This window comes from Taudactylus pleione, unplaced genomic scaffold, assembly GCF_031769625.1.
Source record: "Taudactylus pleione unplaced genomic scaffold, aTauple2 ptg000251l, whole genome shotgun sequence".
Classification (NCBI taxonomy): Eukaryota; Metazoa; Chordata; class Amphibia; order Anura; family Myobatrachidae; genus Taudactylus; species Taudactylus pleione.
In genome coordinates this window covers 9,058,286-9,182,398 of record NW_028284653.1, presented here as the reverse complement: position 1 = coordinate 9,182,398, position 124,113 = coordinate 9,058,286, and the positions used below count along the sequence as shown (strand labels likewise).

General features: G+C 44.7%; 1 protein-coding gene across 2 annotated transcripts; it reads left to right on the top strand.

Annotated features, from left to right (window-relative positions):
- Nucleotides 1-51,107: 51,107 nt before the first annotated feature.
- LHFPL3 (LHFPL tetraspan subfamily member 3) lies at nt 51,108-117,344 on the top strand. 2 transcript variants are annotated; one of them, XM_088480239.1, is made up of 4 exons: nt 51,109-51,983; nt 81,945-82,181; nt 89,006-89,032; nt 114,833-117,344. In XM_088480239.1, the coding sequence occupies exons 1-3, from the start codon at nt 51,560-51,562 to the stop codon at nt 89,020-89,022; spliced, it is 678 nt and encodes a 225-aa protein (XP_088336365.1). In that variant the 5' UTR covers nt 51,109-51,559; the 3' UTR covers nt 89,023-89,032; nt 114,833-117,344. The 2 variants fall into 2 exon arrangements, with proteins under 2 accessions (XP_088336366.1, XP_088336365.1); XM_088480240.1 differs by lacking the exon at nt 89,006-89,032 and having other exon boundaries at nt 51,108-51,983.
- The last annotated feature ends 6,769 nt before the right edge of the window (nt 117,345-124,113 follow it).

The window sequence follows — 124,113 nt, the reverse complement described above, 5'->3', positions numbered from 1 at the left end:
TTATGATAGGCTTGATGCAGTGACATGCGTAAGCAAATTTAAATAAAGAAATGAACCTCGGGAAATATGCGGGGATAAAAACAGATAGAACAATTGTTTAATTGGGGCTAACATGTATTTTGACAAATAAAAACGAATGTTTAAGCCGTATGTATTCTGCGGGTAAACACAAACACGGACAAGATTAACGTTTATTGCAATGTGTTAAAAAAAAGAAAAAAAACAATTAAAGTAATTGATATATTGATTGGCATGATACGATTGAGGGAGGTAGGCAGAATAAATGAGCAGTTAATCGAAATCTGACAGTCCCACTTCCGGTTTGTACTTGTGCGTGCGTTCCCTTCAAGCCATCGGGGATGTACGCTCGCTATTTGGCACGCTCGTTAGTTAGAGGAGGGGTCGGTTGAGTTTGGGGAGGATGTTTGTCTGCGTTCGAAAATACGAGCGAGTGCTTGAATTTACATATTTTTTTACGTACGCCGAACGTACGAACGGCCACTTGCGTCCGGGTCTGAATGAGGGCCTAAGAGAGGAAGGAGCCCGTGTGCAACCTCCTTTTGGGCCCTTCCTCTCTGTTAGCGCACTGAGCGTGGTAGATTCTGGCTTCATGCCAGAATCTACTGCGCATGCGCAGGTCTTCGGGAAAATGGCCTGCGCCTTTTTCCCAGGGACATATTTCCTGTGCATGTGCAGGTCACCAGGGAGATGGCCGGCACCATTTTCTCAGTGATTTTTTGCTGCCCTGCAGCGCCGGTCTGGCGCTGCAAAGCAGCACACCAGGATCTGCGGAAAGGTAAGTATTATTAACTATGCACCCATTATAAAGACGCCTATGGCTTACTATATACACTCTCTACAAGTTTCTTTCCACCACCTCATAGGTGCAGGATATTTAATGTCATATACTATTATTGAGAAAAACTAAAAAGTTTAAGTAACACCCTCTTACTCCATCCATAGGAGAGTGGTGCAGGAATTTGCTGTGTGTCTCAGTTACTTTCTTTTCTCAATGTGGCAGTGCCTCCACCTGAGTCACCTCCTATCATGTGTGGATCTGAAATCTTCAACCAGTTGAAAAAGGAGACTTCCTTGGCATCACACAGACTTACTCAAGGACAGCACAACACAGAATTGTATAAAAGCCACCTTGGCACATTTATAATGGTCAGGAAAAGTGGGTAAAGGAGAGATAAAGCTTCGTAGAAACCACAAGCGAACATGAATGGATAATGCAAGGTCTCAAATAATGGCAACAATAACCACTACAGTAATCAATATAACAACGTGTAGTTTTCCTTTACACGTCTCACACTAATAATCTACTGACACCTGCACCAGGATGGAATGGGATTGAAATCCCGACAATGGCTGCCCGACATGATTCCGACATAGGCATATAAGTACCCTAAACTCCCCTGTCCCCCACTTAACCCTAACCCTCCTTTAGTGCTGCCTAATCCTAACCTCCGCCCTAGTGCCTAACCCTAACCTACCCCCAGGGGTGCCTAACTCTAACCCCCCCTTACCGCTCCCTAAACCTAACCCTCCTGGGGGGGTGCCTAACCCTAACCTCTCCTGGGGGTACTTAACCCTCTCCCCTAGGGGTGCCAAACCCTAATCTTCTCCCCCCCCAAACCTAACCCCGCTAGACTCCCTAATCCTAACCCTCCCCCACCCACACGGCTAACGCTTTGTGCGCCCAGTACTTACCTTCGTTCGGGATGTCGTCCTCAGCGTTTCGGTGTCGGGATTATGATAGGCGAATGTATTTTGATGCCTATCAAAACTCCCTAGCTGGCATTCCGCTGTCGGGATTGTGACCGCCGGCGGCCGCAACATCCCCACCACGACACATCACACAAATATGGCTGAATAACACAAATACAACCCTAGCAGACTCCAAGAAGCCTTTGCTAAACAATGTTTCAATAGAGAGCATGGTAGGTACCGTTGCCATGTTTCTGTTGGAGAACATAGGCCAATTATTACTTGAAATTCAATAATGCATAAATATACATTTTAACCTGGTCATTGTTCATGTTAAAACTTCACACTGTAATGTCTAGTGCAAAATATTTATATGATCTTATGTTTCTTCTGTGTGCCAGTGGTTTTAAACTTTTCAAACTTCCTCTTTTGAGTGAATATCTCCACCAGAGTGATGTTAAATGTATTCTAGAATAACAAGCAAAACACTTCTTCACACTACTCTGCAGTGACCTTTATTCAAAAATATATTAATGTACTTCTAATAATGATTGTCATGTATGACTCAGATTTTATCCAAATACTGTAGACCTAGAATTCAAAGTATATTGTGAATCAGTTTTTCCTTCTTCTTACATTGTACATTTTGTATCATTAGCAAAACAGATTAATTTTGCAAAAGACTATAAAGCACTAGTTATTACACTCCATCATTCCTGTAACCCATGATGAAAATTATCAAAACTTTCTCACTGCATTATCCTATACTTGTCCTAGGCTACACTATTAAACAAAGCTCTAACTTTACAATATTTTGATCACTCTCTGGGGGCGATTAAATTATTTATTGCTCCCGTAGTTCCCGTCTAAAGTGACCGGGAGTTATTTACTTGTTTTAGGCGACCAGCCCTGAGGCTGCACTTATTGCGGATTTCTGCTTGCACTCTACTTAGCATAAAGTAGGGACTTTGGGCTGGTCACTCCTTATGGCACTTAGCACGGGAGAAGTCGCTTAACGCAGCCAATCCCGTGCATTGGGGTGTGTGAAGGAGGCTGTCTAAACCAGCGTGGGGCTGGTCGTGCAAACAGTCAAATTGCTCTTGGTCACGATAGACAGGAGCTATGGGAGCGATAACTGAATCGCTCCTTCTGAGTCACTATAAAAAAAAATAAAGAAAACAGGGCCAAATTCATTACGGATCGCAACTGCAACGCTGTATGCAGATCACCTACGCAGACACAAAGCCATCGCAGACTGAGGGATGGGACGTCAGTGTTTGGAGGTGGTGACGGGTAGTGGTTGGAGAAACGAAGGTGTGCCTGTCCGTTTGAATGCCGTTGCATGAGCGTGCATAAATTAGCCACTGCGACAGCATACGAAGCTTGCGATGAGGTTAGCAATTTCAGAGTAAGGTCAGACCTGTTGTAATTGTGCGTGAGGTGCCGATGTTACTCGATGTATATGCAGGACTGCAAGGTATTACAGATGTGAGATAGCGGTAGTGGGAGTCTCTATGATGACTGTGCAACAGCTTTGCGATAGCATTCATTAAGGTTATTTTAGCAGCAGACTTGCGTGCATAATCGCAGCCACGATCGCAATAGCGATTCGTAGTGAATCAGGCCGAGTCCAAAATTATCAACATAATATTGAAAACTTTACTTTTTTTAGCTATAGGATTGGAACCCACCTAGTTATTAATTGTATGTCTCTTCATGTTTATTTTTCCTCTCAATTATTCCCTATAATTCAAAGCTTGTTCTCAAACGTTTAAAACAAATACTTTCATTAGTCTGATATCAAATGCAAATTATAAAATCTATCCACGCAATCTATCAATCATGAAAACTTTCATGTAAAATGTCAGTTCTAATTATAACACTGGGGAACAAAAACATCTTTTTTTTCTTGCCAAGGATTTAAGATCGGTATGAGAGTACTCGCGAGTCCTATTTTCGCATTAGATCTTTGCTATAGCTGAATTGGCTCCAGTTTTCAAATTACTGAAAAATTATAAAATGCAATAATTTTCTCCATTTGAAGTACCTTACTAGTCTAGGCCGCTTTACTTAACAGAATCGACTTCGCTTTGTTTTTTTAACCACTACCCCCTTTCAACAATAACAAGAATTAGTTTTATTTGTGATAACGTAGCTGGTAGTCACGTTTGAGACACATAACACATTCAAATCTCCTCACTAACACTGGGAGGAGGCGTGGAGGTGCACTGCTGAGCCTGCTGGGACATCCTAAGACCACAGCCACGCCTCCTCCCAGCATACAGAGAGACGCAACACATAACACATTCATATCTCCTCACTAACGCTGGGAGGAGGCGTGGCAGCGCACTGCTGAGCCTGCTGGGACATCCTAAGACCACAGCCATGCCTCCTCCCAGCATACAGAGAGGAGCATACAGAGAGGACCAAGTGACGTAGTTAGCACACCTCCTGTTCCTTTGTACGGCCCTCTCTCTGTCCCACCACAACCAATATCCCGCCGGTTGGGCTTGTTTTGTTCAGTACGTCCTCGGCTTTTGTTGGGAGTTAGCACTGAATGTGTGAAACAAAACGTTTTCGCCATAAAAATCAGCTCTTCTCTGAAACGGTGTACTAACAACCCTGATGTTTTTTGTTATATTTGTGGCAAATATAGTGTTGCAAAAGAAAGAAAAAATATAAAACTGTTTTTCGTAAAACAAGCATATCAAGCTTATTTTGGACGTCACATAAGCCAGCAAGACAAGATTTGGGTGCCTCGCAAAGTTTGTAAAACCTGTATTGTATCACTCCGCAGTTGGACTAAAGGTGATCAAAAAGGAGTTAATTTCGGCATACCTATGATGTGGTGTGAGCCAAAAGATCACTTGAGTGACTGCTATTTTTCTGCTGTAAATGTGAAGGATATGAATCGATTTAAGAAACGCAAATGGGAATACCCAAGTATGAATTCTGCAAAACAACTGATACCACATAGCGAAGATTTACCTGTACCATCATTCAGTTCTTTGTGCAAAGTTGAATGTGATGCTGTGGAAATGTTAATTTCATCCAGTGCAAGTGACAACACAGATGAAAGTGAGTTTGAAGAAAGTTCCTCTTCTCCAAACACATTTTCTCAAAAGGAACTAAACGATTTAATTTGTGGCTTGAATTTATTAAAAAGAGGAGCTTTTAGCATCCAGGCTTCAAGAAAAGCACTGTCTTGAGCCGGATGTTACTATAATATCATATCGAAATAGAGAGCAAGCCATACTGCCGTTCTTTAGCCAAGATAACAATCTTATGTATTTCAACAAATTTTAGGGGTGAGCGGGTTCGGTTTTACTCGGATTTACTCGGTTCTTATCACCACTTTACCGCAAATTCGGATTTATTATATTGGCTATCCAAAACACGATAGGCGATAGCCAATAAAATGCTGTTTAAAGATCCGAGTAAATCCGAGTAAAACCGAACCCGCTCACCCCTAGCAACAATATTCCGGAACTTCTCCAGATGATGGGTTTACCAGAATATCGAGCAGAAGACTGGCGGCTCTTTTTGGATAGTTCTAAAAGGAACTTAAAATGCGTATTGCTGCACAATGGGAATACATTTGCGTCGATTCCTATCGGTCATTCAAAAAACTTAAACAGTATGAAAATATCAAGTTAGTCTTAGAAAAAATAGCTTATTCTCAACATCAGTGGTCTGTTTTTGTCATTTTAAAAATGGTAAACCTTCTTCTTGGGCAGCAAAGTGGATATACTAAGTATCCTTGTCACATATGCTTATGGGATAGTCGTGCAAAACAAAAGCACTGGCAGCAAACCATATGGCCTGCAAGAGAAGTTAGAACTGTAGGAGAAGCCAACATCATTCATGAGCCCTAAATTGACAGGAAAAAAAATCATACTGCCGCCTCTCCAGATCAAACTGGGTTTAATGAAACAATATGTAAAAGCATTGTACAAGTCAGGCAATTGTTTCACGTATACTTGTCGAACAATTCCAACTCTTAGTATTGAAAAATTAAAGGCAGGAATTTTTGACGGCCCACAGATACAGAAACTGGTGAAGGTTCCAAATTTTACCACATCTATCACTGAAACCGTATCTGAAGCATGGCTAAGTTATGTGTCTGTCATTCAAAATCTTTTAGGCAATCACAAGGCAGACAACTATCATGAATCAGTCCACAACATGCTAAAAGGTTTTGAGAAAGTTGGTGCCAACATGAGTATTAAAGTATATATTTTGTACAGCCATTTAGATCACTTCCCATCCAAAATAGGAGATTTAAGCGAAGAACAGGGTGAACGGTTCCATCAGGATATTCAGGTAATGGAAGAAAGATATCAAGGAAGGTGGGATCATCACATGATGGCTGATTACTGTTGCAGTCTGCAGAGGGACTGCCCGCAACAAGAATACAAAAGAAAATCCTAAAAAAACGGTTCTCATAGCTTCCTAACAATTATGCATGTAATTATCCTGTGTCTTTTTATAACATTTTACGAATCAAATTTAATCAGATTAAAAAAAAAATGTTTTAACTATTTTTAACATAAATTTATTTTTTCATAAATATTAAAGACATATGCATATCTCAAAAACTAGAGCCAATTGAAAAATAACCATGGCATATTCATGATCAGGAGCACAAAATTAAATCGAAATCGACTCTTAAATCCCTGGCAACAGATTGACTGTTCCCAAGTGTAATCATTTGGGGCTAAATGTAATAGGATGAGAGTTTAGAAAATGTGAGAGTTTAGCAGTAAACTCTAACACTATTATGAGTTGTATGTTCAAAATGGGAAAACATCTGGATGAGAGTTTAAATCATGAGAGTTTGTTGAGTCTGACAAACATGCGAGTTTGCATGTTCTCGGACTCCGTTACATTGGCCGAGTTTAAAAAGTGAGAAAACTCTCCCATTTTTTAAACTCTCACCCTTTTACACTTAATAAAATAAACAATAAAAAAGAGTCTTAGAAGTAGATTTCATAAAGTGTAGCAAGGTCGGGGAACTGGTACCATCTCCCGGGGTAGATGGCACTGCACAGAAGCTGAGAAATCACACAAAATCCACTGGTCTGCTGCAACTGGTCTCCGCCAGTTTTACAAACAAAATAAACAGAAATAAACACCTTGCCGTCTGGCACTAACTATACAGAAGTGGTACTGGCTCACTAATAAACAAAGTATTAGAAGGGTTTTTCAGGTTTAGTTTACCTGCTTTCATCAACCTGATTCGCACATAGAGACACGAAAGTCTGTCCTTTCCCCAGGCAGTGTCTCTCTCTAATGATCAGCCTCACAGCACTAAAAACAACCACACAGCTGAAAACCCTAATTAGCCTTCTGTGAAACTAATAACCCAAAAGCTCCTAACAAACACACATTCCTAAGGTTACAAAAGACATAGGTCAGGAATCTAGGGCAAATATGCCTGCCTTGCACTATGATGTCAGTGACCTTGTCACAAAAGCTTCTAAAAGAGACAAGTGGAGGTACTGCCCATAGCAACCAATCAGAAGAGAAAGAATCATGAAATCCCACAAGATGCTTAATCCAGGGCTCTATAAATGTTTCTAAAATCTAGGAGCTAGTTTAAGTTTAGGAGCCACACCATCGTTACCAACCAACATATATAAAAACTTGTTTAGACCACCATATAAGCCCCTTCAATGCCCCTCAGATCTCCCACATGTCATTAGACCACCACACATGCCTTTTTAATGCTCTTCAGACCGTGTCACATACCTATCTGTGGCCCCCCCATTCATAGCATGCCACACAGCATTACCCCAGATTCCTACCATACCACACAGCAGGGCCCTTAATCAGGGCTGCCAAGAGAAATCTTGGGCCCCAGTACACAAACTTCCCAGGGCACACCTAGAGGGGTTGTGGCCACAGCATGTTGGGGCATGGCAGCTCTGTGGCAAAATGTGAACTGAGGGCACTACAATGTGGCATAATATGAACTGTGGGCATTGTGTGCAAACTATAGCACTACTATGGGGCATAAAATTAACTAGGGAGGCTGCAGTGAAACCTGTGCATTTTGCATTAGCAGTGGAGGTGTGGAATTCCAGGTTTTCACATTTACACAGACCAAGCTGGAATAATCAATGGAGCACAGGAAGGGTTTATCCCCTGGACCTAGAAACATGAAAAGCGGGGAGTATATTCCTTCCATGACGTAGGTGCCCACTAAGAAGGGATTATTCAAACTTCGACTCCTAAGGGGGTGAAAAGGGCTAAAATGTGTCCTCCCCCTGTGCAAAGTCCTGACTGACTGCTTCATCTCATGTAGCACAGTTCATATTCAAACACCAACTGTCATCCCAAGTGCTGCCAAATATCACTGGCAGTTAATGTGAGTCCCATATTTGAATAGTGAGGAAGTGTTGGGGGTAAAGATACAATATTGGGTGCAGGGTTATGAGGTAAGAATACACTATTGGTAGAAGGTGTTAGGGGAAAAGTGTACAGTTTTGGGTTAAGTGTTAAGGACAGTATTGGATGCAGGGTTAGGGGGATAAGGACACAGTATTGGGTGAAGGGTTAGGGAGGTAAGCATATAGTAGTGGGTTCAGGGTAAAGGAGTAAGTGTACAGTATGGAGTGTAGTGCTAGGGACACAGGGCCAGATTCAGACCCGCTTGCGAGCGCAGGACGCTCGCAAGTGGGTCGCTGGTGCCCTACTGCGCTTGCGGACGATGGAGGGAGCTCCGTCGTGCGCATGCGCGAGACCCGGCTAGCGAAGGGGTAGCCGTCGCTCCGGGTCTCGCACCAAAGGGGGCGTGCTGTCGATGTTGAGTGACAGCACGCCCCCTTTGGTGGGCGTGCCGGGGGCGTGGCTGCCAGACGGAGGCGTTCCCATGGGAACGCCTACCATCTGAAGCCGGCCCCATTGACATCAGTAGTGATGTCAGTGGGAGTGATTTTGGCTCTGATAGACCGCAGGGTCTCCGTCGCAAGCCCGATGGTTGCGATGGTCTTGACCATCGCGACCATCATCATGGACGCTCGCTATAGCTGTGGGTGGTCACCCACAGCTATGCGAGCGTCCAAGAGGCCACTCCATTTTCATGTAGGAGGGCCCTGATTCAGAGCAAGTGCTCTGGTCAGAGCGTCCGGCTCTGAATCAGGACCACTGTTACTACACAGGTGAGGTAGGGGAATCTCAAATGTGTTACTACAGGGTGAAGAAAGGGAATGTGTTACAACATAGGAGAGGGAGGGCAATGTTACTCCAGAAATGAGGGAGAATAAGTTACTACAGGTGTGAGTGAGCGTAATGGGTTATTACAAGTGTAAGGGAGGGGTTGTATTTCTACACAGATGAGGGAAGGGAATGTAAAATGTGTTACTACAGGGTGAAGGATGGGAACGTGTTACTACAAAGGTGAGCAAGGATAATGTTTTACTATAGAGGTGAGGGAGTGGAATGCGTTAGTACATAGGTGTGGGAGGGTAGCCTTTTTCATCACTGGCAGTTGGTGTGGCTCCACTATATGAATAGTGAGGGAAGGAAATAGGTTACTACAGAGGTGAGAGGAAAATGTATTACAAGAGCAGTGAGGGGGAATGTGTTACTATAGAGATGAGATATGGGAATGTGTAATTACTCACATGAGGGAAGGGAATGTGTTACTACAGAGGAAAATGTGTTGGATCTGGATTTCGTTTTGCCAAAACCGCCCCTTGCGTGTTTTGTTATATATATATATATATATATATATATATATAGCATGCACAATTAGCAGCACTCTCTGCGACTTGACAATCAAATGAATACACTCGTACAAAGTATTAAATCAACGTTTCAGAACCTTTATATGAGTTCTTTCCTCAGGATACACACACACATTATATATATATATTATATTCACACACACAAACAAACACACAGTACATATAATCTATAGACAAAAAACCTTACTGTTTCAAATGTCCCATTAAGGTTTCTTACACATGATCTGAAATTTCACAAAACCTACCAAATTTGTGCCACTCAAACTAAAAAAAAGCAGTGAAATTCCGTCGCCTTAATGGACGTGTTCCTTGCACAATACAGATATGGTATGCCATCACACCCTGTGGTTAACTGCAGATTCAGCACTCTCACAGAGTGAGATTGCTGTCACTCACAAAATGGTGGAGCTGCTAATTCACAGAATTGTGTGCTCATTGGAATACACACATGCAGTCTACGCAACTGAGGTCTGAGCAGTTATGTGGCACACACATCCCACTCAGTGCTCACAATCTTCCCATTCATTCACCACAACAATCCCACTGGGTTCCAACATCCTTCTCACTCCATACATCCATCTCATTCAGAATACACATTCAGCTCCCTAATTTCTAAAACTATCATACTCTGTCTATGCATGTACACTATATGTACCTCCATGCTGCTCTATCTTTCCCAATCCCTACAGCTGTGTGGTCTCCTAACTGTGCTAGTTCTTTATTCCCTCATCTGCACCATTCTGTCTTTCCCCATCCACGTCGCCCTGTCTTCTTGCATCCATGCCACTGTTTCCTTCCATCTGTACCACTTCCCCCCAGCCACGCTACTTTGTCTTCCCCTCATCTGTGCCACTCTTTCTTCCTCCATCTGCACCACTCTGTCTCCCCCAATCACTACAGTTGAGTTCTCACATTTGCGCTAGTCTGTATTCCCTCATCCACCCCAAACTGACTTTACCCATCTGCGCTGCTAAGTCTTCCCACATCCATGCAACTCTGTTACCCCCCCGTCCACGTCACTCTATCTCCCCAAACCATGCCACTGTCACCCCCCATCCGCCCCACTGTTTTCCACTCTTTGTGGCATATTCAGTTATCTCCAGGGTTTCCCCGCAACTAATTGCCAAAATCCCTGCGGTACGGAGAAAGTCCATTCAATTAAATAGCCTTTTCCCACGCCGAAAAATTGGGACTCAAGTGCAGAAACACACCGATTCTGCGTAAACTGCAAAATCAATGGGTTCTGTCCCCGCGCGCGAGCCCAATTTTATGGTTTTTAAGTGGATTTTAACTCTCACCTTCCATGAGCTGCAAGGTAAAGTTTGACTGTGGGGACTCGCACGCAAGGAATCTCCGCTAATTGAATAGGTTAGGGTGCATATTGAATAGGACAGGGTGCTGATCAGCAAGGAGGGCACACCTGCGCGTGCTGAAGGGATGGGATCTCTGAAGGAGGGGGTGTAGCCTAATGAAGCATCATTTCCATCACTCTGGTGGCGTGCTTAGTACTCCTGGAGATACTGGGCTGCCCCAATGCTCTCCCAGCACAATGAACAGATGCTGTGTGCACTGCTCAGTCCAGGTCAGTGCCCAGTGAGTGGGTGGGTGCCCCCGCCACCCCCCCTCTCTCTCCTCCTGTGACTGTACATCTCCTAGCCTGTGCTAGCTAACTTGCCTGAGACACTCGACGCCCTGCTGCCTTCTTTCTTGATGCTGCTGCCTGCTGGACTGGAGGCTGGCCTGCTACAGATGACTGGTTGCTGGTTTGACAGGCAATGGTCGGTGGTCAATATGGAGGCAGAACCTATTGGCTCTGCTCCGCAAAGGCCCATGGGGGGGATCTTCTGTGCAGAAACTCATTCTGACGGACCTGACTGCTATGCTGCCAGATTGGAGCTAAGCTCAAATCGCGGCAGCGGGGTTGGGAGGCAAATGGTGAAGTCCTGGGATAGGTTTACTCCTCTAGGGGTGTGAGAATGAAGTTGGATATCCAGCCCTCCACAGGCTGCAGAGCCCAATAAGCAGCTATAGGTCCGCAGGCCTCAAAGGTTTCAAGCTAATTCTGATGGACCTGACCGCTGCGCTGCCCAATCGGAGCTGAGCTCCGATTGCGGCAGGGGGGCTGGCAGTGGGGCGGTTGGGGAGCTGCAGAGCCGAATGCATTCCCTAGGCATTCCAGTCACCCTAAGCATTTACTTTGAATGCCTATGTCTAGGGTCGGCTCTGCAGTGATGCGACGATCCCACTGCAGGAAAGGTGAGGGTGTCCTTCAGACCTTCCTGACTGCAAACTTGATGATTGTTTTCCATTATTTCCCCCTCCATCCTCCCCCTGTATCTGCAGCAGCAGATCCGTGCATCACTGAAAGACTGCAAGGCGATGGGGTAGCAGCAGCGACTCTGAGCAGCAGACAGCCCCCAACTCCTGGCTGCTAACCAGCATCATGCTAACTTTACAGGATATTGTTTTTCGAGTTTAACATCCTGAGACCATTCATGCGTGGGGTTGCTTCTTAGCCAAGGGAGTGGGCTCACTCACAATTTTGCCTAAGAACACAGCCATGAATAGAGAATGGTACCAAAACATCCTCCAAGAGCAACTTCTCCCAACCATCCAAGAACAGTATGGTGACGAACAATGCCTTTTCCAGCATGATGGAGCACTTTGCCATAAGGCAAAAGTGATAACCAAGTGGCTCAGGAACAAAACATCGAAATTTTGGGTCATGGCCAGGAGACTCCCCAGACCTTAATCCCATTGAGAAATTGTGGTCAATTCTCAAGAGGCGGATGGACAAACAAAAACCCACAAATTCTGACAAACTCCAAGCACTGATTAGGCAAGAATGGGCGGCCATCAGTCAGTATGTGGTCCAGAAGTTGATTGACAGCATGCCAGGGCGATTTGCAGAGGTCTTGAAAAAGAAGGGTCAACACTGCAAATATTGACTCTTTGCATAAACTTAATGTAACTGTCAATAAAAGCCTTTGACACTTATGAAATGCTTGTAATTTTACTTCAGTCTACCTTAGTAACATCTGACAAAAAGGTCTAAAAACACTGAAGCAGAAAACTTTACGAAAACCAATACTTGTATCATTCTCAAAACTTTTGCCCATGGCTGTATATTCAGAAACACATAAATTGTATAATTTCTATAATTGACAGTGTTGGTAAGGGAATCCGTTCGAGATACCGGCGGACGGGATCCCACACGTCAAGATTCTGATGACGGAATCCCGACGCCCATCAAAATGCAGACACTGCCAGCCCAAAGAGATCAGGATACTGAAGTCATCATCCCGATAGCCGACATGTATGTGGGTATGTATGAGACTTAGCCCGGGGATGGGGGAGTTACATTTAGGATGTGGGAAAGGGGGGTTAGGTTTAGGTACCACAGGGGGGAGGTTAGGGTTAGGCGCCACCAGGGGAGGGTTAGGGTACTCACCGGCCCCCGCCTAGATTCTTCAATATCGGTAAGCCGGCATCCCATCCATCGGTATATCATGTAGGTAAGATCAATGATGCTTAGTATACAATCCAAACTATGCACAGTAGCATGTGAGTGATCAAAGAGGTTAAACCAAATATATAAACTATAACAACTAGCTTGAGCATGTCACAGTTTCTAAACTAAAATCATCACATAACTTGTGCTTACTATATTACCAACCCATCACTCAGTGCAACACATCTTAGCGGTTATACCACATATATATTTGATAACTAGTTTAATCAATACACATAATAAGGACATAGCCATTACAAATGAAACGACATTACCATGATATACATTTAAACATGGAAGGGGTCTGAGTCATATATAGAGAAAAGTATACCTGCTTAAGGAGGTCCTGGCATGCTGTGATATATGTGCTGTGGGGGGGGGGTAGGGCAGGGGAGCCGAGGGGGGGTACGGGGTGCCACAAATGAAAATACATTTGGGTCTAAAGGGGTGGAGAAAAAGTGGGAAGAGGGAGCTGAAGAAGAGGGGACAGGGAGGAATAGACGGGAGAAGGGCCCAGGGCTGGTCCCAGAGGAGGGGCCAGCCCGCTTGCAGCTAGTAGCCAGGGGAGCTAGGTGGCTGACACAGAGCAATGGTTGCTGGCAGTGACACCCCAGCAGGGCGCTGTGAACGCTGCTGTGGAGTGTCCTGGGGAACAGCATGCTCCATGGCCATGACGTGTAGCTGCTGTGTGCGGCTGATCGCCTTCCTTATGTTCGCTACATCCTGTACCTGCTGCTCTCGGTGGAACTGTTCTATAAAGTCCTGCTCTGGCAGTTCCTGCTAGAGCTGAAGCACTGCCCGGCCACAATCCTGTCCTGACTCCTCAGTCCCGTCCCCAGCGTGACCATACGTACGCACACAGTAGAGAACCCAAGTGCAGAGGTCTGTCCCTCCACTCTGCATGTGGCTGCACTGGTGACACACTGCCTCCCCCTCGGCAGTACACAAACAGCTGTCTAAAGCTTAGACCAGGGACAGTGTAAATTTCGAAGGAAGTGCCGGTATGTCATACCGCCTCATACTGGCACACTTCCAGCAATATACAGTCAGGTCCATAAATATTGGGACATTGACAGAATTTTCAGATTTTGGCCTCTATTCACCACCACAAAGGCTTTGAAATGAAACAAACAAGATGTGATTTAACTGCAGACTTAATTTGAGGGTAATTACATCCAAATCAGGTGAACGGTGTAGGAATTACAATGGTTTCTCTATGTGCCTCCCACTTTTTAAGGGGCCAAAAGTAATGGGACAAACAAAACAATCCTAAATCTAACTTTCACTTTTTAATACTTTGTTGCAAATCCTTTGCAGGCAATTACAGCCTGAAGTCTGGAACATATAGACATCACCAGATGCTGGGTTTCATCCCTGGTGATGCTCTGCCAGGCCTCTACTGCAAATGACTTCAGTTCCAGCTTGTTCTTGGGGCATTTTTCCTTCAGTTTTGTCTTCATCAAGTGGAATGCATGCTCAATCGGATTCAGGGCAGGGGATTGACTTGGCCATTGCATAACATTCCACTTTTTAGTCTTAAAAAAACTCCTTGGTTGCTTATGCAGTATGCTTCGGGTCATTGTCCATCTGCACTGTGAAGTGCCGTCCAATGAGTTCTAAAGTATTTGACTGAATATGAGCATATAATATTGCCCGAAACACTTCAGAATTCATTCTGCTGCTTTTGTCAGCAGTCACATCATCAATAAATACAAGGGAACCAGTTCCATTGGCAGCCATACATACCCACGCCATGACACTACCACCACCATGCTTCACTGATGAGGATCATGAGCAGTTCCTTTCCTTCTCTTCCCATCACTCTGGGACAAGTTGATCTTTGTGTCATCTGTCCATAGGATGTTGTTCCAGAACTGTAATGTCTTTTTTACATGTTGTTTGGCAAACTCTAATTTGGTCTTCCTGTTTTTGTGGCTCACCAATGGTTTGCATCTTGTGGTGAACCCTCTATATTCACTCTTGTGAAGTCTTCTCTTGATTGTTGACTTTGACACATATACACCTACCTCCTGGAGAGTGTTCTTGATTTGGCCAACTGTTGTGAAGGGGTTTTTCTTCACCAGGGAAATAATTATTTTGTCATACACCACAGTTGTTTTCCGTGGTCTTCCGGGTCTTTTGGTGTTGCTGAGCTCTCCGGTGCGTTCTTTCTTTTTAAGAATGTTCCAAACAGTTGATTTGGCCACACCTAATGTTTTTGCTATCTCTCTGATGGGTTTGTTTTGATTTTTCAGCCTAATGATGGCTTGCTTCACTGATAGTGACAGCTCTTTGGATCTCATATTGAGAGTTGATAGCAACTGATTCCAAATGCAAATGTCACACCTAGAATCAACTCCAGACCTTTTACCTGCTTAATTGATAATGAAATAACGAGGGAATAGCTCACACCTGTCCATGAAATAGCTTTTGAGTGGATAGTCCCATTACTTTTGGTCCCTTAAAAAGTGGGAGGCACATATTTAAACTGTTGTAATTCCTACACCGTTCACCTGATTTGGATGTAATTACCCTCAAATTAAATCTGAAAGTCTGCAGTTAAAGCACATCTTGTTTGTTTCATTTCAAAACCATTGTGGTGGTGAATAGAGGCCAAAATCTGAAAATTCTGTCAATGTACCAATATTTATGGACCTGACTGTACTAATAGAAACGGGATGCGGGCTAAAGGTCAGCCATCTTAGTGAAGCCAGAGTGAGTACACCTGATGGAGGCACCTACTGAGGCTGCGCAAAGAAATGAAGCTTCCTATCTCTATAATGACCCAATTGTGAGGTAATAGTTTAAAATCTGTAACTTTCTCAATTACCTGAACCCCAAAAGGCCCTATCCTGGAACAATAGCTACCTAATAAAACAAACTAAGTCTAAATTTGCCGCCGACCCTGAGTTATGCCTTCCCAAATATCCCCCATAGAGAACAGCAGAAAAGTGCTCCTGAGGGTGTCAGAAAAAAACTTACAGTTGGAACTTTAGATTACTCTTTTTTGCCCTGAAATTTGGCATACAGCACCGAGCGACAGATCTACTTGTCCATGCCAAATTTCAGCTCGGTACTTGCTTTAGCTTTTGAGGTGTAGCCCCTTAAACACCATGCCCCCCTTCCGGAATTCTTTATGGAGATTTCCATTTTTTCGATTCAGCCTTAACATAAGGGCACGACTGTGCCCTTATAATATATATACATATACAAACACACACACTGTACATAAGCATACTTACATACAGCATGCATACATATACACTCACAGCACAGACACACTTAGAAAACAAAGGGCTCCCGGCTCAGGAGAAAGCTGGTCACAGAGGTCATGTATGCGGAGCTCAGCTCCTTCTGTGTATCCTGTGCAGAGATCTCTGCCAAGCAGAGCTCTCTTTCTGAGTGGCTGTCAATCACGCTTGCAAGTGGCCTGCAGAGATGAAAACAAATATATAAAATAAATTTGGTCCATCAGTGGGGGTTTCTGGGTACTCAGAAACCCCCCCTGCATGTGCTCCTGGGGAACATCAAGTAACATCGACCCCTGATGCACAACTACAACAGGTGTAACCTTACTCAGAAATTGCTAACCTCATCGCACACAGTGAGCACTCAAGCTGCGTATGCCATCGCAGTGGCTAATTTTTGCACGCCCATGCAACAGCATTCAAACGGAAAGGCACGCCTGCATTTCTCCGACCACTCCCGTCACCACACCCAAACGCTGACGTCCCGTACCTCCATCTGCAATGGCTTTGTATCTGAATGAGTGATCGCAGTGAAATCGCAATGCTAACTCGCGCACACGCACTGTGGTGCATAGGCATGCGCAGTATGCAACAATCGGCCGTCTGTGCACACTATCGCAATAGCGAGCCATGCTGAATCAGGCCCATTGTACAGTATAAATATACACAGCACTGTGCAATACTATGAGGGTTGTCCAAAAAGTAATGCCTAAATGCTCATAACTCTAAAATAATATGCAACATTTATTTGAAACTTTGTCAGTTTGTATTTAATATGTCTGCTAACTATATATGTATTTTTGTTTAGGTAGTCCAAGAAATACCATGGCATCCGAGATGAAACAAAGAGCCTTTATTGAATTTCTGGGAAAAAAAAGGCTGCAGTGCTACAGAAATCCACAGAAGACTGAAAACAGTGTATGGTGAGCAATGTCTATAATGTCAATGACTATAGCAATGTCAGAAGGTGGATGAAGTTTTTTCAATCGGAAGAATCGTCCATGTGCGACAAACCTCATGGTGGCAGACCATCAACTGCAGTGACATCAGAGAACCAACACAAAGTCGATGCCATGATTCAGAAAGAACGTCGTGTGACCATCAGAGATATCAGTGATGAACTTGAATGTAGCCATGGCACTGTAGAAACACTAATCAATGATTTGGAATATCGTAAAGTGTGTGCTACATGGGTTCCAAATCAATTAACCAGGGATCATAAGGCCCAGAGGGTGGAAGTGTGCAATGATCTTTTGACCAACTTTGAAGCCAACCCTGAGACGTTTTTGGAAAATATGTCATTACAGGAGATGAGACCTGGGTATTCCTTTATGACCCAGAAACAAAGGCCCAATCAAAACAATGGAAACACCCAAGTTCACCTAGGCCAAAAAAGATTAAATCACAGCGATCCGTAAACAAAGTTATGGCCACATTCTTCTGGGATTGCCAAGGTGTTATTCTCATCAATTACTTGGAACCAATCCAATCAATCAACAGTGATCGATATATTATTACACTTAAGCTGAAAGAAGCCATCCACAAAAAAAGGTCAACAATTCCACTGTCAAATGTCATCTTACACCACGACAATGCGAGACCTCACACTTCGATGGCAACATATGCGGCCATTGCCAAAATGGGGTTGCCAATAATGCCACATCCACCATAGAGTCCTCATTTGGCCCCGTCTGACTTTCATCTGTTTGGCCCTCTCAAATACTGTCTCTGGGATCGACATTTTGAAGACATAGAGGTTGTTAAAATCGTCATACGTTCCTGGGTCAAACACCAACCACTGGAATTTTTTCAAAGTGGATTCACAGCTTGGGTTGAGAGGTGGAGAAAAGGTTTAAGGGCAGATGGTGAATATTTCAAGAAGAGTCATTCTGTTACTAAGACTGCAAATTTTCAAATCTGTATCTATAATAAAATTTTAGTTGTGAGCATTTAGGCATTACTTTTTGAACAACCCTCGTACATTGTGGACATCACTGAGCAATACTACACTATATAGCACGCTGCAATGCTACACTACACACATCGCTAAGCAATACTAAACTACACTACACATCACACAGCAGGCTAGGGGGGATATATACTAAAATTAGTTTTTAGAAGTGGACATGTTGCCCCTAGCAACTAATAAGATTCTAGTTAACATTTAGCTAGCATCCTCTAGAACAGTGATTCCCAACCTCGGTCAAGGCACACTAACAGTCCTGGTTTTAGTGATATCCATGATTGTGCACAGATGGTTAAATCAAATAAACTGAGGTACTAATTACAGTGCATGCGGAAAGTATTCAAAGCGCTTCACTTTTTCCACATTTTATGTTATGTTACAACCTTACTCCAAAATGGAATAAATTAATTTTGTCCTCAAAATTCTACACAAAATACCCCATAATGTCAACGTGTAAAAAGATTTTTTGAGATTTTTGCAAATTGAATAAAAAAAACAAAACTAAGAAATCACACCTACATAAGTATTCACAACCTTTGCTCAATACTTTGTTGATGCACCTTTGGCAGCAATTACAGCCTCAAGTCTTTTTGAATATGATGCCACAAGCTTGGCACACCTTTCTTTGGGCAGTTTCGCCAATTCCTCTTTGCAGCACCTCTCAAACTCCATCAGGTTGGATTGAAAGCCTCTGTGCAAGGCCATTTTCAGATCTCTCCAGAGATGTTCAATTGGAATAAAGTCTGGGCTCTGGCTGGGCCACTGAAGGACATTCAGAGCGTTGTCCTGAAGCCACTCCATTGATATCTTGGCTGTGTGCTTAGGGTCGTTGTCCTGCTGAAAGATGAACCATCGCCCCAGTCTGAGGTCAAGAGCGCTCTGGAGCAGATTTTCATCCAGGATGTCTCTGTACTTTGCTGCATTCATCTTTCCCTCTATCCTGACTAGTCTCCCAGTTCCTGCCACTGAAAAACATCCCCATAGCATGATGCTGCCACCACCATGCTTCACTGTAGGGATGGTATTGGCCTGGTGATGAGCGGTGCCGTTTCCTCCAAACATAACGCCTGGCATTCACGCCAAAGAGTTCAATCTTTGACTTATCAGACCAGAGAGTCCTTCAGGCGCATTTTGGCAAACTCCAGGTGGGCTGCCATGAGCTTTTTACTAAGGAGTGGCTTCCATCTGGCCACTCTAATATACAGGCCTGATTGGTGGATTGCTGCAGAGATGGTTGTCCTTCTGGAAGGTTCTCCTCTCCCCAGGAATGCTGTAGCTCTGACAGAGTGATCATCGGATTCTTGGTCTCCTCCCTGACTAGGGCCCTTCTCCTCCGATCGCTCAGTTTAGACGGCCGGCCAACTCTAGGAAGAGTCCTGGTGGTTCCAAACTTCTTCCATTTACGGATGATGGAGGCCACTGTGTGTCAATGGGACCTTCAAAGCAGCAGATATTTTTCTGTACCCTTCCCCAGACTTGTGCTTCGAGACAATCATGTCTCGGAGGTCTACAGACAATTCCTTGGACTTTGTGCTTGTTCTGTGCTCTGACATGCACTGTCAAGTGTGGGACCTTATATAGACAGGTGTATGCCTTTCAAAATCATGTCCAATCAACTGAATTTACCACAGGTGGACTACAATTAAGCTGTAGGAGCATCTCAAGGATGACCAAGGATGATCAGTGGAAACAGGATGCACCTGAGCTCAATTTTGAGCTTCATGGCAAAGGCCATGAATACTTATGTACATGTGAGGACAAAAATTAATTTATTCCATTGTGGAATAAGGCTATCACATAACAAAATGTGGAAAAAGTGAATCGTTCTGAACACTTTCCGGATGCACTGTAAGTCACTTGTGCTCAAGTATGGCTATCCCTAAAACCTGGACTGTTAGTGTGCCTTGAGGACCATGGTTGGGAACCCCTGCTCTAGAAGATAATAGCTAGAATCTAATTGGTTGCTATGGGAAACATCTCCAATTCTAAAAACTCTCACTTTAGTAAATTTTACCCGGGGACTGGTTATGCTGGGTGACGGGCTGTGACCAGCTATGCTGGAGTTCAAGCTGGCTGGAACCAGTAGTTCTGCAGAAGTTATCAGGCCAGGACTGGCAGTAGTGTTCGCTGGCTGGGACAAGTAGTGCTTCACAGGAAGAACAACCAGGCTGGAACTGGTAGTACTATTGTTGGCTAGAACCAGTAGTGCTGCGCTATGGCGACCTGTCAACCGGGATTTATTGAGCCCACAGGGTTAAGGGGTGTGTGCCATTACAAATCATCTATACATAGTATAAAATAAAGTCCAACGTGGGTGTCTGTCTGTTTGTTCGGGCTAATCTTGAGAGCCACTGGATGGATTTTGATGTGGTTTTCACTATTCTATAGAGGATTTGTCAAGGACTGTTTAGGTGTATGAAACACTACTGTATGAAAAAAGGGAGCCAAGCAGTGATCATTTTAGTGAAGTCAATGAAAAAAAAAGAAAAGGGGGGGGCACTTACGCTGCCTAAACCATTAAATATGTATCACAACAAACGACTTTATTTTATACCATGTAGAGGGCTACATATTATCGGGTTTCTCCAGAAAAATTGATGTAAGCCCTGTTAACTGATACAAAATTTAAGTTTTTTCCTTCTATTACTGTTCCTATTTCATTTATTTGAAAAATTATTCTTTAATTTCAAACTAGTCCGATTGCCAGTAAGAGGGATAGTGATAGTGAGTCTAGCTGGGTTAGCGTTAGGTTTAGGGGAGGGGGGTGGGGGAGATTATGGCTAGGCACCCCTAGGAGGGAGAGCTAGGCACCACCAGGGGGAGGTTCAGTTTAGGCACCCCATCCGGGATGGTTAGGGTGCGGGGAGAGGGTGTTAGGTTTAGGCACCCCTGGGGGGAGGTTAGGGTTAGGCACCACTAAGGGAGGGTTAATATACTAACCTACCCCAGTCTGGATCTCCTCATGTCGGGCATCCGCTGTCGCGATTTTAAATGCCATTCCGTATGTGACACCCCCCCCTTTCTGGACACTGGGAGATCTACATCTCCCAGCAGCCCTTGCTACTCCCAGCACCCGTGGAGCTTCCAGCAGCCCCTGGGACTCCCAGAAGCTCTCTCCCCAGTGACAAGAGGGAGGGGAGGCCACTGGACATTATCGTTTTTTTTCTCTTTTCAGAGCGACCTTTTTTTAATAGGATACCGTGGGTATCGGAAGCGCGCATACCTGCGGTAATCCAAAATTGGTCGCAAAGTTTTTCACCTCGCTAAAGCTCGATTGAATATGCCCCTTAAGGTGCATGGAGTTGACCTAAGTGGAGACTGTTTTGCTCATGGACATCTTTACGTGGCCCTTTTTTGGCATGTCACGTCAAAACTAAATCTTTTCAAATTGATGTCAGGAGGAAAAACAACTAATGTCATCTACAAGGCAATCTTATAAAACCTTGGTTAATAAAGGCTATTGCTGTAATTTTAAAATTGCCCCCGTGCGAAGCCAAGGCCGGTCGCTTGTAAAACACATTCTCGTCTACAACTTTAAGCTTTCCTCTCAGCTATGACCTAAACTTACTCTGAGAGATAGCAAGTATTATCTTAAATTTTTTGTAATTTCAATTACTTATCTTTTCATACTCCCTTCATTGTTTATTGAATATATTTTCTTAATATTAACCACAATACTCTCCTAAATTTTATTTATGCTAATAATGTTGCCTTTTTGCACAGAAAAAATGCAGTAATTTACTATGGCATAAGAAAAAATAAAAGCTACAGTACAATGCTAGCACCTGTATGCTAGCAAATGCTACTTGACTGACATTTTTTTATCCCCAAAACTAGACAGAAATTTAAGTTTGTTATTTAATAAAGTTTAGAAAATATTTAAAAATAAAAAAATGCATAGGTGTCTTGCACCACCCATTGTCCATATGCCCCTATTGTAAAATTACCTTCCACCACTATTGAAAATAGACCACCCCCAGTTGCAATTGCTCTCCATTAGCACTACCCCCAATCTCCCCAGTGGAAATAGATCCTCATTTGTGTAACCCCTCTCCACCCACAGTGTAATAGATCCCTGTTTATGCACACACCTCAGACCCCCCCCCCCCCCATCCTCAGTGACCAGTGTAATTTTTTTACTTGTTAAAAACCCTCCGTACCCCTAGTGTCAATTTTTTTTGTGGGGCTTACACACCCAGCTCCAGTGCTAATAGAGCCTCCCCATGTTTGTATTGCCTTCACCACCACGGGACATTACCAGAGCACTGCGGAGTGTGGGTCAGGAGGAGACTGATGATCAGTCCCCCCCCTGCTACAGCTGATCTCTGCACTTGCAGAAATCAGCCATATAATGCTCAGGAGGAACTAAGTTTCTTTCCGTGCACTTTTGTCCCAGGCACATGTGCTCCTGAATGCTGTTCACACAGTTCTGGCAGTGATGTTGGCGGTCACAGGGTGAGGGGGCGGGGAGGAATAGGAGGAAATCATTCTGCATATGATTTGCGCCTTAAAAGCCAGGGGAAGCACAGTCAGCTGAAGCACTACAAAAATGTCCCTGTTCATTCACAAATTATAAACCCCGGGGAGCACTACCAACCCATAATATTTCTCTAAGACTATTATAGCACATATACATTGTTGGGAAACATATGCTATTTTTATATACTATCTGGTCTGGTGCAGGATAATTTCTTCTTTAATTATTACAAATAATCAGCTACCATCTCTTAAAACAAACATTATAAAAATTCTAATTATTCACTTATATCCAATGTTCTGAGGCATTACTCTAGAACACCACTAAAACTACTACAGGCTGAGACTTCCACATCCATAATGCTTGGGACTAGAAGTGTTTTGGAAATCAGATTTTCCGTATTTTGGAACATGTGCATACCCTAATGAGATCTTGGGAATGGGACCCAAGTCTAAACACAGAATGCATATATGTTTCATATACACCATATACAGATAGCCTACATGTAATTTTATACAATATTTTTAATAATTTTGTGCATTAAAAAAAGTTTAGCTAAGGTGTCACTATCTCAGTTATGCTCAAAAAAAATCCTTATTTCTGAATATTTTGATATGGGAGACTCAACCTGTATTTTCTAACAGAAGATTAACACAAACCTCAAGTAAACACTAGGGTGTAAATTTACTAAGATTCAAGATGGTCCCGATTTTCAAAGAGATTAATCTCGCTGGAACTCGTCAAAACTCGGGTGATTTACTCACTTTTTATCTCTCAAATTTACCATCAAGCGATTTGAGGCTAACCGAGTTTGCCGATGGTGATGTAGGTTGAGTTTCTTGGGTGATTTTTAAGCAAGCTCGAGTGAGTTCTCACCCAAGACCGCAGTGATTTTTCTCTGCACAACTCTCCCTAGCAAGCAGCCTGCACATATCAGTGAGATGTGTAAGCTGCTTGTGTTGTACTTGTAAAAACGGGTTAAATGTAAAAAAAAAAAAAAAGACGTAGGCTGGCTGTGGCATTACACCCCGGCCGTTTTGGGTCCGGTGCTGGGTTTAAATATAGGGGGAACCCGACGCATTTTTTTCCCCCTATATTTAAAACCAGGACTGGCCCTGCAGCCTGGTGCTGGTACCTAAATTACGGTGGAACCCTACTAATTTTGTTCCTCATAATTTTAGGTACCAGGACAGGCTGACAAGTCAGGGGCTGGTTAAGCTTTTTTTTTTGGAGGGGGGGACCCTACATCTTTTTTTTTTAACATTAACCTTATTTTAACTGTTTACAGAAAGAAACATACACAAATCACAATGATTTGTGTATGTTTCTGACCATCTCACAGCTTAGGGGGTTGAGAGATTGAAAAATGATTTTGAGAGAGTTTGCTCCTATCTCACCCAAGCTTGTCATGCCGATTCTTGGTAAATTTGAGACATGTATGTTTTAGGTGAAAAGTATTTGGTCCGATGGTGATTTGATTCGAGATTGCAATCTCACCCGAGTTTTACGAGTGAGATGAGAAAACTCTCTCCCCATCTCACCCGACTTTGCCTTTAGTAAACTTGTGAGATGGAAAAATAAAAATGAATAAATCACCCGATATGGTCATCTCGATTCCTAGTAAATTTACCCCTAGTACTTGCTACTGCACGTTTAAAACAAAAAATATTTTTCTGCTTTTTCCAGGAGTTTTCCTTTAAACTGTTCCACTGTGAAGCATCTTACTAATTTTCCTTTGACCTATAGCTCTAGATTTCTTAGCTATCATTTCACATAATACTCGATTTTGCAGACTCTTTTCATTTTTCTATTAGTTTGCCTCTTAACCGACTTCATACTTCAGTACTTTCAAAAATAGAAAATACTATATTCATAACATGGAGGATTGTCTGCACACATTCATACTTACCTTCAGACACTGCTGTGCTAGATTAACCACTTGCACTTGCCAAAGTTACCTTTTCCTTTTAAAGCCACATTTCTGACAGCCAGGCTATTTTTTTCTCAGGTTGAATTATCAAAGGACTCCCTTCAAGAGCTGCCTTGTGACGTTTTGTTATTTATCAGATTTGCTATGGGAATCCATGCTTTTCCTTCCACTGGATAAGACTCTTGAATCTTTTCAGGGGTTTACCTGATAAAGTCATACCAAACACCTGACAGATGTCCCCTAGCTTTGGACTGGACTGAAGCTTTCCAGATACCAAAAGAGTGCCCCAGATGTCCATTGCTGCCCCTCGAGTCTTAGCTCAATACAAATGTCGGACATTTGTTTAACTTTCCCATTCCTGTGCATACAGATGACACAGTAGTCTTAAGATGGCCATTCACCTAAAAAATACCAGAATTTTGATCCAACCAGCTAGCTTTAATTACAATTTTATAGTTTACAAGACACACACAGTTTCAAGCATATGAAGTGACAGCTTGATGTTATTATCCTTTATTTATATGGCGCCACAAGGGTTCCGCAGCGCCTTACAAAGTACATAAACAAATGTGCACACAAGAAAAATAGTTATTAACAGTACAAACAATGCAGGACAAATACATGGTTTCTAAACATTGCTGCATAACACTTAACTAAGCAGCAGGGTGCCAGCAACCAGGTGTTAACTGTCGTTGTGGGGAGTTAGCAGGAGATGAAAGGGAAGCATGTGAGGGAAGAGGGTCCTGCTTGTGAGAGCTTTCATTCTAAAGGGGAGTGTCAGACAAACAGCGGTAGTGAGTTTGTTTGAGTGCTGTAAAGCTTTGAGGAAGAAATGGGTCTTGAGAGCCCATTTGACAATTAGGAGCCAGAAAGCAAATTTATCAAGAAATTTTGAGCTAAGACCAGGGGGACAAAAAATGCAGCTACTCGAAGAGGCGAATATCATGAGCCTTAAAAGGAAAGAATGAAAGGGAGGGGTTCAGAAGGTAATAGTTGGTAGGAGTGAACAGAGGATAGAAGGACCCCAACATCACCACTATGGTGACGCCCAGGCCAGGGTGTGTGAGAGAATGTGAGGCCCCCAAAGGAGATAGCTGCAGGAGAAATGGTGTCAGGCGGGTAAATCCAGGATTTGGTGATGGCTAGGAGATTCAGGGAGTTGGAGATCAAGCTGTCATGGATGAGAACCAGTTTATTAAAGACAGATCTGGCTTTCCAGAGGGCACAGGAGAGGGACAGAGTTAAGAGGAGAATGAGATTATTAGGGTTGCTGTAGTATGGAGGTGAGATTTAGAGAAGGGGGATGAGGCGGACTTCTGAATGAGGAAGGGTGACAGCAGGTGGTGGGCAAGGTGGTTTACTGTGGTATTAGTGGAGAGAAAAGGGAGAGTGCAGGGCTTAGTGGTGGTGTTGCAGGACCTTGGTGGACGAGAATTGAATGATAATGGAGTAATGGGAGATGTGGTAGAGAGTACTAGAAGGGTTGAAGGGAGACAGAGGAAAGAGGGTGGAGGTGGAGACTGTGGAGGGAGGAAATAGGTGGGAACTGCTTGTAGAGGATGTATGTGGCTGCTGAGTGGGAGGGGGGGAGTAGAAGACAAAAGAGACATGATGTAGATGAGGAAATTGGGGGGGGGGGGAGGAAAAATGGCAGTAGTAGTAGTAGTAGTAGTAATGAGCGTGAGATACAGGAACAGAGCAGTTAAAACATCTAAAAATCAGATAAAAGGATGAGCAGTGCTGGTAGATGTAAAGGCACAACTACAAATATTATAGTGCATTATAAACAACAGGAGTTTGGAGTTGGTGCAGGACTTTAAAATTTGGATAAGGTATTCTTAAATATGTATAGGTGTAAAACAATGGTAGATACTACAATGGTATAGCAATAAATTGACAGTGATACAAGAATGATTAAAACAGCATAGAGTAGAAAAATATACATATAAAAAATAAAAGTGAAGCAAACTGGTAGTTGCTTGCAATGTAGAAGCAGGGTGTTCGCAAGAAGTGTGTCCAGGTTATAATGAAAGCAGGGGGCTGAGTTGCAGGGTGTCCAGAAGCTCATAAGATCCTTTTTAGTCGTTTCCAAGTTGTAGAAAGTTCTTTTTAAATGTTGTCTTGCTGTTTAACGCCTGTCTAATGTTTTCAATTATGCTGTACACGTAATACCACTTAGAAAAATAACCTATGCAGCCTAGAAATATAATGTGAAGTATACATGTGCAGTAAATAATTGCACCCCACCCCCAATACTCTCACCCCACACCAAATGCAAGTCATAAAATTCTAATACAAACAGACAGACAGACAGACCCTAAACAGCATCCCATGTACCTAGGAGTTTATATAGTCATACCTTAAGTCACTCTGTATTTTGCAGATATTAATGACAATTTACCTAGAAAATCAGTACATTCCAGACAGCATTTGTATTCCTATAACAGATGCCTGGTGCCAATAGATTTTTTTACCTCAGATGCAAGTTACATGATCTTACTTCAATGATAACACATGATGTCTTTTCCTTCTAATAAAATTGGCAGCTTGTAATCCACTCAAAAATGGACAAAAAACCCCCCACTTTTGACAAGTGTACTTCTTCAAAGCTTACATTGTTGGTAAGGGCAGATACTATATATATTTATTCACATTCCTGCTTTAGCTCTAATTATTTGAATATTTTTGGATGACAGGTTATAATCTGGCATGGTCTATTGATGAAGTCAACTGAAGTAGTACTTGGCTTGTAATCTCTTTTTTTCCAGCCTGCATTGCTGCTGCTATTGTAGGATTGACAAATATCTAGCAGGAGTGTTCGGATGTGTTTAGTAAGAAGGCAGAAAATACTTCACCCCTAATAAGAGTTTTGATCTTGTAATGGAGAACATTGCTGGTACTCAACTCTCCAGACGGAAAATTAATGCACTGTAGTTGTATAGTGTATTAACATGTCTGTCCCATCTGCCAATGATTTTTTTTTTAAACATATTTTATTGACAAGTTGATATCAATAACAATACACATCTGGGTTCCATTCATAACAATATATACAGCTACCATAAATGCAACAAAGTAGCCAAAAAGCATATAAAAGTCAGGAGCAAAATACACTGGATGGAGGAATATGGTAACCAGAACCTATTGAAGACGGGATGGGTATGGGATGCCGGTGGTCAGAATCCCAACAGGTTTAGGATACCGAAACCTGTAAGTCGGTATACTAACCCTCCCCCTACCCTAACACCCTCCGGTGCCTGAACCTAACCTCCCTGCACACCAAACCTAGCCCTCCCCCCCTTAGTGCCTAACCTCTAACAATAACCCCCCCCTAACCCTGCTACTTACCATCGGGATTCTGGCGCCGGCATTCTGGCCGCCGGAATCCCTGCGGTCGGGATATTGACCGCATCCCATTGTAAACATAAAACAGATGTTTCAGAAAGAAATACCATTACTAAGCACTTCTAAGTTGTACCAGGAGGCGAGTTGGAATAATTTTCTTAAGGTCTCCTTCATCTCTGAGGATAGAGTATAGACAGAAGCCATGTACCAAAAAATGTTTCAACCATTTTTCTATTGCCCAGCCCCAGCCTTACCAGACATCACAGTTAAAGCACAAGAGGACTAAGTGGCATGCTGAACAGCACCTTGGCTGCCACAACCCAGGGGTACCAGGAAGGGCTCAATGCTATAAGACATTGGGATAGTAAGTTCTAGGTAAGTGGGCTGCATGGTCATATGGGTGTGCATTTTTCTCTCAAGTACACTGATAGTTGAAAACCTGAACCAGTGGTTTGGGCTATCTATAATCACCGATTATATCTGGAGATTGGGAGGGTAAAATTTAGCAAATTTGCTTTAAGTCACCACAATATTTTTTGCCTATTACATACGCCCTGTAGTGTGCTCACAGCTTTAGGAATATAAACCTAATTAACACTTCTGCAGCATATTATGTCGCAGAAAAACATTTTTTCAAATACTGTAGTAGTGCTTGCTGACATCTTCCATGCCATCTACTAACGTTAGTCTCCCAGTTGTTCTGCAAACAGTTGTTTAATATTTAGCAAGAAACACTGTCTACTTCCAGGGGCTAAATTAACTAAAGGTGCCCACACACATACCGACTTGCTCCCAATCAGCCAATGTACACGATTTCCCCTGAACTCTCCCCAGGCAGTCGTGGTCTCGATTTGGAGTTAAAAATGTTCAATTTGACTTAAGATCTGTCTGGCAACCAGTGCATTGTATCCCAGATTGGCTAATCTGCCCTACAGCACGGCAGATCTGAAGATGCGATGTACGACGAGCGGGGACGCGCATCGGCATCGTGATCAAGTGTAGAAACTCACGATTTGGCCATTTTTTACATGATCTGTCGTCACGATTCGTCGAAATCGGCCAAATTGGATGAAAAGTTGGTATGTGTGTGGGCACCTTAACTGCAGCGCCACAGGATTTAAAGGAGCAATTATATTCAATACAAAACCAGGATTATTTTGTTCCTCCTCTACTCAGCTATCTCTGTTACCCCGAGATACTGGAAGGACCTACACGCAGTAACCGGAAGTGCGGCCGTGCGCTAAAGACAACAGGGGAGTCCGTGACAACTTCGGCCAGCGAGGAAACCAGCAGCTATTCCGACTCCCTGCTACAACTATAAACCGGACCAGTAAAGGCTGGGAAAACGGGACATTGGAGCTACGAATACACCAGAGAGGGTGAGTGCCATATACAGAGTGAAGTTTACCACCACCTTTGGGTCATGTATGTAACCATCCTACCCAGCTGTAATATATTGCACAGCTGGCATCCTACCCACATCCACTTTGAGCCACACACAGCTATTGTAAAATAACAGTGTGGCATTTCCAACTCGGAGACTATACTTGGTTACAACTGTGGATCCTAATACAGCCAATGTGACAGGAGGAACAGATCTCTGGACTAGACTGTATTGCACTGATTAAGTGCAATATACATTTAGCTTATTGTGTTTTTTGGCCAACTTGCAGCGAGCTTTGTCTCAATTATATGTTGCCTCTCCGCAGGCTATACCTTTGTTGTATGTTTTAAATTGTTGGATATAGTCCTCCGTATCCAGACCATTAGATGTGATTTATTAAGTGCATATTTTAATACCAGATCTTATGCAAAGGCATATCTCGCCTTTTTTTATTATCTATATACATATTAAATATATTGTACTACACCAAGTGGATTACTTTCTTTCTATTTCTCCTTATTACCTTTTTTTCCCCATTGTTATTTCTCTCTACCTTGCTTATTTCTCTATAAGTATGCGCCAGTAACACATTCCATTTTTGCTTAATCATCACCAATAGCTGTCTACCATTACTGAAAAGTAAGTTGATATTACGATGAATTGTAAAACACAGCTGATTAATTATAATAGGTGGTTGCTGTTGACAAAGGGTCTGATTCAGAGACTGATGATCTGCATAAAAATCGCCATTGCAAGCGATTGTTTGCTAAAGCGCATGCACGAACGCTGTACTGTGCACGTGCAGCGATTGCATTGCGATTACGCATGCACAAAGTACCCACTCGCATACTGATTGACAGGTAGTCAGTGTTTGGGGGATGGTAACAGGGAGGTGGTTAGAAAAACACAGGCGTGTCTGACCGTTCAAATGTCATTTCATGTGCGTGCATAAATTAGGCATTGTGATCTCTTTAGCAGCAAGAGAGCTCACTGCATGTCAGGAGAGCTGCAGAGTCTGCAGGTGGTCAGACCTGCCACAGATGAAGCATGGCTGCCTGCTGTGCGTCGATGGTACCAATGTTTACACTTTTACACATCGGAGTTGAGAAGGCAGCAATGGGAGTCCCTATGCTCAGATTTGTTTTAGAAAGCATTAGCAAATTTTAGCAACTGCAATCCTTGAAAGAATGCAGTTGCGTATGCAGGGGCGGGGTTGGGATGGAAAACCAGCCCGGGAAATTTCTGAAAGCAGCAGCGGGCGGGTCTGTAGAGGAGGGGAGGTATGTGCAGGGGGCGGTTGTGAGTCGAAGGCAGTCGCTGCCTTCCTTATGTCTATTGTTGCAGTTGAGTTTGGGACTTTAAGCTAATGCCGCAAAAAAAATCCCTTCCCTGGTGTACAGCCGTGCACCTGAATGTGTGAGGGCTGAGATGCCCACTTTCAATGTCTATAGACACTGCAATCATGCTTTGTGTATCTTTATACTCCACCATTGGTCTGTGAATCTTGCACAAGCACTTTGCTAGAAAAGTTAAAAACTGGCATACATATCAGGGGCAAACAAGCCTGTTAGTAGAAAGCACGTCCAGATGTCCTGGTTTGAAAACAGAGCCACAGTACTGACAGGCTTGTTTGCCCGATATGCCGGCTTTTAGCTTTTCTGATGTACGTTTGAGGATTCCTAAGTAATCCATTGTGGCTTTTAACATTCTACACTATCTGTGCCTCGTTTCTTTTTGTCTTTGAGATAATGAGAGTTATGGTAAGAACTTACCTTTGTTAACTCTCTTTCTTCGAAGTCCATAGGGTCCACAGGGAGACCTTGGGTGTAGGTGATGGGAACCAATCTGGGCACCACGCAGTTAAAGCTTTAGCTCCCAGGATGCACTGGGTCCACTCTCCCTATACCCCGCCCCCGTGCAAGAGGCACCTCAGTTGGTACCGGAGGACGATAAAGAGAGAAGGAAGACTGGAATACGCAAGAATCACACTCACAGAGAAGGAGACAGGAAACCAGTGACCAGTAAGAGAGCCCATATGAAGCCAGGTGCGTCAGGGCGTGTGCCCTGTGGACTTCGAAGAAAGAGTTAACAAAGGTAAGTTCTTACTATAACTCTCATTTTCTTCAGGGTCCATAGGCTCCACAGGGAGACCTTGGGGATGTCCCAAAGCAGTCCTTTTAAGGACGGGGACGCTACTGCGCTGAGAGGAGAATTCGGCGCCCAAAGGAAGCTTCCTGAGAGGTAAAAGTATCAAATGCATAGAACCTTAGAAAGGTCTGGACACAAGACCACATGTTAACAGAAGTCGGAACAGGCAGGCCTGCCTGCGTGTAAGCTTCTGAAATGGTCATACGAAGCCATCTAGCCAAAGTTTGTTTATTGGCTGGCCATCCCTTCTTGTGAAATCCATAGAGCACAAACAAGGAGTCTGATTTCCGAAAAGAACTGGTACGGTACATAAATCCTGAGGGCGTGGACCACATCCAATGAGGCCTCACCTGCCAACAGGTCTGGTGATAAAAAGGCCAGTACTATAATTTCCTGATTAATATAGAAACTATCTTAGGAAGGAACTCCGGGTGAGTACGAAGCACCGCCCTCTCCTGGTGAAATATCAGAAAAGGAGGACGACAGGAGAGCGCCCCCCAATTCTGACACCCTTCTGGCAGATACAATAGCCAGAAGAAAAAAAAGTCTTCACTGTCAACCACTTAAGTTCCACTGAATCTAGTGGTTCAAATGGAGGACCCCGGAGGGCCTGAAGAACTACTGCCAAATCCCAAGGAGCCACTGGTGGGATAAAGGGAGGTTGAATCCGGAGGACACCCTGGGGGAAGGTGTGGATATGCGGAAGCGGAGCAATTCTACATTGGAACCACACTGACAGTGCAGAGACATGCACTTTCAACTATGCCAGGCGTAGGCCGAGATCCAATCCAGCTTGAAGGAATGCCAGTATTCTGGAAATTCGAAACACCTAGGGTCATAGGCCCTCATTCAGACCCACTCGCAAGCGGGCGCATGTACGTTAGGCGTACGTACAAAAATATTTAAATTCAATGGCTCGCTCGTATTTTCGTTCGCATCTAAAATTCCTCCCTAAACTCTGACCCCTCCTCTAACTAACGAGCGTACGAAATAGCGAGCGTACATCCCCGAAATGGCTTGAAAGGAACGCACGCACAAGTATAAACAGGAAGTGGCCTTGTCAGATGTCGATTACCTGCTCCTTTATTCTGCCTACCTCCCTCAATCGTATCATGCCAATCAATGTATCAATTAGCTTAATTGTTTTTTTTTTTTTTCAACACAATACAAGAAACTTTACTCTTGTCCGTGTTTGTGTTTACCCGCAGAATACGTACGGATGAAAAATTCGCTTTTATTGTTCAAAAAACATGTGAACCACAATTAAACAATTGTTCTATTGCTGTGGATCCCCGCATATTTCCCTGGGTTCATTTCTTTATTTAAATTTGCTTACGCATGTCACTGCATCAAGCCTATCATAACTCTCCAGAGATTTCTGGCCCTGTCGAACACATGACTCATACACTAACCAATAAAATTGCTCCTGTTAATTTCCAAAATACATTAGCCAATCAGAAAAATTTTACACACTTTATCAAAAATGATTTTTAAGAAAAACACCATTGCCATCATGAGAGCCTCCGCATTCACCAGGCGCGAGCTGCTGGTGCTTACGGAGGTCATGGATCGCCGGATCACCAGCCAACCTCAACCCATGACCAACCGTATGCGGAGGCACGGTCCCGCCTGCGGTCCTTCGGCTCACGCCGCAACATCGGGCAGCTGGAGCGCAGGTGGTCCGACCTGCAACGGCGAACGCCCCGCTTGCTGGCATGCTTTCGCATGCAGATCCTGGAAAGTAAGTGTTATGTATTGTGGTTTTAATGTTTGTGTTTGTGGGGCAAACTGCGTGTGCATGTTTTCCTGTCTGTCCTATTTATTATTTGTACTCATATCTGCGTGTGCATGTTTTCCTGTCTGTCCTATTTATTATTTGTACTCATATCTGCGTGTGCATGTTTTCCTGTCTGTCCTATTTATTATTTGTACTCATATCTGCGTGTGCATGTTTTCCTGTCTGTCCTATTTATTATTTGTACTCATATCTGCGTGTGCATGTTTTCCCTCTATTTCTGATTTATTCATTCTACTCCTATTTGGCTTATTTTTTGGGTTGTTTTTTTTTTTTAGTTTTGGTCCCCGGATTTGTCCATAAACTAACCGCAATTTCTTTGTCATATTTTAGGGGGACAGCCAAGACTCCGCCGTCACCGTCCGTCCAGACGGCGTTCCCGGCCACTATCCCCAACCCCCAGCCAACACTCCACCCCAAATCTTTCCCCTATTCCCCACTCCTCCCCATCCTTCCCAGACCCTCTCCCGGAAATGTCGGGCCTCCTTCCCCTCCGTCCCACTTCCCCCTCTCCTCCACCCACCCCTCTTCCAATTACCCCCTCCCCGGAGTCCATCATAACTCCTCCCCATTCTTTGGGGAATGACGGATCCTCCGAGGAGGATCATGGAGGCATTTCCGGAGCTCCCGTTTTGGCTCCCGGTATGTTCTTATTTTTTATTTTTTTAAAGCACAAACTGTTTGTATGTAATCATGTGTCGTGCCTTTCTTCGTGTTTTTGTGGCTTGACTTTTGGTGATTTTGCAGTTTGCCTTTACCTCTTCCTGGTGATTTCAACATACACATATCACACCTGTGGGAATTTGTACATAGGCCTTGTATTTTTGGCAGCACCCCCTTTTTTTTTTTTTTTTTTTAGGTTTAGGAGTGATTTCGTTGTGTTTTTGTTTTTTTAATGTGGATTCCCTATTGTTGTATTAACCCACACACTTTTCTCACCCACAGAGGAACAGAGGCGTCGGCAAGAGGTGGCGGATTGTGTTGGCCAGATGCGGCAACATGTAATCGGCATTCTGGTGGCCCTCGACCGGCTGTCTGGCCTCCTTCGCCAGTAGTTTTTTTATTTTTGTTAACGTTTCTAAATAAATTTTTTCAGACAAATATACGTTCTGGCTCATTTTTTAAATCCAAAACCAAGATAGTTTAGCATGACATAAGTAGACTGTTCCTGCAAGGATTTCCCTTTTTTAAAAGTTAGATTGTGTTTTGTCTTTGTATGTCAAACAGACACAAGAAACACATAACAGTAACAATGTCATTTCCCTTTTTGGGTGTAGTGTCAATTACATATTTCGACATTTTACAGGTTCCTAGTTTGTGCGCAAGCTGCTTAGGCCAATCTTACAAATCCCAAGGTTGGGCCAGGCTTCCTTTTGGTGTGGGTTGGGAAGCTGAAAACATATTTCAGTTTAGCTCAACTGGCGTCAGTACTGGATTACCCCTTAGTCAAATGTAACTTGTGTTAACCTGGTTACACTTGCTGTTAACGTCCCAAAAAAGGAAGACCATTTCACTCTCCAAACATTTATTCACAACATAACAGAGAAAACAAAGTGGTCACTCCCAAAAAAAGAACACAGTGATAAATTCAAATACAACACATACCAAGAAATAATTAAATAAAAACAAAAAATCAAGAACTGGTTGACGAAGGACCATGCCAACATGATTCCACAAACATGGCGTTGCAATATGGGTTCCAGAATATATGCCCAAAAGGACCAGATCCAGGTTTGGTAAGGGTAGCAGGAAGTAGTGAGCGTTGGAGTGCCAAAGATTATGTGAACAAACAGAAGATGGTGAGAAAAAAAACACAAAATTAGATGTTCGCAAACAAACACAAACACATTAGGTATAAACACTGTAGTTTTGTTACAACTTACCTAAAAAATCTGGCCACCACATCATCGCGTATGGCCCCCCCACATACTGACCTCCGACCAACCTCGGGGGGGCCATCCTCAGGTAAGGCATCCTCTGGCTGCATTGGGACACCACTCCTTATGGCAATGTTGTGAAATATCCCACACAGGACCACAATTTTAGACACCATATCCGGCACATACATGAGCTCGCCACCAGAGCGGTGGAGGCATCTGAATCGGCCTTTTAAAAGGCCGATACAGCGCTCCACCACTTGCCTGGTGGCTGTAAGTGCGGAATTATACGCACTTTGTGGCCCTGGTGTGGGAGCCAAATAAGGAGTGAGCAGCCAGGACATGCAAGGGTATCCACTGTCTCCTGTGAAAAAAATTAGCCAACATCAGGAACACTGTGTATCAAGCTTAACATTGTTATGTACTAAAGGTCTCCACTTACCCAGAAGCCACGCATCACCAGCTTGTAGGTTGGTTAATTTCTGCCATATCCCTGATTGCCGGATGACGAAGGAGTCATGAGCACTTCCTGGTAATTTAGCATTCAGGGACAGGATCTGGAGGGAGGCATCACATACCACCATTACATTCAGGGAGTGATAGTGTTTACGGTTTCTAAATATTGCCTCCAGCCGTGCTGGAGGCTGAAGTGGTATGTGAGTACCATCCACAACCCCTATGATGTGTGGGAAGCCAGCTATTTGGTAAAAATTGGCCTTGGCCACACTAAGGGCACCCATATCCAAAGGCATTTGAATAAAATGATGGAGGTGCTTGAAAAGTGCCTCCATCACTGCCCTCAGGATCCGGGAAAAGGAGGATTGTGAGATGCCCGCCACTATTCCCACCGTTGTTTGAAACGATCCTGAGGCACAGAAATGTAACACCGCCATAAATTGCGTCAGTGGTGGTATTGCTGTTGGACTGTCAATTTGCCGCTCAAGATCACTTTCTATTAATGAGAGAGTGTCTATGATGATTTTGGGAGGTAGACGGTAGCGTCTTAAAACCTCATCATCGGGCATTCCAAAAAGGGTGACACGTGTTCAAAATATCTGGGGCCTTGCATGCCTACGATGCCTACGCCTGGGACGAGTTTGAGGTTGGTCGTCTTCCGGGAGCAGGGCCAGAACAATTCGCCCCAGATCTACCTGAAATTCAAAGTTTACAATGTAAGGCTTTTGAGCCACCCCAAAAGTAACATAAAACAACTTAGCTTTATGATACCATCCATAGCTGCTTACATGCCGGGGTATTGTCATGATACGTATAAACTGTAAAAAAGCCAAAAATGAGACATCAAAAATTTAGAGGGTGATTTTTTGTTTGTCAAATTGGTGCAAGCCAACACATAAAATAGGCGAAACACACATTTGGCCATCGATGAAAACGACATTGCACACCGTACGTCAAATAGGGGTCAAATGGACCCCAAAAATGGAAAAGGGAAAAGCAAAACTGGTTTACATGATGAATAAGCCTCGAAAAATGCGTTAATTAGTTCGCAAATGCAAGTCACTACACCAACAGTCAAAAATGCGTTAATTAGTTCGCAAATGCAAGTCACTACACCAACAGTCAAAAATGCGTTAATTAGTTCGCAAATGCAAGTCACTACACCAACAGTCAAAAATGCGTTAATTAGTTCGCAAATGCAAGTCACTACACCAACAGTCAAAAATGCGTTAATTAGTTCGCAAATGCAAGTCACTACACCAACAGTCAAAAATGCGTTAATTAGTTCGCAAATGCAAGTCACTACACCAACAGTCAAAAATGCGTTAATTAGTTCGCAAATGCAAGTCACTACACCAACAGTCAAAAATGCGTTAATTAGTTCGCAAATGCAAGAAAAAAAATGGACTTACCCAACTCGAATATATAAGATTTCCAACAAAAAGGTCTTTGGGTCCGAAAGCCAAAACAAACTAAAATAGATGAAATTAGTGTAAAAAAAAATATATAAAACCAAAAACCAGAAGTAGACACCAATTGGCCACAAATTAGACTGCACAAAACTTACCAAATCAGGAAACGATGGAAAAAAATCAACCAAAAAAATGCGAACGGAAAACCAAAACAACTGTAGCAAAACCAAAAAAAAAACAAACTCCGCCAAATCCTCCAACCGCAAACAACCAAATCCAACCAACTTAACCGCCAACAATCCAACAACGCAACCTCGACTCCACACACACCAAGCCATAAATAGTGTTTATTTTCCCGCACAAATTAAGGATGAATCATAGGGACGCACAATCAATGATGCGGCCGCAAACTAAGGACGCATGTATAAATACGTCACGAAATCACATTTAATTTCTGGTTGATTTCATTCTGGAAGCAGAGACATGGCTTCAGACCAGGGAAACAATGGCCAAAAATCCGGCGGTAAGGCCTTCATGCATTTTGTCTCAATGATTCTTTTAAAACATAATATTGTGCAAGTTGTGAAGTGGCTAAATCTGCATATTTACCCAAATAGGTGAGGAGGATGACATGGAAGAGACTGCTGGCCCCAGTCAACCCGCCAAAGCTGCCAAAAAAAAAAGGCAGCCACATTTCACAAGCAAGGAGATGGAGGTTTTGATCCAGAAGTGCGTTGACATCCTGCCCCAGGCAGCCAGGAATATGAGCCAAAGCCAGAAGTGGAGAATGTGGGAGGAGGTCGCCGTTGCTGTCAATAGGGTGGGTGATTATGTGCGTCTAGCCCGGGATGTCAAACGGCGGTAAGTAAACACTTTCCCATCCTATAAACAAACCCCATTGTAAAACAAAGGATAATGGTTCCAATTTCATTCCACAGATGGGCAGACTTCAAATATCGTCTCAAGCAAAAACTTGCCGACAGGGCTAGGCATGCAAGGGGGACAGGTGGGGGTCCCACCCCTGTGTCATTGGAGTTGACAGACTTAGAAGAGCTGGCACAGGGGTGTGTGCAGGCTGTGGAGGTGTTTGGCGTGTCCAACATGGATACGGACATGCCAGACTTTGCGGCTCCTCATGTTGGCCAAGGTAAGTCTTGTGATGTCACCAACTCTGAAATGCTATTGTGCCAATATGTAGATTCTAATGTGAGTCTTTTCGCAATTTTCCTAACAGAGACAGAGGCGGATGAGTCTGCTCCAGAGGGGAGCCTTGGCCGCAGAATTTCTGCTGGCTCTGCAGGGGAGGAACCAGTACATCCGGCTGAGGACCCTGCAGAAGCCAGTCCAGGGCGTGCCCCCTCGCAGGCAGTGGGCCTCCTCACAGAACTCAATTTTAAATCGGATTTCCATACGGAGATTCTGCAGAGGATGGACGCCAGTCTGATACGGGTGGCTGAGGCCCTGGAGCAAAATGCTGCGGCCAACGTGACCATTGCTCAGGCCCTGGCGGAAAATACCAGGGCCAACATCCGCATCGCCAATGCCCTGGAGCAGCTCGTTCGCCAGCACATGGTGGAGCCGACCTCCCTTCCTGCCGGAACATCCGGATCCTCCACCTCTGGCACAACATCAGCCAATCCTCCAAATGTGCCTAGCCCTGTGCCTAGTCCAGAGGCCACAACATCTGCCTCTGGACAGGCCAGCCCGATGGCATCCCGGACCCGGTCTGGCGCCCACCCTCACCCAGCCAAACGGGCGAGAAAACGGTGACAGCAATGGCGACTTTGCCCACACTCCTTCTGTGCTTGGCTCATATTCCTTTCTGGTCAAAACTTCCCTCTCCTTTCTTGTGAAATTTTTTTACATTTGGTATTTACGTTTATGTTACCAGTTATGGCTTTTTTTTTTATTTTAACAAATATCTTTGCCACAAAAAAAAGGCCAAAAAATATTAGGCCAATTTGTTTGTGTTTATACAATAAATTTAAAACAAAAAACTGACATTGTATTGTGACATTATTGTACAAATGGGTTACATTTAATCCTGGCCCTAAAGGCAAAAACTGACCCTCTTAAAAAAAAAAAAGGCCTCTTTAAGGAACGCTTAAAAAATCACATAGCGATGCAAATTCCACAGTAAACCAAAAAAAAGGGGAGCTAATTAAAACATGATGACATTATTGTTACAATAGGCCATAACCAACAAATTGTGGCCAAAATAAAACACCCAAAATGTACGCTAATTGATTGTGTAATCATGACATTAGCAGCTCTGATTTCCACCTGCGTACGCTTTTGTGCTATCCCAATAAACTGCTTTCCAAACACATACCAAGCCGGTTTTCAATCCAACACTAATTACTTTACTGACCAGCCGCGATTAATCGCAGCACCATCGTTGAGTCCCGGGACGGAGGAGAAGGCCATCGCCAATGTGGTCGAGTAATCCTGACCCTAAGCTGTGCGAGCATTTTGAAGGGAAAGCGGATGTTCCAGTGACGTATGAGACGGTCCGAACACATTTGACGTTCGCATCTGCTAATGTATGTACGCCCCAAAAACGCCTCGCCACGCCTGCGTTTTTTCATCTCCACCCCCGTCAACACCCAAAAACGCCCTGTTCTGTCAATCACATTTGACATGTCACTTCCTGTACGCTATTTTAGGAACGAGAGAAAAAAAGCTCGCAATCTGCCGTACGCACATGCGCAGTGTAACACCGACGCATGCGTGGTTAGTCAACATCGGAACGCAACGAGCGTACTGTTGTTAACGTGCGGCTCTGAATGAGGGCCATAGTCTCTTGTAATACACCACTGGAAATATGTACTTCATGAATATGCAGCTCTAAAGACCCTGGCACTGGTGTGACAGATCCACTGCATACAAATTATCAAACGCAAAGGAATTTGTGTTCATTTCAGGCCCTAAGTGTCTTTTGCACAGGGGAGGTTGAGACTTTGGGGGTAATTGGGACCAAGCATATTTTGCTCCTGAGTCCATCAGTCGCTACTTCTGACTAATTGTATAGTGTAAGTAAAATGCGCAAGGGGGAGCTGTTGTGCATGCCTAGCAGCAGCAGATCCTCCCATAGGCCTTTGCTCAGCTTCATGAGTCACTCCTCATAGCTCCAACAGCAACATTGAAGGTAAGGTGCAGCTGAAACTGCTGCTCTGGCCGCATCACACAGAAGGGACACAGGGCATGCATCGCAGTCCTACTGCACATGCACAGTGATTGGTTAGCGACAACAGTTGTAGTGAGGACTTAATCACGTAGGAGCTAACAGGCAGTGGAAGCAAAAACACATGCGTCTCACAGCTGCTTTTGGGGCGTGTTTTAGCCTGCGATTCCATACACAATGAACATGGCACCTGCGTCTTAGATACAGTGGCCATGCTGTGCGACAATCGAGCTATTTAGAACTTTGATCATTGACTGATCTGCGACCGATGCTGCATTTTCGTACGCGGCTCCTGGGATTAGCAAAGCCTCTGGTGGGCATCTCAATACAAATCCAGGCTGCAGCACTATTCGCATATTTTTGCACATTAGCTGCATACAAAGTTGCAGCTGCGAATGCATTAGTCTCTGAGCACACAGGCAGTAAAAATGGCATTTTCTAGGAGATTGTAATACAGTACCTTGCAAAATGTTCACCCCCCTATGCAGTTTTCATGTTTTGTTGCCACACAACCTGGAATTAAAATGGATTGTTTGAAGATGTGCATCATTTCATTCACAGAACATGCCTACAACTGTGAAGTTGTGTTTTTTTTATATTGTGAATCAAACAACATTTAGGACAACACAACAGAAAACGTCAGCGTGCATAACTATTCACCCCCCTAAAGTCAGTACTTTGTCGAGCCACCTTTTGTGGCAATTACAGCTGCAAGTCACTTTGGATAAGTCTCTATGAGCTTGCCACATCTTGCCCTTGGGATTTTTGCCTATTCCACAAGGCAAAACTGCTCCAGCTCCTTCATGTTGGATGGTTTCCGCTTGTAAACAGCAATCTTCAAGTCTGACCACAGATTCTCAATTGGATTGAGAACTGGGCTTTGACTAGGCCATTCCAACACATTTAAATGTTTCCCCTTAAACCACTCGAGTGTTGCTTTAGCAATATGCTTTGGGTCATTGTCCTGCTGGAAGGAAACTCTGTCCCAGTCTCAAATCACAGGCAGACAAACAGGTTTTGCTCAAGAATATCCCTGTATTTAGCACCATCCATCTTTCCCTCGACTCAAATCAGTTTCCCAATCCCTGCTGCTGAAAAACATCCCCACAGCATGATGCTGCCACCACCACGTTTCACTGTGGGGATGGTGTTTTTGGGGTGATGGAATGTGTTGGGTTTGCGCCAGACATAGCGTTTTCCTTGATGGCCGAAAAGTTACATTTTAGTCTCATCTGACCAGAGCACCTTCCTCCATACATTTGGGGAGTCGCCCACATGCCTTTTAGCAAACTCAAATTGTGTCTTCTTATTTTTATCCCTAAGTAATGGCTTTTTTCTGGCCACTCTATGGAGTGTACGGCTTATTATGGTCACATGTACAGATACACCACTCTCTGCTGTGGAACTCTGCAACTCCTTCAGGGTTACCTTTGGTCTCTGTGCTGCCTCTGATTAATGCCCTCCTTGCCCGGTCTGTGAGTTTTGGTGGGCGGCCCTCTCTTGGCAGGTTTGTTGTGGTACCATGTTCTTTACATTTGATGGTGCTCCGGGGGATCAACAAAGATTTGGATATTTTTTATAACCCAACCCAAAATTGTACTTCTCAACAACTTTGTCCCTGACTTGTTTGGAGAGCTCCTTGGTCTTCATGGTGTGATGCCTCTTGCTTAGTGGTGGTGCAGCCTCTGGGGCCTTTCAGAAAAGGTGTGTTTATACTGACTATGTGACACTTAGATTTCACACAGGTGGACTTCATTTCACTAATTATGTGACTTCTGAAGGTAATTGGTTGCACCAGAACTTTTGAGGGGCTTCATAGCAAAGGGGCTGATTAATGCCAATTTTCAGAATTTTATTTATAAAGATTCTTTTTATATATATTTTTCTCATTTTACTTCACCAAATTAGACTATTTTGTGCAGATCCATCACATAAAATTCAGATAAAAAAAAAAATACACTACAGGTTGTAATGTAACAAAAAAAAAAGATAAAAAGCCATAGGGGGTGAATACTTTTGCAAGGTACTGTGTTTAACATATATGTTTATTTCTTCAGACGAGGTATAACATTTTGCACATAATCCATCCCAATCCACAGCCTCAGTTTGCAACAGGCATGTGTTCATTACCATCGTCAGACATGTCTGCTGGGTAAATGACGCACAATTGCTCACTGTGGCCCTGATTCAGAGGCGCTCGCTATAGCGAGCACTCGCTCTGAATCAGGGCGGGACGTTTTTTTTTTGTCACCGGCCTCGAAGCCGCTCGCTAAGCCACAGCTTTAGCGGCGGCCTGGCGATGGTCACGATTATCGCGACCATCGGGCTTGCGACGAGACCCTTGTGGTAGGGTCTCGTCCACCGCAAGCCCCAGTGAACTTCCTGCTCTAATAGAGCAGAAAGTTCATTACTGACATCACTGGTGATGTCAGTAGAGCCACCCGCAAACGGCAGGCGGTCCTTCAGGAACTCCTCCGTTTGCCCAGCCACCCCCCTACACGCCTACAAAATGGGGCGAGCTGTCAATCACAATCGACAGCCATCCCGTCTTGTAGTGAGTCCTGCAGCGAGTGAAAATTCACTCACTACGGGGCTCGTGCGTGAGCACTGCCCGGCCATCGACCCGCTTGCGAGCGGGTCTGAATCAGGCCCTGTGTACAAAGCAACCTTTAGTATATATATATATATATATATATATATATAAATACAAACAGGGAGCAATATACTGGTCCTGTCTTATGCTTATGGAAGCTGCACAAGATATGGCACAGTGCAGTACACAACAGTATGACAGACCTCAGCAATACTGAATTATATATAAGGTCAGGTATGAACCACCCTAACAACACCTGAATTAGGGCAGAATGAGAGAAAGAGTATAGCCATAAGCTGACAGATAGAAAAAAGATAAAGAGATAGCGCTAGCACAAGTCACATACAATACAGGAAAGACGTTGCAAAGCGGCACTATACTCAACTACACAGACGCAGTGTCTGGTAGGAAATAGCGCTACATACGCTGACCCTGGGGAGAGTACGCTGACCCTGGGGAGAGGTATGCAGGGGGACCGGACCACACTGTCCTGGGAGAACTGCGACTGCACCAGAGAGAATGGCCGCCGGAGAGCTCAGAGGTGGTGTGTCTGGAGGAGGACAGCAACTCAGGGAAGCCAGACCGCAGTAGAAAGGCGCGCTGAGGGGAGGAGCCGCTTGAACAGGGAAGCTGACTCCCCTGGTCGGTTATTAACCCCATGGACGCTGTTTTCCCGCACCAATAAGTCCCTGGTGGTCCAGTGGAACGCGATGGCCAGAGCCTGCGTCCACACCCAGCACCTCCTGTCTGTCCCGAGACCGGAGGTATCGACTGCTATAATATGCGGGTCACTGCAAGCGGCCACCCGCCTTACCTGTCCCCTGATGTCCAGTGCAGTCTGGGGCCTCTCCGGGGGCCCTGGCTAGCGCTGACCCACGGAACGCCCGCCGAGATCCCCAGATCAGTACTGGCGACGCAGCACCGGAAGGGTGATGGAGCGACAGCGCAGACATCCCACGGACAGTAGTAACTAAAATAAATAAATTAAGCTTTAGGGGCTGTCTAAACAGCCCCCCTGTGAAATAGTGACCTGACTCCGGCCGGGCACCAACGAAACTGAGGTGCCTCTTCCTCAGGGGCGGGGTATAGAGAGAGTGTACCCAGTGCATCCTGGGAGCTAAAGCTTTAACTGCGTGGTTCCTGGATTGGTTCCCATCACCTACACCCAAGGTCTCCATGTGGAGCCTATGGACCCTGAAGAAATATACATATATGTTAAATATTATTACAAATTCCTAGAAAATGTCATGTTTACTGCCTGTGGCCTGCTTCAGAGATGTACACTAATGTATTCGCAGCTGCAAATTTGTATGCAGCTAATGTGCAAAAATATGCAAATTGTGCCATTTGACTGGGCCACTCAAGGACATTCACAGAGTTGTCCTGAAGCCACTCCTTTGATATCTTGGCTGTGTGCTTAGGGTCGTTGTCCTGCTGAAAGATAAACAGTCGCCCCAATCTGAGGTCAAGAGCGCTCTGGAGCAGGTTTTCATTTAGGATGTCTCCGTACATTGCTGCATCCATCTTTCCCTATATCCTGACTATTCTCCCAGTTCCTGCCGCTGAAAAACATCCCCACAGCATGATGCTGCCACCACCATGCTTCACTGTAGGGATGGAATTGGCCTGGTGATGAGCGGTGCCTGGTTTCCTCCAAACATAACGCCTGGCATTCACGTCAAAGAGTTCAATCTTTGTTTCTCATGGTCTGAGAGTTCTTCAGGTACATTTTGGCAAGCTCCAGGCGGGCTGCCATGTGCTTTTTACTAAGGAGTGGCTTCCGTCTGGCCACCCTACCATACAGGCCTGATTGGTGGATTGCTGCAGAGATGGTTGTCCTTCTGGAAGGTTCTCCTCACTCCACAGTGGAATGCTGTAGCTCTGACAGAGTGCCCATCGAATTCTTGGTCACCTCCCTGACTAGGGCCCTTCTCCCCCGATCGCTCAGTTTAGACGGCCGGCCAACTCTAGGAAGAGTCCTGGTGGTTCCGAACTTCTTCCATTTACAGATGATGGAGGCCAATATGCTCATTGGGACCTTCAAAACAGCAGATATTTTTTCTGTACCCTTCCCCAGATTTGTGCCTCGAGACAATCCTGTCTCGGAGGTCTACAGACAATTCCTTGGACTTCATGGTTGGTTTGTGCTCTGACATTCACTGTCAAGTGTGGGACCTTATATAGACATGTGTATGCCTTTCAAAATCATGTCCAATCAACTGAATTTACCACAGGTGGACTCCAATTAAGCTGTAGGAACATCTCAAGGATGATCAGTGGAAATAGGATGCACCTGAGCTAAATTTTGACCTTCATGGCAAAGGCCGTGAATACTTATGAACATGTGATTTCTTAAGGTGCATACACACACAACGATTTTTTGAATGATTATCGATAACGATATAGTTTATCATTCAATCGTTGAAAAAAATCGTTCACTTTCTGAGTTAAAACGATGAACGATTGTCGTTCATGCATGTTCACGTTTGTAGTTTGTAGTTGTCATTATGGGGTATTGTGTGTAGAAGTTTGAGGACAAAAATGAAATTATTCCATTTTGGTATAAGGCTGTAACATAACAAAATGTGGAAAAAGTGAAGCGTTGTGAATACTTTCCGGATGCACTGTAAACCCGAAAGTCCCTACACCACAAAGGTTAGCTCTTGTTGGGAGAGCTGTTCTTTGCTTAAATCTACATGCATACAGCGTTAATAAACACCGATATGCATGCGATCAGTAGTGGAATGCATTGCATCCAAAATGCGATGCTTGATGCATCCCTACCACTGAGTGATTGTCATCCCAAGTTGCCATTTAGTTGCCAAGTAGGACTGATAATCGCTCAGTGCTCGGTGTATGGCCAGTTTAACACATACTGAATCTACTGCCATCCTCATCCGTGTTAAAGCAGTAGCCTACTGACAAATCATTAGCGAAACACGGAGTTTGCTGAGCTTGTCACACTACCCCTTGAATGTGATGCTATGTATGACCGATATTTAGCACAAAGCAGTATGTGGGCTTAGTCTGAAGATATATGGACAAGAGTGTGCGTCCTAAGAACCTCTGGTACGGGTTGTAGTCAGCATACCGACATGCGGGATGCCGTCGGGCAGGATCCCGGCGCCAGAATCCAAACTGCCGGCATCCCGAAGGTATGTATCGGGGCTTAGGTTTAGGCACCATGGAGGGGGAGTTTAGGGTTAGGCACCAAGTGGGGAGGTTAGGGTTAGTTACTAAGGAGGGAGGGTTAGGCAGGAAGGAGGTTAGGGTCAGGCACCAGGAAGGAGGAGGTTAGGGTTAGGCACCGGGAAGGAGGAGGTAGGTTAGGCACCGAGGAGGGAGGGTTAGGGGTCAGGGTTAGCTTACTTACCTAGAAGGGTAAGGATTCTGACTGTCAGGATGCCGCTGTCTGTATTCTGACCGGCAGCATCCCAACCGCCAGGATCCCATACCCAACCCCTCTGTTACAGACCCGAGAGGTTGCTATTAACTACTGCTTAAACACAGACAGACACACAGCAGTAACAATACTGAGTATCCTGGGTGTTACAGACAGTGGGTGTTCCCACCGACTGCTGCATAGACAAGAACTGCTACATAGCAGTCATAGTATTTAAACTGCAAATACAGTGCAGGTGCACACAATTACTCTGCAGTGCCCAACTTGGATACGGCATGTTCAGAGATAGGAGGTCGGGCTCCTGCACTGAATGACGTTCAGTGAACGCCGTTCAGTGCGGGCACCGCACCTCGGCGACCTGAGGGTCTGAACACTAGACGTTCAGTCTTTCAGGTCGCCTAGTGGATAAGCCCCTTAAGAGTTACACACTGGAACTATGTATCCAAGTTAACATATTATTGGCAACACGGACAGTTGTGGTATAATATACTGTTAATTAGGCACTGTGTTTTATACTCTCCTCTGGGCTGATCTCCATACTATGGATGCATAATTGAACTGGGAACAAAAATAAACAAGCAGCACAAACAGTATACCATACGATAAATTTGGAACAATAATAAGCAGCACCACCAATAATGTCTATATATACACAATGGGACATGGAATAAAACAAAGTATTGTAGCATCTAACACACCCCATTATTATGAGAATTAAACATGGGCTTACCTGCTATTGTATGTTAATGTAAAAGCAGTTGATTTGAACCTGTCGAAACACGGCGCTGTGACATTCAAGAACAATAAGCACTTTAAGGAAAAAGGAACTGACAACTTTCAGTTTAACAAATACAATCACTGGACAGGAGACAGCATATATGGAGTACAATTGAAATTCCTTAATTTAGGGACATATGTATCAAAGCTTGATGTGAGATAAAATTGTGAAATATATCACCAACCAATTAGCTCCAAACTATGATTAAACACAACCTGCAAAATGTAAGTTAAAAGCTGATTGGTTGGTGATATATATCTCACAATTTTATCTCACATCAAGCTTTGATACATATGTCCCATAGACCCCTAGGTCTGTAATAATCCTATATTATATGTGATACAAGGATATATGTAGCAAATGGAAAACCCTCCCTCTATTTGCTGTATATAATGCACTTTTAGGGCATGAGAACATATGGGATTATTTTGAGACACTTGAACTGGCCTGATTGATTTCTAAAGCTGCATACACACACAACGATATAGTAAATTAACAATTTTAGTAAACGATTTTCGTAAATTTTTTCAAGGGAAAAATGAATGAAAATCGTTTACTAAAATCGTTTATTTACTAGATGTAATGAACAATAAACGATTTTTGCATATTCCCTTACTGAAAATCTTTGAGTTGGTCAGTCTGACTGAACTACAAACTACAAACGTGTTTTGGTCGCATACCATCGATATATAGATGATATTATTATGATATGGAGAGGTGGTTCCGATGCTTTTTCTATCTTCAAAGAGAGTCTTGACAGTAACAATTTTGGAGTTGTGTTGACTTATACCATCAGTGAATCACATGTACATTTTTTAGACTTAACGGTGTACATGAAGGAGTTAAAGATACGCACGAAAAACTTTTTCAAGCCTACTGATAGCAACTCTTTCATTCAAACAAATAGTTGCCTGAGGGGTGTCCATCACCCTAGTTGCCTGAGGGGTGTCCCCAACAGTCAGTTTTGTAGAGTAAAGCGCAATTGTACCAATGAGGATGTATACAAAGAACAGGTCCAATCTTTGGCAATGCAGTTTTTAGACAAGGGTTACAAAAAGGAGGATATAAATAAGACTCTCCAAAATATTGATAATACCAAAAGGGAAGATTTTTTAGTGAAAAAACAAAAGAGACAGGAGAAAGATTTTTCCATATCCTTTGTCATCACATTTAACAAAGATTATAATAAGTTGGAAATGGTTTTAAGAAAACACTGGCATATTTTAAAAGCTGATCCAATTTAAAAAATGACTTTATCAGATGAACCGATTGTTATTTACAAACGAGCTCCAAACTTAAAAAATGTGTTAGTAAGAAGTGCTATGTCACCATCCAGAAGATTAGGCACTAGAATAACCTCAAAAGGTTTTTTTCGATGTGGCATGTGTATGGGATGTAGAAGTGTGGGAAGTAATGAAGGCAATAAAATAACCAGTTTTTCTTCATGTGTTACAAATAGGATTTATAAAATAAATCAATTTCTCACCTGTAATAGCAGTAACATTGTGTATGTTATACAATGCAGTTGCAACAAACAATATGTGGGTAGATCTAGTCGCCCCTTTAAAATAAGAATGTCTGAACATTTGAGAAATATCCGTAAAGGGCTGGAAACGCATCATATGTCATTACATTTCAAGGATATGCATAGCTGCTCTATTGACAATATAGTAAGTTTTAAAGTCATTGAAAGCATTAAAAAAAGATATGAAAAGGAGATCTCAATTCTATGTTAACAAAGGCTGAGATGACGTGGATCCACGAATTAAAAACTTTAAAACCTAGAGGTCTCAATGGTGATTTTGAGACCAAATGTTTTTTTTAACTCCATATGACTTCCTATATACCACCGGTACACATAATTTTAATTGATATGTGTTTTTTATAACATATGCCATATTTTATATATGAAGAAAAATAACGTGGTTTGTAGGTATTGGGATGGATTTTAAATAGGGGCAATCATGGATCTGATTATACATGTGACGTATTTGCTTATACATTTATTACACTTGTTTTAAGGGGAATATATTGCTTTTATTTTCCCCAGAATATGCACATCTTATAAGGTACCGGGAATATGGATACCGAATCTGCAGGGATCATAAAAGGAAGGGTTGATTTCAGGTCAGCTATGCCTTGAAAAAGACACGTGGAGGGTAGAAACGCGTTGGCGGCTGACTTAGAACAGAGCGCATATCTTTTATGTACATTCCACGTATATTATCTTGTATGCTTAAACAGAGAGGTAGAAGTGGGCAGTTGGGAGCTGTCAGCCGGAACATTCAGGAGCCACACTATATCGAGTGCACATAAACCAACATCTGCGGGTGAGAGCTGCATACAGCCGTGAGAGTCACAAGGACCCACGAGAAGGTGTCTAAGGGAGCAGTGACGGACTCGGGTGAGAGCCGAGCTCGGGATTCAGCTATCGCATTAGGAAATACTATCCTGATTTCATACGCAGAATTCATAGGATTTCCTTTGTCCCTACATATCTTCGAGCTGGAGTAATTTTTGTGCCATGTGCGTGAGGTCCCTGCAGGTCCGGTAAGCCCACCTCGTATTTTTTGCATACATCGTGGAAAGATATAGAACATGTTTTTTTCTGCTTGATAGGACACTGTGATTTTTTCTTTTTTACAAAGTTGTGCTAGAGACATTATTTTTTGACTTTTTATCTGTGAAGTGTGTACATTAAAATATTGTTTTATATGGAAGAACTATCTTTTTGGATTCTATTTTTGAATGCATTGTGAAGCCTTATCTTGAAATAGATTTGTTTTTTAAAGATTACTATAGAAGTTACGAAGCTGAGAGCTTGTCTCTGAAAACATACTAAATAGATACAACGCTGTTTTTTTCTTTGACACGGTGTTCACACACAATTTTTTTATTCTACAAACGTGAACGCGCATGAACGATAATCATTCATCGTTTTAACTCAGGAAGTGAACGATTTTTCCAACGATTGAATGATATCGTTATCGATAATCGTTAAAAAATCGTTGTGTATGTGTATGCACCTTAAGCTATAACAATATATACAGCTATTTGGGTAACATAGCTAAATTAAGAATGTACAATGGGGAGTTGGGAATCTATATTTGAATTGTGGCAATCCCAATTGATTTCTGGTCTATTTTGAATCGGCTACATAGTGAACACAGTATAATATAATGCCGTTAATAACACTGCGCATATACGGTCTGCATCAAGCAAGGGTGTGTGTGACATAGTACAGCTTATTTTAATATTTTCTTTCTATACTATTTTGTTTTATTTTGCTGTTTTAAAGATACACTTCCACTTAATGTGTACTTATTAATTGTACTAATAAAAGTAATATTTTAAATTGGTCACATATTCTAAGGTAGATCGCCTACATCGCTCAGTGTGTACCCGCGCAATTACGCGCTCACACGGTCACTAGGTTTTGATGTGCTGCAAATTAAACCTGACAACATCGCTAGCAACCTATGGTAAGTTAATCGAGGATGGAATAGTGATCATTCCATCGTTTATTAACTCGTTCAAGGGCATTCGTTCCAATGTCTGAAGAAATGCCCATCGTACCAGTGTGTACCCAGCCTTACTGAGGGACTTTCTCTTTTTTGTGTGGTGATAAGTAATGGGCACCCCATTGGGCGCAAGTGCCCTCATCGCCCCAAAATGAACCGGATTTAATAATTGCCTCATTTATCAACGGGTGTATCACTGAAAACTAGTGAAAAATTTAACTTTTTATGATAAATGGTGCTCCAGCCAATCAGCTCCCAACTGTCATTTTTCTAACAGTAGACAGTTGAGAGCTGATTGGCTGGAGCACCATTTATCACACACAGTGAAATGTATCACTAGTTTTGAGTGATAAACTCGTTGATAAATGAGGCCCTATATAATAATATAGCCTCGTACAGACGCTAAACCTAAGCACAGTCCTTACAGCAGCCCAAACAACATCTGAATTCCCCCCTGATAGTGAATTAACCTACCTTTATTATTCTGCTACAATATATTCATGAAAACATTGAGCTTGGCACTCTCTGCGTGTGGCTCATGTCCGGGCGTCTGACGCCAGTGATCACTGACTGCGCACGGGAGCCCTCAGCACGGACTATATATAGAGCGCGCGCCGCTGCTCTCTCTCCTCACTCACACTTCCCGAGTCCCGCGCCCAACCGTCACCAGCACGTGCCCCGGATGCGCTAACACGGAGTACCGAAAAAGGGGGGGGTTGACAGTGCGGGGTGTGGGGATGTCATGAGCACAGCGCGCTTGGAATCCTCCCGTCATCTCTACTGAGACACCCAGCATACGCTCTTCTCGCGTTCGTCGCTCCCCTCCCAACGCGCCATGGTAGCGCCTGCTTCTGACACATTAGGATGCGTAACTGCAGCAGGTCGCAGTGACCGTTAACGGTTGGCGGAGAGCTCGGGGAACGGGCCCGGTGTGTGCGGGAACCTCAATGACGCTTTGTGGCTTAGGGAAGTATCATTTTCCCTCGATGCCGCCGCTGATGCTGCTGTGATTTGTCTGGCTAGTCGCTGCTTCCTCTATTCCGCGGCATCCCCCTATTCCGAGTGGTGGGATGACGGACCCTGCCTTAGAGATGTTATCCCCTCAGGAGGCGGCCAAGATCTACCATGCCAATTACATCCGCAACTCGCGGGCCATCGGGGTACTGTGGGCGATTTTCACCATCTGCTTCGCCATCGTCAACATCGTTTGCTTCATCCAACCTTACTGGATAGGGGACGGGGTGGACACTCCCCAGGCCGGCTATTTCGGACTCTTTCACTATTGCATTGGTAGCGGCTTCTCCAAAGAGCTTACCTGTACCGGCAGCGTCACCGATTTTTCCTCCATCCCTTCGGGAGCCTTCAAAGCCGCCTCCTTTTTCATAGGCCTGTCCATGACGCTTATCATTGCATGCATCGTGTCCTTCGTCCTCTTCTTCTTCTGCAACACGGCCACCGTGTACAAGATCTGCGCCTGGATGCAGCTTTCCTCCGGTGAGTCGCTCCTGTCTGTGAACCATTGTCATCATTGGTCCATCAGCGGTGACCGCTGCACCCTCAGCTCCCGCAGAGCACACGAGGAGAGCGGTCAGTGAGTTTCCCATATCAGTATAGGATGCTGTTACTGACCGCTTACGTCCCAAGAGCTTTGGGCTGTGGTGTTTAACTCATGGGTTAGTTCTGAACTTTGCTTCATGTTACGTTTACCCTGGAAGAAATGCCAAAGGTTTGATATTTTCTATATTCTCACAGCTGCTCTTAACACATCTCTGTATTTTTCCTGTGAAGAGGTTACTGTCATTTTGATTTTGCTCACACTAGCAAACACATAGCTCTTCTATTCTGTAGGTGTAGGTTGGATGTTGTTGTTTCTTTTTAATGTTATATTGTTGCAAAGGGGCATATTTACTAATAATCAGGTTTTAAGCTGGGTACACACTGGAGCGATGCCTTGCCAATATGCAGTTTCGTAACGACATATCGCCTACATCGCTCATTGTGTACGCATGATTGCGTGCTCCCCTGGTCACTAGCGACGGTCGCCAGGTTTGATGGTGCTGCACATCAAACCTAATGATATCGCTAGCGGCAGTGCATTGTTAATAAATGACAATGGTGATCATCGTTCATTAAAGTCGTCCAGTGTGTACACACAATCACTGTTCAATTCTCGTCGCTCAAGTGTGTACACAGCCTTAGACTCTGTAATTCTAATTTCTATTTGTGGCAATAAGAAATTATAGATCGCCCGGATGAACCTATTAAACACATCCAGCAACAGGGGCTTCAAAGGAGACCACTGCACCCCCTACCCCACATTCCCAGACCCCTGGACTAGTGGATTTCTGCTCTCATCCTCCCTGAGGTGTGAGTAGAAATCCACGTTAACTTATGCCTATTTGTGGTGTTACTGTGTGTGGTAGCAGCATTGTATCCATCACTTAATGCTGGGTACACACTACACAATCCTGGATCTTGGCCAACGGAACGATATGTCGGTCGGCTATACACACTAAACGATGTATATTGTGCGACCACACAATATATCGTTCATCTCTGGTCGGCCTGCACTACATGCCGATCAGAAGATGCGATGAACAGCCCACGGGAGCACTCAATAAACTGCACACTCTAAACCAGTGGTTCCCAAACTGTGCGCCGTGGTACCCTGGGGTGCCTCAGGACACTTGCAGGGGTTCCTCAGGTTGGTGGTCCAGCACCAAATCAAATTATTTATGGTCATTGTAAGGTAAATATGTGGACAAACAGAAGCTTAAACCTGTCCACAACCCTAAGGATAACAGGGAAGCACAATTTACTACTTTTACTAAATTTTTTCTGAATTTATCAATAACAAACGTTTGGATTAGGGGTGCTGTGAAAACAATGCTGTTACTCTAGGGTGCATTGATTCAAAAAAGTTTGGGAACCTATGCACTAGACGATGTGCAGTATGTAGGCCCGATCCGCCATATCAGACGACCTATCGTCTAGTGTGTACCCAGCTTAAGTCAGAAAATGCAGTTTACTGCAACTAAGCCTCGGGCATTAGTTGCAGTAAACTGCATCTCCTGACTTAGGAGGGTTTACAATTGAATTGCTCCGGGTACTTATCCTGGGAGCTACATGCTTTCGCTTCTGATTGAATTCCCCCCCAATGTTTCCCAAACAACCACTGGTTGAATTACTTGATGCAGTAATACCTACTCCATTGTACTGCTAGTTCTCTCTAGTGGTTGGATGGTGATTGAGGGGCCCATTTATCAATGGTCGCTTTTGCAATGCGATCAGGGCATGCCAGTAACGCCCATGATCGCATTGCAAAATGCAATCATAGCAGCTGCAGTCCGTCCCTGCGATGTCTCCGGAGAGCTGCCGGCCAGTGCAGGGGGTGCTACGCATGCGCAGTCCCGTGGACTGCCGCCATAGCCGGGGAGGATTCCGGCAGATCTCTCCGCCGGCTAATTATGAGTGGTGGAGCCCATAGGCTACAGCGGCTAACTCCATCTTCAGATGGCGTTAGCTGCAGGGGCCAATATCAGGAATGTAGTGTTCCCGCTACGCTGTTTCAGCGGGCCGCCGCGCCCTGCCCTGCCCTATTTCTGAAGGGCAGAAAGCACCCTGCCCTCCAGTGCGGCGCCTCGCTGAAACAGCCTGTGGGTTCTGTCCCCCACCCGCGGGCCGCAGTGTCCCGCGGGTGGGGAAAACGGCAGAGCAGCGGTCATCGCCAGTGAATGGATGCGCCCGGCATTCATTTACAGTGACCGTGGCGCTTGGGGGCTACCCGGCATGTCCGTAGCCGGGCACGCCCCCAAGAGTGACGAAAAGGGGATTCATAATAAAGACACGCCCCCTCTTCATTGGACACACCCCCTTTTCGGGTACGCCTTAGTGTCCTTGCTATAGGTCTGGCGCCCTGCTTGCTGCCGGACCTAGAGTGAACACTAGGAATGCATCGCATTCCGGATATTGGTAAATTTGGCAGCATCGCATCCCCCATAGAAACCTATGGGGGATACGGCTGCCAGAGGTAATGGAGTGCGGTCCCTCCATAATACATACAGGGGATATGTAATATTTGGGCTAAACCCTCGAAAACGGGTGTTTTCGGAGATTATACCTCAAATACACTTTGCAAGTTATTTGTTATTCAGGGGCCCATTTATCAAACAACTTTTTCTACTGCAGGGTCCATAGGGTATCCACAGGATACCTTGGGGGTATAGGTGATGACGTCAGTCTTCAGGCACCACAGAGTTAAAGTTTTCAGCCTCCCAGGATGCATCTGGGTCCCTCTCCTATACCCCGCCCCCGGGCCAAGGCATCTCAGTTTCGTCGGTGCCTGGCTCGGAGTCGGAGGCACTGTGCAGAGGAGGGCTATGAAGAGCCCCTGAAGTTTGTTTTAAAGGCAGCGCTGGCTGCACATCTGGGAGTACAGCATGGACAGTCAGTACTGACGTCCATGCTGTCTCCCCTACACCCCGCCGGTACCAGAACGCCGGTACTGATCCGGGGATGCTGGTAGACATCTGGGGTCACGGCTAGCGGTGCCCCCAGATGTCTTGGACCATGGCCGGATCCCAGGGGATAGCAGGTAAGCAGCGGGGTCCCGCAGTGGGTCCCCGCTGGTCACATGGTCCTGAGTCCCCAGGCAGGGGGCTCCCTGGGGACTGGCTGCAGCGTGGAGCCAGGCGACCAACCTGCGCTTCCACTACCCCCTGGGACAGCGGGCCGCTGCTGAGCGGCATGCGCTGCGGCGTCCCAGGGGTTAAATGCATGCCAGGGGAGCGCGCTTTCCCTGTCTCACAGCCGGCGCCTCCCCTGCTGCACACAGCCTCTCTGCTCTGCCTGATTGGCCATAGTGTGTCAGCGCTCCTCCCCCAGGCCGGCCTCCTTCATCCTCTGCTCCTCGGTGGCCATCTTTGAAGCATGGTGAACGCTGCTGGAAGCCTGTGAGCGGTGGCATTGCGGTCTGGGTCCCCCAGCATACCTCTCCTCTGTTTGTCACGGGTCAGTGTATGCAGCGCTGAGTCCTACCAGCCTGAGGGTCTGAGTAGTTGAGAATCAGCGCTAATAGTGCAGGGATTTCTTTCTTCTGCATTGTATGTGACTAATCTGCTAGCCTGCTGTCTGTACTTTCACTTTCTACTGTCAGCCATATTACTGTCCCTGATCTTGCCCTTGCGGTGCGCGGTGTGCAGGGTGTATTCACACTATACCAATACGTATAGGTGTGAGTGTCACATACTTACCATCATGTCTGAGACTGATTTTCCTCTCCAGCTCATGTGTACTAAATGTAAGGTACCAATAGCGGAGGGGGAGAGTAACGCGGAGGGGTTATGTCCCCAGTGCCTGACACTGTCACGGCCGATTATGGTCCCGGTACAGGAACCTCCCTGGGCTTGTTTCGCTAAGGCGCTTACAACCCTTGTGGGCCAGCTAGCTCCGCCACCTGCGTTTACCCAGACGGGTTTGCCCCAGCAGTCAGTGGTATCATCATCCATGCGGGAGTTCCCGAGACAATTGATGGTACCCCACAGTCTCCCTGTCCCTTCCCAGGTTTCTCCGGAGCCTGCGTGGGTTAATACTCTAACTACATCGGTTCAGCATTTGTCCGATGTTTTACAGGGGGAGTCTGTGTTGCGGCCTCATAAACGGCCGGTGGCGTCTTTATTTGCTCCTTATGGAGATGACGATGAGACGTCAGATGATGGGGAGATTCTGGATCTATCTGACCAAGAACCTCTCCGTACCAAAGAGCCGGACGCTAAGTCCAAGGTGTATATCCCTGGTCTTATTCGAGCGGTCCGCACGGCTTTAGTTATTGATATTGATCCTTCGGTGGCCACATTCACATATGCCTTTTTAAGGATATTAAGGGTGAGGCTACGGTGTTCCCTCTTTCTGATCAATTAGTGGATCATTTAGAGGAGGCGTGGAAAAATCCAGGTAAACGGTTTCAGCCCCAGAGGCGCTTAGCCGTGGCTTATCCGTTTGCGGTCAATTATTTTTCTAAGTGGGAATCCCCTACGCAAGTGGATTCACATGTCACACGCCTAGTCAAAAGTGCCACGTTGCCTAGCCTTCGATGTAGTCTTGAAGGATGTCACTGACCGCAAGGTGGAGATCTGCCTCAGATCCGTTTATTCCCTTGCAGGGAAGCATCCAGACCGGCTATGGCCGTGTGTTGGGTAGCCAGAGCTATGGAGCGCTGGGCGGATAATTTGGAGGCGTCTTTGGACTCCGACTGTTCGGCTGAACAGACCGAGTTGGTGGGCAATCTCCGAGACTCGGCCATTTACATTAATGAAGCGGCCTTAGATATTTGTATGCTCACCTCTAGGATCTCCTCTGCAGCCGTGCCTGCTCGTCGCACCTTATGGTTGCGTTCTTGGAAAGCGGACGCGGATTCCAAAAAGGGATTAGAAGGTCTGCCTTTCAATGGAGAGGTACTATTTGGTCCAGATCTGGACAAAATAGTAGCTACGTTGGCAGCAGCAAAATCTGCATGTCTTCCGTCTGCTACGATTCCTTCTAGTGCTGGTGGGTCATCCTTTTGGCCTCACAGGGCCCAAGGTAGGCCTAAAGCACAGTCCTTTCCACGGCAGGCTGGGACCAAGAAATTGTCCAAGCCCAAGAAACAGGTCTGGAGTACCAGACGTCCGGCTCCTAGGTCAGATAACAAACCTGCGGCCTGACGGTCCGGGCCTCCCTTTGGGGGATCCCAAAGTGGGGGGCCGCCTGCTTCAGTTCGCCCAGTGCTGGTCGAGGACTACGACAGACACTTGTGTTCAGGAGGTGGTCTCTCACGGGTATGCCCTCTCCTTTCGGTACAGGCCTCCATCCCGGTTCTTTACCACAGGCCTTCCGCTAGACCGGAGCAAAGCCTCGGAACTGCGGAAGGTTTTGCACACTATGCTCCAGGCCGGAGTTTTAGTGCATGTTCCAATTTCCCAGAGGGGCCTGGGTTTCTATTCCAATCTATTTTTGGTGCAGAAACCCAATGGGTCTTGCCGTCCGATACTAAACCTAAAGGCCCTCAACAAGTCTTTGAGGGTGCCTCTGTTTCGGATGGAGACCCTGCGGTCCATTAATCTGGCACTGGAACCTGGGGACTACATGGTGTCATTGGACGTCCAGGACACTTACCTGCATGTTCCTATTCTTTTGCGCCATCAGCAGTTCCTAAGATTGGCAATCTGCAACAAACATTTCCAGTTCCGGGCGCTGCCTTTTGGCCTGGTGACTGCTCCACGGGTATTCACCAAGGTCATGGCGGCTCTCCTGCGGACGCAGGGAGTCCGACTGTTGCCTTATCTGGACGACCTCCTGTTGATGGCGGGGTCTCCAGAGCTTCTTTTACACCATCTGGATCTGACGATTGCGGTACTGCAACGTCCCAGCTGGTTGATAAACTGGCAGAGGTCCACTCTCACCCCGTCTCAGAGGATCCTGCACCTCGGGGCCTTATTGGATTCCAGGCAGCAGCGGATCTTTGTGACGGAGGAAAAGATCCTTACTTTGTAGTTGAGGGTGCGCAGCTGTCTGCAGTGTCGGTATTCGACATGGTGGAATATGCCCAATTTTACTCCAGACGCCTGCTGCTATTGATCCTGTCCAGATGGAATGGATTGCCTCAGTGTCTCAAGTCCCAGACGATGGGGATCACTCCGGACGTTCGCCTGTCTCTAACCTGGTGGTTGTAGACGACCCACCTCAACAAGGGTCGCCCGTTCTGGGTAGCGAACTGGGTCCTGTTAACAATGGACGCCAGTCTCCGGGGCTGGGGAGCTATCGCGGGTCCACACTTGTTTCAGGGCAGGTGGACTCGGGCGGAAGCGGAGCTTCCGATAAACATTTTGGAGCTCCATGCGGTGTTAAGTGCTCTCCAGCTGGCACAGCCGGTTCTCCAGGGTAACCCTGTGCACGTCCAGTCGGACAACGCCACCACGGTGGCCTATTTAAACCAGCAAGGAGGAACCCGCAGTCGGGCAGCACTCGCAGAAGTATCCTGTATTCTGGTCTGGGTGGAGCACAATCTCCCAGCAATATCAGCAGTGTTCATCCCGGGAGTCCTCAACTGGGATGCGGATTTTCTCAGCAGGCAGGACGTGCATCCGGGAGAGTGGAAGGCGTCTCTGGTGTATGCCCTGTCCGTCCAGTAGACGTTCCAATTTGCCTACCTTTTCCCTCCATTTTACCTTCTTCTGCAGGTAATACGGAAATTCAAAACAAGAAGGAGGTACGCTACTCTTGATAGCTCCCGAGTGGCCCAGACGGCACTGGTTCTCCGAACTCCAGAGTCTGTCAGTAGACGTTCCTCTGAGGTTACCATTACGACCGGCTCTGCTGTCACAGGGTCCTTGTCTTCACCCGGACCTGACTCGGCGTGGCTGTTGAAACGGTCATGCTAAGGTCCAGGGGGTTTTCTGGCTCCGTGGTGCAAACCATGCTAAGAGTTCGTAAACCTTCTTCGGCAAGAATCTACCATCGTGTGTGGCATACTTTCTTCCGGTGGTGTAGACCTAGAGGGTATTCCCCTAGGGAGTTCCGCCTGTCTAGGGTGTTGGCTTTCCTACAGGATGGACTGGATCATGGGCTTCGCCTGGCTTCTCTGAAAGTGCAGGTGTCTGCCCTGTCAGTCTGGTTTCATCGTGGGATTGCTGCGCTTTCTGATGTGCACATCTTTATGCGAGGTGTTCTTCGCATTCAGCCACCTTTTGTTTCACCGGTGGCGCATTGGAATTGGGCTGTGGTACTGCGAGTTCTCCTGGGACCGCCGTTTAAACCACTGGACTCAGTGGACTTTAAATGGCTTACAGCTAAAACCATATTCCTTCTGGCCATTGCCTCGGCCAGAAGGGTTTCGGATTTAGGGGTTCTCTCTTGTAGACCCCCTTTTCTGAATTTTCATAGGAATAGGGCGGTGCTTCGCACTCGTCCGGGTTTCCTTCCCAAAGTGGTATCCATTTTTCACATCAATTAAGAAATTGTTGTGCCGGTTTTCAATTCACCTGGACTTTCAGAGGGTGAAGCCACTTTGGATGTTGTGCGGGCCTTAAAGATTTATGTGGACCGCACTTCTTCGTTTAGGAAGTCGGACGCCTTGTTTCTCCTCTATGGCTTCCGTAAAAAAGGTTGGCCTGCTTCAAAGCAGATTTTGGCAGGCTGGATTCGTATGGCAATTTCAGAATCTTATCTTCATGAAGGTCTTTCAGTTCCCTCCTCTGTGAGGGCTCATTCCACTAGGTCTGTGGGTCCTTCGTGGGCAGCTAGACGTGGTGCCTCTGCAGTTCAGATCTGCAAGGCTGCTACGTGGTCTTCTGTCCATACCTTTGTGACTTATTACGCTTTTGACACTTTTGCCTCTCAAGATGCTTCCTTCGGGCGGCGGATTCTCCTCTCAGCACAGGGGCGTCCCCACCCTTGAAGGATACTGCTTTGGGACATCCCCAAGGTGTCCTGTGGATACCCTATGGACCCTGCAGTAGAAAATAAGAGATATGGTAAGAACTTACCTTTGTTATCTCTATTTCTACGAAGTCCATAGGGTTCCACAGGACTCCCGCCCTGTCGCACCTGTACTGCAGATGGGCTTTATTCTGGTCACTGGTTTTTCCGTCTCCCTATGGTGAGAATGTGATTTTCGTGAGTGTCCAGATCTTTCTTCTCTCTTTCTTCTCCTCCTCCGGCCTATGGCTTGTGACGTAACTGAGATGCCAGGCTGAAAACTTTAACTCTGTGGTGCCTGAAGACTGACGTCATCACCTATACCCACAAGGTATCCTGTGGAACCCTATGGACTTCGTAGAAATAGAGATAACAAAGGTAAGTTCTTACCATATCTCTTATTATATCTTCTTCTGCTTTTATAGACCAGTTTAGAGCAGCTACAGGTTATATGAAAAATGTATAATACCTGTCCGCTCCAGAGCATCCATTTGGCTCCAGTCTTCTGTACTTTGGCACTGGTTGCTGTTTGTACAGCCTAGGGCTAAAGCAGGTGTGGGGAACCTCTGGCCCGCGGGCCGTATACAGCCCTCAAGATCATTTTACCAGACCCGGCCAGCTGTGGCTCTCTTCCCTCTTTGTTTTTTGCCAGGCAGCGCTGAGCCCTGAGCACTCGGATCAGACGTTGGCTAACTGTGTGTGGCGCCGTGTGTGACAACAAAAGTCACGCAGCACTGTGCAGCCCCACGTCACCTGTCCTTCAGCCCGCCCGCAGACATCTTAAGCGTAGGAGGACGGAGAGGTGCAGAGCAGCGGTGTGGCCGTGGGACACTGAGTTAGGCAGCCCTAAGAACTAATTCTCTCAAACATTGAATCTCCCCATATGAATGTCGATAATGAAACTGTCGATACTAACCGTAATTGCAGATTAACCCTAATGCTGATTTGTTAAAGAATAAAAAAAAAAGTACGCTGGTCACAGGGGAGAAGAGGGGTGGGTGAAACAAACAGGGACTTATTAAATCAGGGTGTGGTGATTATAAAACTAAGGGCATGGGGGTAATAATAATGGAAATCTATTGCCACTGGGAGGGAGGGTTCTATTGCCAGTGAGGGGGGCAGTGTTCTCTGCAGCCAGTAAAGCACGGACCGAACTCTTATCACAGCAGGTAAGCGGCAGCCTATCATGCACCCTCCCATCTGGCATCTCACAGAGTAGGAGGCTGTAAGGTTTCAATGCTTACCTCCACAGCAGGGTGGGTCGTGGTGGAGGGAGCAGCTGGCATCCTCCTTCTGGCGGGAGCAGCTCAGACCAGTGAGCTGCATTGTGACACGCACAATAAGCCGTGCTGCGCTGACTTTTGTATATGAAACAGCAGTGCTGCACTACTTTCGGCTGTGTCACAGTGTCGGGTATTTTTCTGGGCGCACGCCCGTCAAGTAATGCATGATGAGAACTTTGGGGTAAGAAATAATGGGCGGGGATGCGAGTCGCCCTGTAGTAATTTATTTTTTTAAATAAAATATTTCAATTCATTTTTAAAAATATAGGGGTTTCCGTTCCATTAGTCACCTGACTTCTGTTTTTATGTTGTTCATTACTGTATTTAAAGCTTGGGGGTCAATCCAATTAGGTTATGAATTGCGAGTTGCTACATTTGCAATCCAATTAGCAACTCGCACTCAATTTGCATTTTTCCATTCGCAACCCCCTGAGGGTGAGAGACAGAAAAGGAAAAGAAATGAGGAAAAGAAAAGAAAAAACTATTTTAAGGTTAATATGTCAGGACACTGTGCTGAACCTCTTGGACATGTGCCCCCCCCCCCCCTAATGACTAATTAGGCAATTGGAAGTTTCCAATTAGCCTAATTTAGTCCAATAATTAAATTTCTTCTTCAGGGTCCATAGGGCTCCGCACGGAGACATTGGGGTGCAGGTGGGACCTGGAGGACCGGACATCAACATCAAAGCTTTTCAATACCAGGATGCTCCGTTCCTTCCCCCTATACCCCGCCCAAAGCCTGAGCTGGACCACCATTATAACGGGGCTGCCTTATGCAGCCCAAGCTTTTATTTTCATTTATTTAATTTTTATTTCTACCAGAAGGGTAGGCAGTACCAGACTGTCCTCTGGACGTATGTGCTGCCACCCCATCACCCCTCCACGGCGCTGTGACTCCAAGCCTGTGCTAGGTACTCCCGGCGGTGTTCCGAGGTGGACTAGCTAGTAAGCTTCCCGGACCCCCAGACTGCAGCCCGGAATCCAGGGGACAGGTAAAGTGGAACCCCGTTCGCTGGGACCTGCATAATAGTGCAGACTTGCCTCCGGAGTCAGATCGGAGGCGCTCATGTGGACCACTGGGGAGGCAGCCCACCAATCCAGTAGATTACCGGGGCATTAACATACTGGCGCAGAGGCATAATTAAGGCCAGGGGACCCGATCGTTAACGTCAGCCAGGGGAAAAAGGCGCTATCCCTGCAGCCTCTCCCCCAGCTCAGGGCGCCGTTCCACTGCGGTCCTGGTGTTCCCTGGGTTGCTCCTCCTTCACCCTCCGCCCCCTCAGACACACGGCAGCCATTTTAGGCAAGCAGGTCTCCAGGAATCGCTGGGTCCAGTCTCCCTGTATACCTCTCCCAAGAGCCAGGTCATACAGCGCTCTTTCCTACCAGCCACTGTGGTCTGTGCCCATTGCAGAAAATTAGATTTTTCTTTTTGATTTGTTTCTGACTTGTGCTAGCGCTAACGTCTCCTTTTCTATATAGTCAGTTATAACTATCCATTTCTTCTACTGTACCCTGACATACTAAGGTATAGAGGTTCATTGTACCTCACATTTGTGAGGGCTATCACATACTTGACATCACATTGCACACTACATGGTGCCAGATCTAATGCGGTTGCACGCTCCCTGGTATCGGTTGTAGCGCTTTTGCAACTAACTTGTGCCTTATAAAGCGCTGTCACTCCAGGGGGGCTACCATCAGTGCAGTTGTACACTATATTGTGCTACCTTTATATAAATATATATACATATATTGCGCTGTTGCACATTACCTTGTGCCATATATAACATTGTTGCATACTACATGCTGTCATTTTTAATACTGTTGCATACTACATTGTGCCATATACAGCGTTGTTTCATATGATATTGTGTCATATATTGTGCGTTTGCACACTACATTGTGCCATATTTCAAATACAATGCAGTAAACATGTTGCAGTATCATTACTATGGCGGTCAGAGGAAAGAATAATAAACAGACTCAGGATCCTGCCCCTATTCTGTTGTCCTGTAAAGCCTGCTCAGCAGGTTTGGTACCAGGGGACTTTATTCACGATGGGCTTTGCACTAATTGCTACACAGCCCCAGGTCCCTCAGCCCCGGTGTCTCTCCCTCAGGACCCTCCCTGGGCTGCCTTTTCACAAATGCTGGCAAACATTTCAGAACAGAGAACGGTCCTGGGATGTGGGATGGCCACAGCAGGTACTCCCTGCAAATCCGTTGCCTCCCCCATGGGTTGACATGCTGTCTACCTCAGTACAGAGTTTGACTACTACTTCTACAGCCTTGCAGCAACTGCTACACAAGAAAAAGCCTTTACCTATCAAACCCTCTGAACAGGCTCAGTTTTCCTCCCAGTCCACTCAGTTATCTGATTCTGACATATCATTTGGGGAGGCGGAAGATGCAGACCTCTCTCACGCTTACTCCGTCTCCGGAGAAGAGGAGCCACCCTCTAAGCTAGATATAACTGCTCTTGTTAGAGCTGTACAATCCATTTTACAAATTGAAGAGGATGAACCCGCTCCTAAGAAAAAGAATGTACTTTTTAAACAACAAAAGGAAGTTTTACCAGAGTTCCCTCAATCAGACCAGCTATCTGATCACATGAGTGAAGCATGGATCATGCCTGGTAAAAGATTTTAAATCCCAAAACTATTCCGTTCCTTTTACCCTCTTCCAGCTATTGATTTCACTAAATGGGAAGCTCCCCCAGCGGTGGATTCTCATGTAACTCGTTTGGTTAAAAATGTCCCATTACCCATTCAGACTGCTACCTCCTTGAAGGGACTACAGATAGACTTATAGAAGCTTGTCATAAATCTATATACTCTCTTACAGGAGCTATTACTAGTCCTGCTAGGGCTATGGCCTGGGTGGCGAAAGCCATTGAGAGTTGGGCAGAAGCCCTAGAAGAAACACTTCCCTCTGATGCTTCACGGGAACAACTCTCCTATGTATCTTACATTAGGGATGCAGCCTCCTACTTAGGTGAGGTAGCTATGGATACGGCTCTCCTGGCCTCCAGGATATCTGCCACTTCGATAGTGGCCCATCGTATCAGTTGGCTCTATTCCTAGAAAGCAGATTCAGATTCAAAACTGGCTCTGGAGTCTCTTCCCTTTTCGGGGGACATCCTATTTGGGCCAGAGCTAGATAAAATTGTGACTTCCTTGGCAGCTAGCAAGACAGCGTTCCTGCCCTCTGCATATAACACAAAACCTCTGATGTCATCGTTTCGGTCCTTTCACCCCCAAGAAAAAGCCAAAGGTCCATTTTTTTCCACAGCACCAGACATCAGCTAAGGCCTTGGATGATCTTTTGCTGTTGGCAAGCTCCCCAGAGACTCTTCAACACCATCTGCAGGTAACCATTACCTTTCTCCACATGCACGGTCGGCTGATCAACTGGGAGAAGTCTTCCCTGACACCCTCTCAAAGGATGGTACATTTGGGAGCCCTCCTGGACTCTCGAGTTCAGATAATCTTCCTGACGGCAGACAAGATTTCAGTGATACAGTACAGACTACGCAGACTGCTTCACAGTCGCAGAGTGTCGATACACTCTGCAATGCAGGCCTTGGGATCAATGGGATCCACCTTCGACATGGTGGAGTTTGCCCAGTTTCACTCCAGACCCCTGCAACATCTGATCCTCTCCAGGTGGAACGGACTACCGCATCTGCTCAGATCCCAGACTATGAGCCTCCCCCAAGAGGTTCGCCTGTCCCTAGCCTGGTAGTTACAGACTCCCCATTTGAACCAGTGTCGTCCCTTTTGGATCCTGGATTGGGCTCTCCCCACCACGGATTCAAGCCTCTGAGGGTGGGGCTCAGTAACCAGCCAACACTCCTTCCAGGGCCGATGGTCCCCAATCGAGGTAATGTTGCCAATCAACATCCTGGAACTTCAAGCCATTTACAGAGCTCTCACTCTGGCTCAGAATATTCTGAAAAATAGGCCAGTACAAATATATTCCGACAACGCCACGGCTGTGGCATACTCAAGTGGGCACTCAAAGTCAATCATCAATGACTGAGGTGTCTTGCATTCTCACATGGGCCGAACACTATCTCCCAGCCATCTCCACAGTGTTCATCCCGGGCGGTTCTCAATTGGGAAGCGGATCGCCTCAGCCGTCACGACGTGCATGCAGGAGAATGGGCTCTACACCCAGAAGTCTTTCAGCTTCTGGTGGACAAATGGGGGCTTCCAGAAGTGGATCTCATGGCCTCAAGACACAACAAACTTCCAGTTTTACAGAGCAAAAACAAAGGACCCTGTCGTGGCCGTCATAGATGCCTTGTCGGTGACATGGACTTTCCAGTTGGCATATCTCTTCCCTCCAATATCCCTACTGCTTCGAGTGCTTTGGCAATTCAGACAGGAAGGAGGCACAGTCTGTTATAATAGCTCCGGCTTGGCCCAGACGTCATTGGTACTTGGATCTTCTAAGACTCTCCATAGCCGTTCCTCTTCAACTTGCTCTTCGAGTAGACCTCTTGTCTCAGGATCCCTGTCTACATCCGGACCTTGCCAGTCTGTCTTTTAAAGGCTTGGCTCTTTCCTCCTAACGGCTAAGGGATTTTCTAGCTCTGTGGTCCAGACCATGCTTAGAGCATGTAAACCGGCCTCAGCTAGGATTTACCACAGAATTTGGCATTCATATTTTCAGTGGTGTGCTACTCTAAACTATGACCCTCAGGTCTTTAGAGTTTCTCAAATTGTTGCCTTTCTTCATACTAGACTGGATCTAGGCCTCCGCCTAGCATCTTTCAAAGTGCAAGTTTCTGCTTTGTCTATCTGGTTTCAACGCAAGATTGCCTCTATGCCAGATGTTCACACCTTCATGCAAGGTGTTCTACGGATACAACCTCCCTTTGACCCTGCTGTGGCTCCATGGGATGTGTCAGTGGGGCACAAAGCACTTCAGGAACCTCCATTTGAAACGGTGGATATCAAATGACTAACTACGAAGACTGTTTCTTATGGCTATAGCATCTGCCCATAGGGTATCAGATTTAGGGGCACTTTTCTTGCTGCTCTCCCTTTTTGATATTTCATGTGAATATGGCTATTCTTCGAACTCACCCAGGCTTCCTTCCTAAGGTAGTTTCTCACTTCCACCTGAATACAGAAATTGTGGTTCCGGCCTTTAATTCACCAGACCTCTCGGCCGGTAAGTCCTCTTTGGATGTAGTCTGTGCTTTAAAGATCTACGTGGACCGTACTACTTCCATCAGGAAATAGGACTCCCTCTTTGTACTATATGGATTCCACAAGAAGGGATGGCCAGCTAACAAAGACTCTGGCCAGATGGATTCGCATAACTATCTCACAGGCTTACACGCAGACTGGCCTTCCTGTGCCAACTACAGTCTCTGCTCATTCTACTCGCTCTGTGGGTCCCTCATGGGCAGCCCGGCGTGGCGCCTCAGCTGAACAGCTATTCAAAACGGCCACCTGGTCTTCTGTCCACACCTTATGTCTTTGATTCATTTGCCTCTCAGGATGCTTCCTTCAGGCGTAGGGTTCTCCTATCAGTGCAGGAGCATTGCCACCCTTGAGCAACTGCTTTGGGACATCCCCAATGTCTCCATGTGAAGCCCTATGGAAAAATTTACCTTTGTTACCTCTTTCTTCGAAGTCCATAGGGTCCACAAAAATTATATATATATATATATATATATATATTTTGCATTTTTCGTTTCATTTGTTTAAAAAAAAATTAAAGCAGAAATCAGCCATTTGACACCATTTAAAAACCTGTAGTACCTTCCCAATGCCCACAAACAGCCTTCTATACGTTCCTGCTAACAAAATTATACAATTTGGGGGGTCCAGGATGGTCTCCCCACTTTTTTATGCACTTCTCTCAAATGTCATTTGGCAGTCAATTCACACCCCTCCGCTGCGTGTACTGTGAATAGGCATTTTTAATTGGAGAGTTCTCGGGAGCGCACATTAGTGTGAAGTCTGCAAGTTCCAGAAATAAACTAGAAATTCGCTCCTAAATGGTTTGACCCCTTGGCCTGTATTTGGATTTTGTTGCCCTTTATTCTGTATTATTATTTTGACTGACCATTTAAACTAAAGAATCATAAAAAAAAAAAAAAGACAAAAAAACTATGGGGTTTATTTAGTACATTCCATATCCTGTCTCACCTATCCACGCTGCTGTGTCTACTCCCCCCATCCACACCACTTTTATCCCATCTGCACAGCTCTATTTTCCGCTTTGACCTCAGTTGCATAGACTGCATGCATGTATTCCAATGAGCACATAATTCTGTGAATTAGCAGCTCCACCATTTTGTGAATGACAGCAATCTCATTCTGTGAGAATGCTGAATCTGCAGTTAACCACAAGGTGTGATGGCACACCATATCTGTAATGCGCAAGGAACACGTCCATTAAGGCGTCAGCCTTAATGAACGTAATTTCATTGCTTTTTGAAGTTTGAGTGGCAGAAAATCAATAGGTTTGTAAAAATTCAGATCATGTCTAAGTAGCCGTAATGGGACATGTGAAACCGTAAGGTTTTTTGTTTATGATATAGACCCCCTCCACCCACCAATATATGGACTAAAAATGGACTGCTATATTGAGTGTCTGCACTAGCACTTTATTGTGCTTTTTTACTAAGCTAAGTTATATGAATTCTTTTTTAGCTAATATTTATTATATCAAATGCACTCCTCTCTATATTTTATCCATATTTTATTCATTTTTTATTGATTGTTACCTATTTTTGTATCCCCTTCTTTTTTGTATAGACTCTATACTGAATATACCCCGTTGTCCAATAAATTTATTTCTACTTCAGGGTCCATAGGGTATCCACAGGATACCTTGGGGTATAGGTGTGACGTCAGTCGCAGGGCACCAAAGAGTTAAGCTTTCAGCCTCCCAGGATGCACTAGGTCCCCCTCCTATACCCCGCCCCCGGGCCAAGGCACCCCAGTTTAGTTTGGTGCCCGGCCGGAGTCGGGTGCACCTGTTGGAGTGGGGGCTAGAAGAGCCCCTGAAGCTTTTTCTTCATGCAGCTGTGGCTGCACATCTGGATGAACAGCATGGACAGTCAGTCCTGACGTCCATGCTGTCTTCCCTACACCCCGCCGGTACCAGAACGCCGGTACTGATCCGGGGATGCTGGTGGGCGTCTGGGGTCACAGCTAGCGGTGACCCCAGATGCTCCGGACCATGGCCGGATTCAAGGGGGACAGAGGTAAGCAGCGGGGTCCCGCGGTGGGTCCCCGCTGATCACATGGTCCTAAGTCCCCAGGCAGGGGGCTCCCTGGGGACTGGCTGCAGCGTGGAGCCAGGCGACCAACCTGCGCTTCCACTACCCCCTGGGACAGCGGACCGCAGCAGAGCGGTAGCGCTGCGGCGTCCCAGGGGTTAAATGCATGCCAGGGGAGCGCGCCTTCCCTGTCTCACAGCCGGCGCCTCCCCCGCTGCACACAGCCCTCTCTGCACTGTGCTGACTGGTCCTGTGTCAGCGCTCCTCCCCCAGGCCAGCTTCTCTCTGCTCCTCGGCGGCCATCTTCTCTGCAACGCATGGTGAACGCTGCTGGAAGTCTGGAAGGAAGCATCGTGGTCTGGGTCCCCCCGCATACCTCTCCTCCGCTGTGGCTCAGGTCTGTGTATGCAGCGCTGTGTCCTACCAGGCCCTGTGTCTGTGTAGTTGAGTGATCAGCGCTGTTAGTGCAGGAATTGTTATTTCTCTGCATTGTATGTGACTGTGCTAGCGCTGCCTGTAACTTTTCTTCTCTAAACTGTCAGCTTTATTACTGTCCCTGTTCTTTCTGCTAAAGCCCTTGCGGTGCGGTGCTGCAGGGTGGTCTCTCGCCTATTTAATACTTAATTGGTGAGAGAGGTCACATACGTGGTGCCATCATGTCTGAAAGTGATTTTCCCCTCCGGCTACAGTGTACCACGTGCAAAGTACCGTTAGCGGAGGGGGAGGGTAGCGCGGAGGGCCTTTGCCGGCAGTGTTTGTCCATGGCGCGGCCTATTACGGTTACAGCACCGGTACAGGAGCCGCCCTGGGCTTGTTTCGCTCAGGCGTTAACAGCTTTAGTGGGCCAGTTAGCTCCGCAGCCCGCGTTTACTCCGATGGGTTTGTCCCAGCAGTCTGTGGTGTCGTCACCCATGCAGGGGTTCCCACGACAATTGGTGGTACCCCACAGTCTCCCTATTTCCCCGCTCCCGGGTTCTCAGGAGCCAGCGTGGGTTAACTCCCTGACGAGTTCTGTACAGCACTTGTCGGATGTGTTGCAAGGGGAGTCTGTGATGCGGCCTCATAAAAGGCCGGTGCCGTCTCTGTCCGCTCCTTATGAGGATGACGAAGGGACGTCTGATGATGGGGAGATTCTGGATCCTTACGATCAGGAACCTTTCCATACTAAGGACGCTGATGCTAAGTCCAAAGTATATATTCCTGGACTTATTCGGGCGGTCCGCACAGCCTTGGTGATTGAGGACAAAGTTCCCCCAGCGGCTAAATCTAAGTATGCCTTTTTCAAAGATGTGAAGGGCGATGCCACAGTCTTTCCTCTTTCGGGTCAGTTGGTGGACCATTTAGAGGAGGCGTGGAAACAACCTGGCAAAAGATACCAGCCGCAGAGACGCCTGGCGGTGGCTTATCCGTTCGCGGATAATTATTTTGCTAAGTGTGAATCCCCTCCACAGGTGGATTCTCACGTGACCCGTCTTGTCCGTAGTGCCACATTGCCGATGCCATCCATGTCCTCCCTTAAGGATGCTACGGACCGCAAGGTAGAAATCTGCCTGAAGTCCGCTTATTCCCTTGCAGGGGGGGCAGCACGGCCGGCTATGGCCATTTGCTGGGTTGCCAGAGCGATGGAGCGCTGGGCGGATTCATTAGAGGCTTCTTTTGAATCCGACTGTCCGGCCGAACAGGCGGAGTTGATTGGCAATCTCCGTGATTCGGCCACCTACATCAACGAGGCGGCTCTAGACATTAGTACTCTGGTGTCTAGAATTTCTTCAGCAGCGGTAGCTGCTCGTCGCACCTTGTGGCTGCGATCCTGGAAGGCGGACGCAGATCCAAGAAAGGTCTGGAAGCGTTGCCGTTTACCGGAGAAGTTCTCTTCGGTCCGGATCTGGATAAGATTGTGGCCACGCTGGCGGCAGCCAAATCTGCTTGTCTCCCGTCGGCCGCTGCTCCTTCTGGTTCTGGACCATCGTCCTTTCGGTCATCTAGGGCCCAGGGCAGGCCCAAACCACAGTCGTTTCCTCGACAGGCTGGCCCTAAGAAATCGGTCAAGCCCCGGAAACAGGCATGGAGTACCAGACGTCCGGCCCCCAAGCCAGATGACAAGCCTGCGGCCTGACGGTCCGGGTCTCCCCTTGGGGGATCCCAGGGTGGGAGGCCGCCTGCTGCAGTTCTCCCGGTGTTGGTCGTTCACTACGACAGACACTTGGGTTCTGGAGGTGGTCTCTCACGGGTACGCCCTCTCCTTCCGGCACAGACCCCCGGCTCGATTCTTCACCACGGGTCTACCATCAGACCGGAACAAGGCTACGGAGCTGCGGAAGGTATTGCACACTATGCTCCAGGCTGGAGTTATAGTGCCTGTTCCATTCTCCCAGAGGGGCCAGGGTTTCTATTCAAATCTATTTTTGGTACAGAAACCCAATGGGTCATATCTTCCGATTCTCAACCTCAAAGCACTCAACAAGTCTTTGCGGGTCCCGAAGTTTCGGATGGAGACCCTACGGTCCATCATTCTGGCGCTGGAACCTGGGGACTACATGGTGTCATTGGACATACAGGACGCTATGGCGGTCATGGCGGCTTCTCTGCGGCTGCAAGGAGTCCGCATGTTGCCGTACTTGGACGACCTGTTATTGGTGGCAGGATCTCCAGAGCTCCTGTTACACCACTTGGACCTGACCATTGCACTGCTGCAACGGCACGGCTGGCTATTCAACTGGCAGAAGTCCACTCTAATCCCGTCCCGGAGGATTCTGCATCTTGGAGCCTTATTGGACTCTGGACAGCAAAGGATCTTCGTGACGGAGGACAAGATCTCTGCTTTACAGTCAAGGGTGCGCAGTTGTCTGCACAGCCGCCGGGTGTCCTTACACTCGGCGATGAGGTTACTGGGCTCCATGGTGTCGGTGTTCGACATGGTGGAATACGCCCAGTTTCACTCCAGACCTCTGCAGCACCTGATCCTGTCCAAGTGGAACGGGCTGCCTCAGTCTCTGAAGTTCCAGACGATTGTGCTCACCCCGGAGGTTCGCCTGTCCCTTGCGTGGTGGTTAAAGACGACCCACCTCAACAAGGGACGTCCGTTCTGGGTTCCAAATTGGGTCCTGTTGACAACGGACGCCAGTCTTCGGGGCTGGGGAGCAGTTTCGGGTCCACACTTGTTCCAGGGCAGGTGGACACCGACAGAAGCGGAGCTTCCGATAAATATCTTGGAACTCCGTGCGGTCTTCAATGCTCTCCTGCAGGCACAGCGGTTTCTCCAGGGTCACCCGGTGCAGGTCCAGTCGGACAATGCTACCACCGTGGCCTACATAAACAGGCAAGGAGGAACTCGCAGTCGGGCGGCTCTCGTAGAGGTCTCTCGGATCCTGGTTTGGGCGGAGCGCAATCTTCCGGCCATATCAGCGGTCTTCATCCCGGGAGTGCTAAATTGGGAGGCGGACTTTCTAAGTCGCCAGGACGTTCATCCAGGGGAATGGTCCCTGCACCCGGACGTTTTTCAACTACTGGTGGACAGGTGGGGTCTTCCAGAAATCGACCTCATGGCGTCCCGGCACAACAACAAGTTGCCGGTGTACGGGTCTCGCACAAGAGACGAAGGGGCGTCTCTGGTGGATGCTCTGTCCGTCCGGTGGACGTTCAGGTTCGCATACCTGTTCCCTCCGGTCTCCCTTCTTCCACGGGTAATCCGGAAATGCAAACAGGAAGGAGGGACGCTCCTGTTGATAGCTCCCGCGTGGCCCAGACGGCACTGGTTCTCAGACCTTCAGGGTCTGTCCGTGGACAGTCCTCTGCGGTTGCCGCTACGACCGGACCTTCTGTCTCAGGGTCCTTGTCTTCACCCGGACCTGACTCGGCTGTCTTTGGCGGCGTGGCTGTTGAGACGGCCATGCTGAGGTCCTGGGGGTTTTCCAGCTCTGTGGTGCGTACCATGTTACGAGCTCGGAAACCGTCTTCCGCGAGGATATACCATCGCGTGTGGCATACGTTCTTCCAGTGGTGTCGACCGAGAGGTTATGCACCGCGGGAGTTTCGTCTGTCTCGGATTCTCGCCTTCCTGCAAGCGGGACTAGTTCATGGGCTTCGCCTTGCTTCTTTGAAGGTACAGGTTTCGGCCCTATCTGTCTGGTTTCACCGTAGGATTGCTACAATCCCGGATGTGCGCACCTTTATGCAAGGTGTTCTCCGTATTCAGCCGCCCTTTGTTCCACCTGTGGCGCCTTGGGATTTGGCTGTGGTCCTGAGGGCTCTCCAAGGACCGCCGTTTGAACCACTGGGCTCAGTGGATATTAAATGGCTAACAGCTAAGACTGTTTTCCTTCTGGCCGTTGCTTCAGCCAGACGTGTTTCTGAGTTAGGGGCTCTTTCTTGTAGACCCCCTTTCTTGGTTTTTCATGGGAACAGGGCAGTGCTCCGCACTCGGCCCGAGTTTCTTCCCAAAGTTGTTTCCCAGTTTCATGTTAACGAGGAAATAGTTGTTCCGGCCTTTAACTCACCGGGTCTTTCCGTGGGTGAGGCCTCTTTGGATGTTGTGCGGGCCTTAAGGACTTATGTTGACCGCACTTCTTTGTTTAGGAAGTCGGACGCTTTGTTGTCCTCTATGGCTTCTGTAAAAAGGGTTGGCCTGCTTCAAAGCAAACTTTGGCAGCCTGGATCCGTATGGCTATTTCTGAAGCTTATCTTCATGAAGGCCTACCGGTCCCTCCTTCTCTGAAGGCTCATTCCACTAGGTCTGTGGGTCCTTCGTGGGCAGCTCGACGTGGTGCCTCGGCAGTTCAGATCTGCAAGGCTGCTACGTGGTCTTCTGTCCATACCTTCGTGAGGTATTACAGGTTTGACACCTTCGCCTCTCAGGATGCTTCCTTCGGGCGGCGGATTCTCCTTTCTGCACAGGAGCGTCCCCACTCTTAAAGGATACTGCTTTGGGACATCCCCAAGGTATCCTGTGGATACCCTATGGACCCTGAAGTAGAAAATATGAGATATGGTAAGAACTTACCCTTGTTATCTCTATTTCTACGAAGTCCATAGGGTTCCACAGGACTCCCGCCCTGTCGCACCTGTGCTGCAGATGGGCTTTGCTCTGGTCACCGGTTTTCCGTCTCCCTCTGGTGAGAATGTGATTCTTGTATGTGTCCAGATCTTTGTTCTCGCTCTTCCTTCTCCTCCTCCGGCCTATGGCTTGGTAACTAACTGAGGTGCCTTGGCCCGGGGGCGGGGTATAGGAGGGGGACCTAGTGCATCCTGGGAGGCTGAAAGCTTAACTCTTTGGTGCCCTGCGACTGACGTCACACCTATACCCCAAGGTATCCTGTGGAACCCTATGGACTTCGTAGAAATAGAGATAACAAGGGTAAGTTCTTACCATATCTCATATTTTTTTTTCCTTTTTTTGAACTCTAAAATGATTCCTTTATTATTTGAATCACATTAACATCCTCCAGGAAGAGGATAAGTCACTAATTGGTTATAAATATCATAGGTACACCATTGGACTTTATTTTATACTTTCTGCGTGAATTCACCTTTCATTTTGAAATACTGGAACACCTAAATTGAATATACTCACTGATTATTTCCAAGAGATTATCTGGTACGCATATAAGAGCTACCTGTTGTACGTCTTTCATATCCTCACTTAATATACTACACAATTAGGCGCTCTTTCCTCTCTTCCATTTTCCAGATTTACCCAGTTGTTTTGCACAAACCAGCACTTTGAGAAAAAAACTGCCATCCCTTATACATGGAGAAGTGTGTTACCTTTCACGAACTCTTCATAAATGGACACAATTGAACAATTATTGACTTTGTACACAGTATCAGGAAGCGCCAAGTGCCTAGACTATCGTGTATGTGTATATATATATATATATATATAATAATATAGTGTTCACTCTAGCTCCGGCACGAGGCAGGGCGCCGGAGCTAGAGAGGGCACGTTCGTGCGCGCGCGTCTGAGAAGGGGGCGTGTCTATAAGACGCGTCCCCTTTTCGTCACTCTTGGGGGCGTGCCCGGCACTTACAGACACGCCGGGCAGCCCCCAAGCCCTGCAGACAGGGAGAATAGATGCCGGGCGCATGCGCCCGGCGTCTATTCTCCGGCGGTGACCGGGTCACCGCACATTTCTTCATCCGCGGGACACTGCGACCCGCGGGTGAAGACAGTTCCCGCAGGCTGTTAGGGCAGGGCGCTTTTTGCCCTCCTTCTGGAGGGCAGGGCGCTTTTTGCCTTCCAGAAAGAGGGCAGGGCGCCGCGCCCCGCTAAAACAGCCTAGCGGGAACGCTCTATATATATATATATATATATATATATATATATATATATATATATATATATAATATTACTTACACACACACATCGGGTAAAATAAGTATTGAACACATCAACACTTTTCTCAGTAAATATATTTGTAATGGGGCTATTGTGATAAAATTTTCACCAAATGTCAGCAACAACCCATGCAATCCGCATATGCAAAGAAATGAAACCATAGATGTACATAAACTAAGGGGCTGATTCAGACCCGCTCGCAAGCGGGTCGATGTTTACCCCCTGCGCATGCGCGAGACCCGGCCAGCGGCTGGCGCTCCATCGCTGCGGGTCTCGCACCAAAACGGGGCGGCTATCGATTGTGATTGACAGCTCGCCCTGTTTTGGAGGCGGACAGGGGGGGTGGCTGGACAAACGGAGGCGTTCCCGAGGGAACGCCTTCCGTTTGTGGGCGGCCCTACTGATATCACTAGTAATGTCAGTAGGTGAACTTCCTGCTCTATTAGAGCAGGAAGTCCACTGGGGCTTGCGATGGACAAGACCCTACCACAAGGGTCTCGTCGCAAGCCCGATGGTCGCGACCATCACCTGGCCACTCGCAAAAGCTGCGGGTGGTCACCCACAGCTTAGCGAGCGGCCAGGAGGCCGGCACAAAAAAAAAAATGCTCCCTGATTCAAAGCGAGCGCTCTGAAAGAGCGTCCGGTTCTGAATCAGGGCTTAAGTTATGTGTAATAATGTGAAATGACACAGGGAAAAAGTATTGAACGCGCTTACTGAAATTTAATGCTTTCTACATAAGCCTTTGTTGGTAATGACAGCTTTAATACGCCTCCTGTATGGAGAAACTGGTCGCATTCATTGCTCAGGTGTGATTTTTGGCCCATTCTCCCACACAAACAGTCTTCAAATCTTGGAGGTTCCGTGGGCATCTTCTATGAACTCTGATATTTAGTTCTTTTCAATTGGATTCAAGTCATGTGATTGGCTGAGCCATTCTAGCAGCTTTACTTTCTCCTCTGAAACCAATTGAGTGTGTCCTTGGCTGTGTGTTTGGGATCATTTGTCTTGCTGAAATGTCCGCCATCGTTTCATCTTCAGAATCCTGGTAGATGGCAGCAGATTTTTTATCAAGAATGTCTCTGTACATTTTTCCATTCATCCTTCCTTCAAATATATCAAGTATGCCAGTACTATATGCTGAAAAACAGCCCCACCTCCAAACCTCACTGTTGGTATGGTATTTTTGGGGTGATATGCAGTGCCATTTCTCCTCCAAAGATGGTTTGTATTATGGCATCCAAAGAGTTCAATTTTGGTATCATCTGACCAGACTATGGACTCGATTCAGACCTGCTCGATAGCAAGCGGCCGATCATTGCAGACTATCAGGGGTATTCAATATGGGAGCGAAAACATTGTTTTTGCGTTAATATCGGAGGTATGACGTCATTATCGCAGGTTTTACTTTTACACCGTATTCAATTTCAAAGACTTATCGCAGTTTTCAAAAGTCTTTGATAAAAAATGGGGGTAACTTTTCACCATTGAATAGGTGTCGAAAAAAAGTGCAGAATTGGGGTTTAGGGGTGCAGGCTTAAAAAAAATAGCCTGCACCCCTGGGAATGACATTTAAAAAAGAACTATGTCAAAAAAAAAAAAAAAAAAATAGGGACACCCCAAAAAATTAATTTAAAAATTGGGGTGGAAAAAAAAAAATTTGGGAAAAAATTGTATAACAATAGGGAAATAGGTTCAGGGCTATTCTGCAAGTATGCGGCAGGTGTTTTGAAGAATAGGATTATAGCGGCAGGTGCACAAATGCAGAATTTTTAAAAATGTACTTTAGGGACTTAAAAATATGCTAGTACCCATTTTCATGTACCCCAAATTTGATGGGACCACTTAAAAAAAAAATAAAAAAATAACCTAAGTGCTCTTCTGCATCACTTCTTCAATGTCGGGAAAAAAACACCTGCTGCGGCTATTTAAATCCCCGACTTTCAATTAAAGGCTAAAACGGGGGTACCCGTTGTTTTTACAACTTTAGGGGGGGTCTTACAATTTTTTTTAAGGAAAAATTCGTAACTTTACGCAAATCCAACTTCGGAGTTTCCCGTTTTTGTTAATTTTATATTGAATACGGGGATAAGCGGGAAAAACTCAGATATGAAACGTTAACTTCGACAGTGAAGTTAACGTTTCATATTGAATGGTATGTTCGCTAATGTGCGCATGCGTGTAGTTCACAGTGCGCATGCGCAAACTAGTACGAGCGATGGATTTTGCTCGCTCGCCCTGCAAAGACAGCCCAGTGGAATGAGTGACAGGATAGGCCGTTTGTGGGTGGTAACAGGGGCAGGGCAGTAGTAACGGGGGAGTGGAGTTGCAGATGCAGGTGTGCCAGAGTGCTTCTGCAGCATGCATAATTAACAGGCAGCGTCATAGTACACGTCACCTGGTTGAATAATACACTGCAGTGCTTGCGGTAGCGTACAGTCAACTGCAAACGCTGCGGTCAGATCCGATGGAACCTGATGTACTGATGGTTGTATATACTTCCTGGAGATGACGTACGCTAGTGGGCAGCTAAAGACAGGCTGGTGGGACGTCTAAACACAGTGATCGCTCGCCAAGACCTAGTGGGCGTGCTTATGCCTTCCCGAGCGAGCGGTTACCTTGACGTCACTTAGCAAAATTTCCATACGCTGGGAGCGAGCGGCCGCATCTAGCGAGCGGGTCTGAATCAGGCCCTATATTCTCCCAGTATCTCACAGGCCTGTCCAAATGTTGTGCAGCAAACTTTAAACAAGCTCAACATGCTTATTCTTCAGCAATGGAGTCTTGCTTGGTGAGCGTGCATACAGGCCATGGCGGTTGAGTGCATTACTTATTGTTTTCTTTGAAACAATTGTACCTGCTAACTCCAGGTCTTTCTGAAGCTCTTATAAGTGGTCCTTGGACAATTCTTCTGATTATTCTTTTCACTCCTCTGTCAGAAATCTTGCGAGGAGCCCCTGGTCGTGGCCGGTTTATGGTGCAATTGTTCTTTCCACTTCCTGATTATGGCCCCAACAGTGCTCACTGGAATATTCAAAAGTTTTGAAATCATTCTGAAGCAATGCCATCAGTATGTTTTGCAACAATAAGGTTGCAAAGGTCTTGAGGGAGCTCTTTGCTTTTACCCATCATGAGATGTTTCTTGTGTGACATCTTGGTAATGAGACACCTTTTTATAGGCCATCAGTTGGGACTGAACCAGCTTATATTAATTTGCACTGACAGGGCAGGATTGCTTTCTAATTAGCGATAGATGCGATAGATTGCAGCTGATGTCTTGGCTTTCCATGCCTTTTTGCACCTCCCTTTCTTCATGTGTTCAATACTTTTTCCCTGTGTCATTTCACATTATTACACAACTTAATTTTGCATGGGTTGTTGCTGACATTTGGTGAAAATTTCATTGCAATAGCCCCATTACAAATATATTGAGAAAAATGTGTGTGTTCAGCACTTATCGTGTGTGTGTGTGTGTGTGTGTGTGTGTGTGTGTGTGTGTGTGTGTGTGTGTGTGTGTAATCGTTTGTATGTATGTTCACGGTAAACTCGACCTACTGAACCGATTTTGATAGTTTTCACTGAAATGTTCCTTGAGATACTACAAGTAACATAGGCTGTGAATCCTCTCGCTATTATGTTAATTGGCTAGACACACCTCATATACATACACACAATGGCTGCCACTGCACACAACATCAATGACCAGGCCAGAGGAGGAGAGCACTGATGAACCATTAACTCCAGTGCATTTCAAAATCAGGCAGGGAACTGCGCCCTGCTAAAGGAGCCTAGCGGGAACATTACTTAAACATTCTGCACTCCAGCTAGAGTTATACACTGAAACAAGAATAATATACTATCACCGAAACTGGTTGCACACTCATGAGTTCAATACCAAACCCCATATTCCAATATTAACAAATTCAACATATAACACATCCAAGGGCGTTTTAAGAGGAGGCGGCCCGTGTGCAGTTTCAGTCACGGGCCCCTCCTCTCAGTTCAGCGCCCGGCAGCGCACTGAGCGCAGCGCCGCACTGATAGACTTTGGGCACTAGAGTGTGCCCAGAGTCTATAGCGCAGGTCACCGGGAAAATGGTCATGGAGGCCATTTTCCCTGTAATGCGCATGCACAAAACGAGGGAAAAATGGCTGCAGCGGCCATTTTCCAGGCATTTATACAGCGCTGACGTGGGACTCCGGAGAGGTAATATAATATGGGTGCAAGATGTGCGGTGCGGGCCCTCCCTGCACCACACACCCTGCACCCATTGTAAATATGCCCCTGAACACATCTAACCAAATTAACTTGTTTTTGTTTTTTTACAAAAAAAAAAAAACGTAAGGTGGGAGAGGTCAAGCTTAGAAACAAAACAAAATTGACCTAAACTTCAACCCAATGAATAGTGGAAATCTTCCAGAGAATTGCATGAATAGATTAAATAATTGGTGTCAAAAACAGGCAACAATACACATGTAATATCTTAAAATCCGGGTGCCTAGAAAGTGGACTCTGCCACTAGAATATTGCTAAATAAAGTCTTTGCGCTCTTAGTGCCAAATGTATCTAAAGGGTTGCTCTTCCCAACTGGCGTGCACCATGTGTTATCTATGGAAAATGGATTAATTCACAGAGAGGCACTTGACAGTCTTTTTTTATCAAAGTAGCAAAAGTTTTACTCCATAATAAATGTTACAGGATAGACCAATGTTTCATGATCACAAGTCCACTGGAACAGGTAGTCTCAATGCTGTAATTTTTGCTATTAAAAGCAGGCCTACAGTGTTACGCACTGCACCTGATGGCCAGAAGTATGGCTGAAATTTATGCCGTTGGGCGGACATTACCTGTACCTATGTTGGATTAAAGCTCCGTTTTTCTTCACTACAGAATTGAGTGTTGGCCCTTCATTACTTTCTGTCTTTGGCAGACTGGGTGACCATATTACTATATATGAACCAGATGCATCACTATGGTTGGTGTCACCCGGTGCTGTAACTCATGGTGTCCCGTCATCGTCCCCCCCCTCCCCACCGAAATGTAAAAAAATAAAAATACAGGGGCAAATTCAGGAACTTTATGAAGGACCCTGCACTCCAGTCTGTCAGAGGGGGTTTTGCAGGCATGAATGTGTGGCTCTTGGTGTCACCCCTTTGGAGCGTGACATTTTTGTCCTCAAAATTCTACACGCAATACCCCATAATGACAATGTGTAAAACGTTTTTTTGCGATTTTTGTAAATTTAATAAATAAAAAAAACAAAAAACTAAGAAATCACATGTACATAAGTATTCACGGCCTTTGCCATGAAGCTCAAAATTGAGCTCAGGTGCATCCTGTTTCCACTGATCATCCATGAGATGTTCCTACAGCTTAATTGGAGTCCACCAGTGGTAAATTCAGTTGTTTGGATATGATTTTGAAAGGCATACACCTGTCTATATAAGGTCCCACACTTGACAGTGCATGTCAGAGCACAAACCAAGCATGAAGTCCAAGGAATTGTCTCGGAGGCACAAATCTGGGGAAGGGTACAGAAAAATATCTGCAGCTTTGAAGGTCCCAATGAGCACAATGGCCTCCATCATCCGTAAATGGAAGAAGTTCAGAACCACCAGGACTCTTCCTAGAGTTGGCCGGCCATCTAAACTGAGTGAATGGGGGAGAAGAGCTCTATTCAGGGAGGTGACCAAGAACCCGATGGTCACTCTGTCAGAGCTACAGCATTCCTCTTTGGAGAGAGGAGAACCTTCCAGAAGGACAACCATCTCTGCAGCAATCTACCAATCAGGCCTGTATGGTAGAGTGGCCAGACGGAAGCCACTCATTAGTAAAAAGCACATGGCAGACCGTCTGGAGTTTGCCAAAATGCACCTGAAGAACTCTCAGACCATGAGAGACAAAGATTGAACTCTTTGACGTGAATGCCAGGCGTTATGTTTGGAGGAAACCACCGCTCATCACCAGGCCAATACCATCCCTACAGTGAAGCATGGTGGTGGCAGCATCATGCTGTGGGGATGTTTTTCAGCGGCAGGAACCTAGGAGACTAGTCAGGATAGAGGGAAAGATAAATGCAACAATGTACAGAGACATCCTGGATGAAAACCTGCTCCAGAGCGCTCTTGACCTCAGACTGGGGCGACGGTTCATCTTTCAGCAGGACAACGACCCTAAGCACACAGCCAAGATATCAAAGGAGTGGCTTCAGGACTCCTCTGTGATCTGAAAATGACTGTGCACCGATGCTTCCCATCCAACCTGATGGAGCTTGGGAGGTGCTGCAAAGAGGAATGGGCGAAACTGCCCAAAGATAGGTGTGCCAAGCTTGTGGCATCATATTCAAAAAGGCTTGAGGCTGTAATTGCTGCCAAAGGTGAATCAATAAAGTATTGAGCAAAGGCTGTGAGTACTTATGTACGTGTAACTTTCTTCGTTTTTTGGGGTTTTTTTTTATTAAATTTGCAAAAATCTCAAAAAACTTCTTACACTTTGTCATTATGGGGTATTGTGTGTAGAATTTTGAGGACAAAAATGAATTTATTCCATTTTGGAATAAGGCTGTAACATAACAAAATGTGGAAAAAGTGAAGCGTGGTGAAGACTTCCTGGTTGCACTTTATTTGTTGTCTGTAGTGATGCTTACCTGCTTGTTGCAACTTTTGGCAACCCTATCCTTTGAGTCAAGCAGAGGAGAGAGCTTGCTTCCTGACAATGCCAGTATGTTACTTCCGGAGGCAGAAGAGTTTGTTAAAATTCAAAGAGCATATAGATTGATGCTGGTGTTCAGCTCACTCTACGATATAGAAAAGTGGCAGGTCCAAAGGACCAGGTGGCAGACATAGGACTCAATACCGCTTACAGCAGTCCCTGTTCCAGAATAGAGTACTGGGAATTGGATAAGCAATAAACAAAAAAAAAAAGCTTTGTCATAATCTGCGTCACGGTTTTTCATGCATACTTGCCCTCCAGTCAGCAATTTTAATTTAATTTTGTAATAAAGCAAAGGTCTTTATATTTTCCACATATATATATATATATATATATTTCTCCAAGCTGCTTGTTTGTTGGGTGTGTACTTATTTCATGTTCTACCCATTAATTGTGGGATGTTTGTTTTTCTTTTTTTCTACTACAGCTGCCTGCCTTGTACTTGGTTGTATGATATTCCCTGATGGCTGGGATGCAGATGAAGTTAAACGTATGTGCGGTGAAAAGACAGACAAGTACTCTCTCGGTGCATGTTCCGTGCGTTGGGCTTACATTTTGGCAATCATTGGAATATTGGATGCCCTTATACTATCTTTTCTGGCCTTTGTGCTTGGTAACAGATTGGACACCTTAATGGCTGAGCAACTCAAACTTGAAAGTAAAGGTAAATGTACATTTTATTATACACATGGGTTGGTAAGGGCATTGCCAGAGCAATTGTAGAAGTGTGTGTGTGTGTGTGTGTGTGTGTGTGTGTGTCTTGCTTTTTACTATTTGTCACTTTTTGTGCCTGTCAATGCATGTAAAGATGTTGTCAATTTACACAGAGATGGTAACTTCTTCAGGGCTGTACATATTTTTAATTTTATCGAAAAAAACATGAATAAAGCATGCAGTCTCCCAAATTATAGAATGCACTGTGGCACAATGACTTGCATTGCTACCATGAGTTAATTTTCAACCTGAAAGGTGTACCATTTATGCAGTCAGGCCTTGTTGCATACACAGCACAGTGAATGTTCTACTTGTAGTGACTTCAATATGGTTATTTACAGGTAGTCCAATATACACTACCAGTCAAGTTTTATAACAGCCCTGTCTTTCATTGAAATGTATGCAATTCAAGTATAGTGAATAACCTGAAATGGTACAAATGTAAGTGGTAAACTACAAAAAAACAATTTTAGGTTAGCAATAACTAAAATTTACATTAATTTTAATAGTTATAAATAAAGGACGTTTCAAGGAACAAGTAACTGGTTAAGAACTTACAGCTGTTCTGCAACAATGAAAAACAGACTTGCCTGGGCCATAAACCGGCACCAGAGGACTACTGAAGAGAAAAATGTTAATGTTCTGTTCAACAAGCAGGGTTTTTGAATGCTGTCGAATAGGCAAAAGGATGGTTCCTACAAGTGTGTGGGATTTGTGAATAGCCACTGCTTCCTGGTGTGTTTTAATTCCAAAATTTTAAAAAACAATGCTTAATAGCAAAACAACTCATACTTTTGAGCCTTAAGCTTGTTACACACCTAAAAGATATGTCTGCAGATCAGTCGATCTACAGATATATCTGCAGATGATGGTGGTTCAGTGTGTATGAACAACCATCACCTGGCCACGGGTCCTGCAACCTTTGCTGCAAATGTACAGCCAGTTGGCTAACCGACCATACACACAGCACAATGAACATATATCTGTCGTTCAGAAATATCGCTGGTACACACTGGCCGATGGGCATACGATATTTTGGACGATCAATTGATTGGTCAATATATCTGCCAGTGTGTACCAAACATTACTGATGCCAAGGACTATGACAAACTAAAAACTGAAATTCAAACTGTTTGGGTGTCATGAAGTATGTCCGAGCACAGTGAGTTCATCGCGGGGGAGACCAAGTGGATAAACCTCCCCGCTCTAAAATGCATGACCTCATCTCACCAAGAAGTGGCAACAGCCAGTGACTCTACCATGGCCACGGGTCACAGAAAAGGTTATTATTGACTGATATTTAAGGTCCGAGTCTGCAGTTTGGCACAAGTGGGTGAGCCACGGGGACCCTATAACAGTAGCCTAGCTAGTGGAAATGGTAGTGGTATGTGTTAGCCAAGGAACTGTTGAGTCTACACTAACAGCCCCTAGTCTTGCAACGCGATCTCCAGTGACTTCAGGTAAAACTTCAGGGGAAAAGGATGCTGGTCAGTGGAATGAACTTCACCATCCTGTGACTGTAGGCTTGGAATCTGGAGATCGGCAAGCTGTGCCAGAAAGGTTCCTGCTTTGTATAAGACTTTATAAAAATATGATCCTATGTTTTGGATGTAGTGGCTGATTGTCCACTTGCATCTAAACCTATCTAATGTGATATTGCCAATTCAAACAGGTAGAGGCTCTGTTAGATTCTTGTAGCCTGGTTACTCTTTTAAAAGCCAAGTTGGGGAGCCACTTAAAATATCAGGTGAAAACTGTTGGTGTAACCTGTATACATGGGGATATTCTGCATTATGATAGTGCTGAAGGATACATAGGAAAACAGTGTGGTCCCACGGTACTCATGGGATTAGTTCCTTATTTACTGTTTTATATATTGGGAAGAGCTTTTTCCCACTTCTGGAAGCTGTGGGAAACCCATTTGGTTACAGAAGTAAATTACAGAGACCCATTTGATAATGTTACTGATATAGTGGCAGTGGAAATATTCCCCAATGTCTTAAGAGTTCCCTTTTCCAAGCATGATTAGGGAGTCAGAATATGATAAGAGCAGAAATAAAGTGCAGAACGATGTACCCCTATTCTGAAGTAGAAAATGTTGTTGAACCAGTTGACTGTATGTCTCATCTTGAAGTGAGAAAATATATTTTTGCCTCAAAACCGTTAAAAGACCGTACTCTGGTAAAGCCTATATAGAATATAAGTGTTTCATGGAAACCCAGTAGAGCCTGCTATGAGGTTGTCATATCCTCACATGGCAGTATGTCAAGATTTGTTGTATTAAATGTTCAAAAAAGATGATGATATTGTGGAACAATTGATAGCTCTAAGGCATATTGAAGACTTGGCACATGGTCTTTTACTGCATGTCATCTAGGGGTAGAAAAAAAAACTCGAAATTTTGCAATGGTTTTTCTGGCCAGGGTTCCCAGGCCACATTCTAGAAGTCTGCTTGTCCCATTACCCATTCTTGAAGTCCCGCTTGAGAGAATAGCTATGGATTTGGTTGGACTTCTAATAAAGTCTGCCTGGGATCATCAGTATTTTTTGGTAGTAAATGGATCATGCTACCAGATACCCGGAAGCAATACCATTGTGCGATGCATCAACAAAGAAAGTTGCTAGAGAAGTAGTATGTGTTTAGCAGAGTGGGAATACATAAGTAAATCCTAACTGATCAGGGTACCCCATGTATGTCAAGAATCAGGAGTTGTGCCGCCTGTTGAAGGTTACTCAGCTAAGGACCTCCATATATCACCCTTGGACTGATGGTTTAGTTGAAAGGTTTATTAAAACTTTAAAGACAGGAAATATTGGGATTATTTGTTACCCTATTTATTACTGGCCATCAGAGAGGTTCCACACTCTTCTACGGGGTTCTCCCCTTTTGATTTGCTGTATGAGAGACACCCAATGGGAATGCTGGATAATGAAAGAGGGGCAACCCAATCCTTATCACGTTTCTCAGATGCAGGAAGGAGTAGCTGCAGTGGTGCCAATAGTGAACAGGAACATGCCCAACAGGCACAAAAAAGGGTGTACAATTTTATTGCCCAATTACGCACATTTGCTCCAGGGGACAGAGTGCTTATTTTGGTTCCCACGGTAAAAAGTTAATTTTTGGCCAAGTGGCCAGGACCATTTGAAATCCTAGAAAAGTGGGTGAGGTCAATCATAGGGTGTACCAGCCTTGGAAAAGAGAGCCAGAATATATCTACCACGTAAATCTTATAAAACCTTGGAAAGAAAGAATAGCTCTGTCAGCCACCCTGGTCCCTCTGGTAACCACAGTAGCTTTTGGTTTCTGAAGTAACCATAGCCAAAACCCTCAACTATTTAACAGCATGAGGCTAAAACATTTCATGTAATAGTCATAAAACATGACCTAATCACTGAACTAGGGGTTAAGGTTAACCTGAAGCCCAACGGGAATCTGTGTCTAAAGAAATGAAAAAAAAAAAAGTTCAATTAGATATAATTGAAGAGTCAAAGTGAGTGGTCAAGTCCCATTGTATAAATACCAAGATCCTATGGGAGCTTACGCAATGATTTCCGTAAATTGAATAGTGTGTCTAAACCTATTGCCTAGTGTGGAGGAACTTACTGATAGGCTGGGAACAGCACAGTACTTATCCACTTTAGACTTAATCAAAGGGTACTGGCAAGTGCTGTTGACAGACCATTCAAAAGAAAAGAGATTTTTATGCACCCGAGGGTGTTCCAATATTAGATGTAGTCATTTGGGTTACATGGGGCACCTGACAGATTTCGGAGGATGATGGACAAAATTCTAAAGCCCCATAGACTGTATGCTCTTGCTTATTTCAATTATTTAGTCAGCTATAGTCCTGATTGGCAGTCTTTCTTACCCAGGGTACAAGCAGTGTTGTCCATGAGGTAGGACTGGCAGCCAACCCAAAAAAAGTGGTGTTTAGGGATCCAAGAGGTGAAGTATATTGGATACATAGTGTACCCACTTGGCTGTTTTAGCGGGGCCTTGCTAACACAGCATGCCCTGAGCCTTCCCCACCCATGGGCCGCAGTATCCCGCCAGTGGGAAAAGTTGCATTGAATGAATGTCTATTCACCGCGAAGAGAGCTTGAGGGAAGCCCAGCACTTACGTCAGTACAAGGCACGCCCCCAAGTGTGACATATTGGAGGTGTTACAAGGACACGCCCCCTTTTTGGGGCGCTTCTCCAGCGCCCTGCCAAGCCTGCAGTCTAACAGGAACGCTAGATTCACCATAGATTTTATAAAGCGCCAACCTAATTAAATTGAGGTGCCACTAGGGTTGGTGTCACCAGGTACCCCACAAAAAAAATAATCAAATACAGGGGCAAATGCAGAAATTTTATGTGTTGGCACACTGTATCTGAGTGCCGCCTTCATCTTTCTGTATGTTGGATCCTCGCCGAGGGATACCTAGGACGGCACTAGCTTTTGACATTCTTCTTAATAGTGGGAGTGCTACCCATATTGGATATTTTTATTAGATAGATAGATGCTATCTATCTATATTACACACACACACACAAATATGTAAATTATATTACAAACAAATTTTCCTTGCAGCAGATAGGGACAGGACCTGTTAAGCTTGCACCACCATGTAATTAGGCCCTTTCCCCTCTTGGCAAAATGCCACGACTCGAGGGTCACTGGCCAGATTCTAATGGATTTGTGTCATATATGCTCCGCCTCCTCCATATTGACCCGCAAATCGCTGTAATTTGCTGTGAGGGGGACGGGGCTTAAGAACATGGTGCTGCACTCCAGTCTGTCAGAGGGGTTTTGCCGGCATGAGTGTGCGGCTCTTGGTGTCGCCCCCCCGTGGAGAGTGACACCTGGTGCTGCCCTCGCCCCGCTAGTGACGCCACTGAATTGAGGCAAGGCAAAATTGCAAGTGACCCCTAAATAAGAAGCAGATGAGAACTTTCTTTGGAATCACAGGATATTCTACAAGATTTATACACAAACTTTGCCACCTTTGCTGTTCCTTTGACTGACCTTAACAAGAGTAAACAAAGTTTAAGTGGAATCGTGAGGCAGAAAAGGCTTTTCAGACATTGAAGATAGCGTCGTGCACCCAACTAGTTTTGAGGTCATCTGATTTCAACAATTAATTTGGTGTGCAGACAGATGCATCAGATGTAGAGATAAGTGCTGTGTTTTCTCAAAACATAGATCGTGAAGACGGTCCTCTTATTTAAGTAGGAAATTGAATATACATGAGAACTCATGCCACTGTTGAAAAATAAGCATTGGAAATTAAGTGGCCATTAGAAACAGTAAGGTACTACTTTTTGTAGGGCACACATTTATGGATTATGAACTATGCTCTGGCGTGAATGGCTGAGAATAAAGAGACCAATAGGAATAGAACTAGATGGTTCTTGGCCTTGCAAATTTTTAAGTTTTCAGTAGAGCATAGGCCAGGAAGTCAACTATCCATCGCAGATGCTTTGTCCTGTATTTTTTGCTTAGGGTCTACAGGTGTTTTGCCCCACAGGTCAAAATGGGAGGTAACGGGTTGTCAAGGGGAGATATATATTTCCCAGGTTTTTAGCTTCTATCTGGTAGAGAGAAGCTGATTAGCAGCCTTTATTGTCAGACCACCTGTGAGAGGCTGTGTCAGCCTCTGTAGTCAGTCTCTCACTACCTGGGTAACAGATTTGAGGCCTTATTAGAGACACTTATGATTACATTCACTTACTGAATGTAAGAATATTTGTACCAAGGCCCTGGACTGGTGTGCTACTATTGCTGTATGAGAAGTGCAACAGTTTACTCCAAGTGACTGCACCCTTTCCCTGATCTTGTTACACAATAAGTGTGTGCGTGTGTACATACACACGCACGCACAAACATATCGCACAAACATATCTATACATACATAGAATACATATTTTGATTGCCATAGTATGAAATCCCTTTCAGTTATCTATTTTCTGACTTCAGATACCATTTACTTTCACTATAAGATGTTTTGAGGCATATATATTTAGAAAGCCTTTATACTAATTTTATTACAATCCATATATATTCGGTTTATAATATTCACTCTTTGTCTCCTTTTTCTATGGGGGGGATTCAGTCGTTTTTTTGCACGGCAGTTCGTGATGGGCGCCTGACAGAGCAATTCAGTTGTTGCTTCGATCGGGCGCAAGTGCTGCGGGCCTCCAGATTTCTGCTCGCACCCTCCTGAGGTGGCGAGCTGAAATCCGATTAAAAGTCTGTCTTTTGGACTTGCAAATGGCTGTTTGGGTACCCTAACCAGGACTTAGATGGGTTTAACCAATTTACACAGTTAAACCTAGTACATTTTGAACGTGATAAATAATGGACAGCCGTGGCACTCCTGTCCGATCAGCGCAACAATGGAATTACTTATGGACGCCTAAATATCAATTGAATTCTCCCTATATGTCTATTTGTACTCTTTTTGTAAGTCTTTGCTTATACAGTATGTATGCATCAAACAAACAAGACTGAAATTACAGAAGAACTTCTATGTCATAGGAAATGAGTTTATGCAAGTGGGTATAGTTCTAGAACTTAATAAAAATGCATAATTTTTCTAAAACAGTTTTTATTACATACATATTCCTTCTATTAAACTTACATACACCATTATGCAAATTAAAAATAACTTTTTAGAGTAATATTAGCAGCGTGCTGTTTGCACTGATGAAGATGCACAGTTCCCATAATTTTTTTGTACATTTACTCCATTAAATTAAAAGCTAACAAGCATGTTTTCACTTCTCTGCAGATGATGGAAATGCCTAAAATGTAAAAGGTATGTAATGTGTGTACTTGGCACAGGTGACCATGTTGTGAAATGTTTATATGTGCTTTTATATTTGCATGGCTTTCTGTGGCTATGATGTGGTTCTGCAGTGTTTGGTCCTTTAGACAGTAGAGAGACAGAGCTTGGAGACATAAAAACACACATTACCCAGTGTTACATTTTGGATATTTGAATATAAAACAATTTCTTTGCAATAATTGATCTTTGAAGTATATAGCTTCCCATATATTTAAGATAAACCAATAAAATTTTACAACTTACTTTTGTTTTTTTAGTTTCTTCAGAATAATCCAATAGGCCTAAAAATGTTAAAGTATATTTTCATAGGTTTGCCTCTAACATCCCCCAACTTCATGTTACAAATTCTAAAAAAATGTTTATAGTAGAATAATTCACACAGGAGAAATGTATCATATATATAGCAACACTCCATAATAAGGATGTAAGGCACTATGCTTTGTTGGAGAAATTAATTAGCATTCCTGTTGCAAAAAGTCATTATAGCAGTGCACTAGAGCACAGGTTCTCAAACTCTGTCCTCAGGACCCCAAAGAGTGCATGTTTGTCTCCTCAAAGAATCACCAATGAAGTAATTGGCTCCACCTGTGGATCTTTTAAAATATGTCTGAGTAATGAACACACCTGTGCACCTGCTGGTTGACCTGGAAAACGTGACCTGTGTGGGGTCCTGAGGTCCGAGTTTGAGAACCACTGCAATAGAGTGTGAGGAGACAATTCTTAGCACTTTAGCAAAATGCAGTTATTGCCTGTAGTGAGAGTACAATACACTATCTTTGTGTGGAGGAAATTATCATAATTTATTTTACTACACCAGATATATTGTACAGATAGTACAAGAAATTGAATAGCCACCACATCTCTTCTTTTAACATATTTTGCAGTTTTAAATGGATTAATAAGTTATACATTACTGCACAACACTGCAAGTGTGCATTTTTCATTTTTTTTCTAAGTTCTATAAAAATGCATGTGTGCATTTTTCCTACTTAAACAGACGTAGCGCACGGAGGATAGATGTATGTGGGTACAAGTCCTGTTACGCATAACGCGTGAGTGCAATGCATCTCTGTATTGTCTAGCGTCTTTTCGCACAACTCTTTCCCTTTAAAATGTCTCTTATTTACAAAGCGAATAGGACACACAAGCCGCTTATGCTGAATAAAATGATATGTGGCATGCCTATATTATGTGTGTGACTGCAGTTATATCTGCACGTGAAATGCTACGTTGGTTTCAGCGGACGTAGCATTTCGCATGCAGATACAGCCTCATTCTCTAATATTTTCTTTGTCCTGCAAAACCAAAAATTCGTTTTCAGAGAGGTGTAAACTGATGACATTCACTCTCTGATATTTTCTTTCATATAGTTGTAATATGCAAATTGCTGTTGAACCATTAAACAGTGTGTTTTCTATGATAGGAGTTGTTTAGAGTGTCGACAGTTAGTGCATTTATGGGAAAATTCAGTTGTTTTTGGGCCCCCAAATTGTACCCAAATGCACCGGGATTAACTGTGTAAAGCAGCTAAACCTTTCTAAAGTACTGTTTAGCACGGCCAACTTTTCACAGATTTCTGCTGTTCACCTCAAGATGGGGTGAGCAGAACTCTGGTTGCCGGTGGCATTCTCTCTCACTCGGAGCAACAATTGAATTGCTCAATCGGGAGCCCATTACTGACTAACGTCCAAAAAACTATTTAATTCCCACCTTAGAAAATGTTTCAAAACTTCCTGTCAATTGAAACATGCTGCTTTAGCTGGGTACACATTAGAGATATTTTGAACGAATGCCTGATTCCGGATCGGAACGACAAATCATTAAAATCGTCAAGTGTGTACGCACTATGCGTGCGCTCCGACTGTGTCCGTCGCATCTTCTTGTTGCCCCTACATGCTGCTCAATCTGAGGATCTCGTCAACGATTTTCTGCAAATCTTGCAGTGTGCATGCACTACCAGACGATCAATCAGTATGTTAACATTATATAGTTGATGAAACGATGCACAATATATTATTTTGAAGATTGTGCAGTGTATATGCACTGTATAGTTTATCTGGGAGTTCAAGGGAAATTGGGACTACCATCGCGCCGTTTACTAATAGTCTATTGTGTACCCAGGCTAACGCTTTAAAAAAATATGTTCATCAGCTGCTTCTTTAACTGATCTGTAGCCGGACTGTGTGGTGTGGTATGTTTTGTTGACATTCACCGGATACCGTTCAACTGAATGGCATTCACTCATGATCTGTCTTCCAATACTATCACCTTTAACTTTAATCCATATATCATTAAACATTGTGATGAGTGGTACATACGCAGACAGAGGTATGCAATCATAAGATGAGATGTACTAAGACTTGGCGAGAGTGAAAGCACCAACCAATCGGCTCCTAACTTATTTCTTCTTCAGGATCCATAGGGTCCACAGGCTCTACCGTGGGGGCTGTGTAGTTAGAGTGCTCCATTGCACCAAACAGCTTACAGCTTTGAAGCTCCCAGCATGCACTGGTCCTCCTCCCTATATACCCCGCCCCCAGCATTCAGTTTTTTCGTTTGGTGCTTAGCAAGTTCAGACGCACTGGTTATAACAGCAGGCTTTTATCTGTCTTTTGATGTACCTTACTTTTTGTAAACTACTGAGTTTAGCGGTACTAGGCGCCCGTATATGACTCATGTACTGAGACTCCATCTACCGATGCCGAAACGCCAGTACCGCTATATGCCCTGGGGATTTCGGCAGGCCCTCAGCGAGGCTTAGCTAGCGGCATGGCTGGGGTCCTTACTGCGATCGGATTCATGGAGATGGCAGGTTCCTCACGGCCTCACTAAGGCAGCCGGGGCCTTATCGTCTGTCGCTAGGGATAGGTAGTAGATGCGCTAGTAAGCGTCTACTACTGTGTGGTCAGCGTGCCCGTGCCGTCAAAATCTCAGTTTAGGAGAGATAGACGCTCCCCTGGCCGCCTCTCCCCCAACTCGGACGCAATTTCCTGTGTGGATTCCCGAGTCTGGTTTGCTACTTCTGACCACCTCGTGTGTGAGACGCTCACAGTCCACCCTAGGTGCACTGCTGAAAGCTGTTGGTTCTCAGAGGTGTGGTCTGTCTCCCTTTATACCTTTCCCCTGGGTCAGGTATATAGTGCTCTATATCCTACCAGTTGATTCAGAGTCTATTAGCATTTGAATGTATTTATGCATTGTATGTGACTGTAATGCTAGCTGCTGTATTTATACTGCCTTTTTATTTCTAAACTGTCAGATATATCTATCACTGTTTCTCCTCATCCCTCTGCAAAAACAGGGTGGAGTTTTTCATGGTCTATTCACATTTACTTGTGAAGACTGTTACATTGCATTTATACCTTATACCTGTTATACATTGCTATGTCTAAAGGTAAAGGAGAGAAGGATGAGCCTTCAGCGCTGATATCATATAAATCTTGTTTGACTGGCCTGTCAGAGCCGGATTTGGTGTAAGAGAGTCTGTTATAAATATCCTACCATGATGGAAAATGTCCTCTCTGTCCACCCTGCTTTCAGACTCTGATATCTCATCTAAGGGGGCAGAGGATGCACATGTTTTCTCCCTCTGGGGAGAGGAGGAGCGTAATTCATCAGTGGATGTTCCTCTCTAGCAGGGGCGGTTAATTCAGTCCTCATTATGGAAGATGAAGTACCGGCTCCTAACGCCTAATAAACCTGGTGTTTAGACACGAAGTGATTTAGGCTGGATTACCTCAATTTGATAGCTCACTGAGAGTATGGGGGAAGCAGGGAACAATCCAAATAAACTGTTCCAAATTCCAAAATGGACTAATGTCTTTTTGCCCCCTCCCCCGTAGGGTGACTGCATTATGGGTGCAATCCCCAGAAGGTGGTTGGTACAACTCCCTAATCAGGTTCTAAGCCATTTGGTCAATCAGGCTGGTAATAGAATGAGGTTTTCAGGGTTCCCTGGACATACAGGATGCATATCTGCATGTACCTATTGCACTGTTCCACCAGGGGTTTCTTAGTTTTGCTGTTCGTCAGCAACATTACCATTGCCCTTTGGTCTGTCCACAGCCCCTCGGGGGTGGGCAGAAGGGCGTGGTGACCAAGATAATGGCAGTCATGGTGGCTCATCTCAGTCGACAAGGAGTCGGGATACTATCATACTTAGACAACCTCCTGAGATTGGCGGTCTCCAGAGGTTTTTCAACACCATCTCCATATGACCATTTCCTGTATACAAGAGTATAGCTGGATAATCAATTGGAAAAAGTATTTTCTTTCTCCAACTCAGCCGATGGTACATTTGGGGGCGTTACTGGTGGGGCAGGAGATTCCTCTGCCAGTGGACAAGATTGCTGCCCTACAATTATGGGTGCGCAGACTGCTCTGCAATCAGAGAGTGTCAGTTCACTTAGCAATGCAGGTGCTGGGCTCCATGGTATCCACCTTCGACAGGGTGGCTTATGCCCAGTTCCACTCCAGGTCGCTGCAACGATGGATTCTGTCTCATTGGGATGGTCAGTATCAGCTGATAAAGTCTCAAATGATCCGCATCTCGCCAGAGGGTGGCTGCAGATGACTCATTTAAACAAAGGTCGCCTGTCATGGGTCCCAGATTGGTTACTCCTCACCACTGATGCAAGTCTCCTGAGGATGGGGAGTGGTGACAGTTCATCACACCTTTCAGGGAAGGTTAACGGCTCAGGAAAGTCACAGAGCACTAATTCTGGCACAGTACCTCCTTCACGGCAGGCCTGTCCAGATTTAGTCCGACAACGCGACTGCAGTGGCCTATATCAACCATCAAGGAGGCACACAAAGTCCGGTAGCCATGAGGGAAGTGGCGAACATTCTATGGGCAGAATGCCATCTTCCAGCAATCTCTTCAATATTCATCCCAGGAGTCCTCAACTGGGAAGTGGACTAAGTTGTCAGGACATACACGCCGGAGAATGCGCTCTTCATCCGGACATCTTTCAAATCCTGCTGGACAGGTGGGGATTACCGGACGTAGACCTCATGGCATCACGTCACAACCACAAGGTCCCCAGGTACGGGTCCAGAACAAGGGACCCCTCAGCCACCTTCGTGGATGCTCTGGCGGTGAAGTGGGACTTCAGGTTGGCGTACAGTACCTGTTTCCTCCAATCTCCCTTCCTCCCAAGGGTGGTCAGAAAGTTCAAGCAGGAATGCGGCAGGATAATACTGATAGCTCCTGCCTGGCCCAGGAGACATTGGTTCGCAGATCTGACGTGTCTATCCATAGACAATCCACTTCCACTGCCTTTACGACCGGATTTGTTAGTGCAGGGTCCCTGCCTATATCCGGATTTACCTCGGCTGGCTTTGACGGCATAGCTCTTGAATCTTCCGTCTTAAAGGCGAAGCGTTATTCTAGTTCTGTGATCCAGATGATGCTTAGGGCAAGGAAGCCTGCTTCTGCAACTATCACAGAATTTGGCATTCATTTTTCCATTTTGTTCCCACAGAGATTATGACCCTAAGGTTTTCATGGTCTCCCAAGTGCTTTTCTTCAGTCTGGATTAGACTTACGTCTTCGCCTGGCTACCTTGAGAGTTCAGGTTCTCCTCCAACTGCCGTTTGTCCCTCCGGTGGCACCGTGGGATTTATCTTTGGTTCTCAGGGCATTGCAAGTTGCTCCCTTTGAATCCTTGAATAAGATGCATCTTAGATGGTTGACAGCGCAGAAGCTTTTTCTTGTCGCTATTTCCTCAGCTCGCAGAGTTTCTGATTTGGCTGCACTGTCATGTTGCTCTCCATATTTGATTTTTCATCAAAATAGAGATGTATTTCAAATTGGAGCAGGTTACCTTCCAAAAGTGGTGTCTCGTTTTTCATATGAACGAGGAGATTGTAGTACCTACCTTTTAGTCTTCAGACCTTTCTAAGAGTGAAGCTTCCCTGGATGTGGTTCGAGCCTTGCGTATCTACATGGATCATACCAACTCCATCAGGAAATCAGATGCGCTCTTTGTGTTATATGGGTTCCACAAACGAGGCTGGCCAGCTAAAAAACAGACGTTGGCTTGCTGGTTGCATATGACTATTTCTCAGGTCTATACACAGGCTGATCTCCCTGTCCCGAACAAGGTGACAGCACATTCTACTCGGTCTGTGGGACCATCATGGGCGGTTAGACATGGCGCCTCTGCTGAACAGCTGTGCAAGTCAGCCACTTGGTCTTCCGTCCGTACCTTTATCAAATTCTATGCATTTGATACTTTTGCCTCCCAGGATGCTTCCTTTGGGCGGCGGATTCTCCTCTCTGCTCAGGAGCGTCCCCACCCTTAAGGGAACTGCTTTAGGACATCCCCAAGGTAGATCCTGTGGACCCTATGGATCCTGAAGAAGAAAATCAGAGTTATGGTATAACATACCTCAGTTAACTACTTTTTTTCTTTGAGGTCCACAGGGCGCCCACCCTGACGCACCTAGCCTCAGTTGGGATCTTTTCTTTGCTTGTTTGTATCACTGATTCCCTTTTCGTATTTTGAGATTTTTTGGGGGGTACATTGTACTTCCTTCTCCACTTTCCGTCTCTTGCCGTTAAGGCTTGTTTACAAGCTGAATGCCTGTGGCTGGGGGCGGGGTATATAGGGAGGACCAGTGCATGCTGGGAGCTTCAAAGCTGTAAGCTGTTTGGTGCAATGGATCACTCCAACTACATACCCCCAAGGTAGATCCTGTGGACTCTATGGACCTCGAAGAAAAAGAGTTAACTGAGGTATGTTATACCATAACACTAAGTTTTTCAAACACAGCCTGTAAGATGACAGGAGCTGATAGGTTGGTACTTTATCTCTCTCCATGGCTTTGTACATCTACCCCATAAAGTTGACAAAGATTGTGGACAATTTTCTAGATTGCACGATAATCCGGGCACCATGATGTTGACCCCTGTAAAATGCTGATCGGAACATTTTAGGTGTCTTGACAGTTTAATTGTAAACATGCCCCTTTTAATAGCTTTTTCACAGGTATACTGCCGGCAGCATTACAATGCTTTAATTAGCTTTTTTTATTGTAGTCGCCGTGGTAGTGACTGGGTTATCGTGCTAACCAGAAAATTATTTACATTGTAGACAAAACCTACCACTCCTCAAACAAAACATATACAACTTCCACTTGCTACGACACTGCTTTTAGGACCCAGGGCAGCCAATTTGTAAAACTCCCATTTTCTTTGTTGGTTACTTAATTTTGAACAGTTCATAGGTTTCTGTCTGATTACCCTGAATTAGTCACTTCTGAATATGACTGACAAGACGAAGGTACAGCATTTCAGCACTTATTAAAACTAGTGAATAGAAAAAAGTAATGATGTTGCCCATAACAACCAACCAAATGTTCTCATTTTGTAGACATACTTGATAATTGCCTACCAACACCAGAACCCCGGTTTCTCAGCACCCAGCGCGGTCCGGTGCTCTACTGTCGTCCCTTCCCTCCCACTATCCCTCCAAATGAGCGTAACCCAATAATGCCAGTGGGGGGAGGAGGACAGGGTTTTCTGGAACTGGACAGTGGTGAGCGCTTCTAAGATGTTCAGGTAGGGCTGCACCCTTCAGGCTATTTTGCTCCAGGCGATGGCCCTGCTAGCCCATGCAACAATTAGCTTACTCTATTCAGAATTATTTATATTCCTGGAGTTACAGTAATATCTGATACAAGCTGCAATACATCTAGCACGAAATGCTTTTTTTTTTTTTTTTACAAACATGAAGCCTGGGGCTCTACCCTCTACTAGCCAGCTACAAAGACTCAAGCCAGTCCCCCATGGGGTACTTTTTTAAAAAAAATGTAATTCTGTTTTTTATTGGAAAAAAAAAAGGTAATACAACTTCCATACAGATGATGAAAAATGGAAATTTCCATAACATATCAGGTCTCTACGCAACAAGAAAAATTGTCAACATTACAAAACATAGCAATGTACAAATAAAGAGACCATTAAAATATATTTCCATTTAATTTTCTATACGAAAAAATAAAGAAACAAAAACTGAAAATAATAAACAAAAACAACTTGATGATGGAGGGGAACAGAATCTTCGAATTAAATCAATACATATCATTCGTAATTAATCAGTTTGCATCTGCACCAGTAGAAATATGATTATTATATGTAGTCGATGATTTATAAACAAGCCAAGGATACCAGATGGACGTGAATTCGTACTGTTTATCAACTGAAGATAAAAAGAAGGTCCTCCATAGACATATAATATTCTATTTTAGAGAACTGTATTTTACGATTAGGGAGAGTTGATGATCTCCAGAGAGTGGGTATTGAGGCTCGAGCAGCGTTACTCAAATGTCGTAACAGTGATTTTTTATATTGTGACAGTGGGGTGGTGGAATGATTTAATAGCCAGAAGGCTGGATCTGTAGGGACAGGGGTTGTAAGTATTTTACGAGAAGTTGCAATAACGTAATTCCAGAAAGATTCTATGAGAGGGCAGGACCACCAAATATGTAATAGAGATCCTGCTGAATCTAGACATCTCCAACATTTAGCTGATATTGAAGGATACATCGTATGTAGTAATGAGGGATGTCTGTACCAATGCATTAAAATGTTATATTGTGTCTCCCTAATTTGAATACATACAGAGCTACTATGGGCTTTGATGAATGTTTTCCCATTCCTTTTCTGAGAGAGTTAAATTTAGATCTCTTTCCCATGCCGAAATAAAATAACGAGGGGTCTGAGAGCCCTGATGTTGTAATAATTTATATATGGTGGAAATCGTGTGTGTTGGATTTAATGGGGCTATACAGATTTTCTCAAACTGTGTCAACTCCCTAGATGCTAGAGTGAGTCTGAAGATAATGTCTGACCTGCAGAAATTTCCAGAAATCTCATTGTGGAATATCCCATTTAGTCCTAATATCAGAGAACTGCTTCACACCCCCGGAAGTCACCAGCTGACCGACCCTGAAGAGCCCCTCATTCGCCTATCCCGAGAAATGTGAGAGGGTCACACCTGGAGAAAAGTCGGCGTTAGCTAGGAATGAGGTTAGGGGATCAAAAACTGAGGAAATATCAGGCAGGCGACGTAAAGTCCTCCAGACTGAAAGGGTTGGTGTGATGGTCGGGTGGGCACTAGGAAGCTTGAGCATGGCGGGGAGCCAAGGGAATATCTCTGGATATTGCTGGGCACAGATACCCTCCAACACCACCCATTGCTTAACCTCCCGACTCCTGGTCCAGTCCAACACTCTATTCAGGTGGGTTGCATAATAGTAATTTTTAATGTTCGGGAGTTGGAATCCTCCTCTTAGAGTGGATCGCGTCAAAGTTGAACGTTTAAGTCTGGGTCTCTTACGGGACCAATAAACTGTTGTGTCAAAAGTTGTATGGAGCTGAACCAGGAGTCAGGGACGCTTATCGGCAATTTCCGGAGGACATATAGTAACTTTGGGAGGGTGTTCATTTTGACAACACTAATCCTACCCAACCACGAAAGCTGTTTAAATTGCCATCTGCTATAGTCAGCCTGTAAAACCTTAAGGAGTGGAAGGTAGTTTAAAGAGACTAGTAAGGAGAGATCTCGAGGAAGTTTGACACCTAAATATGTGATATGTGAATCCTGCCATTGAAAAGGAAAGGAGCGTTTCAACCCAGCTATGCATAATGGGGGAGTTGAAATATTGAGGGTGCATGATTTGGACACATTAATTTTAAAATCAGAAAGTGCACTATATAAATCTAATTCACGCATCAAGTACGGGAGGGAGGCTGCGGGATATGAAATCAAAGTTAAAATGTTGTCAGCAAACGTGGCTAATTTGTACTCCACATCTCCTATCCAGATGCCGGATAGATGTTTGTTAGCCCTAATGGATCTAGCTAGTGCTTCTATGCAGAGGATAAAAATCAAGGGGGACAGAGGACAACCCTGCCTCGTCCCATTACTTATCGAGAATGGATCAGAAAGAGACCCATTAATACGGACCCTAGCATTGGATTACTCTACAGGGCCAAGATCCTATGCAATGCTTGAGGACCCAACCCGATATGCTCCAAGACAGACCTCATAAAAGCCAATTGACCCTATCAAATGCCTTTTCGGCGCCGGTAAAAAGCATGATAGTGGGAACCTGACCTCTAGAAGCCAGATGGATTAGGTTCAGTACTTTAGTTGTGTTATCCTTTGCCTCTCGGCCCGGGACAAATCCCACTTGGTCGCTATGTATTAGGGTTGGGAGTAAATCATTCATTCTATTTGCCATTAGTTTTGCGAATAATTTTATATCTACATTTAAAAGAGAAATAGGTCTGTAGTTAAAGCATACCGAGGGGTCCTTACCTTGTTTAGGGATCACAGTTATGTGGGCTTCCAATGACTGTGGTGAGAAGTGGGTATCTGCTGAAATACAATTAAAGGCCTGCAGAAGTCTGGGGGCTAGGACATCTTTAAACGTTTTATAGTACACTATAGCGTAGCCATCTGGACCTTTGCCCGATGGCATTTTCGAGATGGCATGTTCCAACTCTTGGATAGTAAAGGGTCTTTCTAACGTCTCGCAATCAGAAAGTGTGAGCGTGGGGTAAGTTACTGCCTTCAGATATTCTTTAGCTTGCAATAAACAGGAAGCAGGGTTTGTTATTTTAGAAGTTTTACTTAAATTGTATAAAGTTGTGTAATATTTTTTAAAACAGCAGGCAATTTCTGGGGTTTTAAACTGAAGAGAACCAGTTTCATCTTTCATAGAACTAATAAACTAATTTGCCCTCTGAGACCGAAGTGCCTGTGCAAGCAAACGCCCTGGTTTGTTTCCCCATTGGTAGTATTTACGTTTACATCTACGAAGAGAAAGCTGGGCCTTAACAGCAGTTTTTTCAGCTGCGCTCTGGCCTCTGTCAGTTCGACATACTCCGATTCAGACTTTGTGGACTTATGTGAGGATTCTAAGGATTGAATCAATTGCAACAGACTCGCTATACGTTGCAATCTTTGTTTTTTCATTAGGGAGCCTAATTGGATGATCTTGCCTCGCAAGACGCACTTGTGAGCTTCCCATAAGGTCATTTTGGAGACATCATCGGTGTCATTCATGGAGAAATAGTCAATCAGAGTTTTGTTTGTCCTCCCTCTATTAGTGTCCTGCAACAAAGATTCATTCAGGCGCCACGTCCACTGACTAGGAGATTGATGCAAAACTGAGAGAGTTATTGATACGTGGGCATGGTCCGACCAGGTAATTGAGCCGATCGAGGCTTCTAAAAGGAGAGGAAGATGTCTGTGGCTTAAAAATAGATAATCTAGTCGTGTGTATGTTTGGTGGGGGTGGGAATAGAATGAATAATCCCGGTCTGTCAGGTGAGAGACCCTCCAGGAGTCAGCCAGCTGGAGATCGTGAAATATTTTCCTAACCCTACTATATTTCTGTGTGGAATATCGGGGGGGTATTGGTCGAGATATCGAGGGTTGGGTCAAGAGTCCAGTTGAAGTCCCCCCCCCAATATTACTATCCCCGAACATAGAGTTTCAAGCTTTAAAAGATGAAGCTGAAAAAAGGAAGCTTGATCTTGATTGGGAGCATATACTACAATAAAAGTATAAAGTTGATTATGTATCTTACAATTTAATAGGAGTATCCTGCCCGGGGCAGGTTTATGGACAGAGATTTCGTTCACTTGTAGGTTTTTTGAGAAAAGAATCGCTACTCCCTTAGATTTACTGTCCGGGGTGTTGCAGTAATAAGCTAGTGGGAAACGATGGTTGGTAAGGGAAGGGCTACGGGGAGAAATTCTAAAGTGGGTTTCCTGTATTAGTGCAACATCTACTCTGTCAGCCCATAAGGACCTTAATAAAGTAGATCTTTTCTCGGGTATATTGACGCCCCGAGCATTAATCGAGTATATTTTAATTGTACCTGGGCAAGTCATGGAGGCCATAGAAGGACAAATATACTCTAGCCCTCAAAATGGTCAATAGAAAAAAAAAACATACAAAACCAATTAATAAGAAGTGAATACATAAAATGAGAGGGGAAGGGGAAAAAGGGAATTGTGAGAACAAGGTAAAACCCGCTGTGGAAAAACTGGCACCCTAGGAAGCCAGAATTCCAATAGGCATATATGCCAAGGGCGGGTGTGGGGTTAGGGAGTCACCACGGAGGGAATTAGTTGAGAAATATACAATACCATAATCACAACATGTAAACACTTAACATTGCATATCGCAATATAGAAAAAACAACACCTAATATTGCAAAGATATAAAAAATAGTAATCTGATGGTTTGGTGAGAAAATAGTAACTGTCCAGTAATCCTGAAATAAACTAGACTGATAGATATGGCAAAAACTTAGCAATCAATAAAATTAGTAATTAGATGGATCTCACCAGCTATTGGCGAAAGAGGAACCCAGTCCAAAAGCAGATAAGATCAATCAGGTAACATTTGCAGTCAATGAAGGTGGTGAAGCTTGAAATCTTCTCTTGGGGCTGTGAACTTCCTTCCAAGGAGGGTTATTCTCAGGTCTTTGAGGAAGTTGTAATGCAGGTAGCTCGAATTATCAGTTGGGGATATCAAGCTTTGGCAGACCGAGACTGGAACAAAATGAAGGCAGATCAGAAAACGAGGATAGGGAGTGTATTTTCCCGGCCGAAGATACTTGGAGGTTGAAGGGGAAGCCCCATGGATATTTCAGTTGGCGCTTGCAAAGTTCATCAGTAACAGGTTTTAGGGATTTGCGCTGTTGAAGTTGAAGTGTGTGCCAGGACAGATCTTGGAAAATTTGGATTACTGCACCATTGAAATCGACTCCATCCAACTGTCTTGCCTTACGTATAATTTCATCTTTCTGTGCATAATAGTGTAGGCGACAGATGACATCGCGAGGACGGTCAGCTGGGAGACCTCTTGGTTTCAAAGCTCGGTGTGCCCTATCAAAGGTTATGCGTTCATTCGGGTCATTTCCCAGAATTTCCTTAAATATTTTTGTAAGTGCATCTGTTAGTCTAGTGTCACGATCCAGTGCAAGAATTCCTCTGTTGAGGACGGTGAGCCGAGGGGTTCGGGTGACTAGGGGAGTGACTAGACTAGGTCTCCTAGTTGCGGCCAAACCCAGGTTTGGCTAGACCTGCCCAGAGGCGCGGAGTCTAACTCACTTGGTGGTTTTCTCCAGTGACCCCTCCAATTGGGATTTGGTTTTCAGCTGCACCAAGTGAGCAGGTCGCGGCCCTCTGGACAGGTACCTGGGAATGGCAGAAGACCGGAAACTATAATGAATGCAATAGCACTGGAGGTGAATGGAATGAATGAGCTCTGGAAATGGAACTGAATGCTATAACACAGGCATGGACTGGAAACAGTTAAGTATGCAGAAAAACACAGACAAATACTGGGGATTGCAAAGGCAAGAGCAGAGTGGACTCAGGGAATATATGGGAATGCTGGAAATGATTGGAGCTGATTACCAGAGACAAGACACTGAGCAAAGAACACAGACATATACTGGAGATTGCACAGACAAGAGCAGAGTGGACTCAGGGAATATATGGCAATGCTGGAAATGATTGGCAGAGACAAGACACAAAGAGAAGTCAGGCATACACTAGGAGAGTGAATGCAAGTGCAGATTTGCACTGACAAGACACAGGGCAGATTGACACAGATATGTGCTGGGAGGTCCAGCTGTGAGCTAATAAATACCAGCAGGTAATCTGACACCTCAGTGACACAAGGAAGCTGCAATACTAGCAGCACATATACAAAGACACAGACATAGAAAACAAAACAGTCTGGATACTGGGAGAGAACTACTCTCAGACTAAGAATAGCTTGGAAGCTAATACTGGAAACTGGAGAACTGTGAACAGGCTGAAGTAACTCTCTGAAAGATTAGCACAGAGCAACGCTGGTATCACTGGAACAGAGAAGAAGTTGAACAGCAACTTCCTGGAGTTCTGGAGGCGGATTTATACCCAGGGGTAGCAGATTACTGGAGCACAGCATCAGCTGACTGAAATCATGCTACCATAGGTTAGGAGTACTGTCACATGAGAAGAACTGTCATGGCGGCGCCCATGATGGGAACTCCGATCCCCAGCACACACAGCCGACCATGGAAGCTCGCAAAAAGCTCCTAAGGCAGAATACTCAGCCCCACATCCATCACTGCACCAGACGTCTGACCGCAAGGAAGTCAGGGGAAGCCGGCAAGGAGGTTAGAGAGGCCGATCCTAGGCTGAACCCTGACAGCTAGATTGGGTGACGTCTTCTGGTAGACCTCTAATGCGTACATTATTCCTCCGTCCCCTGTTGTCAAGATCTGTCATCCTTAGGTTTATAGCGCAAATTTCTTTTGTTTGGGCTGAAATCATATCTTTCAAGGAGGCTAAGCAAACATCTGTGGAGTCTTGATGATCCTCCAGGAGAGTAACTCGCTCATAAATCTGCGATATGTCTTGTCGGACAACAGCAAGTTCCTGTTGGATGGTGTCTTGAAGATCCTGTTTCGTGGGTAGGGTCTTCATGAAGGAAAGAATATCCTGAGGATCTCTATCCTTTTTAGAGGACGTTTGAAGTTGGTCGTCTTGAAATAGGGACATTGTGGGGATTTTTGGGGAGGAAGGGAGGCTGGGCGTTGTAGGATCTGCTGTGACTTTGGCCGGAGTGGTATGTAGAAATGGTCTCAAGTCTGCCTGAGAATGAGGCCTCTTTGGTTGAGGTGTGTTGCCTTTTTGAGGTGGTTTTTTATTTTTGACCATAATGTAGCATCAGGGAAAAGTTCCGTAAATAGTAGCTTAGGTCAAAGTTAGCGACATCAGGTTGTAGATATGTTACAAAGGTGAGGATCCCGCCTACGGTGACTCCCTGCGGCCTGGCGTCACACAGACATCAAATCACATCGAGTAGTAAGTCAGAGAACAGCCCTGTGTTTTCCCCTTTGACCTACATATGGATGGAGATGGCGTAAGAATTTAAATAGTTAGTTAATTCTTCCTTTGCAGTTGTGGTGTGAAGAGAAAATTGCATTTAGTAGAGGTAAAATTTAGGATCTTTGTAGTGACAACAGGTGCAAGGTTGATGATTCATTCATATACTGCTGTATTGCACAAATGAGGAGTGGCAGGATGTCAGTCAGACTCTGTCGTTTTTGGATGGGATGAATACTCACCCTAACGTCCAGCTTGATCCTGGGTGCAGGTATGTCTCAGGGTCTGTTTCCAAAATGGCGGCGCCCCGCATTTCGCGGCTACGGTGAGATGTGCCCTCAGAGGGTCCTGGGGGTCTAAATTATCCCAGCGCCTGTCCCCATGTCTCCAGCAGAGCCCAGCGGAAGGTCAGGAAGGCCGTGAAAGCGCCCGGCTGCAGCGCGGCGACTCGATCCACGGGGCTCCAAAATCGAGTCCCAGGCCTCTGGAAGTGTGGTAGGCCGCAATGACGCCGGAGCCGGCGCTCGTTCTCGAGGCACACAGTGGGGCTCAGCAAGATATCTGGAGACCGGGGGTATCAGATAAAGCCCCCTGAAACCACTGGGACTGCTGATTATTGCCCATTTAGTGGGGCTTCAGAGGAGCTGCAGCAAAATGTGTCCTCTCTGCTTGGCTGCCAGGCCACGCCCCCCCATGGGGTACTTTGCTGTTTGTGTTGGGAGTTGTAGTTCCACGTGGCTGACCACCCTCTGAATAAAAGTAAGGGCAGCAAACCTTCCCAGCGCTCTTTGAGCCTCTCATGCAAGAGGTAAAGGCTTCGGGGTTAAAAATAAATTAAAAAAAGCTTTGGTTCTGGTAAACCCACCCAGCAGTGCAGGGGTTAAGGTAGTTGCAGAGAGCTCCTAGGACCCGGCAGACACTCACCTGCCTGAATTGCAGTTTCCTTATGATTTAAGTATAATGGGGATTGCTCACTGAATTCTGTTCCTCTCGGACATATACAGACATGCAAATCTTGTTTTATCAAATATCCTATCATTCTGTTTTAGTAGGGGATACAAGATCACTTATCATGAACCTATATGAATATGGTAAAAAATATAAAAATTACACCCACATCGTGCTTGGTTCATAATTGAATCTATCGTCATCGTACTGCAAGAAGCAATGATTGTGCCACGAACACCCACTAGAGAGTGGATTATATTGGAGGGGGGAACCCAATGCATAAAAAGTACATGGAAAGTGAAAGAGGCACCTAAAACATGTGTTTAGATATTTTCCCAGTACATGTGTGAAGAAGCCTTAAGATGTAGTCAGGATGCCGGCAGTCACAATACTGATAATGGCTTCCTGACTGACACGAAGTGTTAGGCCCTAGGGGGAGGGTTAGGTTGTGGGAGGGGTGGGTTAGGGAGAGGGATAGGGTAAGGGTTATAATACTATGAATGCCGTTCAGTCGCTAATTTGCGGTGCATGTCGCTTTAGAAATAATTGCTTTCCAGTCTAATCATATGGTTCCAAAGCACAAATGTTATTATGTAAAAAGGGGTAACACTATGTAAGTTTAACAATTAGAGTAAAAAGCAATGAAATAGTACAGCCGATACATACACTTGCGCACTGGTCCCAGTATACAGTCATTCGGTCCAGAAGTCTGCGGTCGCAAAGAAGATGTCTGAACACTGGGGTCAGGACACAAGCCTATATACCTTTTACAGGTTTCAGAGTTAACAAAGGGACAAATTAACAGGTTTTCATTGGTTCTTGCTTCTGGTCAATCTGGTCATTGGTCAGTTCATACGGTGTCATCAGGGGTTTGGCTCAGTCTTCCAACGGTCACATTATGTAGCTTCCCGCCGAAGAACTGGTTAAAACTGGCTACAACACTGCATACTAGTAATAACATTCTACTCAATAACTCCCTATCATCCATAACTAGCAGACGCATGATGCAACTTTGCCGATAGAAACGGATGTCTCAAAATAAACAGAGATATAGTATGATACCAAACATGACCTGTCCACTGTATTCTGAACCTTAGCTCTCCATTAAGTACATCTTACATCATAATTATTAGCTAACAATACCTTTAATAACTGTGGTCATTAACTATAATGTGTGGGAACCATTTTATATGTATGCGTTTGCATATGTGCGTCTGTGTGTGGAAATTCGCATATGTGTGTATGTGAATACATGTGTGCGTTCGCATTTCTGCGCATTGGATTGCACCGATGCAAAGTAGCATCCAAGTAACTCATCATCAGACTATAGACGACTATATCGTCAGATAATAAATGTAAAGCGATCATACCCAATTATTTGACTTTGACAGTCCACCCTTTGATAGCAAACATAACTATCATATTCTATTCTTACTCTATTTAGTCAGACATAAATTATCTAATGTTCTATACGGTATGACACAATTTGGTCATTGAACCGTCAATAGTGCGCCTCAGGAAAGAGTAAAACAACCCTTATACGCACTCAGTGGATCGATACGGGACCATTGGTAGGATGTGGGACCTCATCTAACCTATAAAGGAAGTTTGGGAGAATTGAGACTACATTATGTATGATGTTTAACGGAACATTTACAATACATTTTATTATTTCTGACTTGGCCTATTCACATTTCATTATCTGATGGTACATTCAATTTCAGGATTGTAATGCAGTTCTTTATCAACCTTAGTTAATTTTCACTGTTTACCTTGGTGGTACATTTTCCACACTTCAACACAGTAGGAACACATCTGACACATAAACCAATTACTAAAATGACAACAAGTATAAGAATAAGGAGCTTTCCTACACTAGCAATCATTTCCTGGACCCACTGGCCCAGACCGGAGAACCATTTTATAGGGTTTAACCACGAGAACCATTTCTCTACCTTTTACCTCAGTCTCATACAAGGAAGTATGGTCCTTCCGAAGTTCCCATTTCAGTTGTAGGATTTCATCTATTCTCCGGTCAATCACCTCTTTGGGTCATTAGTATTATTGGTGATGTACATGCAACACTTGACACCAAATTGGGTGGCTAAAGTCACACAATATCCACCAGTAATAGATGTCAGGTAGTTTAACACTAGCCTATGCTGTACCAATTCCTTTTTATAAGCCTGTAGCTCCTTACCCGTATACCTGAAAGTGTCATCACACATCTCGGTGATGTTGTCTATTAATTTAGCCAGGTCTTGGATGTATCTAAAATTTAAAGTTCCCAGAGTGATCCTGGTGGGATCTAATGCTACCAAAATTTGGAAACCAGTCGTTTCACTAATCAACTGTGTGGCCATATGTTCTTCACCAGGGATCATATTTCTTTTGTCACGATGTTCATACTACATGTGTATGTATGGAGGTGGTGCGGTTTTATTGATACCAATCGTTTCATCATGTGTAAGGGTCATTACCTCTGGGAACAATTTGCCTATAAAACATAAACCCTTGGAACTCGGAGATAACCAAGAATAAGTCCTTCCACAAACATAGTATACATTATCTGGGAGGACATAAGGTATTTTATGATTCTGCACAATATCACATAAAGTTTTGACAAAACTACCTATGCCTATTGTCCTCATCTGCTCAGGACACATTCAGCCTGAATAACTTTTCGACAATAACCCATAGAAACTTTTCCAATAGATACCACATTCGGTCTGCTCCTATGTCCTTGTCTCTGGGGTTCATCACTACTGGTGTGGCGAGCCATTGTCTGATCCAATAAGTCGGCTTCCCAATTCAATTTCTATGTATGATATGTTTTTAGATACAGCAAAGACCGATCTATGGAGTATTGGTGGAGCTTTAATATAGGGGACCTCGTGATGTTATACTTCCCATCTATGGACCTCCCTCCCTGTTATTCAAGGCCCTCAGAGAAATTTAACGGGAATGGTACTAATCCTACATTATGTTGTCCCTGAGGCACGTGAGTGCATACCTAACATTCAGTCTGGTTTAAGACCTTACCCACTAAGGAATGGTAATCCTCTAAAGGATGCCCGCCCAAATACAGATTACTCTTTGACTGGCATCGTTTGATGCATTTCTCATCAACTAGGGATCCACAGTACTCACAGATACAATATTCCTCAGACAATAGCTCCTCACACTGTCTCCGAGTTCCATGGCTAACCGATCTCTTAATAATCCCTGAACTGAGTTTGACCATATGTTGCCCTGATCGTTCTATCACTTTCTCCGATTTCACTCTATCGACATCACTATCGGCCTCCCTCTCCGAACAGAGAAGAACCCTGGAACAAGAAAGAGAAACAAATCGCCACTCCATTGCTGGGATAGCAGTCTGCACACGTCTCTGGCTCAGGTGTTTTCACTGCAGTCTCTAGTCCTCCCGGAACAGGTTTGCAATCGACAGGTTCACGTTGTCTGTCTCAACTTCGCCTTGTACCTCCTTCGGGTGGTTGACCTTTCTACAGTGAGTGGAATGGACCCAGGTATATCTTTCTGCTACCTTCAAAGATGTGGTACTTGTCATCAACACCTGGTAAGGACCTTCCCACTGGTCTGTTAAACAACCTGAGCATAACAAATTTCAGATCATAAAATATTCTCCAGGTTCAACATCATGTCAGTTTGTTTCTGGCATACCAGGTAACAGCATTTTCAATTTCTGTTGCTGCTGTTTCAATTGTCTGCTCATTTTTATAAGATATTGCACAGTAACCTCATTATTACTCTTCAAATCATCCTGTGGTCTTATAATCAAATGAGGTTGCCTTCCAAACAGTATCTCAAAGGGGGACAGATTAAGAGGAGGTCTGGGAGTGGTTCTGATGCTATGGAGGACTAGCGGTAAGGCTTCTGGCCATCCTAATCCAGTTTCAGCCATGATCTTACTCAGTTTATTCTTAATGGACATCTTCACTCTCTCCACCTTCGCACTGGCTTGTGGTCGGTAGGGGGTGTGAAGTTTACTATTGATTCCCATAAGTTTACACATGTTCTGGAAAACATCACCAGTGAAATGAGTACCCCTAATACTTTCTATGATTCTAGGGATACCGTATCTGCATACGAACTCCTGAACAATCATTTTAGCCGTAAAAACAGCAGTATTAGTGGCAGCTGGAAATGCCTCTACCCAATTACAAAATACATCAGTACAAACTAATACATACTTGAGATTCCTGCAAGGTGGTAATTGGATGAAGTCAATTTGTATTACCTGAAAAGATCCATCTGTCGGCGGGATATGGGATGGCTCGGTTGGTATTGTCTTCCCGACATATTTCCTCAAACAAGTCAGACAGGACTTTGCCCTTCTTCCAGCTTGAGAAGAAAAGCCTGGTGCACACCAATATGCTCTGACCAACTTGCACATACCTTCTTTTCCCAGGTGAGTCAGACCGTGCGCTGCCTCAGCCAGGCTTGGGTAGTATGCCCTGGAAGCAAGAGGCCTACCTTGTCCATCCCTCCAGAGTCCAGATGACTCTTGACCACATCCCTTCGATCTCCAGACCGCCTTTTCCTGTAGAAAACACAAATCTTGCATTTCAATTAATTTCTGTGTGTCTATTGTCTGGAAGACCATCACTTTGTTAGTTGGTATTTTTACATTTGACCCTGCTGCCCATTTAGCAGCTTCATCTGCTCTGTTATTGCCCATTGACACTGGGTCTTCTTCGCATGTGTGGGCTTTGCATTTGATGACAGCTACTGCCTTTGGTAACTGTATTTCTGTCAGAAGTCCTTTTATGTGCTGTGAATGTGCTACTGGTGTGCCTGCTGCTATCATAAAGTTCCTAAGACGCCAAAGAGCCCCAAAATCATGTACTACCCCTAAGGCGTACCTTGAGTCAGTGTATATTTTAGCTGATTTACATTCTGCTAACTCACACGCTCTCCTTAATGCCACTAGTTCAGCCACCTGGGCTGAGTGAGGTGGACCAAGTGGTTCAGCCTCTATGATATCCTTGTCCACTACAACAGCATAACCTGTGCATAGTTTTCCTGTGTCTGTCTGTCGATGACAACTCCCATCCATGTAAAACGTCAAATCTACATCTTCCAATGGTGTGTCACGTATGTCTGGTGTTGCAGTAAAGGTCTGATTCAAATATTCCATACAATCATGTGTGTCAGTATACCTACAAAACTCACCTCCAACCAGAAACTCACCTTCCACTCTTTGTGCATCCTGAGGGACATATGGTAAGTACGTTGCTGGATTTAACGTATTGCACCGTTTAATGGTGATGTTTGCAGGTGCTATCAGAGCTAGTTCCCATTTTGTGAACCTTGCTGAAGAGACATGTCTGGTTTGGGCTGAATTCAACAAAGCAGATACTGCATGTGGTGTATAGACAGTTGTATCATGCCCTAATACTACGTCCTCGCTCATGTTTACCAGAAGAGCAGTTGCAGCTACACTTCTTAAACATGTCGGGAGTGATCCTGCCACAGTGTCTGCTAGCGTCACCATGTTTCTGTGTGAGGACACCTGCTGCGCAACCATCAGTTTCAGTACAATATAATTCAAAGGGTTTTTCATAATCTGGTATTCCCAAGGCAGGTGCTTTTGTCAGACTATCCTTAAGGTTAAGGAAAGCCTGCTCTGTTTCCTCAGTGTGTATGACACAGTCGGGTTTTGCGGATGAAACTAAGTCCTGCAGTGGTAATGCCAAAATAGAAAAACCTGGGATCCACGTCCTGCAGTATCCACACATCCCCAAGAAGGTACGGATCTGCTGCTTGGTTTGCGGCAGTGTCATGGTCTGTATGGTCTGAAATCTGTCCGTTGTCAAGTGTCTTAGCCCCTGGGTTAGACAGTGTCCCAAGTATTTGACCCTAGTCTAGCATGGCTGTAATTTGTCCTTTGCAACCTTGTGCTCTGTTTGTGAAAGATGAAGCAACAACAGTTTATTATCATTTAAACATGCAATAAACGAATTATAGCACAACAACAAATCATCTACATATTGAATAAGAACAGACCCATTGCTTGGTTGAAAAGATTGCAAACAGTCGTGCAAGGCCTGGGAGAAAATACTGGGGCTATCTATGAAGCCCTGGGGAAATCGTGTCCATGTATATTGTACCCCTCCGTAGGAGAATACAAATAGATATTGATAGTCAGGGTGAAGAGGGACAGAGAAGAAGCAGAACATAAATCAATGACAGTGAAATGAGTAGCACATGGTGGAATCTGCATGAGGATGACAGCTGGATTGGGCACTACGGGGAACTGGCTTTCAACAACTTTGTTAATGCCTCTAAGGTCCTGTACTAATCTATAGCCCCTCCCACCACCTACAGTCAGGTGCATAAATATTGGGACATTGACATAATTTTCATATTTTGGCCTCTATTCACCACCACAATAGCTTTGAAATGAAACAAACAAGATGTGCTTTACCTGCAGACATTCAGATTTCATTTGAGGGTAATTACATCCAAATCAGGTGAACGGTGTAGGAATTACAACGGTTTCTATATGTGCCTCCCACTTTTTAAGGGCCCAAAAGTAATGGGACTATCAACTCAAAAGCTATTTCATGGACAGGTGTGGGCTATTCCCTCGTTATTTCATTATCAATTAAGCAGGTAAAAGGTCTGGAGATGATTCTAGGTGTGACATTTGCATTTGGAATCAGTTGCTGTCGACTCTCAATATGAGATCCAAAGAGCTGTCACTATCAGTGAAGCAAGCCATCATTAGGCAGAAAAATCAAAACAAACCCATCAGAGAGATAGCAAAAACATTAGGTGTGGCCAAATCAACTGTTTGGAACATTCTTAAAAAGAAAGAACGCACTGGAGAGCTCAGCAACACCAAAAGACCCGGAAGACCATGGAAAACAACTGTGGTGGATGACAGAAGAATTATTTCCCTGGTGAAGTAAAACCCCTTCACAACAGTTGGCCAAATCAAGAACACTCTCCAGGAGGGAGGTAGGTGTATATGTGTCAAAGTCAACAATCAAGAGAAGACTTCACAAGAGTGAATATAGAGGGTTCACCACAAGATGTTAACCATTGGTGAGCCACAAAAACAGGAAGACCAGATTAGAGTTTGCCAAACAACATCTAAAAAAGCCATTACAGTTCTGGAACAACATCCTATGGACAGATGAGACATAGATCAACCTGTACCAGAGTGATGGGAAGAGAAGAGTATGGAGAAGGAAAGGAACTGCTCATGATCCAAAACATACCACCTCATCAGTGAAGCGTGGTGGTGGTAGTGTCATGGTGTGGGCATGTATGGCTGCCAATGGAACTGGTTCCCTTGTATTTATTGATGATGTGACTGCTGACAAAAGCAGCAGAATGAATTCTGAAGTGTTTCGGGCAATATTATCAGTCAAATGCTTCAGAACTCATTGGACGGCGCTTCACAGTGCAGATGGCAATGACCCGAAACATACTGCAAAAGCAACCAAAGAGTTTTTTAAGGCTAAAAAGTGGAATGTTATGCAATGGCCAAGTCAATCCCCTGCCCTGAATCCGATTGAGCATGCATTTCACTTGAAGAAGACAAAAATGAAGGGAAAATGCCCCAAGAATAAGCAGGAACTGAAGACATTTGCAGTAGAGGCCTGGCAGAGCATCACCAGGGATGAAACCCAGCGTCTGGTGATGTCTATGCGTTCCAGACTTCAGGCTGTAATTACCTGCAAAGGATTTGCAACAAAGTATTAAAAAGTGAAAGTTAGATTTAGGATTGTTTAGTTTGTCCCATTACTTTTGGCCCCTTAAAAAGTGGGAGGCACATATAGAAACCATTGTAATTCCTACACCGTTCACCTGATTTGGATGTAATTACCCTCAAATTAAATCTGAAAGTCTGCAGTTAAAGCACATCTTGTTTGTTTCATTTCAAAGCCATTGTGGTGGTGAATAAAGGCCAAAATATTAAAATTCTGTCAATGTCCCAATATTTATGCACCTGACTCTGTGTGTGTGTGTGTGTGTGTGTGTGTGTGTGTGTGTGTGTGTGTGTGTGTGTGTGTGTGTGTGTGTGTGTGTGTGTGTGTGTGTATATATATATATATATATAGAGAGAGAGAGAGAGAGACAAATGCTGCAAAGTAAGAATTCTTTAAAAAATAAACTTAACACTTATTTTTGATCAATTAACAAAGTGCAAAGTAAATGAACAGAAGAGAGATCTAAATCAAATAAATTTTTCGTGTGACCACCCTTTGCCTTCAAAACGGCATCAGTTCTTCTAGGTATACTTGCACACAGTTTTTGAAGGAACTCGGCAGGGAGGTTGTTCCAAACATAGTAAAGGTAAATTTGGTGCAGCGCTTGGCCTATTGTGATAATTATGGAAATCAGGTGTAATAATTTTATTGTTTGATTTGTATATGGCGGTATGTACCAATTACATATTGATATAATAATGATGTATAAAATATCAGGACCAATGGATATTATTAATAATGATATTTACTTCAAATAGACAGAGAGTAAAAAATTAGTAAATACAAATGAAGATAAAGGATAAAAATATCAATAATGTTCCATACAATGATCAAAAAAGATCTGTATGCTTTGATAGTTTGCCAACTGGTTATTCAGATGTATGTTCCCAATATTGCAGACCAAAGTATAGGTATATTCAATAATTGATTTTCCAGAAATGTGACAGTGTGGCGTCCCGCTACTCTGGCTACTGTAAAGAATGTGGAATAAAGTTTGTGCACATAAAGGTGTTGGTCTTTTTTTTTTCTGTGTGGTACTGTGGGTAGAGTATGGAAGGTAGTGGGTGTGTGATGCTCCGGATTGGGTCTCACTACCTGCAGGTCGGGATTCTTATGGCACACCCATATAGGGCCGCCCTCGGAGTGACTGCTACGGAAGCGGTGGACAGTGACCTTAGGGGTGACAACCTCGGTTTGGGCTCCAAGAAGCCTGTTGCCGGGTGTTCCATCCCTTACAGAGACACTGTTCCAATTGCACTTACCATTGACTCAGTTGCGCTCCACTCCTGTCTACGATGTCATCTTTGTTCTGGTGCCGCTGTTCTGTCTTTGCCATGCTTCCGGGTATATCATGTCGCATTAGTGGTGTGCTGCTGATCGGGAATGTGGTTGGAATAACGTCTTTGGGTTTGAGAGAGTTCTTGCCGTGGGTGGGGAATATGTAATGCCCAAATGCGTTTCAGCCTTCTGTGGCCTTCTAGGAGGTAATCGTTCAAATCCTTCTGTCTCTTCATGTAGTCCCAGACAGACCAGATGATGTTGAGATTAAAGCTCTGTGGGGGCCATATCATCACTTCCAGGACTCCTTGTTCTTCTTTACGCTGAATATAGTTCTTAATGACATTGGCTGTATGTTTGGGGTCCTTGTCCTGCTGCAGAATAAATTTGGAGCCAATCAGCCGCCTCCCTGATGGTATTAGGGCAAAGTGAAAAAAAACTTAGCTGGCAGTAGGGCTTTTTGTCCTTTGCTAAATCCTTGTCTCCCTACTTTTGGAGATAATGAATTGGGATAGGAGGGTGGACATGGTATACCAGGGGAATTGATTACCTTACAATGGGCATGTTAAACCTAAGAATATAATTTTTTGTGTATGCAGTGAAGGCATTTCATGCTACTGCGTGTGGCAGGGGAATTGCCTCATGCAATTTGGGTGAATGTGCCTATTACGGGTTAGTCCTGACAAAATTGGGATGGCTATGAGATCCATTGGGTTTATTCGCAGAATTCCTTTTGTATGACTGCTGTTTTTGCATAAATTGATGCACTTCATTGTAATGTCCATATTTTATTCTGGTAACTAGAACAATGGATGTATTTTATTTAGTAAATGTTTCTTACATCAGGTTTTGTTTTGTAATAAATTATTTTTTTTTTTCCTTTCTCTATAGTTCTGCTAAATTATTGATCACCGACAAGCACATGGATACATGGAAATGATTTTGTATGCCATCATTATATATGAAGAGTTCAATGTACTGTACCAAGAAGACGTTTAAGAAAATATTTGACAAAATAATCTTAGAATAGAAGAATATTCTTCTCTGAACCGATTTAGATTATTTTTCATCTCTTCTACATTTTATACATCTCTAACGATTCATGTGTGCCTCAGACTACAATGCAGTGATTGGGTAGAGTCATAAATAGCTACTTTTAATATATTGTTCAAAAGTCCTACACCTGGTTCTGCCAGATAGTTCCTAGAATTATTATTGCAAATTAAATGTAAAACTGTCCATCCCTTTTAAAATGGACTGCCATTCTCCCCAATTTCTTTATAATCATTGTTCTAAACTTGTATATTGTACACATTTTAATTTAAACATAGCTTGCATTGTTTTAGTAGTACAGACTTTTATATTAGCCCATTTATATATGTGCACATTATCTGGGAACATAATGCCTTTAGTAATAAAGACACTGCTATATTTAGATAGATTTTATGGATTATCAGCATAATTCTGCATCATACAAGACAATTAAAATGTGTTTACACAATAGATACCAATTGTCATAAGGTAGATGTGTGTCTGTTTGTACTACCAGAACTTAAAAAAGATTGTATTTGCTATAGACAACTTACCCCCATTTTAGGTCTGTGCATCATAACAAACAATGGATAGAGTATAAATGTAATACTGTTTGCTGCAAAATATACTATAGATCACTGTAATGAGATTTTACATCACAATGGATTCCCATCTCATCTATTTTATTATTGATACCCCTTGCTTCAGAATTTGTATCACACCACAACGCAAGATCTAATTTCTATTAACAAATAGTACAAAAATGCTATCTTGTATGTGAACCAAAAGCCTATAATGGTGTTTTACCAATCTCCATTGTGGAAGTGGGACAGTGTGAAGACATTGTAATATCAAGTGGATGGCTCTTCCCTTATGGACCCTGTGTCTTTTGTTAGAGTAAATGTACCTTGTGATGGGTTATAGATTTAACTTTGCAGCTAAAATAGAAACTTCTGATTTTTTAGCATATGAACAAGTTACAGATTAGATTTCAAGTTCTTTGAATGTTTCTCTAGTCTTAATGTGAAAACATGCATTTATCAAGACTAGCCAAGGTGAAAAAAAAATAAATATATATATATATATATTTGTATTTATTTATTTTTTTAAACCAGTGTCTGCAGTTCTTACATGTAAGTAATATTAAGCATTGATCTTAGTGGATTATTCATATAGCTGCCAGTTTCATTATGGGAGAAAGTGTTTAATAAATCTAAGTGGCAAAGTACTCAGATATGGCTAATTTTGATCCCCCAAAGTATAATTTCTGTGGCTTCTATTTGAGGAGCCCTGATTGTAAAATGGTGATGTTCTGTGTTCTTAGATACTTACAGTGGTATTGTATATAGTTTATTTATAATAAAGAGATTAAAGATTGTACTGTTATAATCTCCTGTAAATTATATGGTAATAATCGTTGACTGGTGATGTTATCACGTACTTGCAGAGGTTAGCGATTATATCATTCCTATTTTTTCACTACCTGTGTAGACCCTATGGATATTATAAAGTACAATGGCGTTTATATCCCCTTTAAAAATAACTGTCTGGATTTGCTGCCTTATGTTTCTCAGTGGTATTCTTATAAAATAACATATTGGTGTATTAGCCTACACATGATTGTACAAGACTGTCCTTAGAGGGGATGTATAAATCATATAAAATCCTTTTGTTCGAATGGTGCTAGCAAAAGTGGCTTGGTATGAAATGCCACAATGTCCCTTAATGCCACCATGTCAACATCTACTGTATTCTATTTCTCTTCCTTTAAAAATACATTGGCGATTTTTTGTTTTTTTAGTGTCAAAGCGGAGTAAATTTCAGGGTTTCCAATTAACTAAAACTACGAGCAAAACTTTTATAGGATAAAGAAGGCAGTGTTTAAATTAATTTACTTACAGTATTTGTAATCTACAGTGTTGATCTGGCTACCTTTTAACATGCCATAATTTTTTTTCCAATTTATATTCAATCTCTATTCTAATGTAAATTTAGGAATTTCTGTTTGAAGGCAGAGCAATTACCTGTAAATATGAGTTTGAAAGTAAATTATCTGGAATATAGGCCTACCATGTCATTCATAAGGCATGGCTATAATATCTACTACATATGTGCATTTTTAGAGGAAAAAGCGCTTCTGTAGTAGAGTATTTATGCCAGATAAAGCCTAACACATGAGGATAGGACAGTCTTAAATGCAATTTGTATTGCACTAGCAAATTAAATTTCTGTTGGAACATATTGTACCAGCATTTTGAATATAGCCTATACATATGTGATTCTTGACAATACATTAAATCCGTTCGTATATAATAGAATATGTGCCAATTCTCGTTCAGTAGTTTTGCTGAAATAAATTGTTTACAAATTATTCACATATTGTCATGGTAATTTTTTTTTTTTTTTTTAATGCAGTTTTGTTTTAAATAAAAATATTTTTGTCTCCAAGAGCCATCTATGCTGTGGTTGCATTGTAATTTGTACCTGCAGATTTAACTCTTAAGATCCTTGCAATACGATTATAAATATGCAAATAGGATATCGTATGCCGATTGCTAACAAAACATGGTAATTGGGAAACTTATCTTTAATGCTCTTGCAGATACGATATCTGTTAGTGAGATGTGGAAATCATCTCACCTTTGAAGATATTTTTGGTAAAAGGGGCACCATTCTCACACACCACAACTGTGTAATATTTTCAGGCAAACACTGCATTATATAGTATTCCAGAATGCATAAACGATAACATTGTATAATACATATAAGCTGATTCTAATATCCAACAATTCCATCTTCATACAACACATACCACCAGGGGCAGATTGGGAACTTAAAGTGGCCCTGGAAAATTTTCTGAAAGTGGCCTCAAATAGGCGGAGTCAAATAAACTGTAGGCAGGTCTATATAGAAACCTTGGTGGGGTTATCAAATCTCTTGCCCTAAAAACAATACAATACAGAGATTATACATGTGACCACAATACAATAAAGGCAGCATCTGTGTGAGACTCCAGTACAGGACAGATAGCATCCCAGTGACCGCCATACAGGACAGACAGCATCTTAGTGACTACCATACAAAACACACAGCATCACATTGACTGTCATACAGGACAAAGTATCTAAGGGACTGCCATAAAGTAAAAACAACATTTTAGTGACTGCCATAAAATGCATACTAATGTTCACCATAAAGTAACCTCTCCCCATCCATTAATTGCCATATAGGACAGACCGCAACCCACAGGGCACCATAAAATATATATTAGAATCCTCCAGCTGCTCGGTCTCTACATGCCCAGTTATTGTCCAACATATGCATGAGATTCCCAAGAAGCAGCACCCTATCCGTGGTCTGTGTCTGCCAGGCTGTGTGGGAACCTGCAGGGGACAAATCCGGCTTATCCATTGAGAACAACTAATGGGCCTTCTCCAGGAACCATAGAGCCTTGCCTGGATATTGGATTTTGATGGCGCTCAGGGCAGTGCCTATACAGCACTGCGCCTCATTCTGGTTTGATACCTTTGTGGAAGGGCTGGTTCTCCAAGGAATGTTTGGGCGAGAGGAGGAAGAGCTTCTCCCTATTTCAATTAGAATAGACATAGTAAAGTAGTAACAAAGGATAGTGCTGTGTGTGACTGAAAACCATGAAGAAAAGCAATGAAATTAACTGCTAAATGCAAGCTGTATGAGAGTACTAAAAATAAGACCTAAAATACTCAAAAATGCTAAACATAGACAACACAAAAAAAATCAGTGTTCTAGCTCCTATGGTGAATGATTTAGTGACCAAACACTTGTGACCTGGAAAAGAAATTTGACCCTACCTTTACCTAGGTTATCCTGTGGTGTGACTGATCACAGCCAGCTGCTGTTCACTGCCACTCCATTTCTGTCGATCCACAATGGCTGATGGTAATGTGGGGATCTTTCATGTTGCTGGTGTCCCTAGATGTATGTGTTCAGTGATGGGGGGAGTGAGTGTGGGGGTTACAAGGGGACTAGCAGACTGAGTGAAGGGGGTTATAAGTGGACTAGCAGCGATTGTGGGAGCAGAGGGAGTGAGGAGGTTACATGGGGGTGTGCAGCGATGGGAGCAGAGTGAGGGGATTACAGGGGGTGTGCAGTGATGGGAGCAGAGTGAGGGGATTACAGGGGATGTGCAGTGATGGGAGCAGAGTGAGGGGTTTACAGGGGGATGTGCAGTGATGGGTGGAGCAGAATGAGTGAGGGGTTTACAGGGGCATGTGAAGCGATGGGGAGCAGAGTGAGTGGAGGATTTACAGGGGCATGTGAAGTGATGGGGAGCAGAGTGAGTGGAGGATTTACAGGGGCATGTGAAGTGATGGGGGAGCAGAGTGAGGGGATTTACAGGGGCATGTGAAGTGATGGGGGAGCAGAGTGAGTTAGAGGATTTACAGGGGCATGTGAAGTGATGGGGGAGCAGAGTGAGTGAGGGGATTTACAGGGGCATGTGAAGTGATGGGGGAGCAGAGTGAGTGAGGGGATTTACAGGGGCATGTGAAGTGATGGGGAGCAGAGTGAGTTAGGGGATTTACAGGGGCATGTGAAGTGATGGGGGAGCAGAGTGAGTGAGGGGATTTACAGGGGCATGTGAAGTGATGGGGGAGCAGAGTGAGTTAGGGGATTTACAGGAGGACTAGCAGTGACTGTGGGAGCAGAGAAGGGATTTCAGGGGGATGTGTAGTGATAGGGGGAGCAGAGTGAGTGAGGGGGTTACATGGGGACTAGCAGTGATTGTGAGTGAGTGAGGGGGTTACATTGGTACTAGCAGTGATTGTGGGAGCAGAGTGAGAGAGGGGATCACAGGGGTATGTGCAGTGGTGGGGAGAGCAGAGTGAGTGAGAAGATTACAGGGAGCTTAGCAGTAATGGGGGAGCAGAGTGAGGGGATTCCAGGGGGATAGGAGTGATGAGGGAGCAGAGTGAGTGAGGGGGTTACAGAGGGATTAATAGTGATGTGGGAGCAGAGTGAAGTGCAGTAGTAAGTCAGAACTGGTCCAGAGGAAGGAAAAACTTAATATATGTATGTAAAAATACAAAATCTACAGGCAGCAGCCCCTTGAGCCATCTACCCACCGGCAAAGTTCCCGCTGAAGTCTGTGGCCAATCCGCCCCTGCATGCCATGCAATCCTACCCGAATACAGCCAGTATTCACAAACCTATGCTTCCCAGGCCGTGCTATTGTTCAACACATGATTCAATGGGGGTAGGGGAGGAGGAGGATAGCATAGATTCATTTGTTTAAGCCACATGGTGGTGGCCATTTTAACAAACTACAGACACCATTCCAAATTCATCTCATGATAACAAACCTATTTGAACTATGCAATATTAAAGCCTAGGATTATAACTATGATAGTTTATTACAACCCTATCATAATATAGCAAGTAATTCACAACCCTTATTGAATCAAGCACATGGTTCAAGGCCTAAGGGGGGTATCCATCAAACAGTGTACAATACATATGATCAGGGGTGTATCTAGGGATCCAAGCACCCCTGGCAAGGTAATGGACTGGCGGCCCCCTCCCCCCATAATTTCAGGAAGTGCCCCCAGTAGTAGTTCCCTCTATGCAGTGCCCCCTGTAGTAGTCCCCTCTATGCAGTTCCCCCAGTAGTAGTCCACCCTTAGCAGTGCCTTCAGTAGTGGTCCTCCTTATGCATTGCCCCCAGTAGTACTTCTATACAGTGCCCCCAGTAGCCCACCCACAACATGCCTTCAGTAGTGGTCCCTCCTATACAGTGCGCCCAATAGCGGCCATGCCCCCCATAACGGGCCCCCAGTAGTGGCCCCCCTAAACAGTGCCCCCCCCCATAAAGTGTCCCCAGTAGCGGCCACCCCCTATACAGTGCCCCCTAGTACCCACACTCCCCCCCCCCCTGTGCTGTGCCAGAAAAAAAAACAGGAAAAGAGCAAAAGAAAAGCAACTTACCTGATCCCTGCTCCTGCCGACGTCCGCTGCTGTCCACTCCTCCGGGCTTGCTCTCGCTCTGCACTGTAGGATGGGAGAGATGTCATACCGGGGGGAGCTGGAAGGCGGAGCTCATGAGTGAGCACCAGCCGCCTCCCTCCATGGACGATGCAGCAGCCAATGAGAGTCTGTCTGACTGTCATTGGCTGGCTGCTATAAACAAATACACATGCCGCCGCTGGTGGCTGTGTGTTTGTTACTGTGTAGGGCAGACCGCTGTCACTGAGGTCTGCCCTACACTTGTGGGGCCCGGGGGAGTAGTTCAAGCCTCTGGGGTAGTCCACCCATTGGTTGCTGGGGTCACTGCCAGACGGCGCCCCCCTTCGGCCGGCGCCCCTGGCGAGTGCCATCCTGGCCAATGAGTAGATACCAGTGGTCGAAGTGGGGCGGTATACGGCGGTATGATATACCGTCACTTCCAGCTGCCACTTCATTTTAGCTGCAGAAAATGTACCAGCGCTAGGATCGAGTATAGATCCCAGCGCTGGAACAGCAGCGTGTGGAGAGGTGTCCCGCTGGGGACACAGCTCTGTTGGCAGGGGCGCTGGCACGGAGCCGGGAGTTTCAGGTCTCGGCTGTATTCCAGTATTAAGCAACGGCACTGACAGCCAACCATTTGTGGCTCACAGAGCCCCAGCCAATGAGAAGCTGCCAAGTGGCAGCTTCTCATTGGCTCACGGCTGGCGCCGAATTTCAAAATCATCCCCTTCTTTTGCAGATGAGTTAGTCCAGCGACCTGGGATTGGCTGGCTTCCGGGGGTGACTATACTGCAGTGCAGCAGGGACCCAATGCTCCCGGGCCCCGGCTCAGTTCTAGATGCAGCATAGCAGGTAAGAGGGGATCAGAGAGTGGGGCTTGCAGGGTGATTCTGTTAGAGAGAATAGCAGGGGATGAAAGAGGGGGTTCAGGCAGGGAGAAGTGGGGGGTAAGAGAGGGGAGTGAGGTGGGGGGGGTGGGAGAGTCAAATCTCCATAACCCTACCTCTAAATTCCCACTTCGAGCACTGGTAGATACACCCCTGCATATGAGCCTATTACAATATCTATAATTATTACAGCATGTACTGCAGCTAACACCAATCACTACTGACTTACACATATAGACTAATGCATAATTACACAAACCAAAGCATCACAGCCTTATGGTATGTGATCTACCACAAACACATTCCAATATTACATAATTACCCTCAAAGCTATCAGTTTCAAGTACCTTTTCCCTGTAAGCCATGTGTGGATTGAGAGAGAGAAATACTTGGGGAGGAATACCTCATGGAAATCATTAACACCCATCGTGGAGAGCACAGTGGCCGAACACAGGTGCTTAATGATCATGACAAGCAGCAACTGGCCAGAATTGTCAGTGGACAGATAACAGACAACTGACACTGTCTCAAATCAGATCCACATTTGATGCAGGAGGTATTAGGCATATCCAGCAAGTCACTGCAGCGTTCTTTAGCTTCCATGGGATATGGGAGCAGAAGACCCACCAGAGTACCCCTGTTACCACTATGACACCGGACACAGCACCTCACTTGGGCTTGAAACGTCGCTATTGGACCCTGGAAGACTGGCAATATGTGGTGTGGTTCGATGAGTCACAGTTCCAGTTGTTTAGGGCTGATGGTAGGGTTCGGGTGTGGCACAGTCCCCAAGAGGCCATGGACCCCATTTGTCAGCAAGGCACTGTGCAGGCTGTTGGTGGTTCCATAATTTTGTGGGGTATGTTCACGTGGTATGGGTTGGGTCCACTGGTCTGCCTGAACACATCATTGACCGGTAACCACTACATTGTATTGCTTGATGACCATTTGCAGCCCTTCAAGTACCCCCACAACAATGGAATATTCCAGTAGGATAATGAACCGTGTCATGGGTCCCAAATTGTCCAGAATCATTTCAAGGAGTACCACGTTCACCCAACATGAGCACAATCAAGCATTTATGGGATGTGGAGGAGTGGTCCATTCGCACCCAAGATTCTGCACCTACAAATATCAGCTATCCAAACAGCATGGTTCAACATCTCTTCAGAGGTCTTCTTTCCACTTGTGGAATCGATGCCACATCGAGTTGCTGCACTTCGCCAACTAGAGGGGGTCCTACCCGATCCTAGGCATCTATCCCATGACTTTTGACACTTCAGTGTATGTGGACCTGATTGGAGGGTTTGTGGTGTGGGCAGATGGGAGGGAGGTACAGAAGTTTTCATGATCATTGTGGGTACCTTAAAAGGGGTGAGTCATTGAAAGAAAACATTGGTAGTACCAATGTTTTTAACATTAATTACAAAACATTGTTTGATCCTAAAAACATTGGTTTAAAAAAGCGATGGTTTCTAATGTTATGCGATGTTTCTACTTGTGACCATTTTCAGTTGACTGACACTACTTGTTTAGTCACCAAGAGAAGAAAAAAACTGCGCTCTGATATTTAGGTTGAGACATGGGAATGACGCATCAATATATGTGAAAAAGTTTAATACTTTAAAATGAGATTAACAACAAAAAAAACAAAAGGACACAAATACAAACACAATATGGTTATTATAAATAGGTAATCAGCACTGCTAAATTAGCTCATAGGAAATGTATCAGGCAGGTGATTAGTAAGCATGCAGATTTTATGTGTATGTGTGTGTACGTCTGTGCATATGTGTATATACACATATATGTATATAGGTGTATACACATATATGTATATAGGTGTATGCACACATGTGTACATTTATCCCTCCTTGGTACACTGTTAAGTTAATTTAATAATACAGTTTTATCATTATGATTCGCTCTCTTCCTTATCCTTAGTTTGTAGTGGGTCATCTACTATCTTCTGTACCTTGTTGGTTTACTCACATGCCCGAGTCTATCTGGGCTATCAGCTTATGGCTAGATATAGTTTCCCATTGGAGTATTTCCCTGATGTATCGTCTGGATTTATTAGAGATGGCTCTAGTCTCCCAATTTGAGCCATATTGTTATGTAAGGGGCTTTTACTGATTGATCTATTCTATCGGGTTCAATATTGATATTTGACTCAAGATTTTTAATATGTTAGAGCTATGTTATGATGATCTCCAATTATTGGTAATTGGAGATCATCGATTGTCCATGTACATATTTCTGTGTACATGAAGA

What these genes read in the sequence shown, in the direction of transcription:
- LHFPL3 (XM_088480240.1), top strand. Translation starts at nt 51,560, where the DNA reads ATGACGGACCCTGCCTTAGAGATGTTATCCCCTCAGGAGGCGGCCAAG. An exon ending in CTGGATGCAGCTTTCCTCCG is followed by an intron (nt 51,984 to 81,944) that starts GTGAGTCGCTCC and finishes TTTCTACTACAG; the next exon opens with CTGCCTGCCTTGTACTTGGT.